A 132,170-nucleotide genomic window follows, 5' to 3' on the forward strand; every position below is an offset into this window, starting at 1 on the left:
GGTTGACCCTCCCCTACTCCACACTGCCTACATGGGGTGAGAATCCTGCCCCCAGGGTGGTGGGCACTGCACACAGCAATCCTCTCTACCCTGAACCCTGCTTTCTCACTTCCATCCCGGTTATCTCTGCCAGGCCCTCCCGAAGCCAGGAAGGCAGGGTCCAGGGGCTTGGCACTGAGCATGAAAACAGACACACATGAGAGTAGATGTAGGGTGAGCTGACCACAAACACGGTTTCACTCTGCAAACAGCCTCCTCAGGCCCAACCAGGGAGGCAGAGGGCCCACCAGGAATCCACTAGAGAAGACAGACTTTCTGTATCACACTCTGCTTGGTCCAGGACTTGGTGGCTAGCTTTCCCCTCACCCTGTGGTGGGACCTGCGTGGTGACGGGGCTGCTGGACCCCAGACACCTCTCCCACTGCCCCCTAGACCCTGAGACTAAGCCTGAGAGAAGGGCTCCCCCTGAGCCCCGTGGGAGTGCAAACCTCCCCCTTGAAGCCTTCTCGTCTATACACATCAGAGTGGATGAAACTGTCTGAGAAGGGACAGGGCAGAAGGAGATGCTGGAGAAGTCTGCCAAATGGTGTCTGTTCTCAAATCATCCACCCAGTCGGTCTCTTGTGTTCCTGGTACTCTTCTCCTGACAGTCACAGCCCTGTCATCCCATGTCAGCCCAGAAAAGGCAAAGACAGGTAACTGTGGCATTTTAGTCCCCTCTGAAGTCAGACCATGGTGTTGTCAATCACCTCATATGCATGTGAAAGCTAGACAATGAATAAAGAAGACTGAAAAAGAATTGACACCTTTGAATTATGGTGTTGGCGAAGAATATTGTATATACCGTGGGCTGCTGAAAGAACAAACAAATCTGACTTGGAAGAAGTACAGCCAGAATGCTCCTTAGAAGTGAGGATAGCAAGACTTCATCTCACGTACTTTGGACATGTTATCAGGAGGGATCGGTCCCTGGAGAAGGACATCATGCTTGGTAAAGTAGAGGGTCAGTGAAAAAGAGGAAGACCCTCAACAAGATGGATTGACACACTGGCTGCAACAATAGGCTCAAGCATAACAACGATTGTGAGGATGGCCCAGGACTGGGCAGCGTTTCGTTCTGTCGCTATGAGTCAGAGCTGACTCGACGGCACCTAACCACAACAATAACTGAAGTCAGGAAAGTCAAGAAAAGGGGCGGAGACTGGAAGGCCATGGCGGGGTCGGTGAATGAATAGGCAGGACCTGGAGCTGTGATGGTGGCCATGCTTGCTGGGGTCAGTACTGCTCACTGTGCCCACCTGGCTTGGGCCCCTTCTCCTGAGTGTAGAGGTGGACCTTTTTCTGTTCTATTACATATTGTGAGCTGCAAGTTTCCAGCCATTTCTGCATTTCAGGAACCAAGGTTCCTGGTTGGCTCCAGGCAGTCCCTGAGTTGCGTATCCCACGTGCCTGAGAGCATGGTCGGGGTCCACAAGGGAATGGAAGATTTGATCCCGGGCTGAGCAGAGTGGTCCTAAGACAGTGACCAAGAACAAGCCTTGGGCAGCTAGGGCCTGTGGTCGGGCCACCTCCTGGCGTTCTGAGAGGGAGCAGGGGGCACTCCACATACTCTGCTGGTCTCAGGAGTTAGGGCCTTGCTTCTCAGCTTTAGCAGGTGCGTCAGAAGCCCCTGCAGGCTTGTTGAAATGCTGATTACTGGCTCACCCCAGGGTATCTGACTTGGTAGGTCTGGGCGGGGCCCGAGAATCTGCATTTCTTATCAGTTCCCAGGTGATGCTGGACGGGGACCCTATGCTGACCACCACTTAGTTTATTCTTTTTCAGTTAATCTTCTGTGACCTGGATGTGTGTGGAACACAAACATTGCCTTACAAACTTGGGAGAACAAAGGAATGTAGGAAACACTGTTCCAATGTGTTTCCAGGGAATGGAATGTCGCCTTCTGCACTGGTGTCCTCATGGCCCTGTGCTCCCCTGGGGGCTCCTGTGGATACTCTGGCCCTGGAGCTTGGCAGATCTCCATGAGGCTTACCTGGCTAAATTAAGATGTTGAACATCCTCTCGTTCATTCCGCTGACATTTCCTGGGTGGTGCAAACAGTGAATGCACTTGTCTGCTAACTGAAAGATTGGAGGTTCGAGTCCACCCAGAGGTGCCTCAGGAGAAGGGCCTGGCGATCCGCTTCTGGAAAGTCAACCATTGAAAACCCTATGGAGCACAGTTCTACTCTGACACACATGGGGTCGCCATGAGTCAGAACTGACTTGACAGCAACTGGACTAGGTAGGGGGGCAACAGGGGCTACAGAAAAGGCCGTTGCTCCTGTCAGAGGGGAACAGGTGGACAGGTACAGTGTGATAAGGGCCAAGTCAGCTTCATGCACAGGGGCTGTGGGCACCGAGTAGGGACCTCTGACCTGTGTGGGGTATGCATGAGAGGGACTCCCCAGGGTAGGAGCAGATGAGTAGGAATTCGCCAGAGACAGGCAGACAGACAGACAGTGTAGGGTGGGGTGGGGAGGCTGTGGAACAGAGAGGAAGGAGGTGGAGGGGGCAGGGGGGAGGAGCAGGGTGGGAGGCCCAGGGGAACAGTCCTTCAAAGGAGGGGAAGAGCAGCCCTAGGTCCCGCCAGTGGGCATGTGGGGTGCTCCATGCTCACCCTCTGGGGATTAGGTTTAGGGACTGTCTGGCTTGGCTCGGAGAACGCTACTTCCATCTGCATATGCACGGCCGAAAAGCAGCCCCAGCTGTTTGCGGGCAGCCGTTAACAAGCTGATCAATTTCCTCTGCGGAAACCTTCTCCGTTCCATTTGCACATCTTGCAGGTTTAAGAGTTCACAGGGCAGGTGGGGGTGCGGTGAGATTCCCCCAGCTCCGCGGTCCAGGGAGCTGCAAGATGCATGATGTTAGGTGACTGCTTTCTGAGTTGTCAGCTTAAAGAGCTGCTGGAGTGAGCACCCAGGGGAGCCGGGCCCAGGGGCAGCTCAGAGGCCTGCCTGGGAGAGGTGGCATGGTAGCTGAGCAGCAGCGAGGGAGGGCGAGGGGCAGGGAGCGACAGGAGTACGTTCCCAGCCAGTCCGCACTCCCGGAGGCTGTTTCTCTCTGCTTCTTAGATATTCCCATGCACTGCCTTTCCTGGGTAGAATCCTGGGCTTGAGAAGACTTCTGCAAGTGCCTCCAGCTCATCGCCTGCCTCCAAACAGAGCTGCACCTCAACCATTTGAGGCAGATGGGCATCACTCCATTGCACAGATGGGAACATTAAGGCACCAAGCTAGCAACTTGTCCAAGGATAGATAGCTTGTAAATTCAGAGCAAGTGCAGAGACTGAACCTTGAACCGAGACAGGACCACATGAAATGTTAAGCTCACCTCTCCAGCCCTCTTCACCTGCCCTCAGCCCAGCCTTACGTGGGGCTGCCTCATTTATCAAGGGCAAACCCACTCTTTTGGCATTGCCAGCCCTGCTCCACGAGAGCTGTCCGAGGGGCTGAAAGAGCCAGCGGATGTCTTCCTCTGATGGCAGGGTCCCTGGGCAGCCTTAGAGAAGAGAGTTCCAGACCTGATCCCAAGCAGTTGTCTTCTGGCATTTGTCATCCTAAGTCATCGTGGCAGTGGGGAAAAAACAAAACAAAAGACCCACCTCCTGCTGCCCTAGCTTCCTCTCGCAGTGGGCTTCTCTGGAGCCTGGGACTCCTTCCAGAGTCCATTTGACAGCCAGCCTTCCTGGGCACAAGGCACAGCATGGTTAGCATGATGTGCGCAGGACTGGGAGCCACGGATCGCTCCAAGTCCATAAATCACAACAAACAAGGACGTACCCTTGGTTCTTTCTGCACCAACAGTGCATTACCTAATCCAATCATAAAATGGAAGAGCGGCCCCATTTGTATAATTCCCTATCAAAAATCAGCAGAACTGGGCATTTTAGGTGCTGCCTATGCGGCCTCGCAGCCGGAATGAGGGGCCCACTTTGATGGAACATGTGTCATGCAGGAAGGGTATAAACAAGCTCCTGTGTCACTACCTTCCACAAGAACAATCTTTTAAAGCCTCTTTTAAAGGCTCACTGAGGTGGTTTATTTGCAAATGGCCTACAAGCTGCTAACAATTTGTATTTTTCAATTTGTCTCGGTCTCACTGTGGCCGTGATCCTGGCTGATGGCACTGACAGATCACCAGGTGCAGCTTCTCCATCTGCGTGCTGCTGCTGAGGGAGCAACTTCTAGGACCGGCGGCCAAGACCCCATTCCTGAGCTGCCACCCCTCCCCCAGGTAGGGGACAGACAAGAGGATGAAGCTCGTGGGTGCCATCATAGCGTCCACTGTGGACTCTCCTGTCTGCTCCCCTGGTCCACACTCACCACAGGGCAGTCGGATCACAGCCCTCTGCCTGGGTTGGGATGGCAGAGGATGTCAGGCAACAGACAGGGGGACCCAAGGGGCCCCATCCAGACAGCCACTGAAGCAGACACACCCCAAGTTTGGCAGGATCCTTCCCTTAGCGATCACTGCCAGTTTTCTTTGGGTCAATGCAAACTGTACCCTGATGGCAGGGGCCCTGTCTTCTCCTTTGGGATCTTCCTGAAGGAGTTAGCACATGCCAGGCACAATGTAACCAGTCGCCGTTGAGTCAGCTTCAACTCATGGTGGCCTCGTGTGTCAGAGTAGAACGGTGCTCCATAGGGTCTTCAGTGGCTGGTTTTTTGGAAGTAGGTCACCAGACCTTTCTTCCAAGGCACCTCTGGGTTAATTCAAACTTTGAAACTTCTAGTTAGCAGCCGAGTGTGTTCATTGTTCTACAATTATCAGTTGTCTCAGTTGGTGTTAGGAGATGGGTTTCCTTTGAGCTGAGCATGGAAAAGTATAGCAAGACTGGGATGCCTTCCATCAGCCTCAGTGTACCAGTTCCTCCATAATAGGATGTGTGCCATCCAGTGCTGGCGGGGACCAGCTTGGTGTGGGATCCTCTGGGCTGAGGGTTGGAACCCCCGGATCCCCGTGCTGGAACGTCTTCGCTTCCTTGTTGATTGGGAAGAAAAGTAGGACTAACAACATTTCTGTCTTCATCATGGTGGGCTTGCCAGGGTCAGGCAGAGAGTGAATGCAGAGCTCAGGGGGGACGACGGTGCAAGTTTCTGTCTGCACGTAGTGTGAACTTCTTTAGGAAAATAGAATATTCTCCCGTGAAATGGAAGAATGTCCTATGTTGGACTGAATTACCTGGATCATGGACATCACTGGCACTCAAAGAAGGGACAGGGCTCTGTGCTAGGGTGGTCAGTGTAGGCAAGTAAGGGAAGAAGCTCAGGCATCATTCATTCCTTCATTCAGCAGATACTTCTCCAGCCGCGCTGTGTGTAGGGACGGGGGTGGGGGTGCTGGGGGTGCAGAGGCCCAGAACTAGCAGAGCTACCCTCCCAGAGCATTGGGGAGGCCAACCACAAACAAAAACAGTGCAGTTGCCAAGGAGGGGAATTTTGTTCTAAGTCACTGCTGACATGGGACAAGGCCCGCAAGAATGTTTCTTGGGGGGCATCCTTTTCCAGGGTAAGAAAAAGAGCCATCAGAAGAAGAAGCATTTACACTGAGACCCGAGGGTGACAACAGGCAAGAGAAACAGAGGAACCAAGGGGCGGGAGGGGCTGGCTCTACCGAACAGGGCTGGCAAGGTGGCCAGGCCCGGTAGGGTTGGTACGGGGAGAATGGCTAGGATGTCCCTGGCACATGGCCCTGGGTGTTGGCTGCAGAGTGGGAACATGGACTTGTGCTTGTAATGGCCACACGTGTGCAGGCTGAGAGGGGTCTGGCTGGCTGGGTCCCCATTTGGCCTCGTCATCCCCACTCCACGAGTCAGATGTCTCCACTGCAGCCAGCCCCCATCTGGGGACCCCTCATGTGTCCAGAGTTTCACTGGGCACCTTCTCAGTGCTTTCTGTCATCAACCTGCCTGTCTCCCCCACCGCATGGTGATGTCAAGGGGAGGGGGCATCTTTTAACCCCAGGGACAGGAACAAGGATTCAACACTGAGCAAACCTTATTAGTGTATACTAACTAACTGGTTGATCAATTGACCAGAAGAGAAAGGAGAGAAAGAAAAGAGAAGAGAGGGAGAGAGGAGAGAGAAAAGAAGAAATGGAGAGGAGAGGAGAGAGAGAGAGAGAAGGATAGAGAGGGAAAGAGAAGGAGAGATAGAGGAGAGAGAAAGAAATGGAGGAGAGAGAGGAGAGAGAGATGGAGAGAGAGGAGAGCGAGAGGGAAGGAGAGAAAGAGTGAGAAGTGGAAGGAGAGCTAGAAGAGAGAGACAGAGAAAAACAGACAGAGAGATGAGAGAAAGACAGAGAAGGGGAGAGAGAGATGAGAGAGACAAAGAGAGAAATGCAAACCCCTAAGGCAAAATACAACATGTAAGAAACTTAAATATATTGGTCGGCATTCAAACCTGGACTTATTTAGTGAAAACATTTCAGGTGTAACTTCTCATGGAAAAACAAACAAGTGATTAACTAGAAAACAGAATTCTGAAAAAAAAAAAGGACCTGGTTTACTGTTTTTCTCGATGTTTTCCTTGCTGTGGTGATTATCCACACACTTGAATCATCTCAGCTCAGAATATTCACTGGAGGTCCCTAAGAGTCTTGTTCCTCTTCTAAAGATGGGGAAACTGAGGCACAGAGGAATCAGGTGAGCTGCCCAGCCCTGCCAGTCCTGGGCTCCAAGATGCCCACTCAGAGTGGACACTGATGGATACTTGGTGACTGTAAGGAACACTCTCGTCCAGGTCCCAAAGCCCGCGAGTGTTTTCTCAGCTGGTAATGCGGGGGCAGGAGGTTGAACAGGCCCTGTCACTCTGTCCGTGGGGGGCACCAACGGCTCTTGCCTCTAGTCTGAGGCACTCCTCATTTTCCATGGAGTGTTCTCCAGATCATGGAGAGAGAACAGGCCCTCCAGAATAGCTCCTGATCAAGTAAGATGGAGAGAAACACACGCCGACATCCTTCTTGCCCCAAGAGAGATTTCAGAGACAATTACTGATAAATCAGAATGGCGTGCCCAGTATGAATTCAGCTGATTAAAGCAGCTAAATTGTTTTTCCCTTGCCAAAGAGTTGCCCATTTAACAACTGAACAAGCAATTTGTTATACCTAAAACACCTATTTTCTGATTTAATAGCAGGGAAGCAGAGCTTCCCACAGCCCACCCCTGAGTGGGTGAAGGCTTAGCCACGGCAGCTCAAACTGTCTTTCAGCGTAGAAGGTACAAGGTGTTCCTGGAAGGATTACACACACAGAGTGGAGGAGAGATGCTTCGAGGCTTCAGAGACTGCTGGGGGCCATCTCAGAGGTGACGGCCCCCAGCCCACCCTCACCACAAGTCTGGGCTGGAAGCCACAGCAGAACATGGTGAAAAGATGCAGAATAGGTTCTCAAAAAGTTAGAATGATCAGATGGGCCAGAATTCCACCCCTGGGGATATGCCCAAACGACTTGAATGCAAGGACTGGAACAGATACGTGTATGCCAGTGTGCATTGCAACATTATTCATAGTATCCAAAAGGAGGAAACAACCCAAGTGTCCATTAGTGGACAGATAAACAAAACGTCATGTATCTATACAATGGAATACTATTCAGCCATAAAAAGGAATGAAGTTTTGATACATGCCACAACATGAGCGAACCTCGAGAATGTTGCTGTTAGTTGCCGCAGGTCGGCTCCAACTCATAGCGACCTCATGTATAACAGAGGGAAACACTGCCCAGTCCTGTGCCATCTTCTTGATCATTGGGATGTTTGAGTCCATTGTTTTGGCTATTGTGTCAATCCATCTCATCGAAGCTTCTCTCATTTTTGCTGACCCTCTACCCAACATGATGCCCTTTTCTAGCGATTGTTCTTTTCTGACGTGTCCGAAGTAAGCGAGCTGAAGTCGCCACCATCCTCGCTTCTAAGGAGCATCCTGGTCGTATTTCTTCTAAGACTGATTTATCTGTTCTTCTGGCAGTGAAATAAACCCAACACCAAAAACCAAACCAAACCAGTTGCCGTCGAGTCAATTTTGACTCAGCGACCCTACAGGACAGAGTAGAACCGCCCCATAGGCTTTCCAAGGAGTGGCTAGTGGATTTGAACTGCCGACATTTTGGTTGGCAGCCATAACTCTTAACCACTGAGCCACCAGGGCTCCAAACCAGACACAACAGGACAAATACTGTCTCATCGCATTCACACGAAATGTTCAGAATAGGCAAATCCATAGAGACAAAAGTAGATGAGCAGTCAGGAGGGGCTGGGGGAAGAGCATGAGGAATGATTGCTTAAAAAAAAAAAAAAAGAAGACACAGGATGAGGATTGGGAGTGGAGGAGCTGGGGTCCGGTGTCTGGTGCATGGAGGGGTCCCTGAACCTCTGAGCATCAGCTTCCTCAACCACGGAAACATGGATGGTGCTACTGACTGCTTCCCCAGGGGTATGAGCACTCTTGTGAGCAAGGGCCTCTGGTCCCAGCCGCGCTCTCCCTCAGGCAACATGCACAGTGAGTCCTGGGCAGTTGGCATGGGGCTGGCTTTCCTGTCTGCGCTCAAGTCTATATTCCAGAAGGGGAGGCCAGGCCCACTGCTGATCATGCTGCACAGCCTTCCATGTATACCTATGTCCACAGTAGGTGCCTAATAAATGCACAATGGGTGAGCAAGAGTGCTTGAGTGAATGGTTGATGCAATGGACCATCCAAGCCCAAAGCCAAGGGTGCAGGTTGAGAGCTGGATATAGGAGGTAAATGGGTGAGATCTCACCCTGGTGGGGAAGGCAGCAGGGGCAGACTGGTCATGACACACTGGAGTGAGCCCATGCCACACATAAACGTGACTGCTATGGGCTGAGTGGTGTCCTCCAAGAAGATATGCTGAAGTCCTAACCCCTATACCTGTGGACATGACCTTGTTTGGTAATAGGGTCTTTGAAGATGTTATCTGTTAACATGAGGTCATACTGGAGTAGGGTGGGTCCAATCCCATCCGAGTGGTGTCCTATAAAAGAGAAAACAGATACAGAGACAGTCAGAGGGGAGACGGCCACGTGATGATGGAGGCAGGGACTGGAGTGATAACATCTACAAGCCAAGGAAAGAATGGGGCCACCAGACGCTGGAAGACAGGATGCCCTGCTGACACCCTCAATTCCCACCTGCAGCCTCCAGAGCTGTGAGACTATACCTGTGTTGTTGTAAGGCACCTCGTGTGTGGTCCCTGGGTATGGCAGCCCCAGGGGACTCAGACAGTGACACAGCTGGGACGTGAAGCCAGGAGTCCCCCTCCAGCTGGGCTTCCAGGACTGAGTCCTTCCTTTACAGGGAAGGACACCGGGGTGGGGTGGGAGTGTCCAGTCCCTCCTGGCGCTCTGGGACCAGCACTGTGCTGAGGGGCGAGGTCTCGGGAGCTCAGCAGGGGGAAGGGTGAGTGTGGGTTGGGGATGGGTAGGATCAGAAGCTGGGGCTGGGGGAAATAGTCAGAGAGAGCCAGAACAGCCTCGCCCCAGGCAGGACTCCCTTGGGGATGACCATACCCTGGGGCTTCCCTTCTGAATCGCCCCAGTCTCCTCATTATTAGAAACAAAAATAATGGCAGGGCCGATACAGACTAGGGAGTCCCTAGGTAGTGCAAACGATTAGGTACTTGACCACTAACAAAACGTTGGCGGTTCAAGCCCACCCAGAGGCACCTCGGAAGAAAGTCCTGGCAATCTGTATCCCAAAGGTCAGAGCCTTGACAACCCCATGGAGCAGTTCTACTCTGCACACCTGGGGTCTCCATGAGTCGGGATCAACTCGATGACAACTAACAATAACAAATAGCATCTAGCACTTGCTGAGCGCTGGGCTCCAGCTCAGGTACAAGCACGGCACAAATCCTGTCTTGTTTCATCTTCACCATCTTCCCACAGGTTAGATGGCGTCCCCATTTTACAGCTGAGGAAACTGAGGCAGACAGGCAGTGCAGGCTGGCTCCTTCCCCCTGCGGGCTGTGGTCTCAGCAGAATCAGCAGCCTATGTGTCCCCTGAGGGTGCTTTGGTCCTCTCTTCTCGGTGCCTGGGTGCCGCACTCCTCTTTCCTCTTCCTCGCCCCCTCAACCCGTCCCTCCCGTGGCCTCTGACCCTGCACTGGGAGGCTGCAGGGCAGGGCAGACAGACACCAAGGGGAGGCGACATTCACAGGACTCATTATGATGCTCACTTTAATTGCTTTGCTTGGCCAGGTCCCAGGAAGCGCCTGCCTCCAGAATAAACCTTCACAGGGCATGCGGACGGATGTTCTGGGTAAAGAGAGAAACAGAAGAGCAGGATGTTGTCCTCCATGTTTGTCCCCAGGGGTGGGGTGGTGGCCATGTGTGGGGGAGGCTTCCCCCGAAGTCATTGTTCCTGGCAGGCAGCTTCTACATGGCCTGAGACTCAGACAGCCAGAGCCCCCAGCCTCAGACACACACAGGTACTGAGGCTGCTCTCTGCCTGGCCTTCCTCCGAGGGTCACTTTTGCAAGTGGGTCTCTCCACTCTGCCTGTCAGCAAGGCCAAATGGCAGAGCAGCTGTGTTCCTGCAGCCTGTCTTGAACCCCAACTCTAGCTTTGCTACTTGCCCTTGGTAGGTTAAAAAACCACACCAGTTGTTGTAGAGTCAGCTTTGACTCATGGCGACCCCAAGTGGTCAGAGTAGAACTATGCAGCGTAGGGTTTTCAGCGGCTGATTTTTCAGAAGTAGATTGCCAGGCCTTGTTTCCGAGGCACCTCTGTGTGTACTCGAACCACCAACCTTCCTATTAGCAGCTGAGTGCGTTCAACACTTGCACCACCCAGGGACTCCTATCCCCATTTTACAGATGAGGAGACTGGGGGATAGAGAAGCCAGGTTTGCCTCCATTGTTGGGAAGCAGCTCCTGGGTTGGCTGGTCCACCCCAGGCTGATGGTGGGAGTTCCCCAGAGACACCACCCACCCCCTTCCTTGAGAGCCCTCCTGACCTCATTGTTAGGCCTCCCTGAGTGGAGCCTTTTGCTCCCCTCCTCGGTAAACTCTTACTTTTCATGCAAGACCCGTCACCTCCTCCGAGAAGACTCCCTAGACTCACCCAGCAGAGCTGAAACTGCTCCAGCACACAGCCTGCCTGCCTTTGGGCTATCTACCAGCTAAAAGCCTGTTTTTTCTCTACTGGACTGTGAGCTCTTGATTCATTCATTCATTCATTCATTCATACCATAAACAATTGTTGGCCAGCATTTATGAGCATTTATGAGCCAGGCACTTTGCTGTGAGCTGGGACTGCAGAGGGTGAGGGCAGTGACCTGCTCATGCCTCTGTGCCCAGCACTGTAATTGTAGCTGCATAGTTAATGGCTGTTGAATCATTGTATAAAAATAAAAATCAATAAGCATTGTTAGCGTTAGTGTTGGAGTATAATATTTAACATAAACCAAACCCAGGCCTCACTTGATGGTTTCTGGATGCTGTTGTGCCTTCGCTAGAGCCCTGAGGGGGCAGGCAGGCCTCGGTTCCTCTCCAGTTTTATGGGGCATCTGAGGAACCCTCAGGGAAGCCCCCATTTGGGCCTGACGCTGCCCACGATCCAAAGACCACCTTACTGGGCAGTGGCCACATAAGAAGTGGAGTGAGGAGACATGGTCGTGGTGGGTGCCAGCCAGCGGTCATAGAAATGTCACAGGCCTGGCCCAGAGCCTAGATGAAAGTGAAGCACGGGAGGAGACACCTTGGAGGGGGAAGGCTCTGGGGGACACCCAAAGGCAGGTGTAGGGGAGACTTCCCAGAGATGGTAGAGGTGGGGACAGGGGCTGGGGGACACCCAAGGGGTCCTTAGCCAAGACTGAGGGTCCAAGCCTTCCTAAGGGGCACAGAGCCAAATCCACATGAGTGCATAGTGGCCCTTCTTCTCCTTGGTACGTTGGTGCAGAGGGGCTGAGACAAGTTGCCAACTCGAGTTGGAAATGATTCGTGTGACAGGAAAATGGGGCCTCCCTCCCTGACCTCAGCAGTGGGTACAGGAGAGTGGGCCGGGTGCAGGGAAAAAGTCCACCCTCCGCCGCAGCGCGCTTCCCTCCAGCTGCTCCTTCCCTTTGCATTTGAGCATTTAGCTGATATGAGCTGTGGCCCCTTAGAGCTGGGCATGACCAGGCGAGGTCCTCTTGCTGGCCTCCCATGCCAGGCAGCTCCTCCATCACCTCCTGAGGCTCTAAGATGAGCCCAGCTTTCAAGTCAGGTGGACGCGGGTCCCAATCTGCACTCTGCCAGGGCCTCATGTCGTGACCTTGGTGGTCTTAGCGCCCTTGACCTTGATGTCCTCCTCCCATTGGATAATGACTCCAGCCCCCTGGATGGATGGTGGCCGTGAGGCTGTCCCTGGGCCATCACTCCCAAAGCGCCTCCTCGAGTCCTGCACACCAGGTGTCTCTCCCTCTCTGACAGAGGAAGGAAGCTGAGGCTGAGTGAGGCCGCCAGGGGACACTTGCAATATCTGGAGATGTTTCTGGGGTACTCCTGGCATCCACTGGGTAGATGTCAAGGATACTGACGAACATCTTACATGCACAGGACAGCCCCAACAACAGAGAATGATCCGCCCCAAATGTCCATAGTACAGGTTTGAGAAACACTGTGTAGGAGAGAAGAGTGGCCAAGTTCTGCTGACCGTGTGTTTGGGGCGTGGGAAGGCCAGGGTTGGGCCAGGTGGTTTTGGGTTTCCAGCTGACTGCCTGTGTGCGTGGTGGTGCTGTGTGAGCGCCCAGGCCAGGGGGCAAGAGCCTGGGCTGCCCAGCTTGACCACACCTAGGGGTGCAGCCATATTTGTGAGTGGCCCTGTGTGGATAGTGTCCAGAGTTTGGGCACTGGCTTCCCTGGGGAGAGTGGAGATGGGGATGAGAGAGCCTGAGAACTGAGCTCTAGAGCCTCCAGCAGAGGCTAAGGAGAGAGCAGTGGAGGAAGCTGGGGCATTAGGGATAGGAGGCTGACCGGGAAGGGGAGCCTAGAGGAGACATGGCTCCATGGGAGGCTGTGGGTACTTGTGGGTGACCTTGACAAGTTCTGGGAGAGTGGGGGCACTGGAGGCCAATCAGAAGGGCTGAGATGGGAACTAGAGATGAGGACTGCCTCTACGCTTCATGGGGGAACCGCCCAGAGTCCCACGGTGGCCAATGGCACCACCTCTGTGCACGCCAGCATAGAGAGTGTTTGCTGTATACCCCGGTGGTGTTCTCACAAAAAGTGCCGTCCACACCATGCACAGCAGATATAGGCAGCTGTTTCTCTCCTTCCTCTTCCTCCCCGTGGAAGTCAGCTAGGCCTGGGTCCTAGGAGACTCTGTCTCCCTCCTCCTATAGGGGCCAGCTTTCAAGGGCCAAGCCTTCCTTGTCTGACAGCGTCTCACAGTTCCCAGTTTAGATACTTAATGGTGCAATTCAGAGCCATGGCTTCTTCCAGAGGAGCGTGGCTATGCCAGCCATGAGGTTAGGGTGGTTACCCGGGCTGTGCAAGCATGGCAGTGGAGTGGTGTCAGTGACAGATGAAGGTGGGCTTGATCCATCTCTGGGACTCAGTTTCCCCATCTGTATGTAAGAATTCCTGCCCTGCCTGCTATTGGAAATTCCCTGGGAGCTGGGAGCTCTGAGCTGGAGGTAAGATCCAAGTCAGACCCCACTTGTGATAGCTGCTGCAAGGCAATTTCACTAACTCCAGAGAGCTCATCACCCACTGCCGCCGTGCCTATGGGACAAGGGAGAGAACCTTCCAGATAATCATATAAACCCTCTCTGGAATGGAACTCAGTGTGTCTGAAACCCAGCCATCTTGGAAATAGCCAGCGGGTTAGGGAGTGGCTTCCACATAAAACCAATGGAGCTTGCAGTGCTTCTGGTGGAGTGGTGCGCACCCTGGCCTCAGCTGGGCCCTGCTCCACCCTGGTGTCCTGCAGGGCATGGAGAGCTGCCTCCTCCAGTTCACACGGGGAAGGAGCCTCAGGCAGCCTGTATCCTGGGGTGGATGGAGGCAGGAGTCGTCCCTGGCCCAGTCGGCTCTGTCTGATGGATGTCAGAGCCCGGCAGTTTGGGAACTTAACGCTTTCCCAGAAAACAGACTATTTCTTCCCTCTTTAAGTGACAGCCACTGCCCAGAAGCTACATGGCTTCCTGGAGATGCCATTAGGTATCCTAGACATTCCAGCCAGGATTCTTGTAACACCTACTTCACAGGAATGTCGCTAGGGTCCCATGAGCTCCTGGGGAAGAGCCGGAAGTTCCCGCCCAGATCGCAGCCAGGTCAGCCTGCTCCTCTGGGAACTCCTGATCCTGGGGCTCCCAATGGGCCTTGGCTCCGTGGATTCTTTTGGGAAGAGCTTCCCTGACATCTTGTCCCAATGCCAGTGGGCCCCGACACATCATCGTGATGCCACGTTGCATCTTGCTCGTGTGTGGAACACTCTACTCAGAGGCTTTGATGAGATGGTGTGCATCTGGGTAGAGGTGACTACAGGGTGGGATTTCACAGCTCAACCTCAGGAGGAGCAATTAGGGCTTGGAGTGTGTGTGTGTGTGTGTGTGTACACACAGGGCGTGTGTGACCTGTGCACAGAGAAGGCAGCATGGAGATTGGACTCATCTGGAGCTGCCCTCTAGGACAGAAGTACAACCACTGACTGAGAGCCTGTTCAACATTCTCTCCGTGCTCCTGGGCGGTAGTGAGTTGCCCATCAGTATTTGTGTTCAAGCAGGCTGGGACACCATCTGTGGTGGCTGCTAGAGTGGAGAGGGTCCCAAGTCCTGGCTGGCCCCCAGTGTCCTCTGCCCTGGTGGTACTTTCTGCAGTCACCCCCTCCCCCATCTCTGGGCACACAGCCACTCTGGTGGCCTTTAACCTCCGAGGACCAGAGTCCAGAACCTTCATTCCTCACAAGCAGAGCCAGACCCTTGCTAAGTGCTCTGCCAGCCTCTTATCATTGTCACCCCAGCCTGGCCCAGGTGGCAGGAGAGGAGAAGGGGGTACCTGGGCCGGGGGGGGGGGTGAGTTAGCAAGTTGGAGAGCTGTGGTTCAGCCCATAGCCACTGACTCCTTAGCCTTTGACCTTAACATCATGCTCTGCTGTCCCCACCCCATCAAATGTCATTCCTTTCCTGCTTCTGCAAACCTAGAAACCGGTGGAACATGCTTTTGTTTTACGTCAGCTTCTCCTGGATCTTCTCTCCCTGTCCTTCTTGTCTGGCTTAAAAAGGGCCTGGCGTGTGTACTGGGTTCTGTAAATACCAACATAACAATTGCCAACAGAACCACAACAGACATTTCCTGTGAAGATAGAGGGACTTCAATCACACGCTGGAAGCCAGCGATAACCTGACATTGATTCTCCTCAGCCCGCTTTCCAAGGACAAGACTTTCAATAATGATGTCTAATGCTATCGCCAGGAGCCGCGTCTGTGATCCACACCACGTTCTCTGGGAGGTTCTCTGGGAGAAATGCATATTTCTCAGTGTAAAAGGCGATGGAATTGTCTTCAAAGCCCGACACCTCAGAGGGACATGTCTTCCCTAGAACCAGGCTCTCCCTGTGGTTGAACATTTACCTCCTTAAACATCGCCTTCTTTTAGCTGTGTTTTTAAGACACTTCTTTCCAGGGAGAAACACAGTTACTATTTCTGTGTTTTCCTTTCTTCTGCAAAATGAGTGTAACAGCAGTTCTTCTCTGAGGGTTGCCGTGAGAACAACAGGAGATAATTTGTGTTACCCAACCCGATGCCTGGCACGTAGCTGTTGCTCAGTTTGTAGCTATTGCTCAATGCTACCCCCAAAAAAGCAAAAAACCAACAACAAAAAAAAAACAGTTGTTGTTGAGTCGACTCCGACTCTTGGCAACCCCACGTGTGTCAGCGTAGAACTGTGCTCCATACGGTTTTTGATGGCTGAGTTTTTGGAAGTAGATTGCCAGGCCTTTCTTTGGAGGCACCTTTCAGTTAGCAGCAGAGCACATTAACTGTTTGTACCACCCAGGGCATGTATGCGCCCAGCTGCACATAAGTAAGTGCAGTTTCTCTCAGGGCACAGTCCCATTCTGTCTGGTTTTCCAAAGTTAATGTGCACTTGCACAGCGACTCATGTCTCTTCACATCATTGCATGGGAACTTTCTGGTGACCATATTCCAGCCTGACTCTTGGAGGAGGGGCAGTCGAGCCCTGGGAGGCCGTGGAGTTTGAAAGGGCTGTGTCATGTGGTGCCTGGGACCAGTGAATTACTTCATGTGGCCCTTCTAGCCAGTCTTTGTAACTCCCACCAAATGACTGGGTGGGGCTATGCAAATGAGGTGCTTGTGGCCCACCAAGAGGATTGGATAGCTTGCTAATAATGCAAATAAGGTACACAGCATCCTTGTGGGAGTGGGTCCATGCAAATGAAGTGTATGAGACCCTAATGAGGGGATTCGCCAGTTTTTCCATCCTACTAGGCTGAAAGGGAGACACAGAGAGAGGAGCTGTAAAATGGAAGACAGTGAGAGACAGTGGCACAAGACGGCAGGAACCAGGAGACCAGCGTGAGACACCTGCAGTGGGGCTTTCTGACCCATCCATGGAGCTAAGAGTTGTAACACTTGCCCAAGAAGATCCCCAGCAGGGACCACCAGCAGGAGGCCCCCAGTAGGGCCCAGCAGCATTGGGTAAGAAGCTGTGCTGATTGACGAATTGCATCCTGAGTTATTTCTGATCCTGATCCTGAATTGTACCCCGTTACTTCCCTAATAAACCACTTAACTGTAAGTATGGTTCCTGAGTTCTGTGATATGTCACAGTGAATTACTGAACCCCAACCCAAGAGGGAGAGTGCTGAGTAGAGGGGGAGTACTTGGCTTTAGAGATGATGGAGTGGTACAGCAATTTGGAAAAGTTGGACATTGGGACATCTTTAACCTCTGCCTCATAGGAACCAGCTTTGTGCTGATCCTATAAAGAAATTACTCATTTACCATCATTGGGCCTGCCTATGGCCCCCGTTCTCTCCTAACCACTTCACCTGATATCTCGTTAGAAATGGACATAAAATAAGATTAAGCCAGGTAGCTCTGAGGATCAGAGGATCCTGGGCTGTCAGCCCTGGCTACGCCTGGGAGCTTCTGAAAAATACCGATTCACCCCCAGAGGGGCAGATCCCGTTGGTCTGTGGCGGACCTGGGTCTCAATACTGTTTAACCTCCCCAGGGTTGAGAACCAGCACCAGGGAGCCTGAGGCTACAGATAACAGAATTCCATCTAGTCCAGCCAAAAAAAACCAAATCCATTTCCCTCAAATTGATTCCAACTCATGGTGACCCCATGTGTTACAGAGTACAACTGCACCCCATAGGATTTTCTTGGCTATAATCGTTACGGAAGCAGATTGCCAGGCCTTTCTTCCAGGATACCACTGTGTCGGTTTGAGCCATCAACCTTTAGGTTAGTAGTTGAGCACTCAACCATTTGCGCCACCCAGGGATCTCCAGCTCCCGCTAATTTCTGGCTTTGCCAAGTCTCTCCCTTTGCCCAGAGGAGATGGAGAAAGGGTCAGGTGGCCACAGTTGGACCTGGGGATGGGCCAGCTGGTTCCGGGGGCCCAGTCTCAGACTTTTGTCCCCATCTGCATGGAACTGTTGGAGGTATGGCACAGGGGACCTGGTAAGCAGGCTGGAGAACAAGCTGTGGGGGCTTCCTGGCACTGGGGCCTCTGCTGATAACGTCCTGAGCACTGCCCAGGTATGGAAGAACCACAGCAGAGCCGAGGGGACCCACTGGGCTGAGGGGCACATCGCTCTGACAGCTGACCCTGGACGGCTGCTCTTATCCCACTACAGAATGGTTGCAGGAGAGCACAAGCCCACCCACAGACACACCCGTGAGACCACAGCTACGCAGACACAGAAGCCAGGCTCCCCACACCCAGGACTGAGAACGTTCCCACCCACAGTCCTCCCCACCCACTGCTTGTCGCCACTTCACTCCTCCGGAATGCTTGCAGGCACGTTGCCTGGGCAACCTGCACGCCAGCGCTGCTGCCACCCTTCCGTCTCCTTCAAGCACCTTTGGAGACTGTCAGCAGCATCCCTGGGCCCACAGAGCACCCAGGGGAATGAGATGGGGCACCCGGGCCTGATCGATGCCAGGGAAGGACAGAGAGCAACCACAGCTCATCCTGTAAGCACCTGTAGAGGGCCAACTGAGCCTTCGTAACCCACTCAGTCTCATGACACCCCTGTGATGTAGGCACCTGCCTTCTCCCCATCTCACAGACGGGGAAAATGAGGCATAGAGCAGTCCTGCAGACTGCCAGAGGTCACCCAGTTAGCGAGCTGTAGTGCCCAGGTTTGAAGCTGGCCCAGAGGCCCCCGTGGGCTCTGCATGTTCCTTCTGGAGCAGGCATGGGTCAGTCACGAGGTGCTGTGTTGTCTTCTTGGGGATAAAGATGCTCCTACCTGCATCACCAAGCCCTGTGACGAGCAGTTGGTATATGTGGAACAAGGTTCCTACTGTAAATGTAGAACGGAGTTTCTTAATCTCGACTGTGTACATTTGGGGCTGGATCATTCTTTGCTGTGGTGTGTCCTGTGCACTGCAGGATGTTGAGCAGTCCCTGGCCTCTGTCCACTCGACACCAGTAGCACCACCCCCCATGTTGACAATCCAAAACGTTGCCAAATCTAGACATTGCCAAAGGTCACAGTGGCCCCTAGGTGAGAACCACAGAATGCTCTGTGCAGGCCTTAAGGAGCCCTGATGATGCAACTGTTGAGAGCTCAGCTGCTAACTGGCAGTTTGAACCCACCCATTGGCTCTTCAGGAGAAAGACCTGGTGATCTGCGGTAGTAAAGATTACAGCCTAGAAAACCCTACGGTCAGTTCTACTCTGTCACATGGGGTCGCTATGAGTTGGAATCGACTTGATGGCACCTAACAATATGTAGACCTTAAGGCATCATTGGGATGTCAGGCTTTATTTTCTGCAGGAGGCAGTAAAACAGTGAGCCGCTGGGCTGCTGGATAAGGTAGAGGAGGGGGTGGGAGATGGAAGCAACACCTGCCAAGGCAGCGTCCCATACGAGGTCACCCCCAGTGCTGAGCCAGGCACAAGTGTCCTAGGAAGTGGAGTCACGGCATTTACTAAGGCCTTTTGTTTTCATTCTAGTTTTTTTCATGCTGGTCTAAGGTTGCAGGACCTCGTTTCTGACCAGGGAGCTCTTAGGTTCCCTGCATCCTAGACCCGGGCCCAGGTCTGATGCTGACGTGCTGTGACCGAGTCAGGCTGCTGCATTTCCGGGCCTCACAGCGTTATCATCTGGGTAATTAAGATTTGGGATAAGACTAGTGTTTCTTAAAAAGCAGCCTGTAAACACTGACCCACAGGTGCTCCTGAGAAAAAGAGCTTCCTGACCAAAGCTGGCAGGAGACTGCAGTTGAAATGCTGCCTGACTCAGCTTGGCCAGTTGCTTCTCACATGTACTTGACCTTGGAACCCTTTTGTTGATGTCCATAACTCCCTTGGGACCCCAAGCCCCAAGGGTTTGAGGAACACATGTTGGGCTGGGCTGGACCAGATGACCATCACCGTCCCTTCCAGTCTGGACATGGTGAGGTCAGTGAGCACCAGGTGGACAGGGAAGTAGACAGACATTTAGATATGGTCGCATTCTGGTGACAATGGCACTGGCATATATCCAAGCACATCCTTCCCACAGGTGCTAGCTCCTCCCCTGGCCGCTCGCTGGTCCCTCACCTGGCTCCTGAGCAGGCAGATGCCGTTGGGCTAGTGAGAGGAGAGGTGGCCTGGGTGCTCCTCTCTGTACTGCCTGGTATCCCCCCGGGCTCTGAGCCACCTCCCAGAGGTAGGAGGAAACTATCTGGGCCTTGACTGAGGGGCAGAGTTACACCTGCTCTCTGGGAGGAGACAGTGATGGTTCAGGGTAGAATTCTCACCTTCCATGCTGGAGACCTGGGTTCGATTCTCAGCCAGTGCACCTATGTGCAGCCACCACCCATTTGTCAGTGGAGGCCCGTGTGCTGCTGTGATGCTGAACAGTTTCAGTGGAGCTTCCAGAATAAGATGGACTAGGAAGAAAAGCCTGGCAGTCTACTTCTGAAAACCAGCCAATGGAAACGCTATGGATCACAATGGTTCAGTCTGCAACCCATCATGGGGATGGTGCAGGACTGGGATCGTTTTGTTCTGTTGTTCAAGGGGTCCCATGAGTTGGGGGCCAACTCTATGGCAGCTAACAACAACAACAAGAAGAGGAGGGGTGCTAAGACAGATCCCCACACCCTGAGGCTGACCCATATACTCCAGGGAAGGAGAGTAGCCGGAGACTCTGGGATAGGGCTTAAGAAAGCCTTCTTATACTGGTGCTTTCTATCCAAAGTAAATGAATCATTCATACCCTGCTCTTTCTCCTAGAGTCAAATATCATGTGCTCGCCTGACACCCACGGGGCAACTGAAGATGAAAACCTTCTAGGCAACCTGGCACTCCCTTCCTGAAAGGGCGGGATGTTTTTAATCACATTAAATCATAAGGTAGAGCGAGGAGCAACTCTGACAGGCCATTACGACGACATCAGGCTGAGAATACCATTAAAGCAAAGCACGACTAATTTTTTTTCATTAGGAAAATTGAACAAGTGACTGCTTTCCAGAAGAAAGTGGATATTCCTTTCCAGAGCCAAGGCTAAAGGATCAAGATTGTGAGACAGCATGTTCCCGAGCAGCGAGGGTGGTCTCTGCTCATGGACTCTACTCAGCAGGAAGACACCCTGCGCCATCTTGTTGGTGACCTTGTGAACTTGTTCTTTCTGAGGAATCAGACTTCTTGTGGATGGGGAGAAGAAATGGAAGGGTGTTGGTTTGGATGATAGTATCTCTCTCTCTCAAAGGCAATTGTTATTTTCTGTTGAGTCAAGTTGATTTCAACTCATGGTGACTTTATGTGTGGTGCAAAACCTTTACGAGTTTGACTACTAGCCAGAAGCTTGGGGGTTCTAACCCATCCAGAGGTGCCTTGGAAGATAGGTTCAGCAATCTGCTTCTGAAAAATCAGAGCCTTGAAAACCCTATGCAGCACAGTTCTCCTCTGTACACATGGAATCACCATGAGTCAAAGGCAGTGGTCTCAGAGAACTGAGAAGACTATGGAGTCAGAGGAGAGCTTGAGATAATTGGTCCATTTCCACACTGACAACCAAGATCTAGTGTCCCATGAATTTATCTTCATGATAGAATGCACATTTTATTAGGAAGAACACAGAATGGTGAGGGAAAGTCCACGCCTGAAGTTCTACTCCTTCCAAGGGTCAAGGGTTGAGTGTTGTCACCAGCGTCCTTCAATGACAGCCTCTTGGACTGGGGCTTGTTCTCAGAGGAGCAACCAGCTTGCCTGACCCCAAGCCTGCCACTCTTACCCTCTTTGTCTTTGCGAAGAGCAGAATAAACTGCTGTGTTTTATGAGAAGGTATTGCTGAAAATGCTCTGAGAACATATCTTCATTACTTCTTCCCTCCCAGGCCTCCCTCAGCTCCCTAGGGAGAAACCACATGTTAGTAGCCAGTTCTTCTCTGCCTGCATGGGAAGAGCAGAAGAGCCGTCTTGGCTCCTTCTTGGGCTCAGGGGCTCAGGCTTCTCCCTGCAAACTCCCATATGTTTCCCAAAGCACGGAAATCCCTAGTAAGTTGAACCAACCAACCAGTTGCTATTGAGTCTGCCCCAACTCATGGCAACCCCTGCCCTCCTTAGGGTTTTCAGTGGCTAATTTTTCGGAAGTAGATGGCAAGGCCTGTCTTCCAAGGTTCCCCCGAACTTTTCGGGTGTTAGCTGAGCACTTAACCATTTGGACTACCCAGGGACTAATTGCCCTTTTTCCGTTCCAGGATTTCATCCAGGATACCACATGACATTTAGTCTTCATTTCTCCTTAGGATCCTCTGGGCTGTAACAGTTTCCCAGACATTCCTTGTTTTTGATGACCTTGACAGTTTGAGGAGTCCTGGCCAGGTTTTTTGTAGACTGTCCTTCATTTTGGACTTATCTGATGTTTTCTTCATGGTTAGACTGAGGCTTATGACTGAAGACCAGACAGGTTGCAGGATGACATCAAGGACATCATACATGAAGAAAGCAAAAGGCCATTAAAAAGACAGAAAAGAAAGAAAAGACCAAAATGGATGTCAGAAGAGACTCTGAAACTTGCTCTTGACACACAGAGTACCTAAAACAAATGGAGGAAACGATGAAGTAAAAGAGCTGAACAGAAGATTTCAAAGAGTGGCTCAAGAAGACAAAGTAAAGTATTATACTGCAATGTACAAAGACCTAGAGATAGAACACCAAAAGGAAAAACATGTTTGGTATTTCTCGAGCTGAAAGAATTGAAGAAAAAATTCAAGCCATGAGTTGAAATACTGAAAGATTCTTTGAGCAAAAAGTTGAATGACGAAGGAAGCATCAAAAAAAGATGGAAGGAATATACAGAGACACTTTACTAAAAATAATTGAATTGGTCGACACTCAGCCATTTCAAGAAGTAGCATATGATCAAGAACTGATGGTACTGAAGGAAGAAGTCCAAGCTGCACTGAAGGCATTGACAAAAAACAAGCCTTCAGGAATTGGCAGAATACCAACTGAAATGTTTCAGCAAATGAATGCAACGCGGGAAGTGCTCATTCATCTATGCCAAGAAATTTGGAAGACAGCTACCTGGCCAGATGACTTGAAGAGATCCGTATCTGTGCCCATGCCAAAGAAAGGTGATCCAATGGGATGCAAAAATTATCATACAATATCATTAATATCACATGCAAGTAAGATTATGCTTAATTCAAAAACAGTTGCAGCAGTACATTGACTAGGAACTGCCAGCAATTCAAGCCAGAATCAGAAGAGGATGTGGAACCAGGGATATCATTGCTGATGTCAGATGGATCCTGGCTGAAAGCAGAGAATACCAGAAAGATGTTTACCTATGCTTTATTCAGTATGCAAAGGCATTCAACTGTGTGGATCATAACAAACTATGGATAACATTGTGAAAAATGAGAATTCCAGAACACTTAACTGTGCTCATGAGGAACCTGTGCATAGGCCAAGAGGCCGAAACAAACCAAACCAAACCCATTGCCGTTGAGTTGATTCTGACTCGTAGTGACTCTATAGGACAGAGTAGAACTGCCCCGTAGGGTTTCCAGGGGGCAACTGGTGGATTCGAACTGCTCACCTTCTGGTTAGCAGCCATAGCTCTTAACCACTACACCACCAGGGTTCCAAGGACAAGAGCAGTTGTTGGGAAAGAACAAGGGGATACTGCATGGTTTAAAATCAGGAAACATGTGCATCATGGTTGTATCCTTTCACCATACTTATTCAATCTGTATGCTGAGCAAATAATCCGAGAAGTTAGACTATATGAAGAAGAACGGGGCATCAGGATTGAAGGAAGACTTGCTAACAACCTGAGATATGAAGATGACACAGCCTTGCTTGCCGTAAAGAGGATTTCAAGCACTTACTGATGAAGATCAAAGACCATAGCCTTCAGTATGGATTACACCTTAACATAAAGAAAACAAAAATCCTCACAACTGGCCCAATAAGCAACATCATGATAAATGGAGAAAATATTGAAGTTGTCAAGGATTTCATTTTACTTGGGTCCACTTGGATCAACACCCAGGGAAGCAGCAGTCAAGAAATCAAATGACGCATTTTATTGGGCAAATTTTCTGCAAAAGACCTCTTTAAAGTGTTAAAAAGCAAAGATGTCACCTTGAAGATTAAGGTGCTCCTGACCCAAGCCATGCTGTTTTCATTCACCTTGTATGCATGTGAAAGCTGGACAATGAATAAGGAAGACTGGAGAAGAATTGATGCCTTTGAATTATACTGTTGTAGAAGAACACTGAATATACCATGGACTGCCAGAAGAACCAACAGGTCTGTCTTGGAAGAAGTACAGCCAGAATGCTCCTTAGAAGTGAGGATAATGAGACTTTGTCTCACATACTTTGGACATGTCATCAGGAGGAACCAGTCCCTGGAGAAGGACATCATGCTTGGCAGAGTAGAGGGACAGACAGCAAAAAAGAGAAAGACCCTCAAAGAGGTGGACTGACATAGTGACTGCAACACTGGGCTCAAACATAACAACAATTGTGAAGATTGCACAGGACCGGGCAGTGTTTGTTCTGTTGTGCATGGGTTGCTATGAGCCGGAACTAATTCAACAACACCTAACAACAACAACAATTGGTTTTGGGGAGGAAGACCACAGGGTTAAAGTGCCATTCTCATCACATCATATCAAGGGTGCTTTCTGTCCACATGACTTATCATTGTTAATGTTGGCCTTGATCACTTGAATGAGATTGTTTGCCAGCTTTCTCCACTGTAAAGTTACTTCCCCTTTTTTCCATACAGGTTACCAAGTGCAGCCCATGCTCTTGGGAGGAACCACCGACATTTCCTTTAACTCTTTAAAACTCAGCTGCTTGGCAGCCAGGCAGGCCTGATGGAACAGAATGGGGCAGATCTAAGGAATCGACTGGTACAAACAGTTTTGATAGTGGATAATGGAGCGATATTTTCCCTTTCTTTAAAAGTTATGTTCTGTTTACCAGGAGTCCTTGGGTGGTGCAAATAGTTAACACACCTGGCTGCTAACCGAAAGGTCACAGCCTTGAAAACCCAATGGAGCAGCTCTACCCTACCCACATGGGGTTGCTGTGAGTTGGAATCAACCCAATTATAACTAACAAGTGAAATCTGAATAAATCGTGGAGTTTAGTTAATAGTAAGACACCAGTGTTGGTTCCTTAGTTATGATGAATATCCCACAGTGATGCTAACACGGGGGAAATAGGGTGAAGAGTACAATGCTCCTGTAAACCTAAAACTCTTCTAAAATAAGTTTATTTAAACAAACTGACTGGAGTGTTGTGGGAGTCAGAAAGTGTCTGGACATGATGTCCTGCCAGAAGGGGGAGGTGGACACAGTGGGGGTATCCCAGGTTCCCTGGGCACCAGGTGAATGGACATCCATGTCAGGAGTCGGGGACCAGGAGGGGGCTGGTCCACAATGGAAGATGGACTCACAAGAAGCCAACTTTATCCTGGAACAAGTATATCTCTTTATCTTCTGCCTGTTTCCTCTGAATTGTTGCTGGCTGCATCCTGTGAATTACTTATCATAAAGCCCAGGGCCTCCTTAGAAGGTGTGGAGGAAACCCTTGGCTTGGTACCCTAGTGCTGCTGTAACAGAAATACCACAAGAGGGTGCCTTTAAAGAACAGAAGTTGATTTTCTTACAGTGTAGGAGGCTAGAAGTCCACATTCAGAGCGATGACTCTAGGGGAAGGCTGTCTGTTGGCTCTGAGGGATGGTCTTTGTCTCAGCTTCTGTAGCCCCGGCATTCCTCAGTTCCTTGGAATCTCTGCATAGCATCTATCTTTCTCCATTTGTGCTTGCGCCTCTCTGTGTCTGTGCTGCTCTTTATATCACTCAGAAATGATTAGGTTTAGGACACACCCTACATTGATATGGCCTCATCAACATAGCAAAGAAAACCCTATGTCCAAACAGGATCCCATCCACAGGTATAGGGGTGAGGATCCCGGTACATATTTTGGAGGGGCACGATTCAATCATAACAACTCTCAAACCCCACCTGCTCCAACCATCTTGTATGACCAATGGAAATCCTTGGGCTTCGGGAATGGAAGCAACGAGCCCAAGCACAGGCTAATTTTGTCACCAGGTGTAGAATTGCTCCCACTGTGCCTTGTGTGGTGAGCAGACACCTGGGGGGTCTTCCTCCAGCATCCAGCTCTGGGTTCTGCTCTGGGGAGTGCTGTCACTGCCCCGTCGGACACCTGTGAGGTCCCCCAGCTCTCAGGACTGTAGGATGACACTGGGTGGTGAAATCCCAGGACCTGCTCCTGCGCCCCCCCCCCCAACCTTGAGCGCCACCTCCCTGGGTGGCCAGCAAGTCAGATGCCAGCAGCTCAAAGGAGCAAATCCTGTACGATCCCCACTCAGGGAAAGGCACACCCTTAAGTAGCAGAGATGTCTTCATCTCCCTTAGTTAGCAGTGATTTTCTTCTGTGAAGAAAATATACAGAAGGTGGTGAATTGAATCTCAAGTCACTGAACCTTATTAAACTCTTCTTGGGAAAAGATTTCAATAAGAATTTCAGTGACAAAATAGCACGAAAGGTGAAAACTAGAAAATAAAAGGAGACGGAGCAACCGTTCCCAATGTGGAAGCACTTAGGCGGGGGGTGGCTGAGGGAGTTGGCTCTTCATTTGGGAAGTAGGGGCTAGGTGGCCACCCAACAAAGAGCAGAGCCCCACTGGGCCTGCCCTCCACAGGGCGTGGGGAAGGGTTTACTGGAGCAAAAGCAAGGAGCGGGCCCACTCCCACTGAATCCCAACAAGGGCCGAGTGGACTGATGGGGACAGTTGACAATTACATGTTCCCTGCAATGTCCCTGCAGCTCAGAGAGGCCAATGCTGCCCTCTGGTCCTTCCTCATCCCACCTGCTAGCACAAAGGTCCATGGTGAGGACACGATGCCATGCAGCACCATGTCGGTCCCCCACTATCTTTGCACACACCCACTTTCCAGCATGTTCTCTTATTTTTATTGAGATAGAAGTCACATACCATGAAACTCTCCCTTTTAAAGTGCACCGTTCAGTGGCTTGTAGTACATTCACAAGATAGTGCAACCATCAGCACTATTAGTTCTAGAACATTTTCATCACCCTGAAAAGAAACCCAGTACCCATTAGCAGCCACTCCCCATTCCTCCCTTCCCCCATCCCCTGGCAACCACTAATCTGCTTTCTGTCTCTAGGGATTTGCCTATTTCCAACTTTTCATATATAAATGGAATCACACAATACGTGGTCCCTTGTGACTGGCTTCTTTCACTTAGCATGATGTTTTCGAGATTCATCCATGTTGTAGCCTGTATCAGAACTTCATTACTTTTTATGTCTTAATAATATTCCATTGTACGGATGGACCACATTTTATCCATTCATCTGTTGATGGAAATTTTGGGTTGCTTCCTCTTTTGGCTATTGTGAATAATGCTGCTACGATCCAGTCACATACAAGTTTTTGTGTGGACATGTTTATACCTAAGAGTGGAATTGCTGGGTCATATGGTAACTCTGTTTCACTTTTTGAGGACCTGCCACACTGTTTTCCACAGTGGCTGCACCATTTTATATTCCCACCAGCAATGCTTGAGGGTTCCAGTTTCTCCATATCCTCACCAATACTTGGTGTTGTCTATCTTTATTCGTCTAGCCATCTAGTGGGTGTGGAGTGGGTGGCATGTTCTTCAAAGGCCTGTGGATGCCCTGGAATGTTGGGGAGCCCATGCAGCCCTTGCCTGCTCTGTGGGCCTGGCAATCATGTTCCTGCTGGCCCTGACGGTAGTGGGCCCGTCGGCCGCTGAGGGCCTGTCTTCTGTGGATGGGTAGAATCTGCTGCCTCCTGGGCAGTGGCTGGTGCACCACAGATGCCTCCCTAGGATGAAGGGCCTGTGAGTGGCTCTCCCAGAACCATGTAACCATGGAAACGGGGAAGCGCTAGTGGTCCCCCGCCCTGTGGCTGAGACTTCAGAGACAAGAGTGCCCAGGGGCCCTGCCTGGTTTCAGAGCCACCATGGAGGTGAGGGGAGGGGTGCCTGCACCACTTATGTAGCCCTTGCAGATGGGTCGGATTCCCCTTGCTCTGAAATGCAGCCTCTCTCCGGGCGGTGAAGCAAAGGGCCTGGGGTCTTCCACCCCTGCAAGGGGATCCATGGTGGGATCGCTGCAGGCCATGGGATCAGCCCGACCTCCCCATGAGGAGTTCCTTCAGTCCCCTCTGACCCAGCATTTTCTGGCTGCTGGGGGTGGGTGGGCCTCTCTCTGTCCTTCCCCATCCGTTCACCCACTTTACCTTCCCTGTCTGAGCACATCCATCAGTTACAAAGGAAGACCCCGGCTGGGAAAGGAAAAACAAATCCAACTCCCCCCGCAGTTTCCATCGGTTGGGGTTTCTACACTACAGCTGGGTGATTTGGCGATGAGGGGGTTTCCATGGTATCCAATTACAGCTCGTGATTGGTGAAAAATCACAGAGATACCCTGCCTGTGAAGTTCTGCTGGGCAGGCAGGCTAGCGCAGGAGGTGCAGGTGCGGTGCGCTTCATTTCCTGGGGCAATATTTCTGAAGGACCCATGGTGGGCGGGTTTGCGCGTGGCTGCTCTTCCTTCTGTCTGTGCGCCAGTACCCGCCAGTGCCTGCCGATGCCTGCTGATGCCCTCTGGGCTGTGCTCCCCACCTGCTAGGGTAGGTTCTGTCACCCTGGCGGCTGGACCCCCGCCCAGGTTTGCAGGGTGGTGGTTGTCCAGCTCCCCCAGCCCCCCGCCCCGGAATGGCTGGCTCTAAACCATGGCTCTGATCTGACTGGATCACCTTCTGGCCACCGAGCACTGCCCTGTGTACTGCCGGTGTGCGGATGGGGACTTCTCGTTGACCTAAATACTGCCACGCAGCACTGGCCGCTCTCTGTGCCGAGAAAGCGCGCACCCGCAGAAACAGAGGCATTAAAGTAATGAGGCGCTCCTGGGTTCTGCAGCGAAGCACTTTCCTTCTGATTGAAAACCGGGCCTGGTTATTCGGGGGCTAGTCCTTTTCGGTAATTAACGCTCATTAATACAAGCGCGCAGGGACCAGCACAGTCCAGGTATCAATGGCCAGGCTGGTGTTAACGTGGAGGGGCACCCACACACACTCACACACATACTTTCACATACTGAAAAACACTGACTCGTGCAGACACACACTCAAACATGCACACACACACACACACCGAAAAACCTTAACACTCATACAGATGCACACTCACATCCACACATCCACAGTGCACATGTACTCCCAACACATTGAGCCACATACTTGCACACATGCTCACACTCGCACGTGCACTCACACACACTGAGAAACATTGACATGCACTCGCTCACACACTCACACTCACACAGTACTCACACAAATTCACAGATACACTCACTCACACACTTATGCCCAATTTCACGTTGCCTGATACACTGACACACACTCACATAATCACACACTCACAGTGACGCACTTACACTTGCTCACCCACGCTCACACCCACCTACCCAGAGTAATTTATTCATTTTTAAAACCATGAAGTGCCTCATACAGAGAAACCACTGAGTCTGTTGTTTTCATGGGCCTGGTTTTGAGTGGCTTCTCACAGGTGCAATGACAGGACAAGCAGCTCAGCACACCTGAACACCCCCACCCCACCTCCAGCACAGCTGTCATTAAAGCTTCTGGGTTCCTTTTATCTTTCAGACGGGAGGTCGGTGACAAGAACTGAGTTTGAGTGACACATAGAATCAGTGCTCAATTAGCTATGCCAGTGGGAGAGGCGCGTGGGCCCGGAGCTTCCACACCCCTCCACTGGGCTCACTGCTGTGCCACGGTTTCCACGTGCCTCTCATGGCTTCTGTTGCTCTGGAAGCTCACCTCAGGCCGGTGACTGAGCTGCACTGGATGGAAGGTCCGGGGGCCCCAGGACACTGCTGCACCCAGCTCCATGCCTCCCCTGCAGCTGAACTGGGCTGGGGAGCAGCCGCTGCCTCGCTGGCCGGGTTGGGGATTTGCCCTTTCTCCAGCCTTCCTTGGAGCTGAGGAGGTGGATAATGGGGCTTCAAAGAACATTGTCACCGAAGATAAATAGAAAAGCAGAAATGTCAACAGAACAAACACTTTTGCAGAGTCGGTGCGATGATAAATGTTCAGGTTATCCAGAGCAAATCTCGCCTCCCCAAGTAAAACCCGGAAGAGGCCAAGGATAAGGAGCTTTTCCTGTGTGTGGCATTTAGCGCAACATGTCTGCTTTAAAACATGCATGTTCGACTCAGATGCCTGGGGAGTGGGGACAGTGGTGTTGCAAAGCGCCTAGCAGATGGTCAGTGCTCAGGGGATGCCTGTCCTGGATGCTGCCATGTCGTGCCAGAGATGTGGCCATATGGAGAGTGGAGACCTCCTGTCCCTTCCAAACTCCCTGCCTCGGGAAAGGCAGTTAGTGGGCTTCTATCCCACCACCTTGGAGTCCCTGGGTGATGTAAAGGGTTAATGTGCTCAGCTGCTAACCGAAAGGCCACCCAGAGGCACCACAGATGAAAGGCCTGGTGATCTGCTTCCGTAAGATCACAGCCAATAAAACCCCATGGAGCACAGTTATACTCTGACACACATGGGGTCACCAGCAATCTGGATCAACTTGACAACACCGGGTCATTTTTTTATTTTACCATCTCAAGGGAGGAAAGTTTCATTATGTAAAGAAAAGACTCTGGTCTGGGAATGGGAGGTTGAGGCCGTGTCCACCGCTCTGTCCATTACTTACCACATATCCTCATGGAACCTTAATGTCATTATGAGTTCAAAAAAGGAATGGGGGCTGGAAGATACTTGAGATCACCTTGTCAAAGCTAATAGGAGTCCCGAGGTGGTGCAAACAGTTAAGCACTGGACTACTAACTGAAAAGTTGGAAGTCAGACTCCACCCAGAGGCACCATGGAAGAAAGGCCTGGCGATCTACTTACGAAAAATCAACCGTGGAAAACCCCATTGAGCACACAGTTCTACTCTGACATATACGGCATTGCTGTGAGTCACAGTCGACTCAATAGCAGCTAGTTATTTTTTGTCAGGGGAATTTGCAGGACTCAGTTTTCCTTCCCGTGAAATGGACTATCCATTTATCACCCACCTCTGTGCCCTGGAAGCATGTTGTAAGAAAAAAAATGAAGCATAGGTATGGAGGGGCAGGAGACAACAGTTCTTTATAAATCTGGGCAGTTAGCGCTCTTCTTTTAAGGTGCTGATTAGTGGACTGCCTTGAGTGGGCCTTTGAAGTAAAGTAATGAGGGGTTTCGCTTTCCCTTTTGAAGTTAGGGTTAGCTTTCATTACAAGAAAAATTTCTTTGTCCTAGTGGTGGGGGAGAAAGGTGGCCCCCGCCGCGGACCGCCCGCTGCCGGGTCCCCGCACTGACCTTCTCTCTCTCTCTGCGCAGTTCCATGTCCATCCGCTGGCCGGGCTGCTCCACTGGAAGCCATGCTTGGATACTGATAGCCATGTTTCAGCTCGCCATGGAGCTCCCCGTGTGTGAGTCCCTGGGCCCGGGCCCCGAGTTCCGGCTCCTACCGCGCCCGCCGCACCGGCCCCCGCGCCTGTGGACTTTTAAGAGTGGACAGCCTGCGCGGATGCCCGCCCCTCTCTGGAGCCCCCGCCCACCCCGCATGGAGCGGACCCACGGGCAACTCCAGACCCCCCGTGCCAAACGGGCGCACAGACACAGAGACCAGGCAGCTGCCCTCGTGCCCAGAGGGAGTCTCGCCAAATCCCTGGCCACTGCCAGATCCAGCTTTTCCCTGGCCTCCTCGTCCACGTCCTCGTCCTCTGCAGCAGGCAGCGGGGCCACGGACCAGCAGAGCCTCCTGAGGAGGGGGAGGCGGCACCTGCAGGGGGGCGGCTTCAGCAGCTTTGACTTCCGAGGCAGCAGGCCCACCACGGAGACAGAGTTCATTGCCTGGGGGCCCACGGGCGAGGAGGATGCCCTCGAGTCCAACACATTTCCAGGGGTGTACGGCCCCACCACAGTTTCCATCTTACAAACCCGCAAGACAACGGTGGCCCCCACTGCCACCACCACCACCACCACCACCACGGCCACCTTCGTGACCCTGCAGACTAAGGGGCTCACAGAGTCCCTGGACCCCAGGAATAGGATCCCTGTGGGGATCAGCACAACGACGCCTTCTACCAGTCCCAGCAACAACGGGAAAGACATCCAGCCCCCGAGGATTCTGGGGGAGACCTCAGGTATGGCCATCTTTGTCTGGGTCAGGCACGGTGGGGGTGGTATATTGTGTGGGTGTGTATCAGGGGATGCTGAGATGTGCCCAGATTGGTGCTGCTTTCTGTGACTGCATTTCTCACTGGGAGAGCTAAGAACAGAAGGCCAGGAGTTGGGGTATGTCACCTTGGGGGAGATGGAGATGGTACTTTTTCGTGAAGTTGCACACACGTGTGCACTGGGATTATGCCTTGTGCTCTGGAGAGGAGCAGCAGGCTCTTCTGGCTGGTGGATGTGAGGATAGGATGCCCCCCTCCCTAGTGAGCATTGTGCCCACTTTGATACTGTAGGGATGGAGTGCTCCCCTTCCTAGTGAGCACTGTGCCTCCTATGATGCTGCAGGGATGGAGTGCTCCCCTTCCTAGTGAGCACTGTGCCTCCTATGTTGCAGCAGGGATGGCGTGCTCCCCTTCCTAGTGAGCACTGTGCCCCATGATGCTGCAGGGATGGTGTACTCCTCTTCCTAGTGAGCATTGTGCCCCTTCTGATGCTACAGGGATGGGATGCTCCCTTTCCTAGTGAGGACTGTGCCCTCCATGATGCTGTAGGGATGGGGTGCTCCCCTTCCTAGTGAGCACTGTGCCCTGTGATGCTGTAGAGATGGGATATTCCCCTTTCTAGTGAGCACTGTGCCCCCTCTGATCCTGCAGGGATGGGGTGTTCCTCTTCCTAGTGAGTACTGTGCACTATGATGCTGTAGAGATGAGGTACTCCCCTTCCTAGTGAGCACCGTGCCCCCTATGATGCTGTGTAAGGAACTGGCTGAACCCTGATGGGCACAGAGCCATGTTTTCCAGAACCGTAGAACTTCTGCAGGGGCAGGATGTGGGCACATCTCATGAGGGAGTTGAAGGGACCATGTGGATTCTTCTGGAAGCTTCAAGAGTGTGGGCCCTATAGTGGGAAACCACCAGCTTGACCTTGGCCCATGTGTTAGTTCACTAGGTGGCTTATAAGAACAGAATTGTATTATCTCACAGTTCTGGGGCCAGAAATCTGAAAGAGTCTAGTATTCATGACGTCTGCAGGGCCATGTTCTCCGAAGCTCTAGGGCAAGATCCTTCCTTGTCTCTCCCAGCTTCTGGTGGCCACAGGCGATGCTTGGCTTGTAGATGCATCCTCACATGACCTTCCTTCCTTTGTCTGTCTTCTCTGTGTTCATTCTTCTCTCTTATAAGAACACCACTCAGATTGGATTAGGTCCCACCCTACTGCAGTATGACCTCATATAAACTTAACTGAGAACATCCTCAAAGACCCTGTTTCCAGAGTCACATTCACAAGTACAGGGTTAGGACTTAACCATGTCTTTTTGGGGGGACCCAGTTCAGTCCACAACAGCCCAGGAGGCATTGCCTTAAAGAACAGGAGAGAAGAGGCCATGTAAACGAAGACTTCCAGGGGGTTAACTGGTGCTTTGCAACAGTGACTCAGGCTGTGGAGCGTCATTTCCCTGGAGATGGGTTAGGAGGGTGTTTGGAGGACGCAGAGCAGAACAAATGGCTCCTGTCCTTCTGTCGCTGTTATTCTAGATACATGAGGCCAATTACGATCCCTGGACTTTAAATGCCTACTTTCATGCAGTTTTCTTTTTCTTTTCTTCTCCTGGGCCCTGTTCTCCAGTTACTTCTAAAGGAATTGTTGTTGTTGATAGCTGGCATTGAGTTAGTTCCGACTCATAGCGACCCTGTGTACAACAGAAGGAAACACTGCCCGGTCCTGCACCATCCTCACAATTGTTGTTATGCTTGAGCCCATTGTTGCAGCCACAGTGTCATTCCATCTTGTTGAGGGTCTTCCTCTTTTTCAATGACCCTCTACTCTACCAAGCATGATGTCTTCTCCAGGGAGTGGTCCCTCCTAATAACGTGTCCAAAGTATGTGAGACGAAGTCTCGCCATCCTCACTTCTAATGAGTATTTTGGCTGTACTTCTTCCAAGATAGATTTGTTGGTTCTTCTGGCAGTCGATGGTATATTCTAAAGGAGTAGCCCTTGAAATCTCCCAGGCCAAAGCATGTCACTGAACCGGTATCCATTGACGTGTGCTGGGTTCCACAGTAGGCTAGGGGACACAGAGGAGTGTTAATGGGCAGTGGCCCCACACACCTCAGTGACTCAGAAGTTCTCCAATGGCATCCATGCATGTACATTCCAGACAAGCAGTGAATTGGCTAACTTAGTAAAATTGGATGCATGCTTCAGGGTCTCAGCACAGAAGGGCTGGGACACCACGCGGCTCCCACACAGCCCGCTCCTCTGCCCCCTCAAGGGTTGGGGCTCCACGGGTCCCACCATCATCTTCAGAATCAAGGGAAGGAAGAGAATTTCTCCTCACAGCTCATTTGCATAGCTCACACAGTTCCCATTAAATTCGAAATGCCAACTCTACACCTGCTCTTAGATGCTGAGTCTTGGTCGTGGGCCCTTCGCACCCTTGGGCAGCAGGCCATGGTCAGTCAATGGTTGGGTGGGTTCCATGGTGTCTTAGTCTCCTACTGCTGCTGTAACGTAAGTATCACAAGTAGGTGACTTTCAATAACAGGAATTTACTGTCTTACAGTTCAGGAGGCTGGAAGTCTGAATTCAGGGCACCAGCTTTAGGCAGAGGTCATTGCTTGTCTATTTCAGCTTCTGTTTTTGTGTTGTGTGCCATTGAGTAGATTTCAATTCCGAGTGACCCCATGTGACAAAGTACAACTCCCCCATAGCGTTTTCTAGGTGAAAAAGAGGAAGACCGTCAACAAGATGAATGGACGCAGGGGCTGCAACAATGGGCTCAAGCATAACAATGATTGTGAGGATGGCACAGGACCAGACATTGTTTCGTTCTGTTGTACGTAGGGTGGCTATGAGTTGGAACCAACTCAACGGCACCTGACAACAACAACAACAATCTTTACAGGGGCAGATTGCAAGGTTTTTTCTCCTCGTGGAGCGCCTGGGTGAGTTCACACTGCCAATCTTCCGCTTAGCAGTCAAGCACTTAACCGTTGCACCACCAGGGCTCCTGTTCAACTTCTAGTAGTCAGCAATTTTCGGAGTTCCTGGGCTTGTAGATTCATCTGCCTCCATCCTCAGATAGCATCTGTCTTCCCCGTTTATGCTCGCTTCTCTGTGTCTCTGCTGCTCTTATAACTCAGAAGGGAGTAGGTTTGGGACATACCCTACTCTGATATGGCCTCATTCACATAACAAAGAAAACCCTATTACCAAAGGGGATTACATCCACAGGTATAGGTTAGGATTCCAATACACATTTTTTGAAGACACAATTCAATCCATAATGCATGGTATGGGCGGCTTTTTCAAGCCCATGAGTGACTTCCTTCCTCTACCTGGGCAAGAACCTGCAGTTGTTATTCTGAGTTTCTCTTCTCTAGAGAGTAGTATATCTATGAAAGCAGACCTAGCTCCATTCAATGCCAAGGCCCCTTGGATGGAAGCCATGCACTTGGGGGCATCCCAGGAGAGGATGTGGAGGCTGTGATACCTTGTCTTCTGTGTAGCCTTCTCCAGGAATCTACATACACACACGCCCCGCAGTTCATCATCTCCACATTAGGCGCCTTCACGCAGCTCACAAAGCTTTTGTTTTTCCCTCAATAAACCCCCAAGCCATCATCGTAATGGAATTTAGTGCTACAGTCATTTACTGTCATCTCCTCTGCATACGTCACTTACTATATAGACATGGATGAGAAAACAAGTTCCCATTTATTCCAAATTACACTTGTTATTACTAAAGTTAAATGCCCGGGACAGCATTATAAGGCTTAGCAAATTAATTCACAGTACACTGGATGTTACTAATCCAACTTGACAGATGCTTATCTTGGAAAAGATTTATGGTCCTTCATAATATAATCTGGTGCTAGATTAATTTGTTTAGCAAAACAAATTTAAAAGGAGGAAAACATGTACATGTGCTTCGAATGCAGAGAAATGCTAATTCTGGGAAGTGATGCCGGTCTGCAGAGAAAGGAGGATGGCAGCTTACAGTAGCCTTCATTAAGGGCCGGCTGCGGTCTCAGTTTCCGGGCCAAGCAGAAGGAAGAGAGAAATGCTAGGATGATTCTCCTAAGAGGTTTCATCACAGCCCAGATGTTATGACATAAATGAGTTAGACCCAAGCACTGAGGCAATTAGAGCCAAAGCTGGAGCAATTCAAGTTAGACACTGGAAAGAACTGGCAGAGGCGATAAGGAAGGTGACCTCTTTGCTTGGGCTACAGGTGTCTTAATTGGCTTATCTGAACTCTAAGGTGGGGGCCTGTCTGGGGGAACTAAACTGTTAAAGTCTACCTGGGTGGAAGGGTGGTGGGAGCAGAGGGCTGACCTCCTGTGTATCCTCTTTATCTTGGCAGCCATTAGATGTAGATATTAGTCACTGGATCTTTGTGGAAAGTGAGCACCATCACTCATACCGGACAGAAGTTAAGGAGGTAAGAATGGTCTAAGGGGATCACATAGCTGTGGTCTGGGTGGCTGTGTGTGCTGTCATTAACAGCAGACACTTTGAGACTGCAGATCAAGGTGTGAATCCAGACTGCCATATGTAGCTGAATGTTCCTGGAATAGTTATTTTGTCTCCTAGCCTCATTTTCTTCATTAGCAAAATGAAAATAAGTAATAGCTCTCCTAAATGGTTGCTATGAGGATTCAATGAATCAACACAGAGCAAAAAATATGATGCCTGCCAACTAAGAATCTCCATACATGTTAGTTATTTTTATACCCAGCAAAAGTGGTCCTGAGGAAAGGGTTGCTGATCTCTAGGGGAGATCAGGTCTCCAGGGACTCAGGAGACTTGTCATTTCAGACATCCAGCTTTGCCCACTCACTACTGGAGGGACTTAAATCTAGAAATAGGTTTTAGGAAGTGACATGAAGAATTCATTAAATCAGACATGCTGTCAAAAGAGGGAAGGATTACTGGAATCAGATTTTGGAATCTGCGAGTTTTGTTTTTGCTTCCGTAGAGAAGTATTTAGAAGGGTCTTGCCACGTTTTCCTGTATGTCTGTAGCACAGGTATTGCTGGGCATCAAAGAGGCAGGTTGCTGATGATTTGGGGACTCTGAAATCCATCAAGAATGTTACACACAATGCCTCTCAGAAATCGCCCTGCAGGTGAAATAACTTGGAAATTTGTTGTCATTTAGTATAGTGGTTAAGAGTCCCACTGCCTGCCTTCAGATTCCTGGCTTCACCTCTTGTTAGCTGTGTGAACTTGTACTCTCTCTGCCTCAATGGGAATAATAGATACAGCCATCTCATAATATTGCCATAAAGATTAAATGAGATAATGCTGTGCCTGGCATATAACAACTGCTCAGTATGTGTTAGCTGCTCTTAAAGTGATGATGATGAAGGCAATGATGATGATGATAATGATGGTTATGATGATGATTATGATGATGACATTGATACTGATGATGATATGAGGATGGGGATGATGACCATGATGTTGATGATGATGATGGTGATTGTTATCACTGTGATGATTTGCTGCCCATGTTCGGCTGTTCTGTAATGAGGTCATTCCATGAGGTCATTGATGAGGTCCCCTGACCTTGGTGGTCCATACAGAGGTGTGGATGGTGCTGGCCAGGAGCCACCTGGGATAGAAAATCTCCTGTGCAGGCTCACAGAGGCACTGTGCTCCAGCCTCCCACGGGTGCTGACAGAGAGTGAATGTGAGCCCGGTCGGGAGTTCACTTGAGACCCAGGAAGGAGGGCATCCCACGGTGCAGAGCTCCTCCGACAGCCCTCTGGCTGGTCATGCTCTGAATCTGCAATCACAGAATCTCCCAAGAGAAAAACAGAGAGTCGTTTCCTGGGCTTTTATCTGAAAATTCGTGAAGTGAGCTTTGGGAGATTCAAGCCAAGTGATTTCAGTTACTAAATATGTCTACTGTGGGAACACCTGGGGCGTAGTATACAGTTGGTGTTCAGTAAAGGTTCCCTGGGCCTGATGTTTTCCATTCTCAGGTCTCTACCTACTTGGACCATGCACCTGGGCCTTATGACCCTGCTGAGATGAACTGGCGCTTTCTCCAGCTGTTCATTGTCACATGTCCCAGAAGGTGCCCCAGCAAGGGGGCATTGAAGCCCTTTAGGTCCCCATAACTATTCAAGGTTTGTTCTCATCTAGATCAGTCACGTATTGGTGACACACAGCAGCTCAAGGATGTGATGGCTATAATGCCTTTCCAGTCCTGCCTGGTAATTTTGACATTGGAATTCACTCATGCATTTCAAAGGATGCTTCTCAAGTTGCTTTGTCCTTGTCACAGGGAGGACGTCAGTGTCCTTTAGGTGTGTCTCTTTGCAAGCACAAGGGACAGGCTGGTGTCATCTTATCTTCACCCTGATTGTCAGCTGACCTGAACAAAGATACAGGCCAGCCAACCTCGGGAGCAGTTTCATTATGATGAAATATTTTCTAAAGACCAGAATCAGAGTGGAAGGAAATTAGAAGCAGATGTAATGGGGAGACACGCTCCTTTCCCTTCTGTTGAAAGCTGAGATGGCAGTCTAAGTGTTGAGCCCCTTTTAATTAAGTTGTCGGCTATTTGCTACAAGGGAACTGAATCTGTCCTTAATTTAAAGATACTGGAAGCAAATGACTCATGAACTTCAAAAAGTTTTGAGCGGCTTAAATGGGATAAAGGCATCAAAGAACAAATGAGCATTCAAAGCTCTGCTAACCATCCTCAACTTTGTAGACGGTGAGGCGAATCTTTAGGGTCTTAACTGGGACTTTACGAATGGATGCCACATGGTGATTCTTGCGACCTGTGGTCTCGGGAAGTAACCTGTGGTTGGGTCACTTTCATCAGCATCCCCTCTGTTTTTGCTGAGCAAAGTCGTGTTCAGACCGAATGGATAACTAAGCTCCAACTCATTAAAGCCAGCCTTTAATTCTTCTGGAGAGGATGCGACCGCTAGCTTCTTTTTATTTCCCTTTCTCATGCTCCTTGCTCCAACTTATTGCATTTAGTGCTTCTGAAGCGACTTTGTTTCCCCCAGGACCTCGTTCTCCTTCTGAGAGCTCATTAGGGATCAGGGAAGGTTCTTTAATTCTCGCACAACCGCGGTGCCTGTCTAAGCCGCTTTCTACCTGGATGGTGCTGAGCTCAACTCTCTTGTGCTCTCTTCCTCACCAGGCCCTCAAGGTCTGCCTGGGCTTGTCATTCTTTTTGGAAGTTTGCAGTAGGAAGAGGTCATAATTGACACCTCCCTTCTACCTTGAAGCCTCTCTCCTTTAACGGTGATCGGTGGGGTTGCCGGCTGCCCAGGTTACCGGGGAGTTGAGACCATCAGGGGCCTTTTAACCATACGACCACACAAAACACGGTTCTGTAGAGCTTGTCTTCCCTTACGTCTTGCATTTCACTAAGTACTGGATTGGTAGCAGATCGATTTTATATCTGGTGAATTGAATTTATGGCTTTCATCCACTCACAGGGGAAGGATTCTAAGCATCAAGATTAACTATCAGATAGAAAACCTTTTTTAGAGTTTTGATTTGACTCTATCGAGAAGACCGCTTTTAGGGTTTCTGGTCTTTTGATCAATTGCTCAATGAACCATCAAGTCTACGTTTAGTTTATCTCAAATGCCATCTAAGTGGAGTGGGGGATGAGGAGGTGGAAAACATAGCCCCTTGCCATCTTTGAGAATATATTTGAGTAAGCAAGACAAACAAGGACACAACATTGCCGAAGAGATAATGGCATTTAAGGGCAGGAGAGGAAATGTCACAGGTTGCCGCGTAGTCAGTCACTCATTGATTATTTGGACAACATATAGTCCAAGGAGGTGGGGCCATTTCAGGCAGGAAGGGTCAGGTCAAGATGCTCGGAGTGGTGAATGAAGCCATGGGTTTGGGGAGGGTGTGCCTGGCCAGAGAAGAGTGTAGGGGGCAGTGAGTGAGTGGGTAGGGTGAGCAGAATATAGAGGTGGGGAGGGTGGTGCTGCCACATGCCAGGAGACTTGGATTCCAGAGGGAGCTGGGGCAGGAAGCAGCCTTGGAGGGGACAGTTCACAGCTCCTGGAGACTCAGTCTCCTTGCCTCTGGAACAAAAACAACCACCACCACCACCAAAAAAAAAAAAAACAGTTGCTTTCAAGTTGACTCCAACTCATAGTGACCCCATGTGTGTCAGAGTAAAACTGCTTCATGGAGTTTTCAATGGCTGACTTTTTGGAAGCAGATCATCAGGCCTTTCTTCTGAGGCACCTGAGGGTGGACTCAAACCTCTGACCTTTCAGTTAACAGCTGAGCACGTTAACCGTTTGCACCTCCCAGATTCTCCCCTCTGGAAATAGATTCTGGAGAAGAAAGAGAACTGTTTGAGGCCCCTCCTTCAGCTCTAACAGTCCTCAGAATGTGTGAGCTCAGTGCTTATTCACCAAGAGCTAGAAAAAGGGCCTTGGTAGCCTTTGCCTTCCCATTTTTCCATCAGCATAAGAAGAATGCCAGAGAGGTTGGCCTCTTACCTCCCTCCCAGAGTAGTTCGTGGTTCTCAGGGTGTGGGGCAGTGAGTGCAGTGGTTTATGTGCACAGGCGGGTTCTGGGATCAGACAGGGGAGATGGCTGTGGGCCTGGATATTAGAGCTAAACAGAATCAACCCAAGGGCTACAATGTTGGGGTGAGAAGTTGCCCTTTCTCCTGTGCTAGGAGAAGCCCCTCCACCATCCTTGCCTTCATGGTGATGATGATGATGATGATGATGATGACGATGATGATGATAGCTGCCTTGAGTTGGTTCTGACTCATGGTGACCTTAATGGACAACAGAACAAAACATTGCCCCGTTCTGCACCATTCTCACGATTGCTGGCATGTTTGCGTGTATCCTTGCAGTTATTATGCCAATCCGTCTCATCCTCCTCCAGTGATTGATCTCACCTGATGACGTGTCTGTCCAAAGCGAGTGAGTCAGACAGTGTTCTGTTGTGATCCATAAGGTTTTCACTGGCCAATTTACAAAAGAGATTGCCAGGCCTTTCTTCCTAGTCTGTCTTCATCTGAAAGCCCCACTGAAACCTACCCACCATGGGTAACCCTGCTGGTACTTGAAAACTGGTGGCATAGCTTCCAGCATCACAGCAACATGCAATCCACCACAAAAAAAAAGAAAAAACATTGCCTTCGAGTCAATTCTGACTCATAGTGACCCTATAGGACAGAGTAGAACTACCTATAGAGTTTCCAGGGAGCACCTGATGGATTTGAACTGCCGACCTTTTGGTTAGCAGCTGTAGTTCTTAACCACTATACCACCAGGGTTTCCGCAAGCCACCACAGTACAAGTAATTGACGGATAGGTGATGGATCCCTGCCTTATAGATGTATAATTTCAAATGGTCCCATGTGAATATCCCTGTGGAAGAAGCATTGCCCTCACCTTTTCAGCAGATGAGTTCCAAGCAAAGCTCCAGAGCTTCCCAGCTGGTTGCGCCCCAGTCCTGGAGACATAGCTAAAATCACAAGCAGACACGTGATGGAGATGTACCATCTGGTTGAAAATGAAGACAGGGCCTTGGGTCTATTCTTCCGATGTGGTTCAGTGACTATTACAGACCTCCATCTTGCAGTCTGATGCAAGAGCATGAGGATCAGCGATAATGGAGGAGTCAAGTTTCCCTTTCCAGAAATTTCCTTCAGCAGTGCAGATGCCAGGTTTGTCATGGGGCAGGTGCTAACTCACCAGGGAGAATGTCCATACATCAGTGATGGTGAGTGGAGACCAAGCCTGGGACAGCTGGGGCCAGTGGAGAGAGTGCTTACCTTGGCCGAGACTCGAACTCAGGACTTGGCCGCCATTGCTCACCCACTGTGTGTCCTTGGCTGTACTACGTGACCGCGTGGAGTATCATCTTCTTTGCATGCAAAATTGGGAAGTAATTTCTACCTCGGAAGGCCATTCTGAGACTTGAATGTGTCACCCACTTGGAAAGCCCTGAGCGCATAGTGCTGAGCACCATGGTGAGTTTTTAGGCAACATTAACTGAGTCTGAAAGTGCATCCGCCACTTATCTGTCGGTTTGTCATTCTGTCATGGCTTGTGTATAGCTGTGCTGCTAGAAGCTATGCCACCACTGTTTCAAATATCAGTGGTGTCACCTACGGTGGATCTTCAGCAGAGGTTTCAGCAGAGCTTCTAGACTAGGAAGAAAAGCCTGGGAAACTACTTCCAAAAATCAGCCAATGACAACCCTATGGATCACAATGGGCTGATCTGCAACTGATCATGGGGATGGCACAGGACCAGGCACCATTTGGTTACATTGTATATAGGGTTGCCGTGAGTTGGGGGTCAACTCAATGACCGCTAACAACAACAGCAACAGTTGAACTTAAAGGCCTGTAAAATACATGCACAGGTGCATTTGAGAGATTGAACAGTACGTGTTCAGAAACACCACTTGTGGTCTGTCTCCTTTAATAGCCTCCACTCAAGTCGATCAGAACACTGGTCAGTGCAATCCTAGCTGTATCGGAGTCTCTCTCTACCCTGGAGAACCTCAGTTCTCACCAGGCCTACCCCGGAGACAATCAGAAACCCTCCAGGTTGTGTAAGATTGACAGCCCCTATGTGTGGTGTGTGGGAACACTGTCCTGACCATTTAGACTGGGAGAGGGGGATGTGGGTTGGAGAATACAGACCACATGCCCACTGAAAGAAGAAGGCTTACTTCGCTCCAAACTGTCCCCTGCACCCACTGTCCTGTCTCTCAGTGGCCTGTAGAGCACTTTCCCATTTGCCAAACATGTGCTTAACTCCTGCTTGTCCTCTAAGCCACACGAGGAAGGGGACAGGGAGCTTCTGGAGCTGAAAAACGCTAAGACACCAGTTCAAAGTGGTGAGTGGAGCGGGGACTAGGACCAGGCCTCCTGACTCCTGGACCAGGGCGTATCTATGATTCCAGATGGACTTTAGGGCATGGTGGGCTTCCATCCCATTACTGCCCTGCCTGACCACTCATGCTGCCTGAAGCATCAAGATGTCATGAAGATAAGCCTGGATCCAAGAGGAGATGAGAACAAAGGTGACTATGGCATTTGTCAAGGGTCAGGTCACCACCTGCTGGGTGGGCCAAAGTGAAACCAGGAGCACGTGAAGATAGTGAGTGGGGCCAAATATCCGAGGAGTCTTGTTGTGAAGGGGAAAAGGAAAAGAAGATGATAGGACTAGAGGGGTTAAAGAGAGGTGTTTTTTTTAATTGTCTTGTTATTTTCTAATGTGGGAGTGTGGAGCCATGTTGGCCTGCTATGTGAAGGATCCAGTAGAGAAGGAAAATTGATGAGAATGAGGATATCACAGAAGGAAAATCCTTAGGAAAATGAAGAATCAGCCCTGAAGCTTGTCCTTAAGACTGATGTTCTTGCACAGTCAGGAGAGGACCAGTGGAGCTCATTGTTGAGAAGGCACAAGGCATTAATGAGAAGACTGCTTTGGAAAATCTTGTTTTACCTCCAACAGCAGGTATTTTGCCCTTTTTCTTGTAAGGATCCTTAGAAGCAAGGATAGCGAGACTGTGTCTCACGTACTTTCGACACGTTATCAGGAGGGACCAGTCCCTGGAGAAGGACATCATGCTTGGTAAAGTAGAGGGTCAATGAAAAAGAAGAAGACCTTCAACAAGATGGATTGACACAGTGCCTGAAACAATGGGCTCACGCATAACAATGATTGTGAGGATGGTGTAGGACTGGGCAGTGTTTTGTTCTGTTGTACATAGGGTTGCTATGAGTCGATGGCACCTAACAACAACAACAACAACTTGTAAGGGTATAGAATAGCCTAAGTAGTGAAAACCCACGTTGAACAGTCCAGGCTAAGTTCCCACCCTTGTTGAGCTGCATCCCCCTGGTAGGTGGATAGACAATAAACAGTTGTTGTTGTTAGTTACCATGGAGTCGGCTCCAACTCATGACAACCTCATGTATAAAAGAAATGTTGCCTAGTCCTGCACCATCTTCATAGTAATTGGTATGTTTGAGTCCATTATTGCAGCTGTTTATCCTGGGGGCCTCTCCTGGCACTCATCACTGTTGGGGACATTTATAATCACCCTTCATGCCCTGAGGTACAGAGCCACACGGTAAGAACCCTACAGCTGGCAGGGAGGGTCGGGAGGCTCCATGGTCCCTTGGAGCATCTTGGGACTTCTCCTTGGCCAGGCCTCCTCCCTCTGGCTTTAGTGCTCCCCCACTTCCACAGCTGTCTTCCCTTTGATGTCCATACCCCTAGGACCCCCTGAATCATTTGTCTCCATCTCATGCCACCTGTCATGATTTCTTTTACGTTATAGGGATTTACTCAGATGTCTGGCCTCCCTGCCCCGGCCAAAACCAGAAATAATGCTGTTGCTGTTAGCTTCCTTGGAGTTAGCTCTAGACTAATGTACAACAGAACAAAATGCTGCCTAGTTCTGCACCATCCCTATGATTGATTGTAGATCAGACTGTTGTCATCCATCGGGTTTCCATTGGCTGATTTTCGGAAGTAGATCCACCATGGGTGACCTTGCTGGTATTTGAAATACCAGTGGCATAGCTTCCAGCATCATAGCAAGATGCAGGCCACCATGGTAGGACAAAGTGACAGACAAGTGGTGGCACCCTTGATTACCTTACCTTATATAAGACTGTCTTTCTAGCTAGGGAGACTTTTCTTGCTGGCTTTGAAGGAGCAAGCCACCACATTGTGAGGGGGCCACTTGGCAAGGAACAGTGGGTGGCCTCCAGCTGACATCCAGCGAGAAGTGGGTCCCTCAGTCTTACAGTCACAGGAAATAGATTCAGCCCTACTCCATGGAGGCGGGAAGCAGCTGCCACAGCCCACTCTAGCTGTCACCTTTCACCTCTGCCACTTGTTGGGACCTGGCCCGTTAGCAGGCTAGCCTGGGGCACAGGGCTAACCAATCCTTCATCCCACAGGCCCCTATGAAAAAGGTGGAAGGAGACAGTCCAGATCCTTTGTCCTTGTCTGTGAAATTCATGAAATTCATGAGTGTGTTGCTAGAACCTTCTATCTTGAGCCCCATGCAGCTGGGCCTCAGCTCCTCTGACAACAGCAGCACTTGCTTTTCCTGGTCATTGAGCTGTCCTCTCCACTTTGGGGCTAGGGCGCCCTCTTCCTCCAACCTCACCCTGGCTGGAGGCACCCTCTGTCCTCGGCACCCTGTTGGAATTGGCATCACTGGGCTTATCACCCTGGACATTGGGCTCTTGGAGGTGGTCCACCAGCCCCTCAGCCCCAGCCTGCAGACCCCATGTCTTCATGTTGGCCCTGATGCACAGTCAGGCCTGGAGACCCTGAGGGCAGCTGCCCCCGCCCTCCTGCTCCTTCCAAGCCCCAGCTCCCACTGAGCTGGTTGTGTATATCCTGGGGAAAATCATTAAAATGAATTATACATCAACACCCAGAGATGGATCATTAATTAATAAACTCACCATCTCAACTTCCCTCACCGTAAATAGCACCCATGGTGAATGAGTAAGCGGACTTGGCTTCACGGGCCAGAGTGGACTAGGGGAGCAGGTCAGAGCTTTGCCTGGACTGGGGGAGCAGGCCAGAGCAAGGAGAACACTTGGCAGGGTCTGTGTCCCTGGGTGGTATCACTGCACTGCACAGTAACTGGACACTCTTGCTGGCTCGGTGGACAGAGCCGATGTGCTTACTGCAGGCTGATGGCCACTGGCTGGGCTGCTCTGTGCTCCAGCCCTTCCTGGCTGTGGGCTGTACCGTCAGGATGACCTACTTGTATGTCTTTCGGAGCACTTGCCCGGTTCTGACTTGCTGCCATTAATGACCAGAACGGCAGCTCATTGCTGTTGTTGGTTGCCATCAAGTTCATTCTGATTCATGGCGATCCCATGTGTGCAGAGTAAAACTGCTCCTTAGGGTTTTCAAAGCTGTGACCTTTTGGAAGCAGATCGCCAGGCCTGTCTTCTGGGTGGGTTTGAACTGCCAACCTTTTAGCTAGAAGTTGAGGGCTTAACCATTTGTGCCACCCAGGGACTCCTCAGAACAGCAGCTGGAGGAGCCAAATAAAAGCATTGTGGAAGGAAGAGGAGGGGATGAGAAGGTCCTTCTGCAGGGGTGTGCCCCTTCTTTCTGCACCCTGATGCCAACAATAGTGTCACTCTTCTCCCTTGTCTCTGGAGAAAGAAACTGCATCCACGGTGTGACCACGTGGGGCCCCAGGAGAGTGAAGCTTTGGAGAGGGAGGGAGGGAGGCATTTGGCAAGATGGGGGACCTGCAGAGAGAGGGGGTTCCTCCACTGGGCAAGTCAGCATTACCTATGCATGCAGCAGGTTCTCCATCCCCAGCAAAGGAAGTTTCCGGAAGTTTTCTTTGACTGCAGGTGGATTATTTAACATCCTATTAGAGTAGGAGGAAGAGAAACCTGCTCCCTATTGCCCTTGTAGCAGAGGTTGCTTGTCAAGTCTTATTTTAATTTTCCCTTTGGCTTGCGAGGAAAAACACACACACATAAGCAGAACGCTGGGCAGAGCCGCTCAGCACAGCTGTTGCAGAACCAGGATGAATCCACAGCGTGCAGCTTGGCACCTGGACAAGCAGCAAGGGAACGCGTGCCCCTGTCTCTGGATCTCTTCTCATTTTACACATTTTAAAGAAAAGCCAAAGCGCCAGCCACTTGTGCTGAGGCAAACATGTTGTTCTTGCCAATCGATTTTTGGGAGTGTTCAGCATCTCCTGTTAACCCAGGTATCGGAAATCACTGCAGGTCCCCACCTGCAGCTGGTGCCATTGGCCCCAAAGTCCGCCTTTCTGGTCAGACGCCCAAGGAAGAGACACATGTCTCCCAGGAATAAATCGTGAGCCATTGCACCCTCCAGCGTGGAACCCACCCTTCGAACCCAGGCAGCCTGGTTTCCTGTAGAGACACGTGTTTCTCCATCACCTGGGATGTGCAGAATGGGGCTGGACACTGAAGGTGGCACGAGATGGCGGACACTCGGGGGAACTTTCAGCCCCTGAGAGACCCTCACACCAGCCTGGCAGGATCAGAGTCTGCCTTCTGTCTCCCATATTTCTTCAGCAGAAAGTATGTCATCCTCCTGGGCTCCTTGCTTTTGGTCTCCCTCACGGACTCAAGTCCCCAAACGAAAGGAGACGGCTGGGGTTTCACAGGGACAGTATTTTATTGTTTTTTGTTGTTGTTTGTTTACTAGCGTTAGATAATGACACTTTTTTTTCTTTGAAAGTAGTTGGAGAGCTGCTGCTTGCTCAGACTCCTTCGAGATGCTTTCATCTCTAGACAGATCGACAGTTCAATTCTTAAGTGCCCCAAAGAGTTAAGAAAAATGTTGAGGTCATATCTAGCAGGAAGGCAGGCCGAGGAGTCTTCGGGCATTGTCAGCCCGTGTGGAGGAGCCCTGTCTAGTCGTCGGCGGGTCAGAGGCCCAGGGCCAGCTTGAGGAGGAGGAGGCTGCAGCTAGGGGTTGAAGGGTTGTGGCCTGAAAGCTTAAATGGCAGCATAGGGCACCCCCTACAGAACAGGCTCATTCTGGAATGGGAGGTCCTTTGGGTAGGGCCCCAGGGGGCTGACCTAGGAGATCAGAGAAAGACCAGCACTAAGGCTCCCAGCCTGCCCCAAATAAAGTCTATAGACACATAACAGAGTGGTTCCTTTTGCCTGGAAATTTATAGAGAAAGGCCAAAGTCTAATGAGGCTCCTGCAAAATTGCTTCCTCCTACCTTCCTAAGATCACTGGCTGGTGCAAACGTTTTGTGTTTGACTGCTAACCTAAAGGTTAGGAGTTCAAACCCACCCAGCGGTACCCTGAAAGAAAGGCCTGGCAATCTACTTCTGTTAAGATTACAGCCAGGAAACTCACCCTGCGGGGCAGTTCTACTCTAACACACGGGGTCACCGTGAGTCGGAATCGACTTGACAGCAACTAAGAACAACATAAAGTTCCTCCAGCTCAGCTCACCCCTGTGAGGCGGTGGGGGTGGTGGTGGGGCCCTCTGCAGAGCGAGGGGCTAGGGGGCCCTCCCCAGCAGCTCTCCTCTCGAGGTTGCCCATCCCCCTGAGGACCCCCTCCCCAGCAGCCATGATGCCCCCTAATGGTGAGACTGAGGGAGGTAGGCTTACTACTGCCCCTGGGCATCTCCCTGCCCCCAGGTGTCTCTCTGGCTCTTCTCTCTGAATGGCAACGAGATGGCCATTGGGAAGAGAAACCCCGTAAGGAGGAGGGAGCACATTTCCATCTATCATTCTCTGGGGATATGGATGGGGCGCCTCCCCCTGTTCAGAGGACCCCCCTGTAACCTGCGGGGATGGCTGCCTTCCCTCATTCCCTGAAGAGCCTGAGAAGGCAGCGAGGTGGGATACACTGGGGAGCCAGGCAGGCTCAAGGGGTGCCCATGCCAGCACCGTCCTAGGACGTTGCATTGCTGGGTGTCACAGGCAACCTTCAGCAAGGGAAGAGGCAAACACAGCAAGTAGGTGCTGAATATGAGTTTACCTGCCCATAGGTCTGCCCCTGGCTAGGCCTCCTCCCCAGGCTTCTCCCTGAGGCTTGTGGCCCAGGAAATGGTGCTGCAGCTTAGGTTTCAAAAGGAAACTCCCTTGAAATTGCACTGTCACAGGTGCTCCATTGGGGCCAGTAACAGCCAGGTGCAGAGTCGCTTAGCAGAAGGAACACAGGTGTGAGGAGCGCAGGTGTGGGGCAGAGTGCCCAGCCCTCCTGGGAGACGTCTGGCAAGTCACGTAATCTTGAGCCTCATTGTTCTTACCTGTAAAATAAACATGACCCTCCAGTCAGGCCCAGCTTGGCAAGTGGGACACTGGGTGTCAGAACTCAGCTGCATTGAATATGCTCTGCAAATTGGAGCCTTATCGTCCCTTCCCCTGACCCTCTCCTGGGAGCCTCGGAGAACTTCCTTTCCCAACTACACGTCTCACCCAGACTCCTCACTGCAGCCTCTTTGGGCCCAAATTCTCCCCCGAGGAGCTGAAATAGAAATTGTGGACCCTTCTCTGCCCCGCAGGGCGTCTCAGAAGGTGTCAACATTGAGACAAATTAAAAAGCTGCTAAAACACTTATTTTCACGTCTTTGGGAATTATTGTGGGATTTTCTGGTCTCCTGGGGTAGGGGTGGGCCCCCCGGGTCTCTTCTCTTCAGCTCTTACCAGTTAGGGGGCTGGATGTGTGGCAGAGCCCCCTGGGCTGGGCTCAGAGTTTGCACTTGATTTTCTTTTTTAGAAATGTGAGGCTCTTTTCAGGCTGCCTGTGTGTCAAGAGGCTTGCATTTCACGAGGGAAATGTGGGTCTGTACTTGCCCAAGGCCCTAAGTACCCTGAGAATCGCCATTCCCTAATCCTGGATCTGGACCTGAGCGAGCGAGCACCGACACAGCAGGGAGAAGTTGCCGGAGAGACTCCCGTCTGCTTGCTGTTCATTCAGTCTTTCCTTCGTTCTGGTACTGATGTGGCTGTCTGTAGGCAGAGTCCAATGAAGAAGGATGTCCTTTAGGAACCCGAAAGTTCATTTGGAGCCCCTGGGTAACAAAAGGTTGGCAGTTTGAATCCATCCAGAAGCACCTTGGAAGAAAGGCCTGGCGATATCTCCCCCAAAAATCAGCTGTTGAAAACCCTCTGGAACACAGTTTTACTCTAACACACATGGGGTCACCATGAGTCAGAATCAGCTTGATGACAACTGGTTTTACTGGCAAAGTTCGTTCATTCATTCATTCACTCATTCCACCAACCAACCAAGATTCAACACCTACTGGGAGCTGAGACCTCAACAGACAGCCTGCAGTCTTGCATCAAACTGCACCCAATGCAATGGATTCTGTTCTGAGAGGCTGTTTTTATTGTTCTGCAAGAATGGGCAAGTAGATCAGATCCTGCTGCCAAGCCCAGGAAGCCCTCAGTGGGCATAGCTCATGGGGGAGGTCCAGTACGTCCTAGCCCGTCCCTAGGATGGTCCTGGGTGAGTCCCCCAGATCCCCCACGGGGTAGCGGGGGAAAGAGAAGGTCACTGTGACTTGTGCTATTTCCCAGAGACCGGAGAAAATTCTGGAGCTGCGATCTGCCCGCACTCTATCGTCTGTGTCAGTGCCAGAAATAGAATGCCGAAGATTCCTGCTCTGATTTCTGTGCTCATAATTCTAGGGCAAGATGCCCTTATGAAATGTGGATCAAAGGAGACGGAGAGGGAGCGGCGAGCTGAGTGGTTCACTCGAGGTCTATGCATCACGAGCCGGCCCTCGCCAGAGCTCCAATTAGCGGCATTTGTAAGCGATCACGTACCGAATATTGACTTGGCTCAGCTTGGGAAAAAATGAGAGAGGTTTGCAAAATGCCCCTTCAATCATGCCAATTAAAATCCAAATGCAGGCCTGCAAATACCCTGCACCCGGGCCCTTGTTCTGGGTGGGGCGAGAAAGGAGCAAGCTGAGATACGGCATGTTCTCAGAAGCAAGCAGCCCCTGAGCCAAGCCCGGAGAGAGAAGAGAAGAGGTAGTCATAATTGTAACTCCTGCCTTAACAACAATTAGCTGAAATTTACTGCATACTTACCATGAGCCAGGTTCTAATCACTTGACATGAATTGGATCATGTAAGGTGCGTGGCAGTTCTGGAAGTAGTCCCCCTCCTGATTCTTATTCAGCACAGAGGTTAAGTAACTTGTCCAGGGTCTCACAGGTGACTAGAGGTGGAGTCAGGATTTAAATCCAGGCTCAAGGGACAGCCCATGTGCGTCAGAGTAGAACTGTGCTCCATAGGGTTTTCAGTACTGATTTTTCAGCGGTAGATTGCCAGGCCTTTCTTCCAAGGCACCTCTGGGTGGACTTGAACCTCCAGACTTTTGGTTAGCAGCCAATGCTTAACTGTTTGCCCAACTCAGGGACTCCCAAGGGATATTACTGTGATGTATTGTCCTTATCCCATTTGATCCTTTCAACAACCCTGTTGGTTGCCATCAGGTCGATTCTAACTTGTGGGGACCCCATATGTTACAGAGTAGGGCTGCTCCATAGGGTTTTCTTGGCTGTAATCTTAATAGGAGTAGATCAACAGGGCTTTTTTCTGTGGCACCGCTGGGTGGGTTCGAACCACCAACCTTTAGGTTAGCAGTTGAGCACAAACTCTTTGTGCCACCTAGGGACCTTACCCTTTTGGGGTGAGGATAGTATTTTTTCCTATTTTATAGATTGGGAAATGGAGACTAAGAAAGATTAGGCAATTGGTCCAAGGCTTCAGAGCTAGTGCATGGCACAGAGAATCTGGGCACAGTGCTGCCTGCCCCAAAGGTCTGCTGCACCTAGCACCCTGGGCTTCAGTGTGGCGAGGATGCACATGCTGTGTCAGAGGGACCTTCCCTTGGCTAACAGTCTGGAGTGTCCCCTCGTGATGCTCCCCCATTTAGAGCTGTTCCACCCCACAGTGTGTACCAGCTTCTTCCCCAGGAGGCAGTGGCCTGAGGGCCCCAGCAGGTGAGATCTTCAGGCATCCGTGGACGGGGGACCGGAGATGGTGAGCGAGGGACAGGGAAGCTGCCTGCACTGACATCCATACCTGGCTTTCCAGAAAAGGCCCCTCCTTTCCCTAGCAGCCTGGGGACCCAGCCCACCATCACCCAGGGAATAATCATGGGATCACAGCTGCATGATCTTTAGGGTGACTGGTATGGTGTGGCCATTCCCTGGTGGTCCTTATGTAGTGAGCAGGTGACTTTAGGGCGTTCTTGGAAGGAAGGGGAGACACGGCCTCTGAGAGGAGCTGGCGACAGTGGTGGTGCTCAGGCCATCTTGCTCACCTTGATCTGGGGGAAGGTCTAAGAAGACCTTAATGTGCAGGATGCATTCAGGACCGTGCACATTCGAGGGTCTCCTCCTGCAGCCCACCAGGCCTCTCTGCCTGTCTGCCGTCTCAGAGCATCTCCCTGCTCCTTTTCCCTACAGCCCTAAAGCACTGATGCTGTTAGCTTCTGCCAAGTCAGCCCCTGGCTCATGGCGACCCTGTGCACACCAGAACACCCTCCGGTCCTGCATCATCCCCATGATTGTTGCAGATCAGATGGTTGTGACCCATCGGGTTTTCACTGGCTGATTTTCGGAAATAGATCTCTAGGTCTTTCTTCCTAGCCCATCTTAGTCTGGAAGCTCCGCTGAAACCTGTTCAGCATCACAGCAACACACAAGCCTCCACTGACAGATGGATGGTTGCTGTGTTGGAGGTGTACTGGCCAGTGAACCATTACTGCCTCCTCTGGAAGCACTAACCTCCCTTTCTCACACCATGTGGCGCTCACCCCAGCCTCAGCTTGCCCTCCCCAAGCCTATGCCTCCTTGGGCCCCTCTCTCCAAGGATAGTGCCCACCTCCTGGTGGGTCCCCACCACCAGACCTCTTATGTCTGAGATCACTCACCTTCCCTTGTCCGTCACTAGCTGTGTCCAGATGTCCGAACAATGTGCTAAAGAGCAGGGGCTGGGTCCCCACACTCCTAAGTCCTAACACCCTCACCACCACTTACCTACTGTAAGGGCAAGTCACTTTACCTCTCTGTGCCTCAGTTTCCTTGTCTGTGAAATGGGGATAAAAAAAGAGTGCCTAACTCTTAGGATTATTAGGGCAAAAGAAGTTGATATTTATAAAGTGTTTAAAATAGTGTTGGGCACATAGTAAGAGCTATCAGTAAATACATTCTAAAAAATTGTACAGCGCTACCAGCTCAATGTCCCTAAATGGCATCTTTGATGTTGCTTCTCCCTGCTTCTTTCCATAAAAAATCCAAGCTCCTTAACCTGGGTTCAGGCCTCTCCATGGCCTTCACACAAGGTCTCCCAGGACCCTGCTAATGGCCACTGGTCCGTGGTCAGCCCTCATCCTTCCTGCAACTTTCCCTCTGCCCATGGCACCCCATCCTTCCACCTGCACCCATCTTTCCACCTGTTCTCCATGCTTCTGTGTGCCACCAACCCTTCTACCTCCCCCCGACCCTTCCACTTCCTCCTCACCCTTCCACCTGCCTCCCATCCTTTCACCTGCCCCCACCTTTCTACCTGCCCCCCACCCTTCCACCTGCCTCCCATCCTTTCACCTGCCCCCTACCCTTCCACTTACCCCTACCCTTCCACCGTCCCCCATCCTTCCACCTGCCACCCATCCTTCCACCTGCCCCCGATCCTTCACCTGCTCCTTATCTTTCCACCTGCCCCCGATCCTTCCAACTGCCCCCGATCCTTCCACCTGCCTCCCATCCTTCCATCTCTCTCCATCCTCCCACCTGCCCCCGATCCTTCCACCTGCCTCCCATTCTTCCACCTGCTCCCCATCCTTCCATCTGCCCCCATCTTCCAACCTGCCCCCTATTCTTCACTTGCTTACTCCAAAGCCACCAGCCACCAGTACTCACCCTCACACAAATCCTTCTCTAATCCCCTGTGACCAAAATCGTTACTTCCTTCTTTAAGTGCTCATGCTGCCTTCCTAGTTGTATTTATATAGATAAACAAGTGCAAAATAAGATTAAAAGGAAGCCCTCGCTCCTTGATTAATCCATACACTCCTTCCGGGAAGAGCCTTGATGCCTTCCCTTATTTTTTAACCCTCTGCAGTGTATTGCACACATTAGATACTCAAGAAGGATTTACTGAATAAGTAAATGAAAAGAGAAGACATCAAGAACATGCAGCTCTAGCTCAGGCTCATGTTGGCCCTGCGCATGGCCCTGACCACCCTCTTCTCAAGGAGCTTGTGGCCCACCAAAGCGGTTGTCCAGAAAGTGACTCAGACAGATGCGTAAGTGCAAACTATGGTGAGCCAGCAGGAATTAACATACAGGATACCATATGAGTTTACATAAGGGGATGTCGTTTGACTGGGGGACTAGGAAGTGGCTCTCGGAAGACAGGGAAGAGTGACTGGGGGTTGGCTGGTGAGCAGTTGAAGAAAAGAGCTTTCCAGAAGCAGGGAGACAGACCAGGGCAGCGGTGCGTGCAGGGTCTGAGGAGCAGCCCCAGGTAGTGTAGGTGTAGGGGCAGAGTGGGCAAGGCACCGAGGGACGGGTCCCTGCACCAGGGCAGGCAAGGCCTTTTTGGACACGAGGAGCCCGTATGGAAGGCGCCATTGGAAGGTTTGGCTCTGGCCCAGGACAGATCCCATTTGCATGCTCAGAGGTTTGCTCAGGTTGCTGTGGTTAGAAGAGACTTAGGGAGGTAAGGAGACCTGTCAGGAAGCAGGTCCTGCAGGTCCCTCCAGGAGAGAGATGCAGGTGGCCAGGCCCATGTGGAGGAGGTGGGGGCTGGGGTTGGACTTGGACTGGTGATGAAGGGAGGCCCAGGAGAGGAAGGAAAGGAATAAAGGGTGACCCCAAGATCTGGGGTGTAAACACCTGAGGAGAGAAGGTATTTACCAAGACAAAGAAGGAGGCGGGTGGAGTAGGGTAGGGGCCTGTGGAGTAGGGTGGGGGCCGGTGGAGTAGGGTGGAGGGGGTGGGCCTGAGCTCTGAGCTCTGGTTTTGGCCGTCTTAGTCTCCTAGAGGTGCTGTAACAGAAATACCACAAGTGGGTGGCTTTAAAGAACAGAGTTCTGGGGGCTCAAAGTCCAAATCAGAATCTCAGCGGTGTTGATTCCTTCCTTATCAGTAGCTTCAGGCTTTCCTTGGTTCCTTGGCTTGTAGAAGATCCTCACGTGGTGTCTGTCTTCCCCTTTTGTGCAAGCTTGTCTAATCTGCTCTTTATGTAACTCAGGAGTTCTTACGTTTCGGATCTACTCTATACCAATATGCTTCATCTGGTTAATTGACTACATTACGTTAAATTTCATCCAGAGGTATAAAAACCCATTGCCATCAAGTCTATTCCGACTCATAGTGACCCTACAGGACAGAGTAGAACGGCCCCATAAGGTTTCCAAGGAGTGGCTGGTGGATTTAAACTGCCGACCCTCTGGTTAGCAGCTGAGCTCTTAACCACTATGCCACCAGGCCTCCATCCACAGGTATAGGGGTTAGGATTCCAACACATATTTTGGGGGGAACACAATTCAGTCCCTTACAGAGGCCTATTAAACATGTAAGTGGGGATGTAGAGAAGGCAGAAATGCACTCTCCCTGCTCCAGAAGACTGGATTTGCCGTCAGCGCCAGGGTGGGATGACCCGAGCCTCCTGCCTTGTTGTTGTTAGCTTCTGTGGAGTCGGCCCCCAGCTCACGGCGACTCCATGTACAGTGGAGCAAAATGCTGCCTGGTCCTGTGCCATCCCTATGACTGGTTGCGGATCAGACAGTTGTGATTTATAGGGTTTTCATTGGCTGACATTTGAAAATAGATCACCAGGCCTTTCTTCCTAGTCCCTCTTAGTCTGGAAGCTCTGCTGAAACCTCCTCAGCATCCTAGCAACACACAAGCCTCCACAGACTGGTGGTGGCTGTGCATGAGGTGCATGCGCTGGGAATCAAACTAGGGTCTCCAGCATAGAAGGTGAGAATTCTATCACTGAACCACTTATGCCCTCATGAGCCTCCTGGTGCCAGGGGCTACGTGACGCAGAGAAGGAGCTGAGGTGCCTATGAAGCAGATAGTTCTTTAACCACAAGTCTTTGTGGTCTTTTGGCTTGGCAGGCAGGCTCGCGCACAAGCACAAATAGCTCCTCGCTATCAAAAACAATGACTAAGAGATAGGCCCCTGGGAAGCCGAGCTTTGGGAATGCGTTTTCAATTCAGTCCCCCGGGTCCCTCATGATGTCCCTGCCGAGAGTGTTAACTTGAGGTCTGGTTGCTGCCTTTGGAGCTTTCTGGGGAAATAAGTCAAAAAGTTAATTTGATTTTGAACAGATTCTTAAATCAGCTCTCAAGAGGCAGAGATCAATTTGCATTTCATCTTTCCTTACTTAGTCATCTTGGCTGGTATTTCGCAGGAGTTGTTGGTATTTTTCATGTTCTCTTGCTGCACAGAAGTGACCCTCAGAGCATATTTTAAAACAAGGAAGCCATCTGAAGAAGGGGAAGAGGCAGCAGGTTCTGGATTTTTTTTTTCCCCTTTCTTTTTTGTAATTGTGACTTCTGTTCCTGCCCGTGGTTGTACCGACCCCATCTCTGACATGGAAATATGTATTTGTTCAAACATCTGATTCTTTCTGCTTCCCTGCAAGGTCCATGGTTTGTTCTCGTGCTGCTAGCATCTGAGTCTGCAAGGGAGTCAGGGAGCCAACTACCCATGCTCCCCACCCAGGCCTTTACTCACTGTCCCCTAAGTTCTCTGCCCCTACTAGGGACCCCCATGCAGTCTCCAAATCCTCACATCTCAGAGGGTCAAATGGATCCAACAGAACGTCTTCAGGGAGTGAGGACTGGTTGTCTTGCTTCCCAGTTCAGGCCTTCATCCTCAGGAAATATCACAGAACTTTCTGGAAGTTCTAATAGCAGAAGAGTTGTCAGACTCTGTGTTATGGCAAATAAAGGGGTCATCTCTCAGGTGAAAGCACGGCAGCCCATGTCTGGTCAAGGAGGGCAGTGGCTAGCAAACAGGACGGGAGCCAGGTTTCTCACTACAGGATAAAGGAGGAACTGCTCTATAAAGGAGGAGCCAGAATAAGCCTGGGAGTCCCTGGGTAGTGCAGACAATTAAGCGCTTGACTACTAACTGAAAGATTGACTATTCGAACCCACCCAGAGGTGCCTTGGAATAAAGGCCTGGTAATCTGTTTTAGAAAAGTCATAGCCTTGGAAACCTTAAGGAGTGCAGGTCTACTCTGAATATATGGGGTCACCATGATTCAGAGTCAACTCAGTGGCAACGGTTTTGGTTTTGGGTAGAATGAGCCCAATGGTGTTGAGTTGGAGTTGGGGATACTGGTGCAAACTCATGGTTTTAAATGTGAGTGTTCATAACGACATTGTCTAGCTCTCTGACTGAGAGGATGTAGGAGCAGTAACATGTTAGTAGCAATGAGTACACTTAGCACCCAGGTCTTGGTTTCTTGCATTCTCCATTAAAGGAACCAGGGCTCTTTGGAGAAATGGCTGATTCCAGGGAAGAGGAAGGGAAAGAACAAGTTAAGCCTGGAACATCTTGTTCCAGAAAGCAAGGAAGTACTCAAGGAAAGATGGAGACATGTCAAAAGGACCCAGAAGCCAGCTTAAAGGGGCTCCCACTGGCCAAAGTTGAGACAATTTCAGCTACAAAATAGTTAATGATAGTATAGCCCATTGAATAAAATAGGAATCACTAAGTCCACACTGATACAAGCAAATAAGTGAATACACAAATGAAAAGGGAAATCTCTTCTTTATTGTAGGATGCCAACCAGTAGATGTGGAAAGAAGATGGAATTAGGAAAATTGCAGCCATCATTACTTTACCTCACCAGTTGCCATTGAGTCTACCCCAACTCATGGCAACCCCATGTGTGTCAGTGTAGAGCTGCTTCATAAGGTTTCCAGTGGCAACTTTTTGGAAGTAGATCACCAGGTCTTTCTTCTGCAGCACCTCTGGGTGAACTTGAACCTCCAGCCTTTCAGTTAGCAGTTGATTGCGTTCACTGTTTGTACCATCCAGGAACCTTGCAACCATCATAGTTATAATTAATTTAAGCAAGAAACGCCAATGGATGATTAAAGTAGTGAGTGAAAGGGGTTGAGGGAGTTTGTTTGTTGTTGTTGTTAGGTGCCGTCCAGTTGGTTCCAACTCATAGCAACCCTGTCTACAACAGAACAAAACACTGCCCAGTCCTGCACCATTCTCACAATCATTGTTATGCTTAAGCCCGTTATTGCAGCCCCTGTGTCAGTACATCTCATTGAGGGTCTTCCTCTTTTTTTCTGACCTTCTGCTTTACTAAGCATGATGTCCTTCTCCAGGGACTGTTCCCTCCTGATAACATGTCCAAAGTACATGAGACAAAGTCTCACCATGCTTGCTTCTAAGGAGCATTCTGGCTGTACTTCTTCCAAGACAGATTTGTTCATTCTTCTGGCAGTCCATGGTATATTCAATATTTTTTGCCAACACCATAATTCAAAGGCATCAATTCTTCTTCAGTCTTCCTTATTGATTGTCCAGCTTTCACATGCATATGAGACAATTGAAAATACCATGGCTTGGGTCAGGCGTACCTTAGTCCTCAAAGTGACATCTTTGCTTTTCAACACTTTAAAGAGGTCTTCTGCAGGCGATCTGCCCAGTGCATTACGTCATTTGATTTCTTGACTGCTGCTGCCATGAGTATTGATTGTGGATCCAAGTAAAATGAAATCCTTGACAACTTCAATCTTTTCTCCATTTATCATGATGTTGCTTACCGGTGCAGTTGTGAGGATTTTGGTTTCCTTTATGTTAAGAAGTAATCCATACTGAAGGCTGTAGTCTTTGATCTTCATCAGTAAGTGCTTCAAGTCCTCTTCACTTTCAGCAAGCAAGGTTGTGTCATATGCATATCGTAGCTTGTTAATGAGTCTTCCTCCAATCCTGATGCCACGTTCTTCTTCATATAGTCCAGCTACTCGGATTATTTGCTCAGCACACAGATTGAATAAGTATGGTGAAAGGATACAACCCTGACACACACCTTTCCTGATTTGAAACCATGCTGGTATCCCCTTGTTCTGTTTGAATGACTGCCTTTTGGTCTATGTACAAGTTCCTTATGAGCACAATTAAGTGTTATGGAATCCCCGTTCTTCGCAATGTTGTCCATAATTTGTTATGATCCACATAGTCAAATACCTTTGCGTGGTCAAAAAACACAGGTAAACATCTTTCTGGTATTCTCTGCTTTCAGCCAAGATCCGTCTGGCATCCATCCCCCATTCCATGTCCTCTTCTGAATCCGGCTTAAATTTCTGGCAGTTTACTGTTGATGTACTTTTGCAACCATTTTTGAATTATCTTCAGAAAAATTTTACTTGTGTATGATATTAATAATATTGTTCAATAATTTCCACATTCCCATTGGATCATTTGTTTTTGGAATGGGCACAAATATGGATCTCTTCCAGTCAGTTGGCCAGGTAGCTGTCTTCCAAATTTCTTGGTATAGATGAGTGAGCACTTCCAGCGTTTCATCCATTTGTTGAAATATTTTGTTATTCTGTCAATTCCCAGAGCCTTGTTTTTTGCCAGTGCCTTCAGTGTAGCTTGGACTTCTTTCTTCAGTACCATCAGTTTTTGATCGTATGCTTCCTCCTGAAATGGTTGAACATCAGCCAGATCTTTTTGCTACAGTGACTTGTGTATTCTTTCCACCTTCTTTTGATGCTTGCTGCGTCGATCAATATTTTGCTTAAAGAATCCTTCAACATTGCAACCCAAGTCTTGAATTTTTTTCTTCAGTTCTTTCAGCTTGAGAAAGCTGAGCATGCTCTTCTTCCCTTTTGGTTTTCTAACTCCAGGTCTTTGCACATGTTATTATAATACTTTACTTTGTCTTCTTGAGCCGCCCTTTGAAATCTTTTGTTTGGCTCTTTCACTTCATCATTTCTTCATTCACTTTAGGTACTCTGATTTTTAGCTACTCAACTTTTCTCCCACAAATACTTAGGAATCACACAGAGGGAGAAGTAACTTTACAGTGAAGATGCTTGGCAGGTACCATCTTAGCCTGGTGATGCTGCCACCCCCAGTCAGAGGACACATTGACCTCATGTCTCTTGGTAGGAAGTCCTGAGAACACAGCATCAGTCTGTGATTTTCCTGCCCACAACTCATAACCTGGTCTTCTTATGAGGAGACATTGGGCAAACCAGAACTGAGGGACATTCTACAAAATGACTAGTCTGTAATCTTCAAAAATGTCAAGGTCATGGGAGTCCAGGAGAACTGAGAAAAAGCTGAGTGACAGTGACAATGACAACTAAGTGCAGCATACAATCCCAGAGCAGATCCTTCGGCTACAGGGATGGGCTGGGGACCATTGGCAGAACCAGAATGGGGGCTTTGGGGAGATGGGCCACAGGGATCTGTGTCCCATCCTTGCACCTTTACTCTAAGTTTGGAATCATTTCCAGATAGAAAGTAAAATAAATAAATGTAAAAGCCTATCCTGTTATTTCTACCACCTATCTGTCAGTTTGTTGTACTGTGATGGCTTGTGTATTGCTCTGATGCTGGAAGCTATGCCACTGGTTTTCAAATACTAGCATGGTCACCCATGGTGGACAGGTTTCAGCAGAGCTCCCAGACTAGAACTAGGAAGAAAGACCTGACAATCTGTTTCTGAAAATAAACCAATGAAAACCCTATGGATCACACAAAATATTGTCTGATGTAGTGCTGGAAGATGAGCCCACTTGGTTGGAAGGCACTCAAAATACTCAGTAACCACACAGTGGACTCCAGCATTATCAACAACCATGAAGATGGTGCAGGACCAGGCGACGTTATGTTCTGTTGTACATGGGGCCGCCATGAGTCAGAACCCACTGGAAGGCAACTAACAATAGCAATCACATTGTTTATTTCCTCTATAAGTACCTCGCTGCAAAAATACACACATACATAAGAGGGAAGCACATTGCCTTTGGGAAGCAATGGAAGCCTAATGTAGCCATTGTCCCCTCCCATCTTTCCCTCTCCCAATTAAAAAATAGTTCAGGGATAATAGTTTTATTTGTTACTGTTTTTTAAAACCTCTAGTTTTCAAAAGTCAGTGCCACAGAGATAGGCTATACTTTGTTTTCTTTAGTAGCTGCATCTTGTTAGAAAAAAAAAGATTAGATTGATCACTGATGACTGGCCCAAAAACCAATTGCTGTCGAGTCAACCCCAACTCATGGAGACCCCATGTATGTTAGAGTAGAACTGTGCTCCATACAGTTTTCAGTAGCTGATTTTTTGGAAGCAGCTCTCTAGGCTTTTTTTCTGAGGCACCTCTAGGTGTGTTTGAACTGCCAACCTTTCCTTTAGAAGTTGAGCGTGTAACCATTTGTGCCAAACAGGGACGCCCAGATATTATCTCTGCCTATTCCTCATGCATGCTCATCCAGGTGCTCATCCATTCAGGTATGCATTGATTGATAGACTGATTCCATCATTCATTTCACATAGGCCAGCAAATAAATACTGAAACTTTGCTTGGAGCTTACCACCAGGTGGCCCAGAATGAGTTTCTCATTCCCCCACCCCCACACCATAGAGCTTGCCTCTTCCATTTTGACCTGAACTCTTAAGTGCTCTGTGCGCTGGGGTGCATTTGCAAAGTGAAGGTCAGGCTGGCTCAACCCTATCTGTAGGAGTTCTCACCAAGCACAAGTCCTGACGGACTTACCTACTCACGATTCATTGCGAAATAATTGGCCTCCTGACTTCGATAATGCTCGCATGCTGATTCAGCACTGATGATATAATTATGGGAGGAGGCGCGGCAGCTGCCTGTCCTGGACTTTTACAGCAGGAACTCTCAAGGCTTTGCAATTCAGGATGGTGAGGTGAAGTGATTAGGTGTTTTTATTTGGGAAGAACTGGGATCTGTGCAGGGGCAGGTTGGGGCAATGAAAAGGGATTATAGGAAGAAAAGGGTCACTGCCATGGGGTCTTCCAGAGGCATCTGACTGTGCTGTCCCAGTTGGCCTTTGAGGACCTGTGTCATTTTGTCAAGGACAGAGAAGCATCCAAAGCAGCCACTGATGTGGCGTGTAGCCCCAGAAGGAGCCTTTGCTCCTAATTGTTGATGTTGGGGTTTCTCATTAGACTAGCACTTCCTTCCTCCTGCTCATGAAGCTGAAACATAATCCTTACATTTGTATAATGCTTCATAATTTTTAAAGTACTCTCACGCATTTTTAACACTGGCGAATGAATAGGCTGAGGATTCAAGTGATTTGTCCAAGGTCAATGAATCAATCAAAGAGCAATTATTGAGCTCTATTAGAGAACATTGTCCTATGTGCCTCGGAGAGGCCCGTGGAGGAAGTCAGGGCCCCAGTGGGAAGGAGCAGACCTGGATGCAGAGGAAGGTGCTTGTACACACACATACACATGCACACACCCATGCACGTGCACCCTATGCCCACCCATATGCCCAGAAACACACAACCTTGCACATACCCACATGCACATACAAAACATGCCCACAAGTGGGTGCATACACACACAGAAACGTGCACACACACCATGTGTTTGTTGTTACTGTGGTTGGGTGCTTTTCAGTTAATTTCCACACACAGCCACCCCATGTGACAGAGCAGAACGCCCCATAGGTTTTTCTAGGCTATACTCTTTATAGAAGCAGATTGCCAGGTCTTTGTCCTGTGGAGCTGCTGGGTGGGTTTGAACCACTAATCTTTGGGTTAGCAGCTGGGTGCTTAACTGTGCCACCATGCTCCTTACACCATGTGCACACAAATGACAAATGACAGGGAAAGGCCAAACATGATGGCTTGCAGTCGAGGTCAAGAAATACCACACTGTTAAGTGTGGTGCTGTGATAGTCTCCTAGTGCTGCTGTAGCAGAAGTATCACAAGTAGGTGGCTTTAAAGAACAGAAATTCATTTTCTTATAGTTCTGGAGGCTGAAAATCAAAAGCAGAGTCGATTCCTTCCTTGTCAGTAGGCCAGTGTTCCTTGGTTCCTTGGTTAGGCATGTAGATGATCCTTGCATGACATCTGTCTCCCCAACCCCCAACCATTTGTGCGAACTAGTCTCTGTGTCTAGGCTGCTCTCTATATAACTCAGAAGTGATTAGGTTTAGGACCCACCCTGTACTGACATGATCTCAACTGATTGATTACGTTATAGAAGATGAGTACATTACATTAGATTAGAGTACATTCACAGGTGCAGGAAGTTAGGATTCCAACATTTTGGGGGGCACAACTCAATCCATAACACTGAAGAAAGCAGAGGAAGCAGGATTCACTTGGGTTCTGGAGGTTCCAGAGAGAGGTTGACTTAGCAGCACTTGAATGCTGGGCTGGGCAGCACTTGGGGGACCCTCCCCACCTCTCCCCCACTCCCAGGCTGGTGTTCATACCCATGTACCTGGGAGAGAGCACATTAGACAAAGACTCCTTGGAAGGAATAAATGAGCCAATCACCATGGAATTTCCAGCTGTTTTTCCCTTCCACAGCTAGAATTGGAATAATCAAAATAGTCATATGCAATCATGCTAAATAACAATGTGTAATGATAACAAACGGTCGTTGGAGACACCCTCAAAGGCCTGGAGTTTGTTGGAGAGTCTAGGATGTCAATTTCCTAAATTAATTGCTTTGGGGCCCTCCTGCCTCAGCCTGCTCTGGGATGCCGCAGTCATGGCCCATGCAGACTCAGTGCGCTGAGTGAGGTATCCCAGGAGCAGAGACATGCTTCTCTTTCCTCCGAGGGAGGGAACAGGTGTCTGGGTGGCTCTGTGTTCCTTCTCCCGTTATGAGTCTTTGGGTTCAGAGTCGGGCTCTCCACACCCCTTGGTGGCAGTGCCCCGCTTCCAACCTTGATGGCACTTAGACATCTGAGATGCTATGATTAAAAAAAATAAAACTCAACCAGCATTGAGAACCGAGGTCCCGGGGATAGCGTCCTCTGGGGTGTAGGCCAGGCCTGCATGTCCCCCTCCTCCATCCTCCACCCCGTTCAGCTGGTGCTTCTCAGAGTGATTGGGCCTCAGGAATGTTTTGTGCATGTCTTGGAACCCCCGGAGCACCCTGGATGGAGCACAGAGGATGGGAGATGAAAGACCTCTTCTGAAAGGTGTGAAACATACCTTTGGCCACCAGGTCCTGGGACATGCCTTCTCCAGCGTCCTCATCTGCATGTGCCTCCATTGCTGGGGTGAGCCTGCTGCACTGGTGTTTACCCGGGGCTGGGACCCAGGTGTTCCTTGGCATCACTCCAATCTCAGCCTCAGCTGGAGAGAGTGTGGGTTTTAGAGCCAGGCTGAGCTGAGTCTGAATGCTGAGTTCTGCCACTTACCTGACTGCAGGTAACCTGGACAAGTACCTCAGCCTCTCTGAGCCTCACTTTCCTTCTTGTAAAATGGAAGCAGTGAAGCTCCCCTTACTGTAAGGGCAAGCAATCATACATGTAATGGGCTTAGCACAGCGCCTGGCATGTAGGAATGACCCAACAAATGGGAACTCATTCTCACCTGTAGAAGGACACATACTGTCCCACTGGTTGACCCTTCCACATTTATTCTAAGGGTAATATCACACCAAAACTGAAAATATATTTTATGTCTTAGAGTGAGAACAGTCATACTTAGTACAAATTATTTCCATTAAGTTCCATGCTTTGACTTCTCAGAGGGTGGCAGCTTGGGTGGTGGCGGAGTGGAGCCTATCTTTAGGCTTCATGCTTTGCCTGTTCCTTTGGGTGCTCACAAATTGGCCCCCTAGCCAGGGAACTTGCCTCCCAGTCATCATGATTTTATGTGACAAGGCAGCTGGTGACCCTTCGAGTCCCAGATGGAAAATGTGTTGCACAGTCTGCTCACCCACTATTGCGTTGGGAAGGTGCTTCATCCCTGCGGCCCCTGCACTCTGGGGATGGTGGGTCTGGGTGTGGGGCCAAGGGGAAAAGCACCCGCTGAGTCTACAAAGAAGAGACTCACCTTATAGGGCTGGCAGTCCAAGATCACGTTCATGTCAACTTTTAGAGAGTTCAGAGGAAATGAGGTATGCATGCCTTAGACCTGCCATAAGGAAGTGCCACATACTGTGTGACTTACAGCTACAGAACTTTGTTCTTTCACAGTTTTAGAGGCCAGAAGCCTGAATTCAGAGTGTTGGCAGGGCCATGCTCTGCAGGAAGATCCTTTCTTGCCTCCCCCAGGTTCTGGTGGTCTCAGGCATTCCTTGGCTTGGAGATGCATCACTCCAATCCCTGCTTCGGTCTTCATATGGCCGTCTTCTCTGTGTCTCCCTCTGCCTCTGTGTCTCTTCTCTTTTTATAAGGAGACAAGCCATATTGGATTAGGGCCCAGCCTACTGCAGGATGACCTCATGTTAACTGATAACATCTGTAAAGACTCTGTTGCCAAACAAGGTCACATTCACAGGTATGGGCTGGGGGGAGGTTAGGACTTCAACGTATCTTTTTTGGGAGACACGATTTAACCCATCACAGAGGTGGTCAAGTAACTGAGCCCTCCAAGCTGAGCTAGAAGTGCATATCAACCAGAGACAAAAGGGGACAGATGTGAAATGTTCAGGCATCCATGGAGATGTGAGGGAAGGAAAGGAAACAACATCCTTGGGGCAGGGATGGTTATTGCAGTAGAGTCTCAAGAGGACTCTGGGCCCATCATCAGCCTTGCTCTCACCACCAGTGGCTCTGTATATTTTACAGTTGGACCTGAGCCTCACCCCTCCCCATACTCCCACCCCTCCACTGTGTCCTATGGAAATCCTAGGCGCTTATCCTCCCTCCCGAAATGCACCCTCTACTTCCTCATGTCACCTGGGACCTGGTTGTCCTTCCCTTGATGCTCTCATGTTATGGTTTTTCTTTCTCTTCCCTGCATTCCTCAGGGTCAGGGTGGCCAGGGAGGACATGTCTTCCTTGGGCTTAAAGATAATTACTCTTCTTGCAGAACCCCCAGCCTTCCAACGCTTGTGTCACCTGGCTGTACTGCCTCCTCCCCTCATGGGCGCTGTCAACTTTTGACTGTCGAGTCACACCTCTGCCTTCATTGCACACTTTCACTCCCAGCTGAGTCTTGCTCCCACCCCCACCCCTGTCACCTTCAATGTCATACACATGGTTCATCCGCCCCTTGGCCTCTGACTTGTTTAACTGCCTCACTTCCTATGGGCTTTTCCTCCCCCCTGTCTCAGCCACCTCTCCCATCACCTCCACCTCTCCATTCTCTTTTCCAACCATGTGTTAGTTGTTAGTTGCCATTGAGTCTGCTCATGGTGACCCCATGTACAACAGAACAGAACGTTGCCTGGTCCTGTGCCATCTTCACGATTGTTGGTATGCTCCAGCGCATTGTTGTGGCCACTGTGTATTTTGAGTGCCTTCCAAGCTAGGGAGCTCATCTTCTAGCACTATATCAAACGATATTCTTTTGTAAACCACAGAATTTTCATTGACTGATTTTTGGAAGTAGATCACCAGGCCTTTCTTCCTAGTCTGTCTTAGTCTGGAAGTTCCGCTGAAACCTGTCCACCGTGGATGACCCTGCTGGTATTTGAAGTACCAGTAACATAGCTTCCAGCATCACAGCGACAGCAAACCACCACAGTACAACAGACTGACAGACAGCGGTAGACCATATGCTCCTCCTTTCCGGCTTTCTTGCTCTGCCTCTCTTCAGCCACAGCACGACTTTCAATTCTGCCCCTTCTGGAACTTCCTAAGACTCAATTCATACCCACCATTCATTTTCTCCCTTGCCTGGATCAGAGCCATGGTCTATCATCCTAATCACATTGTTCCAAGCACCATCACCTTGCCTTCCCTCCTTCCCTGCCATTTTACTCAACTTACAAAACCGAACCTCAAATGAGTACAGCAATCAGCCATTGAACGCCTGTGGGTGATTGGGCAAAACGCCCACAGCCAGGCTGGCTGGGAGTCCGCATCCTCTGGCCTCCCATGGGCTCTCAACCGGCTGTGTGTCTTTCGTAAATGAGCTCACTTCCTCACTCTTACATCTTCTCTCCCCATAGAACTCTCCTGCCTTCCTAACACTGACCTCAGACTTTATCCAAAAATACACACCCTAGGTGGTTTCTTCCCATCCCATGGTCCCCTCACCAGACACTCAGAGCCCTGTGCGCATGGTTGCTCTCGCAACTCCCCTCACCTCCTCGTCAATCAATCCCTCTCCAGTGGGTTATTCCAGACGGTGTAGAGACACTCACCCTCAAGATGCCTCCCTCGACCTTAGTCCCCTTTTAGCTGGCCCTGGCTGTTCCAGACACGTGATATGCATGATCTCATTTGAACACGTGGTTTATATGTTTATTATATAAATATAAAAAACTAAATTTTATTGTATTTGTTATTCGTTGGCTCCCTGGGTGGTACAAACAGTTAAGAACTCAACTACTAACTGAAATGTTGGAGGTTTGAGTCCACCCTGAGGCACCTTGAAAGAAAGGCCTGGCTATCTGCTTCCAAAAGGTCACAGCTTTGAAGACCCTATGGAGCAGTTCTACTTGCACACATGGGGTTGCCATGACAACTCGACGGCAACAGGTTTGGTTTTGTTAGTTTGCACAAAGCAAGCACTGCATACAAACCCGCCATAGTAGTTGTCATAGTATTAGTGGTCCTCGGGACACATGGGAAAACTGAGGTCCAGTAGCTTGGGTGTGATTACAAATTAAGCTAACACACATGGTAGGGCCAATGGTCCTGTTGCAGAGCTGCTTTTCCATCCCATGACTCTTCAACAGAAGACGCATCCATGAAGACATCCCAGGAATCCAGTCTTGCCATTTCTTGACTCCCATCCACCCCAGGTCACTGCCCCTGCAGCTCAGCCCTGGTTGGCTCCCATCATTTCCATCCATTAGTTCTGCATTCCCTGCTGGATTATAGAGCACCTTCAGGGAGCTTACACAGCTGGTGGGCCCTCCCTCCCCTGCCCCGCCCCTCCAGGTCTCATGGGACCTTGCAGATGCCTGTCAGGACACACTGAGGACACACACCAAGGCAGGGCACGTGGGCGTGGAATCAGGTACCAGCTTCAAGTGATGCTTCCTTTATGCCAACTATGTCATCTTGGAGAGGTCACCTTGACCCTGGAATCTCAGTCTTCTTATTGCAAAATTGAGGTAACATCTGACTCACCATCACCGCACAAGATTTCTGCAAAGAGCAAAGAAATAAGACATTAAAAGGTGGAGTCCAAATCCCAGATGTGCAGGTACCAGGAGTGGTCTGTGGTGAATCTGATGCACTGGTGTCTGCCCTTCTTAACTGTGAGCCCCCAGGGGACAGAGGTGGCGTCAACCTTCCACAGACATGGGAAGAAGACATGCTCCTCACAAGGTTGGCAGTGAGTAAGAGGAGGACCAAGTGAAGATAAAAGAAAAAGTGTCTAGTGCATCTGCTTCATCACCTGGAGCTGTGTGCACCTAGAGGGCCAGCAACCAAGATGCTTTAGGGGTGCAGCATCCCTGTGAGTGAGGGGGTTTTTAGCTGAGAGGGCATTTCATAAATAGTGCGCGTGTACATGTGAGTGTGAGTGGATGTGTGAGTGTGTATGTTTATGGGATGTATGTGTATGTGCATGAGTGTGCATGTGTGAGTGTACGAGTGTGAGTGTATATGTGTGTGTATGTACGTGTGTGTGTGTGTGTGAGCATGTATGTGTGTATGTATTTATGGTTGTGTGTGAGCGTGTATGTGTTTGAGTGTTTATGGTTGTGTGTGTGAGTGTGTGTGTCCGCACATGCTCTAAGGAGGAGGTGATATGAACACACTTCATGCTGTCAAGCAGAAGCTTGCCCTCGAGACCTTGTGCTAAAACAAGAGTGAGACAAGGAGACTGAAGGGACCGGACATCGACCTCCTTATCCTCACCACTCTTTGTAAGATGACTGACGAACAAGCCCAGAGTGGAGGGTGTGTGGGGCGGCTCCCGCCTTGGTAGACAGGCTGTCCTCCATACCAGGGAGGGCCATTTCCTGGGAGTGGGGTGGAGGTGGATGGGGGGCACACAGCGATGGTGATGTGTGTATAGGGGATGTTCAGCTGCAGAAATCTTCTGGGAAACCTCCCTCCCCCATCCCTGAAAGGACATTGTTGTCACCTCGGCAAGAAGGGTATGTAGTCCCAAGAAGAGGAGATCGACCTTCTAAGAGACAGACAGACCGACAGAAAAACATAGAGCCAGAGAAAGCAGGAAGGAGTGGTGTGGTCATCCTAGTCTCCAGAAGCACCACTTATTGTCCCAGGCAGTGGGGTGTTATTGGGTGGGGCTACCCGGAGGCAGGGACAGTCCACCCCACTGACCTGGGCTGGGCTAGGAGGTGAAATGGAGAAGTTGGGCCTGGCTTCTGTTTAACCCGGTTGTATAGACACCAAAACCTCGAGTGGTTAGACAGTCTTCTTGGACAGGATCACCTGCCAGTGGTGACAGAGCCTCCACTGTACCCAGTTGGGAGGCTCCAAGGCCGATGTGCTTTCATTACCTCCTGGGAGCTTCTCGCACCAGTGGTACCTGCCAGGCCAGTGATCCTCCCCTTTGGTCACTCGGGGTTGGCCGGAGGCCTCACCGTCCTCACACCCTCACTTTCCGAGGCACCAGATGGCTGGTGGGAGTTGTGACCCTGAGCGGTCAGGCCAGCACATTGGAAGGGCCCCATGTCCAGCTAGACTCATCTCATTTAGATGATTTTTTAAAACACTAAATCACATAAGTTCTAGCAATGACATCCTGCACAATCTCACTGTTAATAAAACCCAGAAAGGAGAAATGGGGAAGGGACATTTCTATAACTGTTAGTCCACCACGACCCAACAATTCCTCACATTGCATGGCAGCTAGTTTGCAGAGACGTGGTTGTGAAATCTTGCTTGAGATTTGCAAAGTCGTGAAGTCTCCATGAGCCCTGCCCACGGCTCCTCCCACCCACCTTGTCTCCCATCTGCTTTTGGCAGGACCACGAGAAGGCCACGTTTGTCACCTCTTTCTCTCTGAGCAGCAGGGCAGGGTTGGGGCGCAAAGAGGATGGGCTTCAGGCCCCTTCCTGGAAGCCTCAGGGAACTTCTTAACCCTCCATGCATCTACTCACCCAAGGTCTTTGTGGGGATTGGAGACTTGGTGTGTACCTAGCATGGTGCCTGGGGCTAGAAGACATCCAAAGATGGGAGTCATTAACTGGTGCTGTTGTAATTATTGTTATTAGTATAGCTGTTATTATTAATTTATTTAACCATTTAACCAACAAGCATGGACCGAGCACCTCTTGGATGCTCAGTGTGTGCAGAGCATGGAGATAAAGGGAGAGCTCCAGGGATGCGCTCCCGCCCTCCAGGGACTCGTGGACCAGGGGGTATGGAATGTGAAGCAGTTGTAATAAATGCTTAGTGCATAAAGAAAGATCACCCAACCCAGTCCAGGGGGATCCCAGGTAGGTTCCCAGAAGCTAAACTCCTAGAGCTTAAGGCCAGTACCAGGCAAATTCAGTGAACACCTCTTTGTCATCTTTTTGCTCAGCCTCAGAAAGTTCTGCCAGTTGGCCAGTCCTTTTTAAAACACTTTTTCAGGTCACTCTGGTGATGACATACTTCCCTGTCTTTCTCCCTGTGTGTTCTGGCCATTTGCTCTGTCTCCTTTGGAGGTGCTTCTCCTTTTGTCCTACCTGCGTATCTCGGAGTGTCCCGGAGTCCCGCTCTTCTCTGCTTACACTCTTCCCAGGTGACATGCCAAAGTCCAGACCTTTAAATGTCCTCCATCTGCCCATAACCCAGCCTGGCCCCTGTGGCCTTCACCTGCTTCAAGTCCCAGACCCTATATCCAGGTGCCCACTTGACACCACGCCTCATTTTCCATCTCAACACGTCCACTCTTGGTTTCCCACACTCCCTCCTTCACCTAATCCACCTCTGGCTTCCCCACTACCCTCAAAGACTCACCCTCTCATGGAGTACTAGGAAGAGCAGTGTGGGGCTGAGTATAGAGGGTGGTCTTGTAGCTCAGCACTGATACTCACTAGCCATGGCCTTGGCCAAGTGACTGAAAGCTTTGGAGCCTCTCAACTTCCTCCCCTGTAAATTGGGGTAACATTAGTACCTACCTAAGGGGTTTAACTATTTCCTTGTTAAGTACTGAGGATGCAGGGCATGCAGTGACCACTCAGTCAGTGTCAGCTTTCCACCCTTGTTTTCCTTTATACAGCTAGAGGCTAATGCTAGAATCTTTTTTCTTTTCTCCCAGCATGCTAGTCACCAGCTCACCTCATCAATTCTAGCTCCAAAACATATTCTGAATGTATCCACTTTCATCCACCTGTCCAGCCCCACTCATACTCACTTGGGCCACTTCAGGAGTTTGCATCCACTGTGGCCTCCTTGCATTTCTTCTTGTTGTTATCTGCAACCAAGTTGGCTCCAACTGATGATGACCCCATGTTTATAACAGAACAAAACCACTGCCTAGTCCTGTGCCATCACCATGATTGTTGGTACGTTTGAGTCCATTGTTACAGCTCCTGTGTCCAAACATCTCATTGAGGGTTTCCCTCATTTCGCTGGCCCTCTGTTTTACCAAACATGACGTCTTTTTCATCTCCTCTTGTTGCTATTGTTGTTATTAGGTTCCTTTGAGTCCGTTACAACTCAAAACGAAACAGGCACAGTCCTGCGCCATCCTCAAAATTGTTGCAATGTTTGAGCCCTTTGAACCCATTGTTGCAGCCACTGTGTCAGTCTGTCTCACTGAGGGTCTTCCTCTTTTTCGCTGACCCTCTACTTTACCAAGCATGATGTCCTTCGCCAGGGACAGATCCCTCCTCACAATGTGTGAGACGAAGTCTTGCCATCCTCACATCTAAGGCGTATTCTTCCAAGACAGATTTGTTTGTTCTTCTGTCAGTCCATGGTATATTCAGTATTCTTCGCCAACACCGTGATTCAAAGGCATCCATTCTTCTTCAGTCTTCCTTATTCATTGTCCAGCTTTCACATGCATGTGAAGCGATTGAAAATACCATGGCTTGGGTCAGGCGCATCTTAGTCCTCAAAATGACATCTTTGCTTTTTAATACTTTAAAGAGGTCTTTTCCAGCAGATTTGCCCAATGCAATATGTTGTTTGATTTCTGGACTGGTGCTTCCATGGGTGTTGATTGTGGATCCAAGTAAAATGAAATCCTTGACAGTGTCAGTATTTTCTCCCCTTACCTCCATCCAAACACTGCCCTCGGAACAGCTAGAGGAATCTGTTTAAAGCAAAGTTTGGCTTCTCTCGCTGTCCTGCGTGAAACCGTTCAGTGGATCCATGCTGACTCAAATCCTTAATCAGCTCCCTCCGCTTCCCAAGCTCTTCTCCTACCACCGTCCTCAGGGGCCATTGTGTTCCCATCCCCGTGGCCCCCAGCTCAGTCTCCTTGTCCCTCTGCCTGGCGATGCTCTTGCCCCAGGCTTCTGGCATCACCGACACTTAATTTTCCTTCAGGCTTCAGCTCAAGTGTCTTCTTCTCAGAGATGTCCATGACTGCTCTTTCCTCGTTAGTCATGGTCATACCGGAAATCATCTTGCTTACTGGTTTGATCTGTTAATTGTCTGTCTCTTTGTTATACACACGTCCTCCACAAGGATGCAGAATCTGTCTTCCTCATCGCCCCATCTCCATCAGCAGGAGGAGAACCTGGCAAATGGCAGATTTTTAATAAATATGGATGTACTGAAATAAATGACAGCTAAGTTGAGACAACAGTTGCCACTGAGTCAATTTTGACTTGTGGCGGCCCCATGTATGTCACTATGTACTCCATAGTGTTTTCAACTAATTTTTCACCAGGTCTTTCTTCTGAGGTACGTCTGGGTAACTTGATCATTTCAGTTAGCAGTCGAGTGAATTCACTGCTTGCACCACCCAGGGACTAAACCAGTTGCCGTCAAGGTTAATTCCAACTCATGGCAACCCCATGTGTGTCAGAGTAGAACGGTGCTCCATAGTTTCAATAGAGACAAGGGGCATTGATGGTTCAGTGGTAGACTTCTACCCTCATATAGGAGACCTGGCTTCGACCCCCAGTCAATGCACCTCATGCACAGCCACCACCCATCTGTCAGTAGAGGTTTTTATGTTGCTGTGATGCTGAACAGGTTTCAGTGGAGCTTCCAGACTAAGATGGACTAGGAAGAGAGGCCTGGTGATCTACTTCCAAAAATTAGCAAGTTGAAACCCTGTGGATCACAATGGTCCAATTCCCAACCGATAATGGGATGGTGCAGGACCAGGCAGCATTTCATTCCTTTGTGCACAGGGTTGCCATGAGGCAGGGGTGACTCATGGCAGCTAATGACATGTCAAGTTGAGACATGAAATAGGAGTAGGAGGTGGGCAGGTAAAGGGACCTGTAGGTCATGCTTTGGGAGTTGAACTTGATCTTAAGGGCAGTATGGGGCCATTAAATAGCTTTAAGCAGGATAACTTCTTGGTCAGAGAAGCCTTTTAGGCAGACCCCTCTGGCTGCCATGCTGGGAAGGGATGAGAAGTCTTAAAATTCCAGACAGGAAGCTCAACTAGGAGTGAGACGTTCTCCTCTGAACTAGGATAATGGCCATGGAGGTAGAGAAAAGCACTCAGATTTAAATGTGACACTGGAGGTAGAATATCAGCATGTCCTTCAGATTCCATCTTGGGCAACTGGGGAGACGCTACAGGTGTCCACTGAGAAAGAAGGGCCGGGAAGGAAGCAGGTTGGTGTTTGTGCTGAGGGGCTCAGAACTGCCCCAGAGGAGATATCTGGTGGACAGGAGAACACAGAAAGTGAGAGATCTGGGCAAGAGAGAGTGTCCCGGGTCTGGTCAGTAGTGATATGATCAGATTGTCCAGGGAGCTTGCACATGTGTTTTCCCCAAGTCCCATCTTCCCTGGATGGTCCACCTGGCACATCATAGGCGCTGAAAAATAGCAGCATTGTATTGTGGAGTTTGAATTAGATGAGTAGGAGGAGCCCAGCACAGTTTCCGGCATGAAGTTCTCGATGAGAGTTAGCCTCCTTCCCTCCCTTGTGTCTCGGTGCCACAACTTGCATCAGGATCCGGGGTTTTCTTACTTCTCTGAATTCCTTCTGTCACCAAGAACATGATTCTGACCTCCCGCACCCCTACACCCCCAATTACACAGTCACATGAATGATTTATTCTTCCAAGGAGAATTTGCATCTACAAAGATAGCTGTGCTCATAGAATTTAAGTCATGAGACAAAGACTGGGTCCTCTGGGGAAAGGGAGGCCTTGCCGAGCCCACAAGGTTGCCACCTGGTGCAGAAGCTGTGGTGTACCCCTGTTCTGCTCAGGCCTCCTCTTCACAGACTTCCTGCCAACTGTGGCCTGAGGGCCACTTGGCCACAGCGCCTTTGCACTGAACCATCCAGCAGGTCCCCTTCTGACCAGTCTCACCCTGCTTTGGAAGATGCTGTCCAGACCCTATACCAGATCCCCTTCTCCTTTTACAGAATCTTATATAGTGGCTGCTGGAAGGGCTTTGTACACTAATCAGTCCAAAGATTTTCAGAGTTCTTTTTAGCTAAATCTTATTTGCGTCCCCAGTATGCAAAATAAATTGAAGGGAGTCAATACTATATGGAGAGACAGTGGGGCTCCTGGAACCTAGAAGGTATAACCACAGAACCTAAGGCTCAGGCGGACAGTTTGAGGACCATTGATCTAGGCACAGTTCCCCACTGTACAGACAGGGAACCAGGATGTAAAAGGGAAGCAAGGATTGCCCAGGGCCAGCCACACGAGAATTAGCAGAAATGGATTCCTTTCCCTTCAAAAATATTCGTGTGTGTTTGTGTGTGTGTGTGTGTATGTGTATAGAAAACTTATATGCAACCTTCACTAAACTGGATTGACACAGTAGGCTCAAACATACCAACGGTCATGAAGGTGACGCAGGACCTGGCAGTGTTTCGTTCTGTTGTACATGGGGTCACCATGAGTCGGAGCCCACTTGCCAACACCTAACAACAACATATCTTATATATTGTTGTTGTTAGGTGCCATTAAGTCACTTTTGACTCGTAGCACCCCATGTGATAGAGTAGAACTGCTCTATAGGGTTTTCTAGGCTGTAATCTTTATGGAAGCAGATCATCAGGTCTTTCTCCTACAGAGCTGCTGGGTGGGTTCAAACCTCCAATCTTTTAGTTAGCAGCTGAGTGCTTAACTGTTGCACCTGCAGGGCTCCTTCATTTTATATATAAATTATTCATATACATTATTTATATATAGGATGTTGTTGTTGTTGTTGATGGGTGCCACCGAGTCAATTCCAACTCATAGCAATGTGACAGAATAGAACTGCCTCATAGGATTTTGTAGGCTCCAATCTGTACAGAAGCAGATTGCCAGGTCTTTCTCCTGTGGAGCCGCTGGATGGGTTCAAACCATCAACCTTTGATTAGCAGCTGAATGCATAACCATTGCACCACCAGGGCTCCTTATATATTAGTCTTTATATATGTCTTAGTTCTCTCTTGAAATTCTCTATCATATGATCTATTTTCTTGAATATAGTAATCACTGTTGTTTTGTGATTACTTTGTGATTAGTTTGTATCTGATAACTCCAATATCTAGATATTCTGTTAGACTATTTCTTTTGTCTGTTTTTTTTTTTTTTTTATTCTCCCCTCTGTTGGTATTTGGTCCTGTACCCTGGTATGCCTGGTAATCTTGTATAGACAGCTGGACATTGTGTAGGAAAAATTATATATATAATGGAGGCTTTGAATCAGAGGCTGGCAAACTACGGCCCACAAAGTCCAGCTTCTTCCTGTTTTTGTATGTTGTGTGAGCTAAGGATGGTTTTTAAATGCTTAAATGATTGTAAAAGACAAGAGAATAATATTTCATGACACATGAAATTATTTGAAATGTAAATGTCAGTGTTCATAAACAAAGTTTTATTGAAACACAGTGTGCTCATTTGCTTACTTTTGTTTGCGACTGCTTTTGGAGTCCCTGGGTGGTGCAAACAGTTAATGCACTCAGCTGCTAACTGAAAGGTTGGAGCTTTGATTCTACCCAGAGGCACCTCAGAAGAAAGGCCTGGTGATCCACTTCTGAAAAAATCAATCATTGAAAACCCTATGGAGCACAGTTCTACTCTAAGACACATGGGGTCAACATGAGTCGTAATGGACTTGATGGTAATTGGTTTTTATGGCTGCTTTTGAGCTAAGAAGGCAAAGTTGAGTAGTGTCTACACAAACCATATAACCTGTAAAGTCTAAACACTTTACTACCTGGTCCTTTGAAGGAAAAGTTTGCCAACTCCTGCTCTAGATGATGATACCCTCCTCCACAGAGAAATCTCTTTTCTTCTGGAGGCAGCTAGGCTGGGAGTACGTTGGTTAGACGTTGGGTTTCAGTCTTTCTGGGGGCCTTTCCTCCTTGGCCAACATCCACCCCATGTAGCTCACGGGGCTTTGTGGCTCTGAGTAGCATCCATTTGAGGGTGGGGGGCAATACCTTTTCTCTCCTCCAAATTCACAGGGAGTTCCAGGCTTCTGAATTCCCAGCCTGAACTTGGACATTTCTTGCTTAGTTGTTTCCATTTGTTCTCCATGCCAGAGTCTCAGTTTTGTGCTGTGAAAGGCCTTCATGGAAGCGTGTGTTAGAATGTGGCAGGGACCCCACAGCACAGGATAGGGCAGCTGTTCTCCTGTCTGTTTCCTTCTGCCAACTTGAGTCACCTCCTTATACAGTTGCTACTGGAAGAGTCCTTGTATACTAATCAGTCTAAAGGTTTTCAGAGTTCTTTTCAGCTAAATCTAACTTGTATCCCCAGTATGCAGAATAGGGTAAAAGGATGTGTTATGGATTGAATCATGTCGCCCTGAAAATATGTGTTGTAAATCCTTACCCCATCCCTGTAGATGTGATCCCATCTGGGAATAGGGTTTTCTTTGTTACATTAATGAGGCCATATCAGTGTAAAACCAAAACCAAACCCATTGCCTTCAAGTGGATACTGACTCATAGCAACCCTATAGGGACCCTATATCAGTGTAGGGTGTGTCTTAAACCAATCACTTTTGAGCTATATAAGAAAAGCAGATTAGGCACAGAAGCAAGCACTAATGGGGAAAGATAGATGCCATGTGGAGATCACCAAAGAATCGAGGAACAGAAGCTGAAAGAGACAAGAATTTTCCCCCAGAGCCAACAGAGAGAGAGCCTTCCTCTAGAGCTGGTGTCCTGAACTCAAACTTCTAGTCTCCAGCACTGTGAGAAAATAAACTTCTGTTCTTTAAAGCCCCCCTGCCCACTTGTGGTATTTCTGTAACAGCAGCACTTGGAGACTAAGGGGGACAACATTCTATGGAGAGAGTCTGGAGTTCCCGGAGCCTAGAAGATACAACCACAGACTCTCTGCCTCCCGCCACACAAGCCCCACTCCCTGCCCTCCCAGCTCAGCTTGGGGCCTGGCATCCAGGGGCAGTGTCTAATGCTACCTCTGCCTGGGCCTCTTGTTTCCTCACCATGCAGCATCCCAGGAGAGAAGATGCGCAGAGAGAGGCCCCACCCTACCTGGGCAGGGACTTCCCAGCTGGCCTGGCAGGCGGCTTTGCCTGGAGCTGGGGCCCGTGGGGTTGGTGGGGGCAGCTGTGATCCTCATCCTGGGCCCCTCCCTGTAGGGCACGAACCACAGATGGCCATGCACCCCCAATCCTGGTGGGAGAAGGAGGACTGGAGTATGACTGCCTGGGGTAGCCAAGGCCACATCAGGGATGCTGGGCGCAGGGGTGGGGATACCTGGTGCTTTTTAAATGCATCTATTTATCTATTTATTGTTTTTAATAAAATGGCAGTTGGCAGCATTACGAGGGTGGCTGCTATTGCATTTAATGATACTCCTGCCAGGAAGTCTTTAGAAAGTACCCAGTGGACCCCTGCCGGAAGCCAGTGCTGACAGCTCCTGCCTTCCTCTTTCTTTCCTTCCCCTCCCTCCCAAATCAAAATTGCATTGCAATTTCCCCCAACTTTCTTGCTGCCCAGGGATTTTCATGAAACTTACGGATAGCATATCCCTCCTGCTGGCTCAGTTGACACCATCAGTGGACTTTGAAGGTAGAGCCAACTGCCAAGGGGACACCGACCTCTGCAAGCTTTGGGCTTTGCTCCAGGAGATGGGGCTGGACCCTCCTCCGCCTCTCTGACTATGTTTAACCCAGAGGTTTGACTCAGAATGCACTGGAATGCATGCTGCGGACGCTTGCTCCATTTCAGTAGCTACATCAGTGAGCAGGTGTCTGTTACCCCTGAAAGAGAAGGGTGGCCACTACAGGCCCCAAACCAGAAGCTAGCGGAGGCAATGAACTTGGCCTGCAGAGAACTTATAGGTCTGGAGGTAAGAGAGTCTCGGCACAGCTGGGTCACTGGTGTAGAGCCAGGACCAGTGCTTGGGAAACTCTGGGGATGTCGTTGTGGGTACCTCCTCTCTGATCTTACAAACTCCAAAGCAGGAAGGAGCTTGTTCAAGCCAAGTACAGTGGGTTGAATTGTGTCCCCCCAAATTCATGTCCACCCGGAACCTCAGAATGTAACCTTACAGGTGTAATTAGTTAAGATGAGGTCATACTGGATTAGGCTGGGCCCTAACCCAATGACTCCACCACTCATGTGCCAGCTTGTCATACTGTAGTGGCTTGCATGTTGCTGTGATGCTGGATGCCGTGCCACCGGTATTTCACAAACCAGCGGGGTAACCCATGGTGACAGTTTTCAGCAGAGCTTTCAAACTAAGATAGACCAAGAAGAAAGGCCTGGCTGTCTACCTTTGAAAAACAGCTAATAACAACCTTACGACTCACAACAAAGCCTTGTTAGACTCGCTTGCTTTGGACACGTTATTAGGAGGGATCAGTTGCTGGAGAAGGACATCATGTTTGATGAAGTAGAGGGCCAGCAACAGTGAGGGAGAGCCTCGGTGAGGTGGATTGGCACAGTAGCCACAAAGATGGACTCAAACCTGCTGGTGATTGTGAGGATGTTGCAGGACCAGACAATGTTTCATTCTCTTATACATGCTGTCTCCATGAGTCGGGTCAGCTCAATGACAGATAACAACAACAATCCAATGACTTAGAGAAAAGAGAGGGACACAGAAAAGACACAAGGGAAGATGGCCATGTGAAGACAGAGGCAGAGATTGGAGTGATGCTGCCACAAGCCAAGAATACCTGGGGCCACCAGAGGCTGGGGAGATAAGGAAGAATCCACCCCTAGAGCCTTCAGAGGGAACACAGCCCTGCCAACACATTGATTTTGGACTTCCGGCTTCCAAAACTCTGAGAGAATAAAGTTCTATTGTTATAAGCCACTCAGTTGGTTGTGGAACTTTGTTACAGGAAACAGCAGCCCCTAATGCACAAAGACTAGACAACAGGCAGTGTTCCTCCTGGATTGGCGTTTTCCGAGCGGAGTTCCTTCCACCTGTTGTTGTTGTTGGATGCCATCGAGTTGATTCAGACTCATAATGACCCCATGCAACAGAGTAGAACTGCCCCATAATTTCCTAGATTATAATCCTTATGGAAGCAGATCATCAAGGCTTTTCTCCCATGGTGCAGCTGGTGGGTTTGAGCCACTGACCTTTCTGTTGGTGGCTGAGCATTTAAACATTGTGCCACCGGGGCTTCTTTCTTTCCTTCTAGCCCGCAGGTATGTAGTGAGGGTCTGGGGTGTGGCAGGAACTGTACTGGGTGTGGAGGACTAGCCTTGAGAAGGAATGAAAGACAGAGAGCCCCCACCCGCTCAAGAGCTAAGGTTCTGGGGTGTCCATGGGGGCTTGCTTTTACTCAGGGTTCAGACACACGTACTCTGAGGGAGAAGGATGCAGGCATCAGACTGGGAAATGCTGGGCTACACCAACGTTCTGAAATGGGTATCTTTTCCGGAGGTTTCTCAGACCTGCCCATTTGCCATTGTGCTTCATGAATCTCCAGGCAGGAACCAAGCTTCATCACAGGACCCTCTGTTAGCTGATTGGAGCGCTCAGCTCCTGCTTTTCTGGAGCACTGAGAGGGAGGGGTCTTTTGGGAAGCCAGGCCCTGCATCCTGCCATAGTCCCTTGAGGCATGCGCCCTTTGGTCTGCCCCTTCTCTCTTCTGGAAAGCAAAACCTGTCTGTCCCATGCACCATCGCTCATGCTATGAGCCCTAACCTGGGGTCCCTGGAGGGAGAGCCTGGGGCAAAGGTGTAGGTGTGAGTCCTTGTTTTGGGAGTGTGATTACAGGGAGCCAGATGGGGCTGAGAGTCCAGGGAGTCCCAGGCCTCTGATCCTCTGAGCTCTCCAGCTCCGTGGGCAGTCCGCTCACCTGGAGGGCTGTCTGGGTGTGACCTCCTGCAGAGAGGCCACCCAGGCAGCCCTGCCTCCAGGCCTTGCTCTATGCACTTCCTTCCCTTTGCCTGGAATACTGTTCCCTCTCCTCCTCACCTAAACCAAACCAGTTGTCATTGAGTTGGCTCAAACTCATGGCGAGCCCGTGTGTGTCTGAGTACAACTGTGCTCCATAGGGTTTTCAATGACCAATTTTTCTGAAGTAGCTCACCAGGCCTTTCTTCCAAGTCACCTCTGGATGGACTCGAACCCCCAGTCTTTCGGTTAGCAGCCTAGTGCGTTAACCATTTGCATCACCGAGGGACTCCCTCTTCAACTCAGTATCAGTTCACTGTGGCTACGAGAATGCTGTGTAAAAATCAAGCCTCAAACTTCTAGGCACACAGCAGTGAGGGTGTATTGCCCCCTCATCTGGGGCTGTGTGGGGGTCAGTTGTCAGCTCTGTTGATCTTGGCGGGTTCGCTCACATGTATGGGGCTGCTGTCTCTAGCTGGTCCAGGCTAGTGCCCTTGAGGGGACTGACGCCACCAGCTCAGCTCCACGTGCCTCCCATTCCCCAGCCGGTCCACCGGGGTAAGTTCTCCTGGCAGTGATGGAGGTGCATGAGAGTCAGCCCATGTGTACACCCACCCATGGCCTATACTTCACACCGTGCGCTCAGCCCAGAGGTAAGGGGTGGGGCAGGTCCCACACCTGGAGAGGGGGCACTGCAAAGTGACGCAGCACAGAGCGTGGTGCAGGTGGTGTGAAGACTGGGGTCCTTGAGGCAGCACCCCATACCCAGGGTCCAGGCTCCATCCCTCAGGGAGGCCCTGCCTCCTGGATTGGTCCCCATTACAGCTACTCACAGTACCTCTTGTCTCAGACATGGCTGTGTGTGCCTTTCTGAGGTTGGTTCCTGTCTGCCTCTTCATGCCCTAGACTATGGCAGCTCCAGGCAAGCACTGCCGTCTACAGCCTCCGTGTCGAGCCTTCTGCCTGCATGTAGTTGTTGCTGTTTGTGTTGTTAGTTGCCACTGAGTTGACAACAGAATGAAATGTTGCCCAGTCCTGTGCCACCTTCATAATCGTTGGTATGTTTGAGCCCCTCTTGGCACTCACCGTGTCAATCCATCTCATGGGAAGTTTCCCTCATTTCCTGGGACCCTCTACATTACCAACAGTGATGTCCCTGTCTAGTGATTGATCTTTCCTGGTGACATGTCCAAAGTAAGCAGGCCATCAATAAACACCTGTTGAGTGAACACATCACTTTCTGGGACAGATGTGTCATTCTAAGCCCTCTCTCACTGTGGACCGTCAGCCTGCACAGATGTGGGAAGAGTAACCAGAGGGGTCCCCGGGGCCCTGCAGCCCAGCACGGGGATGAGCTCCCACTCGGCCTGATGCTCAGCAAGGGGCGTGTTGCAGTGTTGCCAGGAGTGACACTTGCAGATACAGGGTCAGGAGCTTTTCCGGTCAGGGAAGTCAGGTTCCCAGGGCTGAGTCCCACACACTGCTTCTTCCTCTCCCTGAGACCCCAGGACACGGGTGGCAACTGATTGTCTGCTCTGCACTGGGTACAAGGCCGTGCATGCATTGTTTGCAGTCTTCACTGCAGTCCCAAAGCTCAGCAGCTCAGAAGGACAGAGCTGGGGCAGAGCACAACTGGAAGTGACCCCCAGCGTGGCCAAGTTTGTGTTCCTTTTCCTTGTACCCTGTGACTCGCTGGTTACATGATAACCCAACAGAGAGGCATCTTGTTGGAATCACGCAGGGTCCCTCTCCAGGGTGCGGCCAACCTTCCCAGAACCACTTCCTCCTTCCTTCAAGCTGTCTCTTTGCCTGTTAACTCCAAAGGGCCTTCTTAGTCCTTTTCTTTTGTTTCTGTCCTGGGCCTGGAAACAGCGTGTTTAAACATTGCTGAAAGTAAGTAGGTGACGAGGACTTGAACCCCGGGAAGTGAAGGGCCAGTCATTTGGAATCCCAGCTGCTTGATGTGTATTGATATCTGAACAGGGGGTAGGATATGTATTTTTAAAAGCCAAAAAAAAACCAGTTGCCGTTGAGTTGACCCTGACTTACAGTGACCCCATGTGTGTCAGAGTAGAACAGTGCTCCGTAGAGTTTTCAGTGGCTGACTTTTCAGAAGTAGATCACTAGGCTTTTCTCCCAAGGCATTTCTGGGTGGACTGGAACCTCTACCTTTCAGTTAGTGGCCGAGTAGCTGTTTTTACCACCCAGGGACTCCAAGGGTCAGACTTATGTCATCCCCTTCCTCCTTGGGTTATGGTGATGACGAGTTGCCATAAAGTTGATTCTGACTCATGACACCCCCATGTGTGTCAGAATAGAACTGTGCTCCATAGGGTTTTCAGTGGCTGATCTTTCAAAAGTAGATGGCCAGACCTTTCTTCTGAGGCTCCTCTGGGTGGACTCGAATTGCCAAAGTTCCAGTTAGCAGCTGAGTGTATTAACCATTTGTGCCGCTCAGGAACTCCACATATTTTTAAAAGAGATCCCTAAATAAAGAGATGAGCAGGATTAAAATCCCTGGGATGGAAACTGGGTGGGAAGCAAGTGAATGGTTAGATCTGAGCACCCTGAGCTTTCTGGAATCGACGAGGCTCGTCCCTTCTCTTGTTTCCTGAGTTTGTGGCACGTCTGCTGCAGATCACAAAGTGACCAAGCCACTCAGCAGGCCCGCCCAGCCCAGTGCTTCTGGTCCAGAAAGGAGCCAGGACTTCTGTCCAGACTCCACTGTCATGACGGCTGCTATCTTCTGAGCACCTGCTGGCCCACAGCCTGGGGGCTCTAAGCACCTGCTGGGAGCCAGGTCCTGCTGTGGGCACTTTCTAGTCATCGTCTCTAATGTCACATCGAGGCAAGGCTGATTCGTATTCTGCAAGAGGAGAACAGCCTGGTTCAGGCGAGAGCAGGAGGGCTGGCTTTGCGGAGGGATAGGCCCTGTTCGCTCCATGCTTTGATCTGTGCACTGTTTTGTAGGCTAAATATAGACCCTGTCCTGAGGTGGGTCCTAGCGTTGCTGGGGAGTCATCTGGTAACCAACTTCCCAGCTGACGTGTGGCTTCCAACGTACCTCGGCCAGGCTCAGCCCAGCCTCCTGCTATGTGGACAGCAGAGAGCCCTCTGCTCCCTGAAAAGCCGCTGTTGCCAAGCAGGTTCCTTTCCAGATCCCTGACTTCTCCTTAGCAACAAGCATTGTTGGCTTCCCCCAGCACACCCTGGCTAAGTCTTGTCATCTTTTATTGAAATACTCAAATACCATCGGGAGTTTAGTGAAAGAAGTGGGTCATTTCCATACCAGCTACTGAGCTCAGAGCAGAGTATCAGCTGCTTCTATTTTTAAATGAGATGAGCAATAAATTCAGTTTGCATGTGTGTGTTTGTGCATGTGTGTCTGTGTGTGTATGTGTATGCCCAGGTATATTGTATGTGTGTGAGTTTAAGTCTTATGCACATGTACGCACATATGCATGTGTACACATATGCACGTGTCTGTGCTTGTGTGAGTTTGTATGTTTCTGCATGAGCATGTGTGCATGTCTTTGTGTGTGTGTCTGCTTGTGCGTGTGTATGTGTGTGCGCGTGTGCATTCTTGGAGGAAACAGCAGACCACACAGGGTAGAGGTGGGACAGTGACAACTTAAGAAGTCCCGATGCTCATGTTTTGTGGACCGCCCTGGAAGTTTGGAATTAACCTTTGCTCTGATTGGGTTTGTTTTTCCCTCAAGACTAGTCTTTCTTCTCAGGAAAGAAGCTTCCTGGGAATGAGCAGATCTAATTCCCCCCAGCTGGGGAGCCAGAGTCCCGTTTCCTCAGCCCTGACACAGCAGCATCTGGTCATTGCTGTCCATGGGCTGAGTCAGAGGAACCAGGTAGATGAGGCCTGATTCCTGCTTGTAACCCATTTTTGTAGCTATTGAATTCTGTTCAGAAATGCTTGTTGAGCTTTGCTGTTTCCCCAGAGCAACCATGCAGGCGCAACCTCCTCCAATTGTGTGGCTGTCCAGTAGGGAGGAGCCCGGAAGTATCACAGGATCGTTACTCTCTCCAGCTACCCCTCTGGGGCAGAGATCAACACACTTCTCCTTAAAAAAACAGATAGTAAATGTTCTACACTTGCAAACCGCAATGTCTCTATGGCAACCACTCAATTCTGCCATTGAAGCCCATAGGCAGCCTTAGACACTATACAATGAATGGGCATGGCTGTATGCCAATAAAACTTTATTTATAAAGTCAGGCAGACAAAGGATTTGGCCCTGGGGCTGTAGTTTACTGACCTCTGCTTCAAGGCCTCATCCTCCAAGTGTGGTCCAGGGACCAGCAGGGTCAGCCTCCCCAGAGCCAATTAGAAATTCAGAGTCCCAGGCCCACGAAAGGCCTGCAGAATGAATGAGTCTGCGTTTTAACAAGACCCCTGTCTTAGTTATCTAGTGCTGCTGTAACAGAAATACCACAAGTGGATGGCTTTAACAAAGAGAAATGTATTCTGTCACAGTCCAGGAGGCTAGAAGTCTGAATTCAGGGCTCCACCTCCAGGGGAAAGCCTTCTCTCTCTGTTGGCTCTGGGAGAAGGTCCTTGTCATCAATCTTCCCTGGTCAAGGAGCTTCTCAGCACAGGGACCACGGGTCCAAAGGACGGGATATGCTCTGATGCTTCTTTCTTGGTGGCATGAGGTCCCCATGTCTCTCTGCTCGATTTTCTCTTTTATATCTCAAAATAGATTGGCTTAAAATACAGCCTAATCTTGTAGATTGAGGCCTGCCTCATTAACATAACTGCTGCTAATCCCACCTCATTAACATCATAGAGGTAGGATTTATAACACATAGAAAAATCATATCAGATGACAAAATGGCAGACAGTCATGCAATACTGGGAATCATGGACTAGCCAAGTTGACACATGTATTTGTGAGGGACACAGTTCAGTCCATAACATCCCCAGAGGATCTGTGTGCACATTGTGATTTGAGAAACCCTAGTCCAGCATCATCACATCATAGCTGCATGTGGAGGACCACAGTCACAGCTTCTGTTTACTGAGGCCCTCGGAGGACCACAGTCACAGCTTGTGTTTACTGAGGACTTCCAATGTGCCAGGTGTGCTGCTGATAACTTACCTGTGTGCTCTGAACACATCCTTCCCACATCATTTTGAAAGAGCTGCTGTAACAAAGTACCACAAGCTTTGCGACTTAAACCACCAGAACTTTATTCTGTCACAGTTCTGGAGGCCAGAAGTCTGAAGCCAAGGTGGCAGCAGGGCCATGCTCCCTCTGAAGCCTATAAGGAGGATCCTTCTTTGCCTCTTCCAGCTTCTGGTGGTTCCAGGCGTTCCTTGGCTTGTGGCCACATCACTGTAGTCTCCATCATCACATGGCCTTTCCTCTGTCTCTCTGTGTCTCTTCTCCTCTTTTGTAAGGACACCAGTCATAAAGAGATTGGGACCCTCCCTACTCTAGTACGACTTCTTGTTAACTAATTACATGTGCAAAGACCCTATTTCCAACAAGGTCATGTTCTGGGGTTCTGGGTGGATATGGATTTTGGGGGGACAGTATTCAACCCACTAGGACAAGGCTGAGCCACTTGTTCAGGGGCTCGATGCCCAGGTCCTGGTGTCTGCTGTCTCAGGCGGCAGGATAGATCATGGCTCTGAGGTCAGCTGTTGTGTGGGTCATAATTTTGCAAACTTAGGGTGAGGGACTCTGGGCCTCCCCGACTCTAATTCCCTAAGGTGCCTGACCCTTTAAGGAGCGTCTCCACTTAGAGGGCAAACTTGCTGCCGGTGGGGGAGGGCTGAGCAAATTATAGCCCCCAAGCTCTCTGCCACCAGACCCTACCTACCCTCCCCGCACACCCCAGGTTCGAAAGGGCAGTGCTTGCTTGCTCCTCAGGCTGAGTAACAGAGCACACCAGGGTTATCTGAGAAGATGAAGCTGAGGAATGAAGGCAGATCCATGCTGCTGTTCAGGTTTGGAACTGGCTGATGTGACCTTTTAGCCAAGATGTGTTCTCTGCCTTCCCATCTGTGCACCAGTGTGTCTCAAGTTCAGAGGAATCTCCAACGGAAAGAGAGTCTTCCTGGCCCAGGTTTGACTTGCTCCTTGATGTGGCCAACCAAGGGAAGCAGCATTTCATGGGTCTAGTGTTAGGGGCATTGCGCAGCCTCAGGTGCTTGCTAGGGGTCTGGAGGCCCATGGCTGGCAGGGTCCTTTGTAGACCACCAAACCTTGGTCATTGGCCACTGATGTGGAGAAAGGACTCCCATTCTGAAAGAAATGCTGGAGACTGGGTGGGGCATGGGCCCTGGAGAAAGTCTGCTTAGATTTGAACCCTGTGTTTGCCATGTTCTAGCTGTGAGTAGCACAGTGGTTAAGTGCTTGGCTACTAACTGAAAGGTCGGCAGTTCAAATCCACCAGCATAACAGCTTTGCTGATTTCTGTGAATCCTTCTAGTGAATTGTTGAACTTCAGAGTGGTCTTGGGGACCTCTCAAATTGCACTGTATGACATTGAGATAAATCTCTCACCCTCCCTGTATAAATGGGAACAATCGTTGTGCCCAGCTCACAGTGTCATAGTGGGTGTTGCATGAGCTAATACAGGTAATGCACTTCCAACAATGCTTGGCACACATGGCCAATAAAACTAGGCTTATTCATTAAGTGGATTGAGGCTGCAGAGGCCATGGAAGTCAGTTCTGCATCCTCCCCCAGCACTGCCTGTGTTATTAATACGGAAGAGGCTAGAGAGAGAAGAGGAGATGTGAAGGCAGAAGGACCCAGAGCGCGGCTCACATCACACCCTTTGAGGTGAGTGGGGGACATTTCTGACTCTCTAGCCCAGGGCTTCTCAGCATTGGCACCATTGACATTTTGGGCCAAGGCATTTTGTTTTGGGGCTGTCTTGAGTGTTGTAGGGTGTTGAGCAGCATCTCTGACCTCTGCCTGCTAGATGCCAGTAGGAGGACCCCTCCCTGTTATGACAGCCAGAACTGTCTCCAGACATTGCCCATGTCCCGGCTGGTGAACCACTGCTCAGCCTACCCCTAAGGGTCCTTGTGGGGATGATTCATTGAGGACTCGCTCCCACTGTGTGGTTGTGATGAAGTAGGTCCTGTGAGATGTCAGCGGCAGCTGTCTCTTTGGAGGGGGCATTTTCTCTTTAGCCCACGCTCGTGTCCTAAGCTACAGGGGCTTCCACTTTCCCTTCCAATGAGAAGAGACTTTACCCTGACTGAGGGAAGGTCTGGGAAAGTTCCCAACGCAGAGCTTCCATGTCGCCAGAAGGGATGTGCTACCCTCCCACATGCATTGATGTCTTCATTCAACCAGGAATCTCATGAACCTTCTAGAACCTTTACTGGGGCCTTATTACATAGGCCTCTCTCCTGAGATTGGCTGATATCACAAGGTGGGTCTTTTTGGCGTGGTCAGCTGTCACCTTAGCCACCTCGTTAGCATAACCTGTCAGGTGTGGAAGCACCTCCCCAAACTCACCATCACTCACCCCTTGGAAGGCTCTGCTGGGTCACTCGGAAAACAGCTTGCTCCTTTGTGTCCCTGTCCCAAAGCTGGCGACCTTGTTTTTCTGTGCATATCTGGTTTTAGAAGGTGCATTTTCCCTCACTAGCCTGTTTACAGGAGGTTGCCAACTGCCTCTGAATGAACTCTAGACCTTGAGGTCCCACCACTCAAGAAGTCAGACTGGCCTTGGCCCTTTGCTGGCTTCCCACGGATGTGGTAAGCTTTGCCATGTTCAGGCCTATGTGCTCCCAGACGCGATTTTTTCAAGGACTGACTATGGAGTCGACGTTTTGCAGGTCTTTGTGGAAGAGGAATGGCTTGTTTGCAATGGAATTGGCACTTAGGGTACCAGTTGTCACCTCTCACTTATCAAACTCACCCCTGCAAGACAGATATCTTTGTACCCCATGATCAGAGTATCTTTGTCTGCCTAATGCAGGCATTATATTTATAATGCATTATACAGTGAGCTGGTGTAAACACAGAAATGTCATCCATTTGCCTCAGCAAATTCCAGGGCCATTGCTCCTGCCTTCATCCAAGTGTGCCATCCAAATGTGCCAACACCCCCTCTTGTGCTAGAAAATAAGGTCCCCATGTGTTTGCTTTCGTGGTGGACAATGTCCCTTGTTTGATTTGGCTTCGTTTAATGAGGCTCCGTCCAGACATGGAGATGGATTACCAACATCCACATCCATCTTCAGGGTCTGATCTTATTACAAACCGCCACAAATATAACCATAAAAGCCCTATTGATTGATGCAGAACTTGGTAATCTATCTGTCCCCATCCATTATTCTGGGTATAATTTTTCATTATCTAGGTGGCAGCTGATTCCTAGAACATTAGTATACAGTGGCAATTACCAGAAGCAGAAAGAGCCCCTAAATTAGCAGGAACAATAACACCTGTCAGGAAGAGAAAGCAAGAATCCCCATACAGTATACATCTGAGCTCTGGGACCATGTCTGAATTGCAAAGAATTTGAAGATGGAATTCAATATTGACCTCGGAAGTGGAGAGAAGAAAGTTGTTTTGTTTTTAGCTTTCTTTGGGGCCTGGAGTGTATATTCCCTTAAGGTGACATCATTGCCAACCCAGTCACAGCCCACACAACAGCTAGCCTAGAAACCGCTCCAAGGATGGCCTTGTCCAGGGTCAGTAGGGTTTATGCGGCAGATGTTTCTGCCTGCTTTATTTAATGGCCACTAGAGACTTGCCTGGGGACATCATTGAAGGTGTGAGTGCTGTGGGACACTAGTCAGGAAGGAGAGAAAGTGGGAAGTTGTCCTCCTAAGAACGGTGCCATTTGGATAGAGCAGGTAAAGTGCAGTCCAGAGACCAATAAGGTGAGATCTTTCTCAACACAGTGATTCTATGATCTGAACACTCTTGTCTTTTGCAAAGTGCACTTTCCTTTCAACATCAATGGAGAAAATTGAGATAGACATATGGTTGAAATATTTGAGTGCAATTTATTGTTGTTGTCAGTTGGTGTTGAGTCAGCTCCGACTCATGGCCACTTCATACACAATAGAATGGAACATTGCCCAGCCCTGCGCCATCTTCATCATTGGTATGCTTGAGTTCACTCTTGCAGCCACTGTGTATTTTGAGTGCCTTCCCACCTTGGGGGGCTCATCTTCTAGCACTGTATCAGACAATATTCTGTTGGGATCCATGGGGTTTTCATCGACTAAATTTTCAAAGTAGATCGCCAGACCTTTCTTACTAGTCTGTCAGGGTCCGGAAGCGCCACTGAAACCTGTCCACCACAGTCGACCCTGCTGGTATTTGAAATACCAGTGGCGTAGCTTCCAATATCACAGCCACATGCAGCCACCATAGGATTGCAAACTGACAGATGGGTGGTGGTGTCACTGGAGGGGTTAAAATGCTGAAATTCTCCCTGAGTTTCAATGTCCAGAAATCAAGAATGCTGTCTAATTGAGCTCCCAAAGGAAACTCAAACCGAATGATCTCTTCTCAAGTTGACTTCAGATGGAGGAATCCAACAAGGCGACATGCAGTGTTGGGATGTTACAGCCTGATGATAAGCTAGAGTCTGTGGCTGTCTTTGAAATAGCCTCAATACTGACCAGCGATAATCCCAGAAGACAGTAAACCTTTGATGATAGAGTGTGAAGGTTCTCGCTGTTAGAACCAAAAGATTGCAGTTTGGGTCCCAGCTTTAACAAACCATTCAAAATAGATGTATGTTTCTATTTAATTTATAAACTGGGCCACCTTAGACTATTCACCTAAATCAGGGGTCTGCAAACGGTAGGCTGTGGGCCAAATCCCACCCACTGCCTATCTTTATAAGTAAAGTTTTACTGGAACACGGCCACACTCATTTGTTTGCCTATTACCTGTGGCTGCTTTGGCACTACAGCCAGAGTGGAGTAGCTGCCATAGAAACTATATGGCTGCAAAGCTGAAACTATTATCTGACCCTTTGCGAAGATGTTTGTCTACCCTGGAACCACTCCAAGACTTAAGTGACTTACACAGATGAGGAAACAGCTCCTGGTGTTTGGGAAGACTAAGTGATGTGACGGGAGGCTTTAGAACTCTACACAGCACAACTTCTCACTGTTCTTTTCTCTTTCTTAGTAGCAGACCTCTGAAAGAGGGAAAATGATGAGGCATCTCATGAATTTTCTATCCTACAACCTGTTTCCAACAAGTATCATTTTTGACCGCATGTCAGAAAACCTGGTCCTTGGTCAGCCATCACAGTCTTGTTGTCTGTAGGCTCTTCTTCTAGCCTGGGCTGGGTGGTGCAAGTGGTAAACGTGCTTGGCTGCTAGCCAAAAGGTTGGAGGTTCAAGTTCACTCAGAGGTGCCTTGAAAGAAAGGCCTAGAGATCTATTTCTGAAAAATCAGCCATTGAAAACCCCATGGAGGTCACCATGAGTTGGAGTTGACTCAGTGGCAACTGGTTCTTCCTTGCACCTGAGCCCAACAGTGCATCTGAAACTCCTGGGTCAGGTGTTAGCACACAGGCTGATAATAACCAAGTTTACTACTAGAATGTGGCTACAGTTTGGAGTTAGCATGTTTAATGTTCTCTGGGGCTCCCAAGCAGAGAGTTGGCTTCCCGTCCTGGCTCTGCTGAGAGTCCAGGGGAAAATCATTTCACTTCTTTGAGTGTCAGACTCCTGGTTGGACCGACAGGTGCAACAAAATGCCCCCCTCGCAGGATTAGTGATGGATTAAATTCTATTATGTGTGTGAAGACTTAGCAAGATGTCTGGCATAGAGAAATCTCTCGAGAAAGGGTAGCCCTTGTATTATCATTGCATTTCTTCCAGCATGACCTTAGCTGATAATTAATTGCATATTAGCCCTTTGCCGTTGAGTCGATTCCAACTCAATCGCATATTACTTCCTCCAAATTTTAATTTGGGAAGTCCTATGGGGAAAGTTCATGCAGAAGGTGGGAGAGGGGCCTCCAGAACAAGGCAAACATTAGAAATATGTCTTTGCCTCTCTTTCTTTTCCCCTGGTTTCTTATTTTCTACTTCTCAGTTATGAGTTGAACACTATATCACAGAGCTAGTGTTGCAAGATGCTACGTGTGTGCATCAGGCAGCGGGTATGCAGATAATGAAGACTGGGTCCCTTTCCCAAAGGGCTCAGTGTCTTACAAGGCCCTCAGATTAAAGTCTGGGCTTCTCAGTATCATCAGTAAGGTGGATCCCCTGAGCCAACTGTCTCCTCTCTAGACCTCAGTTGTATCCATCTGTCGAAAGAGGAGAATCATTCTTTTCCTCACTTGCAGGGGAATAGGAGGAAATTAAACATGTAGGAGATAGGTGGTCACAGGACTTTTCCCTTCCAAGGACTTGGGTCATTGCAAGTATTCAATCTAACAGAAAAATCCCTTTGTAAGGAGTTTTGTAGCTGTTGGTTGCTGTCGAGTCGATTCTGACTCATGGCGACTCCATGTGTGCAGAGTAGAACGGTTCTCTAGGGTTTACAAAGCTGTGGGCTTTTGGAAGCAGAATGAGAGGTCAAATCTAGCAGCTCGCTGGGCCTCCCCTAGTCCCACTAAGGTTTGAGAATGGACGACGAAGTGCTCTTCTCATGTGAGGAGGCTTTCAGAGTCCTCAGCTGGGCCTTGTCTCAGGCTGACCCAGTCTCCACCACTCCCTGTTGATTTACTCTGGCTCCTTTCACTCACTTTCATGGCATCCACTCCATCTCTGTAGGCCTTGGGTTTGCCACCCTTGGCCTCAGACATGGCAGATTAGGCAAAGAAACAGAGTCGGTTCTTGCCATAGGGTTTAGGATGTGACCAGCCAAGGAATGGCTAAGAGGATCTTGGCATGGGCCCAGAACACTTCCCGTGGGGCCTGTCCAGAGGAGGAAGAGATTTTAGAAACTGTTCTTTCACAGTGAGGAGCCCTGCGTAATGGTTAAGCACTCAGCTGCTAACTAAAAGGTCAGTAGTTTGAATCTACCAGCCACTCCGTGGGAGAAAGATGTGGTAGTCTGCTTCTGTAAAGATTATAGCGTGGATACCCTATGGGGCAGTTCTGCTGTATCCTGTAGGGTCACTATGAGTTGGAATGGACTCAACGGCAACGGGTTTGTTTGTTTGGTTTCTTTCCCAGTAACCTGGAGAGGGAAGGGCCTAGCCTCTGCCCCTGGAAAGGTAAGGCAGTCAGCTGTAAGGCAGCACTGAGAAGAGCCAGGTTTGAGGTTAGGAGGGAAGTCATGTGATACAAATGCTCTTGGTGTGGGCTGGGGAGCCAGCAGACCCTATGTGACCCCAGGAATTTGTGCAAACCCTCCAGATGTGGTTTTCACTTCTGTAATTGGTGAAGACAGTATCTACCTTTCAGAGGTGTTGCCAGGAATACGTGGGATAACACATGCCAAGCAGGCAGTATGATGTCTAAGCTCGCTATCCCTTACTGAGCGTGTTCACCACTACTACCACTGGCCTTGTCACCATCACAGGAAGCCTAGGCACAGGCAGGAGCACTTCTGCTTCTGACAGCATGGTGGCCTCTGGATCAGACCAGGCGAGCACACGGTGGGAGGGCAAGGGAGCCTGTCCAGCAGCTGCCCTGCATAGATGTCCTCTACACTGGGCATCCTTTTCAGCTCTTCTCTGCCATCAAGGTCTCTGCTGGGTCTCAGGAACCTGGTGAACACAGAGCTTACTGAGGCTTGTGAGCATCCCATTGCTGGTGAGATTGAGGGTGGTCCCTGAAGCATAGCTCAGCTTTCAACCCCTAGGCAAGCCAATTTGGTGGTCCTAGAGGAGAAGGCAAACTCTCCCAATCATTTTCAGCAGATGCCCTAAATTGGGCCGGGTATATGGGAATTTGGAGCCCTGGTGGTGCAGTGGTTAAAAAGCTTGGCTGCTAACCAAAAGGTCAGCAGTTTGAACCCACCTACCATTCTGCGGGAGAAAGATATGGAAGTCTGCTTCTGTAAAGATTTACAGCCTTGGAAGCCCTATGGGGCAGTTCTACCCTGTCCTGTAGGGTCACTATGAGTCAGAATCAACTCGATGGCAACGGGTTTGGTTTTGCGGGGGAGATAAGGGACTTCGGTGCCTTACTTTGGACAAGTCATCAGGAAAAAACAATTGCTAGAGAAAGACATAATGTTTGGTAAAGTATAGGGTCATTGAAAGTAAGAGAAACCCTCAGTGAGATGGATTGACACAGTAGCTTCAATAATGGGCTCAAACATACCAATAATCATGAAGATGGTGCAGAACAGGGTATTGTTTTTTCTGTTATACATAAGGTGGCCATGAGTCAAAGCCAACTCAACAGCAACTGACAACAACAATATGGGATGCCCTTGGCCAACAGTCAGTGCTGCAACTTTAAAAGCTGGAAGGACAGGCACTGCCACTGAGCTGGTCCCCACTAGCACTGCCCAGCATGCAATTGGTACTCAATAAAGGCATGAAGGGAAGCCCTTGCCATTCAAGTACTTGCTCTGCCATTTTCCTTGTGGGGCTTATCCTGGAGACCTAGGATGGAATCCCTCCTGACAGACAGTAGTAGCCCTGCAAGACAGGGAAGTAGGGAGTAGAAGCTTGTTTTCTAGTCACGCCAACTTTTAATCATTTATTGCCAGTTTCCCCCATGAGGATAATAGTCAGTTGAGAGATAACATCTGTTTGTGAGACTGTGTCCTTGGAAGGCAGCCAGAAGAATTTTTATGCTATGGGACCGCCCACACTGGAATGGGTGTCCATTGGTCTCCCCAGGCTCAGCAGTCCTTCAGTTGTGTCGGATGTAAGGGGCAGATTTGGCAAAATGGACATTGATTTTGGTGCACCAGTGGTGGTGAAAGGATAGGTGTTCAAACGCCTTGGATGAAAGAACGTAGGGGAACCATCTCTTCTGTGGGCAAGGCGCTGTGCCCGCAGGGCTTCTCAACCTCCTGTCTTGCCTTTATTGTCCCTCGGGCATGGTTCTGGCTGGAAGCTGGAGAACCGGGCCAGAGCTTGGACCTTCCCTGGTGGTCCCAACTGACCAGTGGAGTCAGCAGGGGATGTCCCAGCGTCTGTGTCCCAGGAAGGATGCAACAGACGTGTCACTGAGAAGGAATGTACCCAGGGATGCAGGGCCAGAGGTAGGAGCTGTTGCCACACCTGTCCTCCCCTCCCTCCTGAGGTTGGCAGCACTGCTGCAGGAGGGCTGGGGGAGAGTGGGGAGGGGAGAGCGTCTCGGTGGGATCTGGCTGACTCACTTCTGCGGTGGCCGAGTCTGCTGTTCCTGTTGTGACGATTTCATTGCATCTCCTCCTTGCAGAGAGAGGACTGGGCCACGAGGCCAGACCTCGGACCTTATTTTGGGACTTTGTGAGCCATCAATTGCTGGACTGGGACTGTTTATTCCTGGAAGTTCATCAGACAATGAACTTCTCAGAGGGAGCTCAAGGGAAAGGCTCCCCTTGGGGCACGATGGATCTAGTGCCCCAAATGTATAGATCGATGTGTCCTTCTCCCACCTCCCCGGTGAGTTCTGGGCCATCCTGGGCCAGTTCAGACCCTGTTCCCACATGTGAGCCAGCACCCTACTACTCGTGGTTCTGGAAACAAGGAGCAGACCTGCCCAGGGCACGAGGAGAGGAAGGTGGGGGTGGCAGCTCCCAGGGAGCATCTCGCTGGAGCTCACAGCAGCTGGGCAAAAGCAGCAGGAGAAGAAAGGACAAAGCCCAGTGGGCAGGTTATAGCTCTGGGCCTTCGAGGGCAGTGGGAAGGAGAGAGGCTGGGGCTGGAGCTCTCTTCCTGGCTGCTGCATGGGAGGAACCTCAGACCAGAGCCTCCATGCAGCCGGAAAGGGAGTGTGGTGCCTGTCACTTCCCCACACCTCATGCAGTGCCACCGGCCCTTCCAGGGGGTCTGCGGGACTCTTGTCCTTGTGCGTACTGGCCTCACAGCTCCTGGCTCACTCTATCTCCACTCTGTCCCTTTCTTCCTTGCAGGTTTGGCTGTCCATCAGATCATCACCATCACCGTCTCCCTCATCATGGTCATAGCTGCCCTGATTACAACTCTTGTCTTAAAAAATTGGTAAGGATCCTTGAAACCTCTGGCCTGGAAGTGGGAGGGTAGCTATGGGAGTCCCAAGGAGCCCTGGTGGCAGAATAGTTAAGTGCTTGGCTGCTAACCAAAAGGTCAGCTGTTTGAACCCACCAGCAGCTTCACAGGAGAGAAGACCTGGCGATCTGCTCCCGTAAAGATTACAGCCTAGAAAACCCCATAGGGCAGTTCTACTCTGTCCTGTAGGGTCGCTAGGAGTCAGAATCAACAACAACAATGAGAGTTCCCAGGAAGTGGGCACACAAAGCTCCCTCCTTGTCACATCTGGCCCCAAGCCCCATGCAGAGGGCATTGGTGTCCCTGTTTTGGTCCAAGAATCCTGTGCAGCCCCTATTGCTCCACTGAACTCTGCTCCCTACAGACTTGGGCAGTTTGGCCAGACCGGGGGCACTCCCTGACTCCTGCTCCTTGGGGTACGGTCTTGTCCCCTGGCTTTCTCAGTAGAATGGGATTGTCTAAGCTTCCTTGAAATAGTTTCTCAGATAGCAACTGCGACTGCCCCTGAATCCCTTTCCTCCCATCCAAGTCTACCTCTGAGTGGAGCCCACCGAAGCACAAGCCTTTGTTCATTTCCCTCTTGGCCTTCCTTGGAAAGGCTGTGATGGTGCCCTCCCTCCCAGCGCCCAGGCAGGAGTGTGCCAGCCCATCACTGCCACTGGGCTGCCTGTTGCCAGCTTCCCTCGTTCCAAGCCTGCCTTCCTCTGACAGCCGCTCTGTGTTCATGGAAATAGGTTAAGACTTGCTGCAGGCAGCCGCCCTCGTCTACTTCCTCCTAAAACTGGCCTACTTTGAGGCTGGCCTTGCAGGCCTGCACACCTGCTGCTCCCCTGGGAAAGCTGGAGAACGCTAGGCAGCCCTGCTGCTCCCCGGTGCCCTGGAGGCCCTTGTCTGCCCGAAGTGACTCCTCCAGCACGCATGTCTCCTTTGAACATCAAAGCTTACACTCCTGTGTGGAGTGAGGGATGCAGTGGCCCCTGGGCTGGCTGCAGATAGCAGTAGGAATTCAGGGAGAGCTAAGGGTGGAGACAGCACCTGAGCCTCCAAAGGGCAGGGTAGCTCGGGGGAGGCAAGGGAGATCTCTGGGATGGGAGAAGGGGGCAGGAGTCCGGGGCAGGGGTCGGAGCGGCCCTACGGCAGAGCAAACCTTACACGCACCACACCATGAGGCCTGGAAGCCACCCCTGATGGCTAATGGACTCAGGGCCAGAGTGTTTTCTGGGTACAGATGACGAGGACAGCACAGCAGGTCACAGTGGGGCTTCTTGGCCTGGGGCTGGCCAGAGAAGGGCCTATGGACCCCACAATGGTATGGCTGTAGAGCAGGAAATTCCATGGACAGGACTGTGCTCATCTTGATGAAGGGAAACCACTATCCCCAAAGGAGACAGCTGACTTTGTCACCCATTGAGTGATGGGTGGGCAGGCCTTCTTCTAGGTTTCTCAACACACCAGGGTTTGCAGCCCACCCTCAAAGAGCCTCGCTGGGAGCACAGCCCAGGGGAGAGGTGTGGTGGCCATGGAAGGATGAGCTCCCTCTGCAGAAAGCTTTTCAGGTGGCCTGTACATTCCTCTTCTCACTTTTACAGATGGGAAGGGGCTCCTTCTGCAGGAATAATGATTCCTTCCATTGGGAAGATGAAGGCGGGGAATAACCAAGACCCAGAGGGAGACAGGTGTCATGAACCCCCCACCCCGCAGCCACTCATTCCATATGGACTCTGAGCATAAAGGGGGAGGGGACCAGTGCCCCGATAAGGGGAACAGGAGTCATTAGATCTCCGAGCCACAGGGACGTGTCCCTTCCAGCCACCCTCCTGTATGCCTTGTTGTTGTTAGGTGTGAGAAGGGGGCTGACCTCTCATCATTCTCAGGAACCTTGTCATCAGAAGTCAAGTCCAGGGTTTCACAGGTTGCCTTCCTTTACCTCTGGACTGACGGGTGTGGGAGTCCCATACTCGTCCTAAGTTGTAGCCCCATGGTCCAGAGGACCAAGAAAATAGACAGGTATCCATAGAGCAAGGAGCCCTGGTGGCTCTCAGCTGCTAACTGAAAGGTCAGTGGTTCAATCCTTCCCAGCGGCTCCTCGGAAGAAAGACCTGGCCGTCTGCTCCTGTAAAGATTACCGCCTAGAAAACCCTATGGAGCAGTTCCACTCTGTCACATAGGACTGCTGTGAGTTGGAATCAAGTCAATGGCACCTTACAACAACAACATCCATGGGACGCCAGGATGAAGGCCCAACCAGTCTCATTTCCAGCCTATGAACGTCAGCCAGGGAGGGGCTGAGGATAAGTGGTTCTTGGCTTACCAATTGTACCCCAAAGATAATTACAGTCTAGAAAGAATTAATGATGCTGCACACAAAGGTCCCCATACCATCCTACTCCACTTCTGTGGCTGGTACATGCACAGGTTTTCATCCCATTGGTGCACCTGTGGGGGAACCAAGTCAGCACCTTCATCTGGCTGACATTCTCTGAGCAAACAAGGCCTGGCTCCCGGTAACATAGCTCAGCCACTTATCTCACAATTCTCCTGGCAATAATGGCCTACATTTAAAATTCAAATTTTCTAAAAAAAAAAAAAAAAAAGAGCTGATTGCTTGATTGTGGTTGATCTTTCCAAAGAGGCTGAGAATTACCATTTAATATTAAATGAGGTATAATTAATGCTTGGATATGAAAGTTCCACATTTAAGTGCTGAAGTTGTGTTTGTGGGTTTCGGCATCTCCCACCACCCTCAAGCCCCACGCCCACCCCCAACTCCTGTCTCCTCTAGCTGTGCCCAGAGTGGGAACACGCGTCGGAACAGCCACCAGCGGAAGATTAACCAGCAGGAGGAGAGCTGCCAAAACCTGACAGACTTCACACCCGCCCGGGTGCCCAGCAACCTGGACATCTTCACGGCCTATAATGAGACCCTGCAGTGTTCGCACGAGTGTGTCAGGGCGTCTGTGCCTGTCTACACTGATGAGACGCTGCACCCAGCGGGCGAGTACAAATCCACATTTAATGGAAACCGGTAAGCTCAGGCTTGGGCAACCCTGGAAGCTGCGAAGTGGTGCAGCCCATCACAGGCCCTGGAGCCGAGGTGCAGTGGTGTGGGGCCAGTGATCTGTTGAAGCTATCCTTTAGCAAATGCCAGCAGCCCATACGGCAAAAAAAGAGCTGTAGGGTAGATGCAAACTGGTACTTTGCTCTCCAGAGAGAACGCACTAGCCAGAATCCACTTCCAGAGCCCTAATGTCGGATAGCGGATGGAAATGCATCCACCCACCCTGAGTCCAATTCCATGGCTGCAGAGCTGCCATCCCCTCCCAGAATACAAATGCCAGCCATGCAGTTGTTGGCCTTCCAAATGTCAGCAAATAATGGTTGGCCCCTCCCTGAGCCAGTATCTCTGGACCCCCATCAATAAAATGTCAGCAGCAAATCTCGAAAAAATATCAAATACCAACCAGACTCCTTGACCAAACGTCTTTTTATTAAATGTTCTTTTTCATTATTCATGCGTAATCCCTGAAAAGAAGACACGCCCCTAGAACCATCCCTTGGAATAGTTAGGAAACTCTTGAGTCAGCTTCTGGAGGTTTATCCAAAACTAAATTAAAATATCAATAAGCTATTTTTTTAAGTAAGCGTGCCCTCATGCATCATTTTGTAAATTTAAAAAAAAAAATCTCCAACAACTTAAAAATCTTAGGAAGAAATGAGTAAGATGTCAGTCTGAACGGCCCCAGTTAGCTGCAGAATTAGTGTTGGGCAATATTGCCCAAGGTTTCCAAAAAAGGGTTCCTTCTGGAACCAAGGGTGAGGACAGTGGGGAGCAGCTTCTAGAAAGAGTCACCTGTCTGCTTGCTTCTGTTGTTTGTTAATTTGTTCAGAGGCAGGGGATGCTGGGGCCAGCTCTACTGTCCCATAGTTAAAGTGTCCTTGTCCTGTCAGTTGGAACGAGTGGGAAGTCCTTAAATGCCTTCTTGCAAACCTTTTTTTGTACCCCCAAGTTGGATTCTAGAATAGTCTCCTTAGCAGAGGAGAATGAAGAGGAGAAGCCTCAGAAATGTTATTCTAAACAACTTTGGTTTCACACTCGACATTTGGGGAGCTTGTTTGTTGCATCCCAGCCTTCCAGAAGGCCGAGTTCACAAAGAATTGGCAAAAGGATTTTCAGATCATTTCACTGAATGTGTGTGTGTTGGTTTGGATATGAATCCTGGCCAACCAGTGCTGGGGCCCTTGCGGGGAAGGAAAAGGTGGGCTGTCAGTTGGTATTTTTGTCTCACTGTTCCCACTGTCTGTCCTTGCATTGTGTGGCATGCCCTGTCCATGTCGTGGGTGGACCCAGCGGGAGACCTTACGCCTGAGTGTGGAAGCATTGGTTGGAAAGGTTCTTGCTTTTTGTCTAAGGTAATGCTCTCTTGGGTCCCACTGGCCTTGGAAAAATGGTGGCTTGGTGTCCACATTGACCAAACATGGAGAAGCCATTCTATGAGCCAGGCTGTTTCCCTCTCTTTGTTGTGCAATAAAGTGCTTTGCACGTCTGCCCTTGAATGCAGAGATTCCAGGCTCTGGGCTTGTCCTGCAGATTCTAAAATGAAAATTCAGGGATTACACAACTGTACTGGAAAACCAACCTTCTGACCTCTATGCTAAACCCCATGACACATGGAGCCATCTGGTTCTGGGCACTCAAAGCCTTTGAGGGTAGAAGGGAGGCATTGGGGGAGAAGGCCTCTCACTATGCACAGGGAGGTCCCTTCCTGCAGGAGGCCAGTGGGCCACCGGAGAGCATTACCTTCCTGGGAGTCTTTGCTTCTCAAGATCCAGTTCCCTGCGGCAGGCCTGACCGGCTTGCTTGTTGTGTGTTATGTACCAGCACGCGAAAGCCCATTTTTCTGCTCGCTGCAGACCCTCTTCTTCTGATCGGCATCTTATTCCTGTGGCCTTCGTGTCTGAGAAATGGTTTGAAATCTCCTGCTGACTGGCCGAAGTCTTTTTTACCTCCTGGGGGCAGGGCAGACGCCATGTGTCTGTTTCACGGTACGTACTTCTCTTTGTTCATTGATTTTTTTTTTTTTTTCCTTTCCTCACCTTCCCCACCCTTCTCCACTTTAGGATAACTGGGAGCCCTTCTTGGCATGGTGGGAGGTATTCTCTTTTGGAATGCAAACCAGGGAGCAGGGCTTGGGGTCTTTCCATTGCATTTGTTAGAAGCCCCTGCATTTCCCCATTGAGGGCAATTACAGATGCTCATGAACCCTGATTTCAGCATTGCAACTGTTAAACTGTCAATGTCGTTCCAATCCCTAAGGCAGGCTACTATGAGCATGGCCTGGATGGCAGGGAAAATCATGTCTTGAAACAAGCTACAATTCCAGTTCGCATTTCCCTCAACAGGAAGAGATAGAGTGGCAGCTAAGTGGGCAGGAATCACATCTCCATCACGTGTGTTTACATTGGGAGGAGGGTGCCAAGCGGAATAAAAATACAATTCTGAAATATAAAAATAAGAGATAAGAAAGCAAATGATAAAGAAAGACAGTGAAGAGTTGAGACATCTACTAATTTGAAGCCAGGGACTGGTACCCAAACAGGATGAATTTTCCACGCTCTGCTGGATGAGAACATTTGGTTTGCTTTCAGTGATATTAACTTTAATGCTGACGTTAAATTGCTTTCTTCTGTGCTGACTCTTCTGCACATTCAGGCTACTGGCTGGAAAGTACATTCTGCCTAGGTGACTGCATCTTCTATATGCACGGGCTATAGATGCGGCCCCACCCAAGGGTGGGATTTTTCTTTTGTTATTTGTCCATTTATGGTTTTTTTTCCTTTTGATGTGAGGTTTTTTAAGGATTCACGTTTTGCTCATCTGGCTCACCCACAGAGATAGTCTCTCTTTCTTTTTTTTTTTTCCAAAAAAATATTCCTTCCAAACATGACATGGGAACCCTTTCATAAATAGGGAACCCAGTTTCTAGGATGAGGTATCAATGTTTGAAAACCGTTGTTGTTAGCTGCCACCCAGTCTGCCCCCAACTCATGGCGACCCCATGCACAATGGAACGAAACACTGTCCAGTCCTGCACCATCCCCATGATCAGTTATGGATCAGACCTTTGTGATCCATAGGGGTTTCGTTGGCTGGTTTTTGAACGTCGATTACCGTGCCTTTCTTCTTAGTCCCCCTTAGTCTGGAAGCTCCGCTGAAACACGGCGGGTGGTAGCTGTGCATGAGTTGCGTTGGCCAGGAATCAAACCCGGGTCTCCAGCATGGAAGGCAAGAATTCTACCACTGAACCACCACTGTCCCCATTTGAAAACTACATCTTACATTTTGCTCACCTTTTGATGTGGACAACTAAGTAGAACATGTTCATGCCATACCCAAACCCACTGCCATCGAGTCAATTCCAACTCCAGGTGACCCTATAGGACAGGATGGAATTGCTCCATATGATTTCCAAGGCTGTAAATCTTTACAGAAGCAGACTGCCACATCTTTCTCCTGTGGAGAGGCTAGTGGGTTCAAACTGCCGACCTTTTTTGGTTAGCAGCTGAGCACTGAACCACTGCACCACCAGGGCTCCTCTATATTCATGCCAGAGGAGGTAAAGGGCCTGGAGGCAGGGAGATGTTTCCTTGAGCAGCACAAGTGACCCTCCAAGAATCCAGCTTGAGGCACTTAGCTAGGGTCAGAGTCGCCAGCTGCATGAGAAGTGGGAGTGAGTTGTCAGTCCCTAATCCCAGCGCTAATGTTTGCTCCAAATCAGGTTTCCAGCCCTCACTCCCAGTCTCAAAGCCAACATGACCCACTGAGCATCGTGTTCAGCCAACAGGCAGAGGATGTAATTAGGTTGGATGGAAACGAGGCTCCCTGTAAAGGTCCCCGCTGACTCTGTGTGGGCCAGGCAGGTGGGGACGCAGTCTTCCCAAACCGTTCCGAGGCCCAGGTGCCAGGCATGGCCCACCCATCAGAACCACACCCTTCATCTGCCCCAGTGGCACTCATCCAAGCTGCAGACTGAACTTGCTTTGGAGCTTCAGCCAAGCCAGCCCCGGGGACCTTGCTTCTTAGCATTGGGGTCTGCGGCCTTCCTGGGGAGCCTACACAGGCCAGAGCCACGTGGTCTCCAGTGTCTCTGTTACAATTTAACATAAAAAATGCATGAAAATGTAATAAGTCACCTGCACACAAAGACCTCCATTCCCTTCCTCCAAGAGCCTGCAGTCAAATACACCTTCTGCTGTAGGTGGCTTCCACCAAGAGGGGACAGTTCCCCTATGCGTGCATTCAACAGAGGCTCATCGGAGTGCCACTCACTCCCTGCCTAGGCTGCTTATAGCCTGCTTTACATCTAGGAACTCGTTCAGTCCTCCCAACACTCCCATTTTACAGATGAGGAAGCTGAGGCTCAGGGAGACTGAGTGACTTTCCGAGGTCCATCATCTAGTGATGAGGCCAGATGACCACCCCCAGGCAGCCTGGCTCCAGGGCTACTCTTTTGCCTACGAGTCAGGGCCCTCTCCCAGAAATCCCCTCGCAATACCCTAGACTGCGCCCTCCTCCATAGTGCCTCAGTTTCTCATTCCAGTCACCAGCTTAGCCCCAGAAATTCCCAATGCCAAGTGGGAGCAGAGTTGGGTGGTAGCAGATGAGGGTGTCAGGTGAGCTGACCCAGTTTGCTTCTCAAGGACATTTGACCAGACTCTGTAGGACAGAGCAAAGCCAGCTCCAGAGCATCCAAAGGCAGAGGCTGGGACTGCTTGTTCCATTGGGATGGGGACCCACAGCTTCTACTTTAAAAAAATGAAATAAAATTGCAAGAAAAGTGCTTTTGTTTGCCCCTCTGCTCTAGAGAAACTTTCCCATCTATTGTGTCCCATGCAGGAGTATTCTTTTGGAGTATTCTTTTCTAATGTGTTATTGTTAGGGGGAAGGAAGTGCCTCCACCTCCCTGGGGCCAGATTAAAGGAACTTGGACCAGAATGGAGAGTCCCTGTGTGGTGCAAAGGGTTAACTCACTTGGCTGCTAATCAAAAGTTTGGAAGCTTGAGTCTACCCAGAAGCTCCTTGGAGGAAAGGCCTGGCGATCTACTTTTGAAAAATCAGCCTTGAAAACTCTATGGAGCACAGTTCTACTTTGACACACATGGCGTCGCCATGAGTCAAACTTGACTCAATGGCAGCTTTTTTGTTTGTTTGTTTGTTTTTCCTACTCCAGAAAAAAACCTTCCTGTCGCATCTGCCCAGTTCTTTCTAGCAACGTGGGGCCCTGAGGATTCCCCTTCCAAATAGTGTTGGTTGGCTTTCCCTGTGCACTGCCCTGGGGTTAGGGTGGGTGATGTGGGTGCCTCCACATATGGGCCCTTGTTCTTCGCTAGGTAATCCACTCTCCCCACAATGACTTCCCCACTCTGCCTGATGCGCTGTTTCAGAACCACCCTGCTCACAGAAGGGGGCCACTCTGTTTGCAAAGTGCTCTGGGCTCCCTCCAAATAGGGGAAGGAGAACCCACGGGGCTTTCTCCGTGCCTGGCCCACGCTGCATGCACGTCCATCCCAGTCTCCAGGTATTACTGACACAGAGCGGTGAGCCACTCCAGCCATCTCTTTTCTTCCGTGGACGCAGAGCAGGAGGGCTACACAAACGGCCTCGTTAGCCGTTGATAAATGCTTAAAGATTCCTTCTCGGTGCATCAGACGGACCATTTATCACTCACTGGGCTAAAGCATTTGGATTCTAAGTATCCCCTGATTCTGTCAGTGAATGCCTGGACATGAACATCAAGCAGAGAATAGCCAGAGAGATCTTTCAGATTTACCAGGGTACTTATTGTCCCTTAAATAAATAGCAATTAATACTAAAACATTTAATTAAGGTTTAAGAGCCGGCGGAGATATTTATCTCTTGCATAGCTGTTAAGCCTCTCCGAATGCATTTTTAATGATAAAGCAGTTTGTTATCACACCCTCTTATCTTCTCTGTATATCCTGTATGCAGATTTGGGACCCAAACTTTTGGGAAGTACACTGAGGTGATCCTGCTTGGTGGGTTCCTCCTCCCATGATGTCTGTGGGCCACGGGTGCCTGCGATCCTCAGACTGGCCAACCTCACCCTGCTTCCTGAGGTTTAGCCTGTACAATAGATTCAAGCAAATTCTTGCCTCCAACCCCCTCCACTGTGGAAATCAATTGCTGTGGACAATGACAACATAATATAGAAGGTTCTGGAAGAAGGAGACCTCAGACGCCTGCCCGCCATTGGCTCTTGGGCAAATTTCCTGTCATTTTTCATAAAACAGGTAAACTTCAGAAAACCTCATTAGTGCTCAGATCTCTCCATTTGCCGAGGCCACTTCATTCCGAACAGAGCTTGGGAAAATAATAAAAGCTCTTGAATCTGAAGCCAGTGAGAAATAAATCATGCATTATTATTATTTTCAAAAACACATTGAGGGCATAGCTAATAAAAAAGTAAGAAACACAGCTGAGCCTTCCCACTTTGTTCTAAAAAAATACATTAATGGAATATCAAGCTTTTGTCACTCAAAGGAACACTTTTTCAAAGCACCATCTAGACTCTTCTGGAAGCCGTGCTCTCCAAGCTGGAAAAAAGCCCCAAACAAACCGTTGTGGGAAGCACGGGCTTCAGGGTGTGGAAAAATGACCTAGTAGCTACGGTGCTCCAGGTAAAGTTTCTGTAGTCTATTTGTTTTCTTTGTTTTGCAAAAGCAGACACTGATCATTAAACCAGGAGACCCAGGTTGGTGTTTGGGAGCTGAGAATTCCCTCTTGGGCTTCTGGTACTTCGACTATGTTCCGGGCACCAGAGGGCACCAGTTTGCTCTGAAGTCAGAATTATCCAGGCTCCAATCTCACAGATTACTTTGTACCAGACAACTAGCTTCCCTTTTGGCTAGACATCACCCTTCACTGGGAACCACGTGTGGATGCCTTCCCCTGAGTTGTTTTGCAGCCAAGGCATCGAGGCTGACTATTCTGACTTTCCCAACTGTTCTGGGCTCCTCGGGCTCTTCCTGGTCAGTGTCCTGCAGTGAGGCTCCTGCACAGAGCCTTCAGAAGAGAAAAATGTGAACATTTCCCCATGAGCTGAAATTCAAGCAGCAAGTTTTGGCAAGAACTTAGGATCAGCCAGGCGTCCCTGGGTAGTAAAAATGGTTAATGCACTCGACTGCTAACATAAAGGTTGGAGATTCAAGTCTTCCCAGAGGTGCCTTGAAAGAAACGCCTGGCAGTCGACTTCTGAAAAATCACCCACTGAAAACCTTTTAGAGCTCAGTTCTATTCTGACACACAAGAGGTCACCATGAGTCAGAATCAACTCAACGGCAACTGGTGAAGGTCTGTCTGGAAGGTGACCACAGGTAACCTGAGACCCCGTCCTCCTTTGCCTGATGTGGAGAGACTGCCCTTGTGGGGACCGAGGCTGCCGTCTGCAAGGAGGTAGTGCTGCTCTTCAAATGGCCACCTGAGGAGCGGGGCTGGATCTCGCTCTCTCTCATCCTGAGACAGATGCCTGTAGGTCAGGAAAAGGTGTCCCTCCTGAAAGGCAGGAGACTGTCTGGCATTCTGGGGCAGGAGCGTAGCCCCAGATGCTGGTCCCCGAGTTGGCTCTGCCTGCCATGCGCACTTGTAAGCATCCCGTGAAGGCCATCTCAGGGCTGTTAAGGATGAGTTGCAGGGACGGAGAGCAAGGCTGCTTCCACACAAACCCCTCTTCACTTAGCTTCACTCACTTTTGATTTTGTTTTGCCAAAGCAGACAGAGATCATTAAAGCAGTGCCCTGCTGTGGTGTTTGTAGGCACAGAGCTGGGACCCAGGCTGCCAAGCGAAAGCAAGCTGACACCAACCAGCCCTGTTCTTGGAGAGCTGACATGCTAGTTGGGTGAAGAATACATAAGGCACAGATAAAATAAGTGCAAATCGTCTTGTATATTAAGAAGTAATTGGATGGGACACACATAGAAATAAAATGGAGAACATATTTTAAAAGGGAGAGGGGAAGGTGTGGTGCTGTGGTGCTGGGATGCTGTGACACCTGCCTGGTGCCCTGGCCTCTGTCCCTCACTGCCTGTCCTGAGTGTCTCTGTCTGAAGTCAGACCGTGGCTGGAAAGCAGCAGCTGGGCAGCGGTTAGCACAGGAAACCTTCTTATCAAGGCGGAGGACTTATGACCCAACCCTGGATGCACCCACCAGGAGTGAAAGGGGGGGTCCCGTCAGTAATGACACTGGGACAGCAGTGATGGCAGCATAAAATGGAGAACATCCCAGGCCACCAGACCCAGCCTTACTTTCCCCATAGTTTTTAACTTTCGAAACATTAGAATAAAGATGGACATACAAGAGGGTCATTTCTGTGTTTTTTTTTTTTTTAATTGCCTCCTACTTCTCCCAAAATCCTAACAATATGGAAGAGGTACGGGGCCCAGTGGGACCTCTGGGTGGTGCAAACAATTAACACACTGGCTACTAACCCAAAAAGGTTGGTGGTTTGAGTCCATCAAGTGGAGCCTCTGAAGAAAGGCCTGGTGACCTACTTCCGGAAAATCAGCCATTGAAAATCCTATGGAGCACAGTTCTACTCTGACACATGTGGGGTCACCATGAGTCAGAGTCAACATGACAGCAACTTGCTTGGTTTGGGAAGCCCAGTTGGAATAATTCTACGAAGAGAGGCCATATCCCTTTTCCTCACCCATGGTGACACCCCTGCCCAAAGCAGAGGGGGTGTTTGCATCAGGGGGGAGTGGACCCTCAATTTAGGCCTCATAGAGTCCCCAGGCAGGTATCTTGGAGGTAGAAGGTGAGGTGAGGTGATGGTCAAGGGCCCCAGGCCTACATTTTCCACCCCGGGAAGGGTCCTGGGGGGATTAGTGTCCTTGCCCCAACCCCAGATTGAATAGACATTTACATGCTAAGATGCTTAGCAAAGATGAGGAAGACAGTGCTGAGTAGGAGGGGTAATTCTGGGGCCAGCTTTGCCCCCCACTTAAGATGGGGCCAGCTTTGCCCCCCACTTAAGATGCTGTTCTCCTTGCAGCTGTGAGCCTGGGAGGCCCTTTGGCGGAGGTCTCCTGAGCATCGCTGTGGCTGGCTTATGAGATTCAGGAGAAAGGACGCCCCCTCTTAGTCTGTTGAGGACTGCTGTCCTGGTCCCCTCCCGGGCCCAGCAGTCCATCAGCATACCTGGGGAGCTTTAACAATGCAGATTCCCAGGCCCAGGAATCTGTGTTTTTGAGATGCTCTGAGGGGATCCTGGGGGCACCAGTCTGACCGCTGTGTCCCGGAACCACTGTGGATGTGCCTGCCCTACAGCTGAGGGGTTTGTCCAACTTCATTTTGGAATCATTGGGTTTTTTCCCCCACTTCCTGATTTGTACCATGTGCATCGAAAAGGGTGCAATGCCACCCCCCTTTTTATTTTTTGAGTGGGAGATCTAGGTCTGATTCCTAGCCAAGGCACCTCATGCACAGCCACCACCTGTCTGTCAGTGGAGGCTTGTGTGTTGCTATGATGCTGAACCAGTTTCAGCAGAGCTTCCAGTCTAAGACAAGGAAGAAAGGCCTGGTGATCTACCTCCGAAAATCAGCCAATGAAAACCCTATGGACCACAATGGTCCAATCCACGGCGATCATGGGGATGGTGCAGTACCGGGCAGCGTTTCCTTTCATTGTGCATGAACTCACCATCACATGGGGCTCACTCCACAGCAGCAAACAACAAGAAGTGTACTGTAGCTATGGGAGTGCTGGAAGGAGTTCCTCCCTGAGCCAGGAAGCCTGCATTCTCCCATTTCCCGAGATGTACCCAGGCTGGGTAAGAGCCACTGGCTTCCTGGCCAGCCTACTGGACACAGCGATTTCAGCTGCTGTCCTGGCCGCATGCATTGGTGATTCCCATTTGTGCTGTCTTCAACAAGATCACCTCTTGGGGAGCTTCAGGGAGCCTCCAGCTGAGCAGTGGATTGAAATGGACTCCATTTCTTCCTGCAGTGCAGGCACTGGAGCAGGTGGCAGCTCTGCCCTTCACAGGACATGGTCCGGAGGCCGGAAAGGGAAGGAGCATTGAGGCGGGGGTGGTGGGCAGACTGCGACGGATGCTTGCGTCCATGGAAGGGGAGTCCCAGCAGAAATGCCCCCTCCACGGCTGGGGTGACTGTTATTAGCACATGGTCCAGCTTCATGTCCCTGGCATCCCTAGCGTTTGTACTAAGCCTCGGTGACTAGTTCTAGAAGACATTTTCTAGAAGACGTCCTGCAGAGGTGCCGCTGTCTATTAGCCGAGAAGGAGAAGGATCGGGGCTTAGCGGTGTAGAGGCTCAAACAGGGAGAAACTATGCACCACCATGAATTCATCATGCCCTTGACCTGACCCTTGAGCTGCTGCCATTTAACCTCTTCTTGTTTTCTCTCCACACAGGATTCTGTTGGTGAACCTGTAAAAAAAAAAAAACAAAAAAACAAAAAACAAATTCTAAAACTTAAATCTATAAGGGGGAAGGTCCCCACACCTGCCACTTCTGTTTGCCAGTGGGGACCTCGCAGAGCAGGACGCTATAGGCCAAATATATTTTTATAAAGATACTCATGCCTATGGGGGGACTGCCTTCTCCCAGAGTTTTCTTTGGAGGACAGAAAGAAGAGATGCAAGGAAGGAGCTGGAGACCAAGAGACAAAGACAGGACGAAGCACCTGGAGTCTGGGATTTGTACTCTGATTCTGAACCTGTGCCAATAATACCATTATGTGCCATGTACTGACCCGGAAGACTTGGTTACAAAGCAGGGAAGCCAAGCAAATCACACATAGAAATCTTACGGAAAAAACAAGGGTGGGATCGCGTCAGATAGTCACTATTTCTGGTTAATGTACGTATATAAATATATAAATACACACAGACACACACTCACTTTTTTTGTATTGTAGCAATTTTTGGAGATCTTAAATGTTCCTTTTTAAAAAAAAAGTGTTATTGGTTACAAAATCTGATGTATTTAACATGCTTAGTATGAACAGAATAAATTGGTGTTTTCTACTTTGGCAACTCGCCGCACACACATATCACACACACACATGCACACACACACAGGCATCTAATCGCATATATTGGAAATACAGTTCCACGGGTGAGCATATTCTTCCTGGTGACCTGGTATCCCATCACCATTCACCCCGGAGGACAGCCTCAACCCAGACTGCGGGGCCCTTAAGTGACATTTGGTGAATGGCACCAGACATGGGATTTGTCATCTTGGGCCAGAGTTAAGAATGTCTTGGTTTTATATATATATATATATATACATATATACATATATAAATATTACCTTTTGTTCATTAATTGTTTAAAGATGCTATCTAACAGCCGTGTACACATTGATGTCGCTGTCTGCTTGTACACGGGCCTGAGCGTGAGATTGGGTAGGTGGTGGATTCCTGGACATCTTTGTGTTATACAAGCATAGGCTGAATTAAAGCCATTTTTTTTTCAGTTCCAGAAATTAAAGAAATATATTCTTATCCATGTGTGTGCGTATGTCAGGGCAGAGCTCAGAAATATACGAGGGCTCTAGGTTGTTTGAAAATGAGAAGGGATTCTATGTGCAAACTCCCCAGGCAATGCTCCCTTGACCAGTGGTCTAGAATGTTCTGCATGTCTTTCCCACAGATAGGTGGACGGATGTCATGGTCACTAGGGTGACTTTAGATCTTGGTGGAGACTGTGGCAAAGATACTACTTTCTTGTCACCTCCCGTTGGCCAACATTTGTGTTTTCCCAAGAATCCTACTATATAGCTTTCCAGTTGAAATAGGGGGCCCAGGTCAAAGCCTTGTTATATAGAGCTCCTACCACACACACTATTACCAAAATTACTGCCATACCCAAAGATGGGACCACTCCTTCCCAACCCACATCTTAGTAAAAGTGTCCCTCCTGCCCCCCCCCCAAAAAAGAACAGCTGTTGTCAAGTTGAGTCTGACTCATGGTGACCCTGTAAGTGTCAGAGTAGAACTATGCTCCATAGGGTTTTCAATGACTGATTTTTTTGGAAGTAGAATGCCAGGCCTTTCCTCCCAGGCTCCCCTAGGTGAATTCAAACTGCCAACCTTTCCCTTAGCGGCCAAGTGTGTTAACCATTTGTACCACCCGGGGACTTGAAATAAAGGCACCCAAAACCAAACCAAACCAAACCCAGTGCCTTTGAGTAGGTTCCGACTCATAGTGACCCTATAGGACAGAGTAGAACTGCCCTATAGGGTTTCTAAGGCTATCATCTTTAAGGAAGCAGACTGCCACACCTTTCACCTGTGGAGCGGCTGGTGGGTTCGAACCGCTGACCTTTCTGTTAGCAGTCGAATGCTTTAACCACTGCGCTACCAAGGCTCCTTAAAGGCACCCAGGGCTCCAGAATTGCTGCCAGTAGGGGGCACTGTAAAGGAACTAAGATCCTGGTTAGACAGAAGATAAGCCCTGCTTATGGGGTAGATCCAGATCAGGGATGAGTGGGCTGTCTCCCAAGATTTCTGTTAGGAATGGCCCCTGCATGACTGTTTTCACCAGTAGGGTGCATGAACAAATGGGGTGTTCAATTTGAGAGTGGCTGAAAGGACTGGCAGACACTGGCCTTTCTCCCCACTTTTGGGTTGGGCTTGCTGAACTTGATTCTTCAGTCGGGCTCAATCTCCCTCTAAAACAAACATTTTTACCTCTTGGAATATGTGGAAGTTAAAAAGATACCAGCCGAGGAGGAAAACATTGTTTTCATGACAAAATAGCATTGAGGCTGGTGTTGTAGTATTGCTCCTGAAGTAGCAAAGTCGGTTTTTGTTTTTGTTTTTTGTAGTTTTCTCCCAAAGCGTCACCACCCATCGAGACACAGCAAACATCACTGCTGGCATTTGATCATCTCCAGATTCCTGGGACTCACCCGCATCACGCTCGACTGTGCTTCTCTCTCTGTCCTTCATCCAGCCATCTCCATCACATCACCCTCAAATCCCTGCAGGCATTGTGCCTTCCTGACTTACGATGGGTGCAGAGGGTCCTCATCATCGGTCAGGGCTATGAGGGTTACTGCTGTGATCCATGACATTCTGAGCTCCAGAGCGAACTCAGCCGGAAAGGAGGTGATGGCAGAGAAACCCTGTTCATTCGCTGGCAGGGCACCCCGGCTGACAGGCCACCACTTCATGTCACCTCCAATGGCAGCTCAGCCTCTTTCCCAGACCACAGGCTGCCCTCTGGATGCTTTGAACTCTCTGGAATGCCATCAGATGTTGAACCTTCTAAAGGGGTGTACACTGACGAAGGCCCTGCCAACACAGCCTTTTGGGCACATGTCTGGGGCAGGGCCAGAAGAACCCCACGTGCACCAACCACCAGGCAAGCAACGTGCGTGCAAATCTGCATCAGTAAGTCTAGTTCTGTACTGAATGTCTGCAAAACTAGCCTGCGTCGGGAATGGCCACTATTTCATGAGGGTTGAGGGAGTATGTGTAGAGATCTCTTAGGTTTTAATTGGTTACTTTATTTCCCAGACACCTCTGAGGGAAGCGCTATCTGTGTGAAAGGAGATAATAAAGTGAACAGCCTAGAGAATTCAGCCTCATCACAGTGGAGTCTGTATTATAACACCCAAGGATAAGATTGTTCTGAGTCCAGCTGTATGTCCACATTCCCAGACATTTTTCATATTGGTGTCAGATGAGTCTTGCTGGACTGCCCTTCTGCAGACTTGGGTGTGCTGAAGGTCGGCTCTTCTCAGCTTGACCTCTGGATTTCCAAGTCAGTCGCTGACACCCCCAGCATTCCACTGCAGAGGTGACACCTTAGACTCGCACCCCAGGGCCTGTTTCTTACATTTGTTTTAGCTTTTTTTTTTTTCCTCAGAGAAGGTACTCAAAAGAGGGATGATATGGTTTGATAAGATCCCCAATTTTTGTCCCCCTCATCTTTTCCCATCAGCAACTCTCTGAAATCTCACAATCACGGGCCTCAGTCACATTCGCCATGATCTCTTGCCACCTTTAGACTTTGAAGCTACTGAAGCAAGTGGGTGTGGCTTTGGGGAACGATCTGCTCTTTGTTGTAGGGTCAAGTCCATTTCGAGGCTTTGTTGTTGTTGTTATTTGCTGTCAAGTCAGGTCCACCTCATGGTGACCTTACGTATAGCAGAACGAAACATTGCCTGGTCCTGCACCATCTTCATGATCGTTTGTGTGTTTGAGCCCATTGTTTGGACTTTTGTGTCAATCCATCTCGTGGAGGGTTTTCCTCATTTTTGTTGACTTTCTACTTTACCAAATATAAAGTCATTTTCTAGTGATTTGTCTTTCCTGATGACCTGTCCAAAGTAAGCAAGACAAAGTTTCTCCATCCTCATTTTTAAGGAGCATTCTAGATTGCTCCATTTCTAGATTTAGTCCCTTCTAATCCTCATACATTTGATGTCATTTTTCATATGTGTAATTGCTTTAGGGAAATTTTTCCACTCATGACCAAGAAAGCTTCCTGATCATTTCCCACTGGGCTCAGATTCCATTAGTAGTCCAAGACAAGGCCAGGCCTCATGCCCACTGAGTCTTCCTTCTTAGCTCCTGCCTTCTCATGCACTGTATGAAAGTGTAGCAACACCCTGAGATGTGCTAGAGGGCTGCTAGTGTTCAGATCTAGTGCCTTCTTGTACCAAATGGAGAGGCCACTTACGAAGCCGGGTTTCCTCCTAAGTATTTCTGATCCTTCCCAGTCCTGCCTTTGTGTGGACTCCTAGTGCTGTGTTCAACTTCCAGATATTCATTTTACCCACAAACCTCACCAACTCTCCAAAGATTTGACCATCAGATCAGTAATTACTACAGTGATCTTGCAGTCTTACGCTCAGTCTTCTCAAAAATGCATTACTGTTTAACTACCACATTTCAGTATCAGGCAGTTTTCCTTACGGGTTTTTGTTTTCAGGAATTTTATGCACAGGTGTCCAATCATGGTGGTCATATTATAAAATGAACATGTCAGAGAATTGGCTTTTTTCATTTTGGAAGGTCTCTGTTTGGGCTCTCTTGTCCGTAGAGATAATTCTCTTTGTTTCTTTGCCCACATCCAGTATCATCTAGCTCATGAAGCTGGGCTGACCTTGGTACCTTGGAAGACAAGGCAAGGAACCAGGGCTGAACCTCAGGGCCAGGACCGACAGCCTTTCTACATTCATTCTGGGTCTCACCAAGGGTCTCATTTCAAAATGGCATCAGCACACATATTTTCTTTGTTCATATCATATTTTGACACTGCTACCCTTTTTTATCAGAGAGATCTGAGCACAAGTGAGTCCTAGAGGCAGTCACTGTATTCCATGGGGCTGTCTCTCCAGCTGTCCTCCACAAGGTCATCTCTCACCAAAACTCCTGATTTCTGCCAGATTCCAGAGTCACTCGTTTCAGCATGTGAGTTCTTTAAGAAGACACTGTCCACATACACAGTTAGAAGAGACACAACTCTTCCCAGCTCACTATAATTAGCTTAGGATCATTCATTCATCCACTTATTTAACATGAACTTCTACCATGTTGGCTATGCTGCAGGAAGCAAGATGGGCGTAGTCCTGCCTTCGTGGGTTTGACAGTCTACTGTGGGAAGAGGCAGATAATTAACAAAGAAGCAAACAAAATAATATCCAGAGAGAAGGATGAGTGGTGGGAAGACAAGGGAGCAGAGTGATGGGAGAGGTGGGAGTTGTCTGTGTCTCTTAGTCCTGTCGTTATTTCCAACTGGAAATGAAATTGTCACTTGCTAACCAAGGGTTGCTCTTGGGTTGCGGCACACAAGAAAGCCTTACTCCTACCTCCTGGATAAAAATGCATTGCACTCCCAACGATGAGATTCTCCAGTCATTACCAACTGCTCTACCTGGCTTTCCACCAAATCCCTCAATCACTTCAACGGGGATGATCCCTCAGGGGAAGCAGAGAGGTGAAGCCAAGATGAGGGATATTACCCTGATGATGAACTTACCGTGCTTCCCTACCCCTGAATGCTGTCTATGCTCCTGGGGCCCTCCCTCCCCATGAGCATACCTATGTTATCAAGTCACCAGTAGGTCACCAAGGTCTCAAGGATGACAAGAGGGTTCAATGACAGGGATGTAACCCACAGGACACTGGGGCCACCAAGGAGAGTCCTCCCTCCTGTTGAGGAAGGCAGCTGCCTCTTCAAAAATTCTCTCTCGACACTGATGTCACTTGGCAGTGCACTTCCTAAACAACATCTGCTTTTAGGCAAGCAGTTATTCCAAAACATGCCGTGATGCCTGTAATTCTGGAACGGTTCCTCTGGTGCGGTTTGTCCATTTGCTGTGCCATATTGGTTTCTGTTTGTTTGTTTGTTTTTAACCAGTGAAAATAACACAGCTCACATAAAGGAGCCAAACTCCCACCATCTGTGAGTCTTTGATCATTGTTTCCTTCTTTTACACTGACATGTATCCTATGCAGGTGAAGCTATGAAGGTGACGCCAAGCTTTGAGTGTTCATTACTCTGACCGTTATTGGTGGGGTTTCCAGCCAGTTCTTAAGTGACTATTTGACATTTTGAAATATATACCAGTCCTTCCTTCCAAAAAGTGTCATGTGTGGTTATGTCTAGTTTCATATTTCTGGGTTTAGAGCCTGCATTTGGATGTATGTAATGGATAAATAGATGTATGGGCAGAGAATTGGCATCTTATAGATCACACCAACCATCAAACAAGCAGAAAGAATGAACTTCTGACTTCAGATAGTTCGAGAAAGATCTCAGCTAGCAAGAACGCCATAGCCCATCTCCAAAGTTCACATGAGTCACCAAGTTACCATGCCATCCCTAGCTAGGCAATTTATCTCCATGCACAATCTCCCATTATGCCAAAGGGTGGGTAAGGGCACTTGAACTTTACTAGAGGAGTGGCCTCACCATCCCTGACCATCAGTATAGAGACAAACAGGCTCAGACATGTACTCACATGCCCTCTTCCATTCTATTTCACTTGGGTTTGGGAGATTAAACTCATAGGCTGCTGGTGACTGAGAAAGCTATGGTCACAATGGCTCCCAGAATATAGAATGGCATAGCAGCAAAATGCTTGTCATAGGCCCTTTAAGGCCATAGTGCATGGACAGCAAGGGGGTGGGGATGGCAGCCTTCTCCAGCCATCAGTCTGCATTCCACACCTATAAATGCATAGTCCACAGCCACGAATAAAGAGAACGGAAGAAAACAGCCAATTGGTTATAACGTATTGTCTGTATCTGCTTTGGAGTTGATGTTCTAAAATAAATCCTCCAGCAGCTCTGTTACGTTTCCCACTTGGTAGATTCCCTGCTAAGTGTTCTAAGAGTTACTGTGTGTAGAATCAAGAGAGCAGTTTTGAATGAACCCATAAATCTAAGTCATATATGGAAAGTCTCGGCATAAGAGGTATGATATAAACTGGGCCACTCTTGCCCATCTGGGGCACATAAGTTTATAAGCACTTGGGATGGGGATAGTTTAAACCACCAGTGAGTCATGGAGGATATATAATGATATAATATATAGTGAATATATAAATGCCCATGTTTGTAAGGGAGGCTGTGTTCTCTCTTCTTGTGTAGGACGGAACAGACCACAGATGTACCATAAACAAAAACAAATAAACTTGTTGCCATCAAGTTGATTCCGACTCAGGGCAACTACTCCATATGTTACGAGGTAGAACTGTTCCATAGCATTTTCTTGGCTATAATCTTTAGGGAAGCAGATCACCAGGTCTTTCTTCTGTAGTGCCACTGAGTGGGTTCAAACCACCAACCTTAGTCAGGGAGAGCAAAATGTTTATGCCACTCAAGGATCTTCACATGTACCGTGGACAGTATTAAATTGGTCACTGTAATAAACTCAGGGAGTTGCTAAAATAGCCTCATGGAGCTAATTAACTCTTGCTAATATCGTGAATCCCACAGTAAAATATCTGCTGAGTCATGTGTGGCAAGAATAGAGGCAGAACAGATCTGATTGCATGAACTTTTCCTTTACAAAATTTAATTAGATTTGTCCTAGGTGGTCTCTCTTCTAAAATAGAATCCTCTGGAAACCTGGATTTACATGAGTCAGTACTGACTGTGACAGAGCTCCTTTGTTATTTTTAACCCCGAAATATTTGCAATAGAAAATAACAACTCTCTAGAAACTTCATTCTTGCGTGGACATAACCAAGCTGATCACTCTGGTTAGCTTTTGTCATTATTAGATTCTGAAATTCTCCAATAAAATCCTTTAGCGTTGATGTTGTAGCTGTTGTGTTGGCAGACTGTCAGGTAAGGCTAGCCTTACTGCACTGAGAAAGTTATTGCTTCTAGGAAATAGGGGTTAGGTTTTGCCAAAAGGGAAGTAAGAACACTATGCAGTTCTAAGTTCCATTTTTGGCACTATTATGTACCATGAAGACGTGCAGTCACTCAGACTCTAGGATGGAAGACCCTATATAATTGCTTCATATCATCGTGCAGGGAACTGCAGGCAAACACCGTGGTACCAACCTCTGACCACTGTCTCATTCCTCAGTAGACCTTTCCCATCCTTCTCCACTGTTAGCACACCCCAAATCAAAGGGATAATTTCAAACTTACTGTGACGCCCTCAACTCTAATTTCTAACCTTTGGAGGACTAATTTGGAGTAAGAGGAGGTGTGTTCCCCCAAAATAACCCCACCGAAGTCTTAGGCTGCTGGAAACCATGTAAGGATATCTTAGTAAGACAACGGCATTGTTCTTGATAGGGTTTTCTAGAACATGGCAGCCTCTCTCACCTGAAGGAACATTCTCTCTCTACCTCCAAAGTCTCTTCTGGGCCAGGAACTCTGCTCTGTATGATTTCTCTCTTATACATGTGGATTTTGACTATCAAGGTATGGTACTGTCTACAACTCAAGGTCTACCAAGAAACATGAGCGTTTTTTCTTGATGAGTTTACAGCAGATAAATGTGTACTTAGAATGTGTTGGTGAGGAGGACTCCCTAAGGTGCTGTGTCATTTCCACATACAAGCACAATTTTTCTTGAAGACAGGGAGGAGGCAGATGACTTTGAAAAGTTAGCTAGCACTACAGACGGGGTGTTTGGGCCCCCACACTTCTTGACGGTCATGCTGATGGATAATGGCTTGTTTTATTTTTTGTTTGTTTTTCACTTGTATTTGGGTTGCTTCCTCTGAAGTCAGAGGGTGAAAGGACCCTGGGGAAGTTGATTCTCAGTCAACGGACCACACATTTGATCCTTAATGATTGATTCCTAAGCTGAGGTGGCATGGAGTGACTTGAGGTTCAGCCAACATTTCAGGAACCATCTTGTGTCACACTACTCAGTGTAAGAAGAGAAAACCATCCACGGGGTTCCCTGCTCCCTGATCTCGCCAGTTGTGGTGAAAGGGAGACATGGGAATTTTCAAGCTTCCCAATGAAACGTTGAGATTTTCCGAAAACATATGGCCGGCAGGCTTGGGAATCCAGATCATTGTTTCCTTAAGAACTAGAGACTTGTGTTTTTTGCTTATTGGTTTCCTCTTCTTCTGGTAGCCCCATTTTATTTGGGTCCTTCCTTCCTTTTAAGTTTCCTGGAGAAACACAAGGTGGCAAGGGCTGGAGCCCAGGGCTGGGTTACTGTTCAGTTAAAATTATTTAAATGAAAAGCAAAATAACAACAAAGCCTCATGTGAATTCTAATGACCTCATTGATTACGTTTACTTAATTTGCCATTGATATAGAAATCAACAAAAGAGCTGTGGGACTAAAAATCAGTATTCAGTCACTCTACATGTGGGCAATTAAGCAGGGGTCTCCTCCAACGTGAACTACACCCAGAAGGTGTTAAACTGACTTTGGAGGACACTGCATTACCTCTTTCTTATTTTCACGCATTTAGTTGATAATACATTTAAAGCTGCTTAATTTTTTTTTCAAAAGGAATAAATGTTGACTGCAGAACATTTAGAAAACACCAACAACCAAACAAAAGGGAAATATCTGAAACCCTTCAATTATTGTTTAATTTGGTGGAAACTGATCGTTAAATGCTGAACATCTGGGGACAAGTCTCGGAGATCTATCCACGGTTCATGTGCTTGACAAATCTGGCTCCAATGTATGCTTTAGAAAAAGGAAACCCAATTAACTTTTGAATACATCTCTGTCAGTTTAACTTGTCATTGACTAAACTCATCAGTGGTCATTAAAGAGTTGCTCTGTGATTAGGTGGAAAAGAAAATAGACCATTTGAATGCTTTGCCTTCACATCATTAAGTGTCGACCAGTGGGCCCATCTGGGCATTTGGTGGGATAAAACAAACTCTCAGAGAAGCATCCAAATTGTGGACTGGATTTTCTGTGAGGGGCATTGATACAAAAGTCACAGATCTGAGGAACAAAAGATATGCTTGGTGCCAAGGATCCATTTCCATTTGGAAACTTCTATCGTCTTAAAGTAACACTTGAATTTACCAGGTCTCTTGACATAAATTTAAAGACGGAGCTCATTTCTTCCTTGGCTCCTCCCAGCTCACCAATGGAACTAGGAACTCACATGGGGTGAACCCAAACCACAGGACAAGAAAAGAAACAGCAACGGCCACAATGGCCTATTTTTCATAGGTTTTAAGTTGACTGTTTTAGAACTTTATTCTTTTCCCTTTCTCATGTATAGCAAAACCGGGTTTATTTTGATTTCCCTAAATTATTTTCTGATACAATAAACTGTTAACTGTTTATTTATACTTTTACATGGAGCACTTGTTATTTTTCAACAGAAAAACGAAAGCCTCCCTGTTTACTTACTACACGTATCCCTATACCACGGTTGACTCCATACACTTCTTTATATCATCTTTTTGAAAGAGTTCAACGATTGTAGTTTAATGCCGTGTTTTTCTTTAAATGCATATCATAACCATGTTAATAAACAGAAATGACACAATATAGTTGGGTGGGGGGGCAGGTGGCTGGGTGTGATTTCCGTATGAGTGAACTTTTATTCCAGATTTTTTTTTAAGTTGTTTCTGTATTTCAAAGCTATGTATTTGGAAAACATTGTAAATGCAACACCTATATCAACTTTCCTGTGTATATTTAGTACTCTAATGTTGCTATTAAAAGAAAAAAAACATAATATAAAAAAAAGAAAGAAAAGTATTACTGAGTTCAGGCCATGACCTCAAAGGACTTTTTTTTTTTTTTAATGTTATTTATTTTTTTTGAACAATATTATCAGAGACCTAGTCTATAAATATGGACATTCATGTTTCTATTGCACAGTTCACAGGTTCTAAATTAATTTCTCCCTGGATCTTTCTTATTCCCAAGCCAGTGCTTTGCCTAGTCAAACAACTAAGACAACATTTCCAAATCTCTGTGTTTTGGCCCTGAGGTTGGCTATAACTGAACTTGAGTTAACTGAGAAGGTGCCACAACACCGAACCTCATACCTGAGACCACAAGCACCCAGAGAGCAGGGCTGGGGAGTCTCCTTGCTCTTTGATGGGCCATCTGAGTCCAGCTAACGTCTGCAGAGATTCATGCAGAGGATACTGCCTTCTGGGGAAACAGATCAGCCTTAGCCAGCTCAGTCCAAGGCAGGAAATTCCAAAGGGCCTCCATTCCTAGAGCCGGGGAACACTTCGAACATGCACAATATTATAGAGAGGAAAAGACAAGGATCTTACTTCTTCCAGGCAGGCTCCAAAACCAAAACCAAACCAGTTGCTGTCAAGCTGATTCCAATTCATGGAGACCTCATGTGTGTCAGAACAGAACTGTGCTCCATAGGGTTTTCAATGGCCTATTTTTCAGAGGTAGATTTCCAGGCCTTTCTTCCAAGGCATCTCTGGGTGGATTTGAACCCCCAGCCTTTCAGTTAGTAGCCCAGTGTGTTAACCATTTGTGCCTCCCAGGGACTCCTCCAAACAGCCTCAGTTCATGCAAATTATGTTGTAGCAAGGCACTCACTCATGTAAACGAGTAGTTCTCAACCAGGGCAATTTTGTTCTGCAGGGGACATCTGGCAACATCTGGAGTCCTTTTTGGTTGTCACGGCTGAGGAGGGTAGTGCTACTGGCAGCTAGTGAGGAGAGGCCAAGGATGCTGCTCCACTTTCTACAATGCACAGAATAGACCCCACAACAAAGAATTGTCTGGTCCAGAATATCGCTAGTGCTGACACTGAGAAATTCTGCTCTACCATAGAGATGGTGGGATCAACTCCCTTTCCAGCGGGAGGGAGAGAAGCAGGGGTTTTGCTTAGCTTCATGTATGTTGTTGTTTGGTGCCGTTGAGTCAATTCCAACTCATAGCTACCTCACATGACAGAGTAGAACTTCCCCATAGGATTTTCTAGGCTGTAATCTTTACAAGAGCAGATCACCGGGTTTTTCTCCCAAGGAGATGCCACCAGGACTCCTTAATGTGTATTCAAAGGTAAAGCCTTGGCGTCAGCTGCCAGGGCTGTGCCTCCCATAGGCCAGCTGATCTAAGGCTTAGTCTAAGAAAGCAAGGATGATAGAGCAGTCTTATTTTCAATAAACCATGTGGCCTGGCCTCCAGGAGCAATTCGACATCTGCAAAGTACCTTTTAACTTACCTGATACATTTCACATCTGTTAAGCACGCTCTTTTACAGAGATAAGTTTGTAAAGCTTCATACTCAACAAAAATCACTATTTAATAAATTATTTTAAATCTTCCCTATAAAGAGATTGTTAGATGCTTTCCGGAGTATTAAGCACACTCCCTTACAGAAATGAATGTAAAGTTTCCTATTCACAAAACCCATATTTAACAAAATTGGACGTACTATCGAAGTCATATACATCATTAGTTGTCTCCCATGTGACACAGGAGGACACATATATTGTCCAATGCCTCCTACCAAGGAATGGCGGGGCCAAGCTGGACCCAGATGTTAGTTGTTGTCAAGTCCATTGACTCATGGCAACCCCATGTGTTCAGAGTAGAACTGCTCCATAGGATTTTCAAGGCTATCACCTTTCAGAAGCAGATCACCAGGCCTGTCTTTTGAGACATCTCTGAGTGGGTTTGAACCACTTACCTTTCAGCTAGTAGTCAAGCACTTAACCATCTGTGCCACCCAAGACCTCTCCTAATCCACGTGGCTCCAACCACAGAACTTGTGGGAGATGGCCTTATCCCCCTCAAGAAATGTCTCCATCACACAATTCAACTGCTGCTAAGTCCTCTGGCCACACTTCCTCAAGGGAAGTCACTGCCATGGACCAGCAGCAGACAGATAGGAGGGAGGGGCCACAGTCATGGGTATCAGTCAACCCAGATGAGCTGATCTACACCTAAGGACCCTACCTTAGTCATGTAGTAGGCTACAAGTCCAAATTCAGGGCATTAGCTCCAGGGGAAGGCTTTCTCTCTCTGTCAGTTCTGGAGAAAAGTCCTTGTCATCAATCTTCCCCTGGTCGATGAGCTTCTCAGGCGCAGGGACGCCGGGTCCAAAGGACACACTCTGCTTCCGGTGCTGCTTTCTTGGTAGTATGAGGTCCCCCACACTCTGCTTGCTTCGCTTTCCTTTTATCTCTTGTAAGATAAAAGGTGGTGCAGGCCACACCCCAGGGAAACTCCCTTTACATTGAATCAGGGATGTGACCTTTGTAAGGGTGTTACAATCCCACCCTAATCCTCTTTAACATAAAATCACAATCACAAAATGGAAGACAACCACACAATACTGGGAATCATGGCCCAGTCAAATTGATACACATATTTTTTGGGGGACATAATTCAATCTATGACAGATCCCAAGCCAAGGGTCTGTGTAGTTAGAAAGCGAAATCTCAGCCATCTTTCAAGTGAGATTTCATCTTCCTTCTTGGAAGCAGGGTGTAGAATATTCATTAAAACTTGGGATGAACATTGTTGTTGTTGTCGTTAGGTGCCCTTGAGTTAGCTCCCAACTCATGGTGACCCCATGCACAGTGGAACAAAATGCTGCCCAGTCCTGCGCCATCCCCATGATCGGTTGCAGATTGGATCCTTCTGTTCCATAGGGTTTTTATTCATTGGCTGATTTTGGAAGTCAATCATCAGAACCTTCTTCCTAGTCTGATTATGGAAGCGCCAATGAAACCTGTTCAGCACCATAGCAACACTGAAGCCTCCACTGACAGACAGGTGGTGGCTGTGAATGAGGTGCATTGGTTGGGAATTGAACCCAGTTATCTCTCATGGAAGGTGAGAATTCTACCACTGAACCACCACTGCCCCCTTGAACAAATATTATTGCCCCCTAATTCAGTCAGAAAGCAGATGAAACATTTCCCCCCACCCAGCTTGCACCCCTAGTAGAATCAGTAGGTGATTCACACTTTGCCTTGTCTAACATCTGGCCCTCTGTGATGTACAAGCCTCCGTTCCTACTGTCTCTAGCTTTGAGGGGAGCTATTGTCTTTGCTTCCTACACACTGTCCAAGAGCCTCCATTTATTTCAGAAGCCTCAGGATGGCAGATGGCTGAAGTGACCACTGGCTCCCCAGGGTAAACCTCTCCTGACTCAGTGAGGGGCTTACTTAATGCCCTCAGGCACACTGATGAATGGGATACATAACTGTTTTTAACAAGCAGAAAAAACAATCCCTCTTTGATCATTTAACTGGTTTAAACAAATCAACAGCCTGGATACCATTAAAATAAACTCAATTTGCTCACCAGTGAGAGGGGGAAATTGGAATTCTAATATCCATTAGTGAGTGTATAGAGCTCTTGCCTTTGAACGGAAGCCAAGAAAATAAGTATTGGATCCCAATATGGCTAAAGAAATTTGGCAACGTGGACCAGGATGGGTTTCCAAACATGCTGATGCAGCAGAAGCCTTTTGGCACAGGACAATGGCTGTGGAGGCTCTTCTCCAGCTCCCGTTTAGACAGGGTGGGCATTCAGAGGGATAGGCATATTACACAATGGCACAGGATCTCTTTAGCAAATGTCCCCACCAACTACAGGGAGGGCAAAGGAGGCAGGGAGCTAGGAAGTCCCAACATCCCTCTCCTCAAGACAAAGCCAATTCACTAGGCTGGCACTCAAAGGTACGCTCTGGGTCTGGTACAAAAACCAACAGAAACAAACAACCCTAGGCTGGAGCCAAGTTGGGGGAGACTATAGGACTCTGGATCCTACTAGACTACAGATGCTCTCGGTATTGCAGCCATTTGTTTTGTAATAAACACTCTTTCAAATAGATGCATCTTCTGTGCTTTCCTGCTGGGTATTAGCTTCAGAGCCAAGAGCTTGGGTTTGAAGAAAGGATGATAGGTTCCTTTTGGACAGTGATTCTCAGCCAGGGGTGGTTTCTGCACCCCTCCTCTCAGGAGACATTTTGCAATGGCTGGCGACATTGTTGGTGGCCACAACTGAAGGGAGAGGGGTGCTACTGACATCTAACAGGTCAAGCTGGGGATGCTGCTGAACATCCTACAATGCACAGGACAGTCCCCATAACAGAGTTATCCTGCCCCAAGCGTTGACAGTGCAGACAATGAGAAATCCTGCTTTAGGGGGAGTTACATTTTGCCTTCTTTCTGCAGAGGGTAATTGTGCATGGGCTGGATGGATGCTTATCCTCGAGGACATCCAGGTCTGCCAGTGGTTGGCTCCCTGGACTGACCATCGAACCCTCTGGAAAACAGCAACTCCACTGGGGGAGATAACTAGCACCCTCCCAGGAAGCAAGGGAAAAGCTCTCATTTCCCTGTTGACTTGTTTTAACCTGAAGAATCAAAGTGAAATACTATCATTACTAGGATGAAACCTGCCCCAGTTTGTTCTGTATCTATCCTAAGAAAAAGTGATGGGCAGGGCAGAGCTAGACTATCCAGAAGGGAGGTTCACGTTTCTTCTCTTCCCTCCACTGAAGGCAGAAGGCTGGTCCAGGAGCAGGCAGGGACCTTGGAGGCACTGCTTTTGAGTTCAAAGGCAACTGGGTTTCTCATTGGAGGCCCAGCTGGACTGCCAAAGAGGGAGCAGTTTCCTTTTTAAACGCCTGTACCCAGAACGGTATTTTTTGCTTTGGTTTCAGGTTGCCAGATAAAGGTGAAGCAGCTGGCATGGTTATATTCTGTAATAAAACTCAGAATAAAAGGGGGAAGCTGAATACATAATTCCTTGCACAGAGAGCAGCTGCAAATGCAAAGATTTGCCTCATTTTTTTTTCTTATTTTGCATCTGTGGTTCCACATTTCTGTTTCATTTGTTCCCTGAATTTCCAAGCGTCCTATCTAGCATTTGCACACTTTGTGCTGCAGCGTCATGGAGACTCCTCCAGTTAGGATCTGCTGCATTGCTAAGTGGATCGAGGCTGCTGTTGCTGGCCAGAGACAAGTTGCTTTTGGCAACTTTGCCTTGTGATCTGCTAGGCTCCTCCCAAAAAGTCTCCACTCACTCACCTTTGGCAAGAGAGTCTGGACTGGAAAGGAATCCTCTTATCTGTCCAGACCCAATTCCTTACCCTCCCTGTTCTCTGCAGATCTCCCTGCATTTCTTAACTATTAGGCTTTGGACTTGGGAGAAGTGATGTAGCCAAACCTCTGGCCTTCAAGGCCATGGTTCTCCAGACTTGCAACATCTCTGGGATGAAGCTGAAGGCACTGAAGCAGGAGGCAAGGCGAGATCAGTGCAGAGGTAGCCAGGCCTTCACAGCAATGTAAAGCGAGTCTGCACTTCTTCTGCTCTGGCTGCTTGCACCACCACCACCAGTGGCCATCAAGTCAACCCTGATTCATGGCAACCCCGTGTGTGCCAGAGGAGAACAGTGCTCCATGGGGTTTTCAATGGCTGATTTTTCAGACGTTGATCACCAGCTTTTCTTCCGAGGCACCTATGGGTGGATTCAAACTGCCACCCTTTTGGTTAGCAGCCTGGAGCGTTAACACCTTCTACTACCCAAGGACTCCCTGGCTACTTGAAGCTCCATCCAAAGAAGGAGCCAAAAGGCTGTAGATTCCTGGAGCTCTCCTTGGTGCTGAAGAAGGTAGGGTCAGCCCATTAATTCCTTTGCTTTGAAAGTATATTTTGAAAAGAACAACTTGTGGGCATCAGTTGATAGTTTTATAGACTATCACACAGAGTGCCATCTCTGAGAACACTTCTACTCAAGCAATAGCTTCTGGAAAACTGCAGGATAATGAGTTTTGATAATGGCACTATGGACACTAGGTAGACCTTCCTCGGTCTCCAAACCACCTCTGACTACCTGTTCCTAGTAATACCAACAGGCTTCCTGGGGCCTGCCATCCCCAAAGGCAGCTGAGTCAGAGAGCACAGCAGGGTTATGAGGACCCTTCATCTTGAATTTGTTAAAGTTATGCATCAAGGCAGTCTGTGACCTGGGTCATTGCATATCCTCTCCAAGTCAACAAGGTTGTTGTTAGGTGCCAGTGCGTCAGCTCCAATCACTGTAACCTTATGTATAACAGAATGAAACATTGCCTGTCCCAGCACCATCCTCACAATACTAGGTATGTTTTAGCCCATTGTTTTAGCCACTCTGTCAAGCCATCTCGAGTGTCTTCCACTTTGTCAAGCCATCTTGAGTGTCTTCCTCTTTTTCGATGAACTTCTACTTTACCAAGCATGAAGTCCTTCTCCAGGGATTGGTCCCTCCTGATATGTCTAAAGTAAGCAAGACAAAGTCTCACCATCCTTGCTTCTAAGGAGCATTCTGACTGTACTTTCTGCAACACAGATTTGTTCGTTCTTCTGACAGTCCATGGTATATTCAATATTCTTCACCAACACTATCATTCAAATGTGTCAGTTCTCCTTCACTGTCCAGCTTTCACATACATACAAGGCTATTGAAAACACCATGACTGGGGTCAGGTAGTGAACCCTCCGTTAGGCTAGATTGCTTTGGATCATGGAGGACAAATAATAACGAAACATCCATGTGGGCATCAAGCTGAGTTTTGTTCTTCCCTCGAGCAAAGAACCATTGCTCCACAATTGCTCCAAGAGTGTGGTAGGTGCCTGATTCCCTTAAGAAAACCTTCACTGGGATGAAAGACTACACAGTGTAAGTGAAGAATGGTTGGGTTGTGAGTGTCCCTCAGTCCAAGTCCTTATATATGATAACATGATGCAGAAAAATAATGAGAACAATTGAAAGATGCTGCTCACTTAAGTATTAATTACCACTTAAACTGACTGTGGGCAGGGGCTTGTGGAATGAAATTTAGGAGGAAGCTATATTTCAATGGGGTAGCCTGGGTGCTCTCCAGGAGCAGGGCTCCTCTAAGTGAAATAGAACCCAGAGCTCCCAGTCCATCCCTTGTGATTTATCTGAGCCGTGGAGGCTTGTTTGAATGGTTTGGAGTGTTATTTTCAAAGAGCAAATGAACATCTCATTCTGGAATCTATGATACAGGAAGCTGACTTGGAAGGAGCTGGCACTGGAGAAGAGTGCAGGAAGAGACACAGAGTTCTGCTTTCTTCTATATTTAAACCCCAGTTCAAGGCAGACTGGAGAGACGGGAAGAGGAAAACAAACCCCAGATCTTCCCCCAGAGCCAACAGAGAGAGAGCCTTTCCCTAGAGCCAGAGCCCTGAATTTGGATTTCTAGCCTCCTGAACTGTGAGGAAATGAATTTCTGTTTGTTAAAGCCATCCACTCGTGTTATTTCTGCTACAACAGCACTAGGAGGCTGAGGTAACATTGAAGACTTGTCTCCAGTGGTCTTGTAGGAAGAGGCACATGGCCAGGGACAGTGGGGCAAAGATGAACCAGGCAGGGAGATGTGGGCGAGACCAGCCCAGCTGAAGCCTCAACCTTCCATTGGTGGGTCCTATTGGCCCCCAGAGTATCCTAGTGCTGTTGACATCCCAGCTCTCCTCTTCTTGTCTGTTTGATTCTTCACTCTCCAAAGTAGAATCTTCCCCTTGTTCTTCTGCAAAACAGGTCAAAGATTATGTTGTTTCAGTCCTGTTTATCAGAGACTCTTTGTGGACAAGTCACGTTTCCACAAACACCCCCAAGAGCACTGATCCCAATGTGAACAACTTCTTTCAATGGTTGTTGTTAGTTTTCGGTGTGATGTCATCATATACAAATACTTACTTACACCCCACTGGACCCATCCTTTGCCCATGTTTCATAGTATGTCCTGGGGACTTCAGCATAGAATTCTTTGGAGAAGTGGCTCAGAGAGGTTTGCTCTAACCCAGTTCCCATGATTATTTTTAACTTCTCTGGACATAAATATTGATTAGCAACATAACTGGGTTGAACTGGCACATGACGGGGGCTAATAGTTGAGCTCCTGTTGTGCAGCAGAAATGACAAGTAGGAAGCGCTGATGGTGCAGGTGCAGGCTCCATTCAGTGCTATTCAGCTGGAACACAAGGAAGGACAGAGGGGTGTACCCATCCATACGCCATCTGCATCTCAAACCCCGGAGCTGGAGTTCCTCCACACACACACACCCTACTCTTTCTCTATTCTCTTCCTTTTCTCTCACTAACCCACCCACCAGAGCATCACCTTCTCTGGTTTATCTGTTGTTAACTGCTGTCAAATTGGTGACCCCATGCACAACAGGATTAGCCCCTTTTTGATCCATCAGGTTTTCACTGGCTGAATTTTGGAAGTAGATCACCACCTCTTTCTTCTTAGTCTATCTTAGTCTAGAAGCTCTGCTGAAACCTGTTCAGCATCATAGCAACCTGTAAGTTTCCACTTACAGATGGGTAGTGGCTGTGCTTGAGGTGCATTGGCTGGGAATCAAAACTGGGTCTCTCACATGGAAAGTGAGAATTCTAACACTGAACCACTACCACCTCTGTGGTTTGTCTGGGGTTTGCCTTTTTGAGCTTAAGAAAGAGGATACTTAATCCCTCACTGGGTTTAGGCTCCTTCCCTCCCTGCTGGGATTTGCCAGGTTGTCAAAATGTACCCAGCAGGGCAACTTGCTGGAGGTGAGGAGGGAAAGAGGGAATGCCTTGAAGCCCAAGAGACCACAGCCTTCCAAGGAGACATGAGCATCCTCCTCCACCCCGTTGTATCATGACCAGAGAGCTTTAGCTCTTCTTGACCACAGACTAGATGCCAAGCACATCACCAGTGCTGCCTCATTATTCCTCACACCCACAGTGGTTCAGGGGTTAAGATCTCATCTGCTAACCAAAAGTCAACAGTTCGAAACCACCAGCTGCTCTTTGGAAACCCTATGGGGCAGTTCTACTCTGTCCTGTAGGATTGTTATGAGTCGGAATCGACTCGATGGCAACGGGTGGTTTTGACATTGTAAGGTGGGTAGGTGTTACGTATCATGGAATGCAGACATGGAACTGGGGGCAGGGAGAGATGGAGAAACTTGCCCAAGATCACACAACTTGACTTGGACCCGAGCAGTCTTACTCCAGAGCCAACAGGCTTCACCTTTTGGCTATGTCACCTGCTGGAATGGCCGCAGAAGAATACCAAATGCTGGGAATGGCTGAGTCCATCCTGGCACAGCCCTCTGGGGGAAGGGGTGTCTTCAACCAACATTTCCTGAGGACTTGTAAGTACCAGGAAGAAGACTCATGGTGGGGGTTAGGGGTGGGACTGAGTCAGATATCAAAAAATACAAAGTCCAAGTTGGCGTAGGCTTCATGCACTTAAGAGTTAGGGACAAAAGAGAGGGAGTGACAATGGTGGTCAACATGTTGGGGCCCTATGGGAGAGAGGATGCTCCACGCTCAGCCTATGGGCCTCTATAGGTTGCATAGCCAAGTTGGCCAAGGTTCTGTGCCCAGTGCAATCAATGACCCTCCAGGATAATCACCTGGCACCAGACATGTCCTTGTAGACCAGAAGAGAGGTACAGATCTTGGTTGCATAGATTTTCCGTGGGTGCCATCAACGTCCCAAGGGTATAATAGCCCAGGTCATTGAACAAGTTGTCCACCTGGGCAATCAGTACACCCACCAAGCAGCTGTGCTCACACCCCATGTCACTCAAGGCACTGCACACCACTCACCTTGTCCCTGTAGAGGTGTGAGATGCCACAAGACCCACTTAGGTGCCCTGTTCTCACAGCCATGTCCCTGGCTCATCCTGCTCACCAAGCCACAGGTGCTCCCACTGATCATGTGTGATCTACTTCCTCTAAGGTCACCACCATAGACCAGGTAACAAAACCTGGCACATGGAGGAGTTAACAACCTGTGGGACAAACTTGGACAGAAGAGGAAAAGAAGGAGCTAGTGGGGAAATTCTTCTTATTTCCTCCCAATGAAGCATTTCTGTTTAGCTTCCTTGGAAAACTCCTTGTGGCCAAGCACCCACTGTGTGCTCAGGTGAGGCTGTGGTTGACATCATTACTCACCTCCTTCCTTACTCACTTTCCTTTTCTCCTAACTTTTGCTTTCCCAATATTGCACCCCTCCAATAAATCATTAACACAGATGTTCTGCCTCAGGTTCTGGGTTGTAGGAACCCAAACTAAGCCAGAGCTGGGTCTTATAGGGAAAGCGTGCCTTTTGTGTGTGGAAATGGAGGGAAAATATCACGGGGAATGACAGTATAGCAGAAATGTTGGAGACCTTGGAGGAGATGGATCTGGATACAAAGTCTTCATCCAGGGCATGACTTCTAAGGAGTCCCTGGGTAGTACGGTTAACGTGCTCAGCTGCCACCTGAAAGATTGGAGGTTTGAGTTCACCCAGTGGTGCCTCAGAAGAAAGGCCTGGAGATCTACTTTTGAGAAATCAGCCATTGAAAATCCCAAAGAGCACAGTTCTACTCTGACACACAGGGGTTTGCCATGAGTCAGAGTCGACTAGACAGCAACTGGTTTCTGGTTAATGATTTTCATAAGGCTACAGAGATAGGCTGAGACCACAAATGAATGAGTTCAAACATTTAGACTTAAGTGTATAGACTAGCAGGGAACACATTCAATGGTCACACACTGGGGCACCTTGACAAGGGGCTCACGTTCAGATTAAGTGGATCTGGTTTTAAAGTGCATCCCAGGTGAATCGGATGCACTCACTGGTGTAGACTCACTTCTGCAGGCAATGAGGAGCCATCAATGCTTTTGAGCAGAGGGGTGACATGAGCAGAGTGTGAGGAAGAGGATTCCAGTAGTGGGTTGGAGGGGAAGCCTGACCAGAGCTAACAGTCAGGAGAGGATACATGAGAACAGCCAGAGGCAGTCCTGCAGCCAGCGGAGGATGGCAGGAGGAGCAGAATGTGGAGCTGCTTCCATGGCCATCTGGAGTGCCGGCCAGGAGCCAGATGTCTGGGCTAGAAAATATCCATACACATGACTGTGCAGGGCCTGAGCTAGGGTCTGGCAGTGACATGCATGAGACTCAAAGATGGTGGGCTGGGCGGGGCTGGGTGACCTTCCAGTGTGCTCTGGGGAAAAGACAGACTGAGCAAAGAGGAACCCAGCCAAAAGAGAGCGCTGTTTCCCAGGCTTGCTCTCCGATGGCCCATCAGCCCCATTGCCCACTGGGAAGCCATCCAACAGTTCCTCCTGCCTTGGCCTGGGCAAGAAGGTAGCCAGAGAAGAGGTGGGGACATGCACGCCAGTGGATTAAGAGGGGTTTTGGGCCCTAGTTAATGGAGATAGGGGACCAGAACAGAGGAGCAAAGGCTGCCCAATCCTGACCGAGGCGAGGTGGACCCATCAGGAGTCAAGCCACCATCAATGGGGTGGTCAGTTTCTTCCTCAGAAATAGCTCTTGTCCCCTCCCCTCTTTTCATCAGACTGCATTGCTCTGAGCAAGTCTCTCTGCCTTTCATTCGGTCCATTCCATCACTTTCTGACTGGTCTGCCTTTTCCCCTACTCTTTGCACTGCCCATCACAAATCTGACCTTAAATACATACTGCACAAAAACGATCAATGGCTTCCCATTGACCCAGATGCCTTAACAAAACAAAACAAAAACAACTGTGATCCATAGGGTTTTCAATGGCTGACTTTTTGAAAGTAGATCACCTGGCCTTTCTTCTGAGGCACCTTTGAGTGGATTCAAACCTCCAACTTTTAGGTTAGCAGCCGCACCTTTAGTCATTTGCACCACCCAGGGCCTCCTTTGGGTTTTTTGCTTGACTGTTTTGTTTTTAGTTTTTTTCAGAAAGGTCTGGGATTTCATTTTATCTGCTCACCTGGGGAGTGGACACCCTTGAATTCACTTGACTTTTCCCCTAGGAAAGAGCAGTTCCCTGGAAACTGACAACCAGAGAAAGGTTTATTTTATTCAGTGAAAAGTGAAGTCCAGGGTGTTTTCTATCTTCTTCTTGATGGCTTAATCTCACTTTGCTGTTGCCTCCTGGCTTCCAGTCCCACCTTAGTTATGGGTAAACCAGTTGTTTTCTCTCAGAGCTGTACTTTGGGTGTCTTCTGTCATTTATTCTCTTCCAAAAGCTGACCAAGGTAAAACCCACAACCAAAAGTGCCTCTTTTCCTTCTCCTTTTATGAAAATTTGGTTTCTGGCTTGTGATGGGCTTAAGAATATGAAACATCATAGAAAGTGTACAGATCAAAACACCCGAAGCATTTGGAAACCCTTTGCTGAGCCCCAGAGGCCTGTGTCCCCTGGGTAAGGTAGCCTGCCTTCTTCTGTACCCTTTCCTGGCTGCATTCTGGAAGCACAGGCATGGATTCTGCTGCCCTTTGCCTGCAGTCAGGGATGCTGGGCTGAGTATGGAAGGGGCCAGAAGGAGCATTTGCTCAAGACCTTACAACCTCGACTTTTGGAAATATGGCGGGGCGATGGTCAAATCAGGATCATATCTTTTACTGCTGTAGCCCTTCTGTTAGCATCTAATAAATCCACTTTTTTTTAAAATGAAGTATAATTGACATTTATTTCTATAAACTGCACATATTTAAAGTGTGGAATTTGATTTTTTTTTAATAGTACTTCAGGTGAAGGCTTACAGAACAAATAGTTTCTCATGAAACAGTAGTACACATATTGTTTTATGACATTGGTTAACAACCCCACAA

General features: G+C 49.0%; 1 protein-coding gene across 1 annotated transcript; it reads left to right on the top strand.

Moving 5' to 3' along the window:
* Nucleotides 1–31,166: 31,166 nt before the first annotated feature.
* AJAP1 (adherens junctions associated protein 1) lies at nucleotides 31,167–100,162 on the top strand. The gene is made up of 4 exons (XM_004385100.1): nucleotides 31,167–31,972; nucleotides 95,004–95,091; nucleotides 97,901–98,143; nucleotides 100,030–100,162. The coding sequence occupies exons 1-4, from the start codon at nucleotides 31,168–31,170 to the stop codon at nucleotides 100,100–100,102; spliced, it is 1,209 nt and encodes a 402-aa protein (XP_004385157.1). The 5' UTR covers nucleotide 31,167; the 3' UTR covers nucleotides 100,103–100,162.
* The last annotated feature ends 32,008 nt before the right edge of the window (nucleotides 100,163–132,170 follow it).

Source organism: Trichechus manatus, unplaced genomic scaffold (genome assembly GCF_000243295.1).
Source record: "Trichechus manatus latirostris isolate Lorelei unplaced genomic scaffold, TriManLat1.0 scaffold00133, whole genome shotgun sequence".
In the NCBI taxonomy this organism is placed as follows: domain Eukaryota; kingdom Metazoa; phylum Chordata; class Mammalia; order Sirenia; family Trichechidae; genus Trichechus; species Trichechus manatus.

Bases quoted from the DNA above. Each gene is read 5' to 3' on its own strand.
- AJAP1 (XM_004385100.1), top strand. From the start codon at position 31,168: ATGTCCATCCGCTGGCCGGGCTGCTCCACTGGAAGCCATGCTTGGATA. The intron at 31,973-95,003 runs GTATGGCCATCT...TCTTCCTTGCAG, and splicing joins GATTCTGGGGGAGACCTCAG to GTTTGGCTGTCCATCAGATC. The intron at 95,092-97,900 runs GTAAGGATCCTT...TGTCTCCTCTAG, and splicing joins ACTCTTGTCTTAAAAAATTG to CTGTGCCCAGAGTGGGAACA.